Genomic DNA, 129736 nt, shown 5'->3' with positions numbered 1-129736 from the left:
GAGAATAGGAATTTTAAAATATCTGTATATCTTTGTCTAGTCTTATGCTTCAACAGAATGACAGAATGACCCTATCTATAACAGAATCATAACAGCTTGGAAGGTCCATTAAATATATTAGAAAATTAGAAAACATTGTTATTGTCCACGCAATGATGAAATCTGTCTTTGCCTTGACCACGTTAAAACAGACATCAACATGTACAGACATTAACAGACATTAACATGTTTATTTGACGCTATGACATCCTTGGACACACACACACACACACACATACACACACACTCCCCCAGGTGGTAAGGGGTAGGCAACAACACATCCACCGCGCCTACCCTCAACACAGGGGCTCCTCAGGGGTGCGTGCTTAATCCCCTCCTGCACTCCCTGTTCACCCACGAGGGTAGTGTGTACAGCCCAGTAATCACTGGGGCCGAGCTCCCTGCCATCCAGGACCTCTATACCAGGCGGTGTCAGAGGAAAGCCCTAAAAATTGTCAAAGACTCCAGCCATCCAAGTCATAGACTGTACTCTCTGCTACAGCACGGCAAGCGGTGTCGATTCACCAAGTCTGGAACCAACAGGACCCTGATCAGCTTCTACACCTAAGCCATAGACTGCTAAATAGTTAACCAAATAGCTACCCGGATTACCTGCATGGACCCTTTTTGCACTATACTATTTAACTGATCACATACACTGCTGCTACTGTTTGCTTTCTGTCACTTTATTCCTAGTTATATGTACATATCTACCTCAATTACCTAGGACCCCTGCACGGCTCAGTACTAGTACCCCTTGTATAGTGAGTGTATAAAACATTAGGAGCACCATCTTGAAATTGAGTTGCACCCCCTTTTCCCCTCAGGACAGCCTCAATTAGTCGGGTCATGGACTCTACAAGGTGTTGAAAGCGTTCCACAGGGATGCTGGCCTATGTTGACTCCAATGCTTCCCACAGTTGTGTCAAGTTCGCTGGATGTCCTTTGGGTAGTGGACCATTCTTGATACACACGGGAAACTACCATACCGCATTCAAAGGCACTTAAATCTTTTGTCTTGTCAATTTGCCCTCTGAATGGCACATATACACAATCCATGTCTCAATTGTCTTTAAAATCCTTCTTAAACCTGTCTCCTCCCCTTCATCTACAATGATTGAAGTGGCTTTAACAGGTGGCATCAATAAGGGATCATAGATTTCACCTGGATTCATCTGGTCAGTCTGTCATGGAAAGAGTTCCTAATGTTTTATACACTCAGTGTATATTGCCAAGTTATTGTTACTCATTGTGTATTTATTATTACTTTTCTATTATTTTTTATTTTCTTTCTCTCTGCATTGTTGAGAAGCATCTGTAAGTAAGCATTTCACTGTTAGTCTACACCTGTTGTTTAGAAAGCATGTGACAAATATAATTTTATTTGAGTTTATTTAAATTGATTTGACTCTCCCTCTCTCTCTCTCTCTCTCTCTGAGGAGTGGGTTGCAGTACGCAGAGCCTCTGAGGCCCACTTAGTGGCTGTGGCGATTTGATGAGAAGGCCCTTTTGCTTTATTTAGTGAAGTGCTGGCTAATATGATTATGTTGAGTAAGCTAAGAGCCCTGTTTCCCTCTCAACGATGCACCCTGGGAATTATTAAGTCCCCTGTGACGACCCTTTCCTGAGGAGAGAGAGAGAGAGAGAGAGAGAGAGAGAGAGAGAGAGAGAGAGAGAGAGAGAGAGAGAGAGAGAGAGAGAGAGAGAGAGAGAGAGAGAGAGAGAGAATAATTGAATTATTGACTTCCTACGGAGGTCAACAGAGATTGGATTTTGCCAGTCAGCCTTAATTCCTGTGGTTTCAATGGATGATACTTTATATAGCCAATAGTAATGCAAAACCTACGATGTCTTAGGCTGAAATGATTGTATCATTGGCAAATTTGTTTTACTTACCAAACACTGTAACATATAACCAGGGCGGTTTTACAAGAATTGGGCTTATCAAAAGACTCTCAGGTATTGTCAATAGGCCTATACATTATGTGGCAATAATTCAATTAGAATCATTATTCAATAAGGTTAAAAGCAATCATGATATAGTCTTCTTTAACTCTGAGGGACAGCTTAGCAAGTATCACCACCAAAATGGTGACATGTATTTTAACAAAATGGTGACATGTATTTTAACAAAATGGTGACATGTATTTTAAAGCAACATAATTTAGCAATGTAATTCTTAAATAATTTACAACAGAAGCAAAATACTCTTGCTTGATTTGTTCATTATAAATACATTGAATTCACAAGATAGGCCTATGTAATTTAATCAAAAGCTCTGTTCAATATTATCTGATTAATTTGTACTGTCTTATCTGTAAACTAATAGTTGATTATAAAAGTTGCATGGTTAACCTATTATAGAAAACTATTCTATCATCAGATTGCAAAACAATTGAACAGACATACATCCAAGCATGTATGAGGTCCCAATCACTCGAGAGACCAATGTTTGACAAGCTTTCATTGTGAGTAATTGCAAGGTTTGTATTCCAGTGAAGCGGGTCTGCTGTAGACTGCAGTATAGGCGCAATGCAGGAGAAACTCAAAGGAGAAACGTCCACTCACATTTTCTTATGACATGTTTCACTACCGCCCCCCTCTGCTGATTTTATGTAATGCATGTAGTGCACCTACGGCCTGTTATTTTGCGATGTACCTTATATACTACTTTGGCTGACGATGGTGTTAATTCCGTGACCTGTACAAGTCAAGAGCGCTCTGAGCCGTTTTCCCACGAGGTGTCAGGTACTCATGGCCACGCGCATGTAGGCCAATATATGATTGCGTTTTCACAGAGAAAAACATCTGTTTTAGTTAGTTGCGTTAAGAGTTATTGCATTAGGTAAATTGAAGTAATTTCAATGTAAACTATATATTCGTATTGCTTGTTACATGGATGTGAATAGCACGAGTAAGAGGTTATACTATAGTCTTTGAATGGTATTAAATGTAGGACAATTATGTCGTTTTTATATTGAAAAAATATATATACCTAGTCCTACTTGCCCTGCTACATTTGGAGCTTCATTTTTATGCTAAATAATATCTGGCAGTATAAGTTGTCCTTTATATTGCCATTGAATTGCCTTGTCATTACTTACTACATTCCTGTGTAGGCCTATCCATCGCTTAAAATAAAACAAAAGCATGACAGAAGTAAGCCTTTACCAATGTCTACAGATGAAGTGAGAAACATTTTAGAATATGAAAAATAATGTAGGGTTTTGCCATACACTCAAAAAATGTGGGGTTCAGCAAGGTTTCTTCTAAGATCCTCAAAGTTCTTTAAAGAACCTTAGGGTTCTTGGCACTGAAAATGGCCCCCAAAAGGTTCTTCCAAGAACCCCATAGGAGGTGGGGTTCATCGAGGAACCTCCTTAGTTGGTGGGGGTTCTTGCAGGAACCTAACTGCCCAACAGAAACATTTGAATGGACAACAGGTGCAGGCACTTAACTGAAAAATGTAAAGATCTCTTCAATGTAAGGTAAGGTTTGTCCCTTGTATGATCTAAATTGATCCACGTCTTCAGTGCCTGGGGAACAGTGGGTTAACTGCCTTGCTCAGGGGCAGAAAGACAGATTTTTACCTTGTCAGTTTGGGGATTCGATCCAGTAACCTTCTGGTTACTGGCCCAATGCTCTCTGCCACCCAAACATGTTTATATAAAGTAATTGCCTTTCACGATGCAATGTTCACATTACTTTTGATATGATTCTCTTCTCTTTTGTTAAAAGACATTTTACTATTACTTAAACCGACTGCTCTTAATTGATGATCACTTAAAACGTTTGGTAAACCTATAGATTTGACATGTAAACTACTGAATGAAAATCTATTTCTGTAAAGTAGAAACATATAAATATGATATATACTTAAATGTACTACTATGATGATGACGATTCTGATTTTGTCATAATGTTGTACAGAGTTTTTCTATTTTATTATTGTAGTCCATTCCTTTAACAAATATTTCACATATATACATTTATATCTCTTTGTGTGTGCGTGCACGTGTGTGATAAGAGAAGCCAACGGTCAACACAATTAATCAGGTAAAGCCGATGCAGGTGATGTGTCTTGCATAACCTCAGCTAACGATTGGAGGGTGACTAAACAAACACCATCCCAAGTCCAGCAGAGAACAGCACTGTGATGCAGGCTCTGTGTCATACTTGTCTGTGTGTACATACTTGCCTACCTGCTTGCATACGTGCTCTTGTACGTTCTTGCGTGAACATAATGTACGTTTGGGTAACACGTGCATGCTACAGTGTCTGTGATGGGGTTAGGAGGGGTCTGTTTGTGTGTCTGTCTCATCGGTGTCACACAGTGCCGCAGGGAGGACCCAGAGTCCCAGGGTAGAGAGCATGAGTCCTGGCCCATTGTTAATGGGTAAAGTCAAAATGCAGAGTAGGAATTTAGCTGTGTGGAGATGGAGAGGGGCTGGCATGGAGGATTTCCTATATGACACTTTCTCAGCAGCACCTCCATTCAATTCAAATGTACTGCCATTAGTATGCCAAAGAGGTACCTGGAACACTTAAAATATGAGGGAACCTGATACAGAACCAAGCTCACTGAAAGTGTTTGTTTTGAGAAACTAACACGATGCAGATAAACACAGAACAGTTACACTGAAGACAGATGACTTAATGATCCCTTGAGAGAAACCACTGTGTGCAGCTTTCTGTTGTCAGAGGGATTGCCGCAGTTACACTTTTTCATGAAAATGTCAACAAGCCTGCAGTTTTCTATTGAATCACCTTTCTCCCAATAAGTCACACTCTTAGAAAAAAAGGTGCTTTCTAGAACCTAAAAGGGTTCCTCGGCTTTCCCCATAGGAGAACCCTTTGTAGAACCCTTTTTGTTACTAGGTAGAACCCTTTTAGGTTCCATGTAGAACCCTTTCCACAGAGGGTTCTATATGGAAACCAAAAGGGTTCTACCTGGAACCAAAAAGGATTCTACAAAGGTTTCTCCAATTGGGACAGCCGAACAACCGTTTTGGAACCCTTTTTTCTAAGAGTGCAGTCTTCATTACCCTGTGTGCATTTCGTCTCAAGGGTTGGTCTGAGTAGCTACACCCACCCACACACACCAACACAGTTGTGAAGAGGGCACGGCAGCGTCTCTTCCACCTCAGGAGACTGAAAAGATTGGAATGGGTCCTCAGATCCTCAAAAAGTTATACAGCTGCACTATTGAGAGCATCTTGACTGGCTGCATCACCGCTTTGTACGGTAACTGCAGGGCACCCGAACACAAGGTGCTACAGAGGGTGGTGAATACAGCCCAGCACATCACTGGGGCCGAGCTACCTGCCATCCAGGACCTCTGTACCAGGCGATGTTAGAGGAAGGCCCCAGAAATGTCCAATGGCTCCAGCCACCCAAGCCATAGACTCTTCTCTCTGCTATGTTACACTCTGAGAAGAAAATGTGCTATCTAGAACATAAAAGGGTTTTTAATCTGTTCCCATAGGAGAACCCTTTGGAGAACAATTTTTGGTTCCAGGTAGAACCCTTTTGGCTCCAGGTAGCAAAAGGGGTTATCCTATGGGAACAGCCGAATAACCTTTTTGTAACCCTTTTTTCTAAGAGTGGACCTCGTACCCCTGCACATCGACTTGGTACTGGTACTCCCTTCATAAAGCCATGCTATTTTCACTCGTTATTGTTATTCATTATTCACTGTGTATTTATTCCTTGTGTCACTATTTCTATTTTTTGGGGGGTTAATTGCTTTATCTTTAACTCTGCGTTGTCGGAAAAGAACCCATAAGTAAGCATTTCACTGTAGGTCTACACCTGTTGTTTACGAAGCACGTGACAAATAAAATGAGACTTGATTTGAGCTACAATGTGTTCAAACATTGAATACATTTTTTGGAGGCCCGATGTGACATGCTTGACACTGTTCAGGGGTGTGTGCATGTGTAAGGGGTTCTATGACTAGGTGTACAGTATATGAGTGTGTGTTTGTTCTGCGACAGGTTCTCAAGGTCACTAATGCATTAGTGGTGGGTCATTGGGGAGTGTGGAGTGAGCGCTATTTATGCATATTGCCCTCAGTCCGTTATCAGCATTCTCTGTGTGTGTGTGTGTGTGTGTGTGTGTGTGTGTGTGTGTGTGTGTGTGTGTGTGTGTGTGTGTGTGTGTGTGTGTGTGTGTGTGTGTGTGTGTGTGTGTGTGTGTGTGTGTGTGTGTGTGTGTGTGTGTGTGTGTGTGTGTGCGCTCACTGGGAGGGGGTATAGGGTGTTGCTCACCACAGTGAAATAGAATGGTCGAGAGGTGTGGATTAGGAGGGAATCTGGGACAAAAGGCTTACCTGGGCATTCCAGCAACCCTACAGCAGGCATTGAGTAGACAAATGTGTTGAGGGGCATTTACTGAAGATAAGCGGACCAGTCTGTTATTGACGCTAGGTCTGGGATCTGCCCGGTTTAAGCAGAGAACAGTGTTTTTCTCAGCATACCAGTCTATATACTGTATGTGTAGAATATTATTTTACTAGTGTCAACAAGGGGGTTCTATGAAAAGTCCTTTATGAGGATTCATTGTATACAGCAGCCATGGAGACAGACATGTGTTGAGTTGCATCTTCTCAACATAAGGGCCAGTCTGGTATTATCACCTTATCTGTGAGATATCAGGCTTGAGGATGTGCCATTATGCCAGCTTAGGTTTTCGAACAATATTTGAAAAAATGTGTATATATATATATAAATATGTCTATTGTTAGTATATTTGCCATTTAATCAAATAAATCAATCTATGTTATACGTTATATGTGGGTTGAACAATGTTCCTGGACTTATATGATCGACTTGTGACCTGCAATGCAAAATAGATCCAACTCACCTACACCTGGTTTTGTCCAGGTGTTATGAACCTGGTGAGCTGCAGTACAGTATATATCCACTCCAGTCCCTCTAATATATAATAATAATAATAATAATAATAATAATAATAATAATGCTAATAAATTCCCAGCCATTTTGCAGACGCTTTCGTACAACGCAATCTACAGTCATGCGTGCATACATGTTGATGTATATATAGTCCAAGAAATTGAACCCACTATCCTGGCGTTGCTAGTGCCAAAGCACCATGCTCTACCAACCTAGCTACAGAGGACCACTCATGCCCTAACCCCAAACCTGGCTTGGGGAAAACACATTGGGAATCCCTGGTCTACAGGAGTCCTCTAATCTCTAACACCATTGTAACTCTATAACACGCCAGGAACACCTTTCAAAGTCCCTTGTTTCCTAAACCTCCACTGTTCAATCGTATAGAGGGCTCTTCGACTGTTTTTACCACCAAAACATGACCAAAAGAGTCTGTTCACCTGCAGTCAAACAGCCATCAATATTGCACCTCCCCTTTTTTCATTATCATCACCCGACTCTTCTGTCCCATCCCAATCTATTCCATTTGTTTGTCCTGACTGACCCATGCACTCTAATCCAGCTATGAGTGAGCAAATTAAATCCACTTGGATCAATTGGACAGTTAATGTGTAACACACTCAAGCCCCATGTCACCTAATGTATTCAGGCCCTCAGTCATTATTCGGCCCGTCTCTCCACCTAAGTTGTTTGTTTGCAGCCAGAGGCTGGCCCTCTGACAGCTGGTTGCAGGGATGTGCTGGGTGGTGGTGGTAAATGATCTGTGCAAATTGTCTTTTTATGGGACTGTGGGGGGAGATGTTTCACACTCTATTTAACTGTTCATTGCGGTTTGGACAAAAAAGGCTCAATCTGCAGAAGATTAAGTGTTCAAATACCTCGTACCTCTGCCTCAAATACCTCGTACCCCTGCACACTGATCTGGTACTGAAACTCCCTGTTTATAGCTCCATTCTTGTCTATTTTATTCCTCCTGTGTTGCTATTTTTCTTTTAATTATCATTTTTTAACTCTGCATTGTTGGGTAGGGCTCGTAAGCAAGCATTTCAAGGAGTACAACTCCCGCTGTATTCGGTGGATGTGACTAGTACAATTAATTTGATTTGGTAAAATGATTTTAAAAAACAGAGAAGAGAGGTAGATCCAATAATAATAACTTTTGACATAATACAAAACAGGTAAGGGAGCTAAACCAAGACTGGCCGCTGTGGAATTATTCAATCACAACAAATAGATGATTTCTTTATTTGATCAATATGAGCATTCTTAATGCCAAAGGAGCCATATCTCATCTGACCTGATTTTTAATCCCACATATAACTGAAGCACCTAATATGTATTCTGACGTCATTCAGATAGTTTGTTCATGTAACGTTTAAGCCAATAAGACCATAGTGTTATTTAATTGTAGCTACAGCAGAAGCTGTGGGACGTTACTGCAGTGGGGTCTACCCAGAGCAAAGTCTATCCTCCCTCACACTCTCTCTCTCTCGCTCTCTCTCTCTCTCTACATCTCTCTCTCTCCATCTCTCTCTGACTTTCTCTCCATCTTTTTCTTTCCATTTCTCTCTCTCTCTGTCTCTCTCTGTCTCTGACCGCCAGTTGACTCCTCACCTTCCAGAGAACACCTTCAGTAATCCCATGCCTCCTCAGTGCCCCAGCTAGTTCACAAAGCGGAGCTCACTGAAATCCACCAGTGTTTGCTCCTTCAGGAGTGATTCGGTCTCTTATCTAATCCAGGTATTTCTCTTTCTGATTTCATCAGCTTGTGAACAAAGTATTTCCACGGGAAATGAATGCCGTCCTGTAACTTTGACTGAGTCAGTCTGTTTCACAGGCGGAAAAAAAGTCCAACTTATTTGTATTGGAGTTTAAAAATCATAAAATCTCCTAACACGCACACAGCAAGATATCCACAAGTGTCAATGTGAAACACAGAAGTAAGCTATAGCGTATAGGGCCTCAAAAGTCTACCAGTAGAGGCAACTTGATGTACCATTTTCTAGAAAGGACTTTCTGCACTATCGTTTCTCAGTGGTTCATAGTTAAGTGTGGGTTTCTATCTTTGTCTGTCCAGGGTTGCTACAGTGTGTAGACAAACGGACCAGGTGTGCACCCCACAGCCCGGGCCACAGCCCACCCAACACAGACTCAGTTGGGTTTGCTTGCTTTAACAAAGCTGTGTGAACTTTACCCCCACAGAGAGAGGACTGCTATTCTATACAGTCCAACATATAGGCAAAAGCAACAGTCACAGTTTGAGGGTGATGCAGGTAAAATGGTTTCTCCGATACATTTATAAATGTATGGCTACGTAGTTGTGCAGTCATTTATGTTAGGCACGAAGAACTGGCTGTAATAAATATAAGTGGTGCATGTACATCTACACTCCCTCTGTATTTATTTGGACAGTGAAGCTAAAATGTGTACATTTGGCTCAATATGCCAGCATTTTGGATTTGAGATCAAATGTTTCCTATGAGGCGACAGTACAGAATGTCACCTTTAATTTGAGGATATTTTCATGTCTGTTTTACCATTTCTAAATGAAAGCACTTTATGTATCTAGTCTTCTTTGAACAAATTCACTTATAGTAGTGTTAAGTTTAGTATTTTGTTGAAGCACTCTACAAAATTGCATTTGCAGTTTGTTTTGGTTGTGTTTCACATTATGTTTTGCCCAATAGGAACTGAATGGTGAATAATGTATTGTGTCATTTTTGAGTCACTTTTGTTGTGAATAAGAATAGAAGCATCCACATTAATGTAGGAGTGTTCAGAAATATCTTCTATTCTTATTTACAACAAAAGTGACTACAAAATGACACAATACATGATTCACCATTCAGTTCCAATTGGGCAAAACATAATCTGAAACACAACAAAAGCAAACTGCAAATGCATCCAACAAGTTTGAAGATCATTGATGTAGTCATTGCGTGCTAGGAATACAGGGCCAAATACTAAACTTTTGACTGCTTTAATACACTATAAGTGAATTTGGCTTAATAGTTATGGAGAAAAGAAAACATATTAAAATGGAGGGACTAAATACATGAAGTGCTTTAATTTCTAAACGGGAAAACAGATGTGTGTGAAAATACCCTAAAATACGATAGTGGTAGATGATGCAATACTATGTGTTTAGGGTTTACCTTAAGTGGCTATTGTGTAGCAACAGAGATAATGCATATTGTCTCAATATTCCTATATCCTCGCCAATTCATCAGATGCACACAAAAAGTGTGTGTGTGTGTGTGTGTGTGTGTGTGTGTGTGTGTGTGTGTGTGTGTGTGTGTGTGTGTGTGTGTGTGTGTGTGTGTGTGTGTGTGTGTGTGTGTGTGTGTGTGTGTGTGTGTGTGTGTGTGTGTGTGTGTGTGTGTGTGTGTGTGTGTGTGTGTGTGTGTGTGTGTGTGTGTGTGTGTGTGTGTGTGTGTGTGTGTGTGTGTGTGTGTGTGTGTGTGTGTGTGTGTGTGTGTGTGTGTGTTGGTAGTCCCCTGCATGTGGAGCCCTGCTGAGCCCCAGTGCTGCAGTAGAGATAGGGAATGACAGTGTGAAATGAAACACACAGATAGGGAAGTGGCAGACAGGCAGACAGGAGCCAGCCTCTCTGTGCGCTGGAGATTAGGCTGACTCCTACTCCACATTCTCCAGGACCAGCCCAGACCAGGCCCAGCCTGGCTCCACCGTTCCCTCCACAGTTCCCCCAAGACTGTGAGAGCCAGGCCAGAGCCATTCTCACACACACAGAGGGAGACGCACAGACAGACGCACAGACAACCATATGACAATCACATCACACAGAACTCCATGTTGGGACAACCACAGCACACCACACACAAATATCACACAGAATCAGACATGAGTAAATATGATCAGCAGACATACTGCGTGTGGTCCAGCCACACACACACACACACACACACACACACACACACACACACACACACACACACACACACACACACACACACACACACACACACACACACACACACACACACACACACACACACACACACACACACACACACACACACACACACACACACACACACACACACACACACACACACACACACACACACACACACACACACACCAAAGGGACCTCCCCAGCCCTCGGATTCTGCAGATGTCTTGGTGTCTCTCCAAGTGACTGTAGCCTACTATTCTAATCTGTCCATTCATAGACAATAAATACCTTTGGAAATTCCTGAACTATCACTGGGATTATATGGAAAATGAAGATAAACCCTCAAATTCCATTCAAGTTGAAGGAATGTACCCACAAATTACAATGGCGTCACATTTGTAGATTATCAAAGTTAAAAGGCATTCATCAAAAGACAATTTCTCCCTAGTGGATACCAGAGAGAGAAGCAGAACATTACTAAAACGGACATAAATAACAAATAGGTGCTTAAGGATTGCACCGAGTGCATCTTACATTCTATTTACATAACCAGAGACTGACCGGAGACAAGGTACAGCGCGATCCGGGCCCCTTCTCAGAGCCGCTTGGAGCAGCGTGATGAACTGCGTAATGAGGCTCGCGCGGAGCAGGCCTCACTAGGCACCTCATTCATAAGCGTCGGTATCAGCCTCTGCAGTGAGAGACGAGAATTACACAGCTCGCTAACCCACCGGTTTGGTTGTCTGTGAAATAGTGGGATTATGACAGCCGCAGACCGAGGAAAAAATGATGGGTAATAGGTAAAGGATCAAATAACTTTGGTAGACTTTTGAGGCTTTTGGGGAGACGCCGAGGGCGTGTAGGTTGACGGTTCACTATAGGGTCACAGAAACAATTATCGTTTTATACGATGTATTTGATTTCATAACCATATTCTATACTGCAGCAGAGCAGATAGCCTATGTCTCTTTCACACCATAAATAATAAAGACGATTATTTCAACCGTAGGCCTACATAGTTTATATTGTGCGTAAGTATGTCATTTCTACAACAACCCTATCTAAATTGAATAACCAATATTATCTGCATGGCCTCGTAGTGGTTGTCTGATTTGGCCTGTAATGAGAATGGGCCTGTTTTTATTTAACCAACATGTCCTCATCACATTTGATATAAATCGTTAAGGATAATGGAATAGAATAGAATAGAGATACAAATCCATTTGAGAGCTGAAAGTCCCGCTGCCCACGCAAAATGACACTTGACCTGATATTTATGATTTTTTTTTGCAAATGGAAGAAAAAAAAACGATATGATGAGTGGATTTGTTTTATTGTTTATTCCTACAGTGAGTTTCAAAAAAAATGTTTTAATGTAATCTAACAACTTGTAGGGGATCCAGTATTTCTCAATGTAGGCCAAACTATTCATATGTGTGTGAAAAGTAGCCGGTAGTTAATTCCATCAACAATGTGAAATGTCTCATTATTTTAGGGGTTACAAGTATAATTTATAGATGACGTGTTTTATATGGAGAAGTTAAATGGTTAATATAGATATGTTCACCCACACTTGTTATTATATATGTTTTATTTGATACTGAATTGGTCATTTAGAACACAGAACATTTTTAAATAGGGCTATTACCGACAGAAATATATCCAATATTTCAGTTTGTCTGTCATTAGCAGTCGTAATCATTGATAAACTGCTCACGCACATTCACCGTCTTGCATGTTATGAACAGTCATTTACAGTTAATTTCTCACACATTGCAGCATGTTTTCGTTAAATGCAATGCATTGGCGAATCTGTCTCAAGAGGATCACAATTATACATCATTTGTTCAATCGTTTGAACCTCTTTGTTAGTAGGCCTACGTGTTATTTAGATAAACTCTTTCTTGGTCATTTCTGCTGGATTAATCCCATTATGAATAACGTCTAAATCAGAGATACATGAGCAATTATGATTGTTTCTCCATTTTAATGAATTACCATGAATCAAAAAACACCAAACACACTTCCTATTTTTATGACTTTTGGAGTCAACCTGAAGTCAGGCATTCACTGAAATCTCACTAACTGTTTTAACACTGATTGATTGGTGGCTAATTAATAAACTGGGTCCGACGGTCAGAGTAACGGCCCATTCTATGATGACAGACATTCAGACGACCAAACCCATCCTTGATTGAAAGGCGACTGTAGAAAATGAACAGAGGGATTAAGTCACATGTCGTTGGACCCTCCGCAGTGATGAAAGAAAATACACGTATTGAGTAGAAGACAGTCACACAGCATCCTCTGATTGTCTCCTAGCGCCCTGCGCTCCTGAGGGGCACGAGAAGTGATCATATTAATCTCATTACCTGAGACAGATCTAAGGGAAGGCCTAGTTTCGAGTTTTATTAGTCGTATTTACAGGATACACAGGCCTACATGGATAAACGGAACAGAATACACAGCTCCCAAATGGAGTTGTTTCTCTTAATAATATATTATCCTTAACGATTTATATTAAATGTGATGGGAATTTAAACTAGAAACAACCACTTGATGAGAATATAATATCATATCATCAATATAGGTAACTAATATTCACAAGTACCAACAATTATTTTCACAAAAAAAATTATAGAATGATGTAAATGATCAGGATAAGCCATATAATATGATGTTATTGCCTCGTTATTGCCTCGTAATTATTATAGGGAGTGTGAAAGTATCGATATACTGTTATTATGCAGTTAATACCACTCCTACTAAAACAATACTAACTCTACGCATACTACTGCTCATGATAATAATAACAATAATTAATAACATAAGCACAGCATGATAATAATGTAATTATAATAGTTCGCCTATTAATTACAGTTGTATCATCATTAGTAATGATAGTTGCAGTGAGTTACAGGACTGCTGTTGGCAGTATTTGTTAGGCTCTGTCTTGAGGTATTAGTGTTAGACCTAATAATCGTGAAAATCGTGTTTGTGAAATTATTATCGTGCACTTTTTCGTGTGGAGGTGGAGTCAATCGTTAATATAACAATGACTCAAAATGTCTATAATGAGAGTGATTAGGCTATTGTATCATCATGCCAAGTTATTGGTCGTATCTCTTATCGTCTTGCTGTTTTTATAGAGCTCATTCTGATTTATCTTGTCATAAAACCAAGCATAACTTTCCCTTTCAGAGGAGACATTATTTTACAGCATGTGTATAAGGCTCGCTTCAAAAACTAGCATTATTATATCTAAAGGCCTACATTGTTAACTTAGACATGTCGGTGTTTAATTTCGCATATATTTTTTAGGTCTATTATTTATTAGAATGCACCATCGCGATTAATATCTATGAAAACAATAGATGTTTATGTTTGGGCTCCCGAGGGGCACAGCGGGCTAAGGCACTGCATCTCAGTGCTAGAGGCGTCACTACAGACCCTGGTTCGATCCTGAGCTGTATCACAATCGGCCGTGATTGGGAGTCCCATAGGGCGGTGCACAATTGGCCCAGCGTCGTCCGGGTTAGGGGAGGGTTTGGCTGAGGTAGGCCGTCATTGTAAAATAAGAAGTTGTTCTTAACTGACTTGCCTAGTTAAATAAAGGTTAAATAAAAAATATAAAACATTTAAGGATTCGGTTAAAATCGGGTTAATTCATTTGAAAGTATATGGAGACCATCTAAACAAAATTCACAAATCTGAAGGAACTGTGACAATTTCTTCGATCTTTATATGTTATCTTATATTGATTCTAAAAACAACCAAGACACAGCAAATTCAGCAAAGGTGGGTCTCTTCTTCATGTTGGCTCGTCCTCCATGCCCCTCTCCTCCTCCAACTCCTGAGACCTACCTTGGAGTGCATCACGTGGTCTTAGTTCGTACAAATAACTCGCAGTAGAGTTTTCCAGTAGAGAACGAATCGGAGCTCTGTTATATCAGCAATTATCAGCGACAGTAACTATCTTCAGATACTAAGAATAGGAGAGAGACACTTGGACCATCCGGGAAGTAAGGAATTGCTTTTTCTCGTAAACTTTTACTCGCAAAGACATTTTGGACATCTTTGTGGGAGCCTCAGTCACTTTCGTTGGGTCTATCTGAGTGAAGTTTGCCCACAGCGCTGCTCAAGCTGCTCCTCTGAAAAACAGACTTTATCACCCGACCGTCCTTATCTGGTGAGATAATACTACGAGAGCTCTTGTGTGAAATTGTATTCCTCTTGTGCACACTGCAATCAAGGTTTTATGTGATTTGCGTTACGATTGATAAACATATAGCCTATACATCACACATATGGCTCCTCTATCTATTGGGGGTTGATTAGGTTCCTATGATTTAATGACATGGTGCAAGTCGGGTGTTCCTCAGGATATCTCGGGTAGCTGATTAGTTATATCTACATGCAAAGATATGGGAGACCATTAGTGTCGTTTGAATCCATTAAATGTCAATCACAATGATACAGATAATATATTACTCTTGTTATTGATCAAGTTGTTTTCTATTTTTCCTTGTATTGCTACAGCAGTTATTTGATTGTGCGATTTACATCAATTTACTTTAGGCCTAATTCGTGATATTATCCATAGATTGACCTAAATGATAGCGAACGTTAGTTTAAAGAGAAAGGAGAAAAAAATGTACTAAACAAAAGATTAAGATAAAAGATGGGTCAAAATACGCCTCCGGCTGTTCAGGCCACAGGTGCGAATTGTAGACTGCTGGGTGATGTTTCTGCTTTAATTAGTGGACACAATCCCTCAATTACAGGACACATTTGTTGATTGTGGTTCTTTCCCCTTCATTCAGGAGTGGATTTGTTAATTATCCGGCGACTGGATAACGAAAAACCGCCGACGATTTGCCGAAGTGTCTTTACGTGACCCGTTTTGTCCCAGGAGTCAGTACCCATATTCTTCCAAATAGGACGAATATACGGTGTCAGAATGTACCAAAGCCTTGCTTTGTCATCCAACCAGTCCCCATATGCACACGATGCAGGGAATTATATGCACCCTTCAGCGAGTTCCCCCGTGTACGTGCCCACTACGAGGGTGCCTGCTATGCTGCAAACCCTGCCGTACTTGCAGACATGCGAGTCCACCCATCAGTCCCATGGCCTCGGCGGGCATCATGGCTGGCCTCAGACTGGCGCAGACAGTTCGTCCTTCAACCCGGACAGCCCCCATCCACTCCCCGGGTTCTCCTACTCTCACAGCCCGCCAGTAAGCAGCAATACAGGCAGGGACACAACCTACCAAAACCCGCTTGTGCTCAGTAACGGTGGTCGAGCCGACCAGTATGGCAGCGCTTTGGTACGGTCTGTTGGAGGATCGTACTCGAGTCCCTACGCGTACATGAGCCCTGAGATGGCAACCTCTTGGACACCAGGCCACTTTGAGAGCGGCATGATCAGTCTTCAGGGACGGCAAGGTTGCCTGTCTGGGAGAAGGTCCAGTTTTGGTACGTAACAGTCTTTGATAAATAAGGCGAACCGTGTGTTTGTTTGTCTAACAATTCCACTCAAACCGAAGGGAAATTGTCATATCAAATTAATGTAGGCTACTCGTATTTAAAAATTGTTTCACTTATGTATGTGGAGAATTGGTGAAGGCCACAAATGAAAAGAATTAGCACATAATCAACAACAAAAAAAAACAAAAATTCATATAGCAGGCCTAGTCGTCCTTTACTGGCCTATAGAAGCACTACAGGAGGCACACTAAACATATAGACCTATATTTCAATCAATCTGAATCATGGTTATAAGATTAAATGTTGTGGATAATTCACCTTAAATCTTTTCCAATATTTTTTCGATAACAGGTCTTTATTGGTTAGATCTACTTTTGCAAATGAGGCTATTCGTTTCTGTGGCTGTCAAGGGTTAAAGGGTCCCGTGCTCTGATCTCTCAATTTTCAGCCTGGTTGTTTCTTCAGTTATTTATTGATGCGATTGAGAAATCCCATTCTATGTGGTAAACTCTAGCATCGATTGTACTCAGTCACTGGGATTCAATTAGCCTAACAAAAGTAACCTTTTTGTCAGCGTTCACAATACACATTCTTTAAATGAGAAGGTTGCTAAAACCAATTAATTAAAGTGCTAATTTAATCCCCACTACCTGTCAGTTTTCTTTTGCAGTGTTTTGATTATCAGTACAGACATTCACTAGTGAAAACTGTCCAATTGTCACCTTGATCAGATCAGACGGAAAAGTGATATTTGGAAATGCGTCTGCAATACACGTTTGGCAAGCAGCCAACACGTCCTTTGAAGGTGGAACATCAAAATGCCTATTACGTTTAACGTGTTTTGAAGCAGGATCTTTCCCTGTTGTATGGATATGAGGACGTCAGTTTCTTGTAGGCATATAGCCCATATCCAGGATTTTTTTATGTAACCTTTATTTAACTAGGCAAGTGAGTTATTAAGATCAAGTTCTTATTTACAATCACGGCCTACACCAGCCAAAACCGGACGACGAATCACGGCCGGTTGTGATACCGCCTGGATTCGAACCAGGAGTTATGTAGTGACGCCTCTAGCACTGAGATGCAAGGCCTTAGACCGCTGCCCCACTCGGGAGCCCAAACAAGTAATCTGTTGATTACTTCGTTTCACATCAAAAATAGGAACGCATTTTCATCCTGGTGAAATGAATTTGTGGATTTTCTATTTATTTTGGATTTGCTGATTTGCTGACTTAAAGACCTATACACATTCGTAATTTAACACATATGGTGTGTGTGTGTGTGTGTGTATTGTTATGTGAGTATGTATGTGTTGTGTCTGTGTCCGTGTGTATGTGTGTGTGTGTGTGTGTGTGTGTTGTTTTGTGTGTGTGTGTGTGTGTGTGTGTGTGTGTGTGTGTGTGTGTGTGTGTGTGTGTGTGTGTGTGTGTGTGTGTGTGTGTGTGTGTGTGTGTGTGTGTGTGTGTGTGTGTGTGTGTGTGTGTGTGTGTGTAAAAAGTGGGCTTAGTCATCGACACCAAGTTTGGTTTAAGTGGTGGTCAATATATTAGATATAGCACTTACATATCTCATGGCACACTCACATTACGCACACATTACGCATGAGGAAAATAAGACATTCAACATGATTTAAAAAATATATAGATATATTTTTAGGCCCTACGGTTTTTTCTATTGTTATTATTGTTTTCAACATTATTGTTATTGTTTTTATCTATTGACCCTCTTTCAATATGTGGACAAGGAATTCTAGCAATTAATTGTAGGAGGCCGTCGCCTGTCAGTAGCTTGATTGATATGGGGACCCCTGGATCCTTAACACTGATAAGAGCCCCATTGACATTCCACCCGTCTGAGCCCTGTGCCTCGCCAGCCGCCCTAATAGATACGCCAATGACCCTGTATCCATATTGATACATTCGGACTAGATATATTTTAATCACCGAGATGGCTTTAAATTCTACTCGAGCGAGCTAAGCCGGGACATTTATCACGCGCTGACGCGTTCTCTTCACGATATGGGTTTACACATCAAAGATCATGTCTGGATTTTTTATCTTCCATTTTTTAATTTATTATAGCCTATCCTTTCTATTTATCGAAAACATACAACATGTGACCCAAAAACTTTTTTTTTACCCAATATCCAAATAGGCAAACACATAGCACTTGCAATCGAAAATAAATTATATTCCTCTCATTTTACAAAATTATCCACATTTAACGAATTATGCAATTTAACTAAAGATGATCAAGGGTATTTCCATAACCAGTTCCAGCCATGTTCATGTTTTGCTCAAGTGTGATCATGCATTAAAACCAACGCAACAACACATACAAAAAATATTAAAACTCTAAATGTTGTCTTCATCAAATTACAGACATGTTGGAGGAGTTCCCGGGAGAGGGTCGTGAGTGTGTAAACTGCGGCTCCATCTCCACTCCTTTGTGGCGACGAGACGGTACCGGGCACTACCTGTGCAATGCCTGTGGCCTGTACCACAAGATGAACGGAATCAACAGGCCGCTCATCAAACCACAGAAACGCCTGGTAAGCACCATAAAAGTGTATATAACTTGTCCTAGATATATCTTATTGAGTAGAACCATTATTATGCCCACATATACAAAAGTATGTGGACACCTGTTCTTCGAACATCTCATTCCAAAATCATGGGCATTAATATGTTGTTGGTCCCCCCTTAGCTGCTTTAACAGCCTCCACTCTTCTGGGAAGGCTTTCTACTAGATGTTGGAAAATTGCTGCGTGGCCTCGCTTCCATTCAGCCACGAGAGCATTAGTGAGTTCGGGCACTGATGTTGGGTGATAAGGCCTCGCTCATAGTCGGCGTTCCAATTCATCCCAAATGTGTTCCTTGGGGTTGAGGTCAGGGCTCTGTGCAGGCCAGTCAAGTTCTTCCACACCGATCTCGAAAAACCATTTCTCAATGGACCTCGCTTTGTGCACGGGGGCATTGTCATGCTGAAACAGGAAAAGGCAATCTACAAACTGTTGCCACAAAGTTGGAAGCACAGAATCGTCTAGAATGACAATGTATGATGTGAAGTTAACATTTCCCTTCATTGGAACTAAGGTTCCTCCACCAAACACAGATTCGTCCGTTGGACTGCCAGATGGTGAAGCGTGGTTCATCACTCCAGAGAACGCGTTTCCACTGCCCCAGAGTCCAATGGTCGCAAGCTTTACACCACTCCTGCCGACGCTTGGCATTGCGCATGGTGATCTTAGGCTTGTGTGCAGCTGCTCGGCCATGGAAACCCATTTCATGAAGCTCCCGATGAACAGTTCTTATGCTGACGTTGCTTCCAGAGGCAGGTCGGTTGCAACCGAGGACAGACAATTTTTACACGCTAAGTGCTTTAGCTGTGAGCTTGTGTGGCCTACCACTTCACGGCTGGGCCGTTGTTGCTCCTAGATGTTTCCATTTCACAATAACAGTACTTACAGGTAACCGGGGCAGCTCTAGCAGGGAAGAAATTTGATGATCTTACTTGTTGGAAAGGGGACATTTTATGACGGTGCCACGTTGAAAGTCACTGAGCTCTTCAATAAGTCCATTGTACTGCCAATGTTTGTCTATGGAGATTGCATGGGTGTGTGTTAGATTTTATACACCTGTCAGCGACGGGTGTGGCTGAAATAGCCGAATTCACTAATTTGAAGTGGTGTCCACATACTTTTTGAGCTGTTAAAAGAGTCAACGAGCTTTAAAAATTGAGTTTTAAGAATGTTAATGACTAAATGTATTGATTGATTTGGTGGGTTTTGAGAAGAAAAAAAGTCATATGCAGATATTAGGTTTTTCTAGGTCAAAGCAGTTAACACAGGAATTGGTGGTCAGAAGGAGGTGGGAAAAGAATGGAACATAGTGGGTCAGTGATTGTCTGAAGAAGGTCAGTGTAGTAGAGTGAGAGAAAGAGGCCTTCACTGCTGTCTTTTTCCCAGGCAGGAACCAGCCTCTCAGAGCAGCTGCTGTGAATTACCCCAGCTCGGCTCTGCCTGTGCTTGTTCTGTTTTTATTTGTCCTTCAGTGACCTTGCCCTTGGGTTGTCTGTTTTTAGCCAGATCTGTATGAGGCAACAGAACAGCATGACTTAACAACCGTGTTTCTGATGAAAAATCTCACTTGTGTCCAATAACAAGCTGATAGAGAGGCAGGTTCAGCCAGGAGTACTTAGTGCTTAGCCCAGCACTATGTGAAAAATTTCTCATGTGAAGTCCTTATCAGTACATTGACTGTTTGGTTTCTCCATGGATACTATGGCGGAATCTTGTGCACAATACACAAAAGGAAGTCACTTATAGTAAAGGGATACTTCACCCAAATACATTTTTTACACAAAGTATAACAGAGTCAGTAACACAATATATGTACTGTATATATTTTTTGGGGGGGCTGAATTATTCCGTTAAGGTGCTCATTCTCTAGACCTGTCATACAATCCATCTTTAACTGGTCTTGTCCTTGGTCCAGCTCTCTCTCAGAAGAATGTCTGAATAATTCTTTGAGTTGTCTGATTGGTTCTAGTCGGTTATCGGTTATTGATCGGTTATTGATTGGCTATTGACGCCTTGTCTTTACTTCTCCATCTATAGCAGACCACGTCTCGCCGGGCTGGCCTGTGCTGCACTAACTGCCTCACCAGCACGACTACGCTGTGGCGTCGCAACGCAGAGGGAGAGCCTGTCTGCAACGCCTGTGGCCTGTACATGAAACTACATGGGGTAGGTCACACACACACACACACACACACACACACACACACACACACACACACACACACACACACACACACACACACACACACACACACACACACACACACACACACACACACACACACACACACACACACACACACACACACACACACACACACACCTTTCCCATGGACCCTACACTACTCATATCATCTAATTTACACAACGTTTGCCCTGGTGGGATCCTATGTAAAATCCTGCTGTAAGAATTAGCCCCTATTAGCCTGGCAGTGCAGTGTGGGCTGCGTATTGTTCATGTTCTGTAAAAGCTTTCCAAGGTCATCATGGATGTTGTTATCAAAAGAGAGGTGGGAGGAGGGGGTCATTGTGTGTGTTTTCAAGGCAAGCTGGCCTTTGTTACAACTAGGATCTAAATTATTGGCCTCTCCTCCTCTTAGGTCCCCAGACCACTGGCCATGAAGAAGGAAAGCATTCAGACCAGGAAACGGAAACCTAAGATGCCCAAGTCCAAACCCTCAACAGGTAAGAATGGGGAATGGAAAGAAAGATATAGAGAGAATGTCTGAAGTGTATTCAGGTTGATGATGTCCTGTACCTGTCAATCACCCATATATCTGCCTGTCTTCTTCAGGAGGGTTGTCAGCCTCAGGCACCAACTCACCGTCCTCCTTGTCTGTCTCGGAACATGCATCTACGATAAAGAGTGAACCCAACATGGCTCCCTCACCCTACGCCGGACAGACCGTAGCCTCTGTGTCCCAGGTAAGGCTTCTCACTCCTGTTTATCACTACAGCTACTTTATAGTCTAGCAAATTCAGCCCATTAGTTCCCACTAAAGACCTTATCATTGTGGTCCGTCATTTAAATATCCCATTCTATTCTTTGAAGGCTTCATCACATCTGGACAGTTCAGGACATGTCGACATCAAATACGAGAACTACCCCTTTACGCCCACGTCCATCGCCCCACAGAACTCCTGGTGTGCTCTGTCTCAGGCATGAGCTTGACCGCAGCTCACCGTGTTCTGATTCTGGACCCAGCTCAGCTCACTGTGGATAATATAGACTTGTGACAAGAACTACCTATTATAGACTTACTCTCTTTCCCATGGCTGGAGGGAGGAAAAAACAGAAGGAAGCGACGGCAATCAAGTGGAATGTATAGAAATAACTTTTTACTGGCTACTATCAATACTATTTCTAGTTGTAGTTTTTGTTGTGGTTGTCTTTGTTGTTGTTGTCATTATTGATATTTTTCTAATATCACCATCACAGTTTTACGTGGTATTTCAGCCGATAACCAGAAACAGTTCAACAAGTTATCACGGAGTGTTATTCACAAATCCAGAAGGACAAAACACGCAAGTGTTTTATTACCTCTGAACATGTTTCATTACTAGCGTGTAGATGATTAACTTCTATATACATTATTTATGTTAAGATAAGAACAGTCATGAACCTCCAAAGCCAACATGTCATATCCCAGAAGTCCATTCCCTTCTAGAATGCCTTGTGTGTTCAAGGTATGAAATCTAAAATAGAAAGAATACATTTACATGTGCTTTCTATGTAATGAATTGCATAGTTGTTCATTTGACAAACGATGCATATATTTACACAGATACTGTATATACTGTATATGTTATCAGATATGTTGAAAGTGCATAAACACTTTTTTATTTTAGATGTCATAATTGTGTACTTGAATTAGTTTTCATTTTTTCCAAGACCCCTGTTCTATTAGTTCCGCTTTTGACAATGTGCTGTCTGCTCATTTAAAGTGCAATGACTTAATTTAAAAAAAAATAAAGACAAAGAAAAATACTTTTATTTTAATTGTTTTGAATACGTTCATCTAATTTTATTTGCTGTGTTTTTGTTGAAATATAAGGGAATTCTATTGTTACTTTATAACCTAAAATTGTTCAGAGACTTGAGTCTACTTTAGTTGTATAACCAAGTCTGATAGTCTCGTTGGTTTTGCAATGCTCTTTGAAATCTGTTTAGTTTAATAAACCGATAAATTAATTGTTCCTTGATTTTATGAAGTAACTTAAAAACAATTGTAAAATAATCCACTTTTATTTTATTGTTTACCTTTCAATAATTATTTTGTGCATGACCTGCCATCCTAAGTTATATATAGTAGATGACTTAAAAATCAGTTTTTACTTGTCTCTGATGTGGACTGCAGGGTTATTTCCATAACCGCTGACATCCTGTGTGATATTTATAGTCAAAACAATTGTTTGATGCCAAACTACAGATGCAAGCTACATTATAGTAGGCTGTAAAACATTTTTTGGTCTGTTTATTCAATATTTCAATTAATATTTGGTTTCAAACTAATGTTCTCGGGTGGGTTCTGTCTGTATATTAGAGTTCTTTGCTATTGTATCCTTCTCAGTAGTCTAGGTGTATTTGGAAACTAGGGAGTATCTGTCCTGTCCGGTTATATGGTTGTCGTTGAACATGTATGTGTGTGTGTGTGTGTTTGTGTGTGTGTGTGTGTGTGTGTGTGTGTGTGTGTGTTTCTGTCTGTCTGTGTCTGTGTGAGGAGGGCGTGTGCTCCTCTTGCTCAAGCCAGTGTTGTCGACCAAAGGTTGGGTTCCAACTGTGCTTTATGGCCCCTGGGGACTATGCCTGGCTGGCACGCGTTGGCCCCGGCACTTGGAAATAGTGGCGCGACAGCGACAAACCATAAGCTTTACTGCCTCGTGGCGACACAGAGGCAGAGGTGCCGCCACTACCCTCCTTTTATGACTATTTGCCAATTTGTTTCTGTACTCTTATCTTGTGTGGTGGTAGTTGCTGCATGAGAGAGTAATGTGTTGTATGATGAATGGGTCATTACACTCTTACACTCAATAGCTCACTTGCAGAAGCATGACGGGCTATGGATGGGCATTTTAGAGCATTTTGGGTTATGAACCTCAGGACAAAGAAGGATGGACACGCCGCGTAAAGAAATACCATCGTCCTTCCACCTCGCCGTGTTTGTCTTGAAAAAGATTTTCTTTCTGATCACATGGATATTGTGAATTATAAGTAACAATTGTATGCAGGTAAACAACAGCCTCCAACCCCCCCCCCCCCCCCCCCCAGCTTCAAACACTAACCCTGTTGTGTTTGCATTACCCCACCCCCTTGAAAGGGTCAGTTCTAAGTGCTATATAGTGCTAAATAGACAGGTCCACACAGGGGAGCGGGGTCAATCAGGACCCTAGGAGCCTGAGCCACATTTACATTCAATAGCCGGTGAGTTCGTGTGGTCGTTGGCAGTGTAAAATATTTGGGACTTCTGGAGAGCCAAGTGGTCATCTCTCACAGCCACTTGCTGGAAGAACTACCCATAGAAGGAGGCTATGCAAGGCCATGTATTTTGTCCTGCACCCACTCTCACTCTCCCTGTCCTGTAGCTCTGTGGTTAGCCTTTGACTCAGTATTCTGCTCGACGTTGGAGCTGCCACTGTCATGCTATTTACTATTGTGAGAGAAAGTTTACCACTACAGCTAATCTATTTTCTGAGACAGCCAAGGTCGATGACTAAAACCTTGTGGCTGGACCTAAGAACACCAATGCCAGCGTCACTGAAGTGTCAAGGCCATGATTGTTCTTTGTTAGATAGTACTCTTTAGTTTCTGTAGTTGCTCTACTATGATGTCTTCGATCCATCCTTCTGGGAAATGTATGTGTGTGCGATTCCAGTCCCAGGAGAGATGTTATCCCCCTGCAGGTCTGTAGCGCTCTGTCTTCTGTGATGTAATTAGAACGGCTCACTTGGGGGTCCGACAGATAGACCAACAGAGGAAAGGCACAGAGAGCAGAGATAGTGTGAGTGACTGAGGCTGAGGTTCATAGCGAGCGATGGCTTTTCCTCTTGGCCAGGCAGCAGTAACACAAGTCTTTCCCAGGGTCGCGCACCCCGGCCACTCCATTCAATTATTCCTCCGTCCATGGCGGAAAACAGGATATTGTCTTTAAACTCAACAGTTATCCTGATGGTGTGTATGTGGTTGTGAGTGTAGCGGGGTGGCGGGAGTAGGGAGGGTAGTGCAGGCATTTATTTAGGTTAAATTCAGCTCTTAAATCAAAACTTCCACGCGTTGTCTCCACAGTGATTCCCCAAAGGCCTCACTCATCGCTCTGCGTGACAGGGTGCTTAAATTGAGGAACGCAGACGTGTGTGCTTTGGTGTGTGTGTGTGTGCGCGTGCATGCGTAAGTGCGTGAGCGTATGTGTGTTTGCATGGGTTTTGATTTCTCAGGGCCGGCCAATGGATGATGTTTTTCCACTACGGCGTGTGAATGCCTTTTGCATGTTATAATCACTGCAGTGTCCTTTCTCCGTCTGTCCTAGTGCAGGATTCCAGGAATCGCTTCACAGTTTCCTCAGTCAGGGCAGAAGAGATAAACCCTGAACTTATGTACCCTCTAAACACCAAAAGGGGTTATGTCACTCACAGTCCTACTTTAGTTAGCAAAGGCCAATGAATGACACAATGAGTTACCTAATGGCCAAATACTGTTTCAGAATAGTCCTAACACTGACAGTTGGAGACATTTAGGGTAGTGTTCTGCAAAGGCCACAGTTCCAAGAAAAAAACTGTTCCTGCAACCTAATTGTACCTTGACAAATGCTTTAGTGGAAAGACATCATCAACCCACACTGATCATAATGCGTAAAGATATGAGTTCTGTCCAAAATGGAAGGGAGTTAATAGAAGTTTATATTTATTTTATCTTTATTTAACTAGGCAAGTCAGTTAAGAACAAATTCTTATTTACAAGACAGCCTCCCCAGCCAAACCCTAACCCAGACAACACTGAGCCCTATGGGACTCCCAATCATGGCCGGTTGTGATACAGCCTGAAATCGAACCAGGGTCTGTAGTGACGCCTCTAGCACTGAGATGCAGGGCCTTAGACCGCTGCGCCACTCGGGAGCCCCAAATGTGAGTTGGTAGTAGTTGATAGAAGTGAGTTGTAGTAGTTGATAGAAGTGAGTTGTAGTAGTTGATAGAAGTGAGTTGGTAGTAGTTGATAGAAGTGAGTTGTAGTAGTTGATAGAAGTGAGTTGGTCGTAGTTGATAGAAGTGAGTTGTAGTAGTTGATAGAAGTGAGTTGGTAGTAGTTGATAGAAGTGAGTTGGTAGTAGTTGATAGAAGTGAGTTGGTAGTAGTTGATAGAAGTGAGTTGGTAGTAGTTGATAGAAGTGAGTTGTAGTAGTTGATAGAAGTGAGTTGGTAGTAGTTGATAGAAGTGAGTTCGTAGTAGTTGATATAAGTGAGTTGGTAGTAGTTGATATAAGTGAGTTGGTAGTAGTTGATAGAAGTGAGTTGTAGTAGTTGATAGAAGTGAGTTGTAGTAGTTGATAGAAGTGAGTTGTAGTAGTTGATAGAAGTGAGTTGGTAGTAGTTGATAGAAGTGAGTTGTAGTAGTTGATAGAAGTGAGTTGTAGTAGTTGATATAAGTGAGTTGGTAGTAGTTGATAGAAGTGAGTTGGTAGTAGTTGATAGAAGTGAGTTGTAGTAGTTGATATAAGTGAGTTGGTAGTAGTTGATAGAAGTGAGTTGTAGTAGTTGATAGAAGTGAGTTGTAGTAGTTGATATAAGTGAGTTGGTAGTAGTTGATAGAAGTGAGTTGGTAGTAGTTGATAGAAGTGAGTTGTAGTAGTTGATAGAAGTGAGTTGGTAGTAGTTGATAGAAGTGAGTTGTAGTAGTTGATAGAAGTGAGTTGTAGTAGTTGATATAAGTGAGTTGGTAGTAGTTGATAGAAGTGAGTTGGTAGTAGTTGATATAAGTGAGTTGGTAGTAGTTGATAGAAGTGAGTTGTAGTAGTTGATAGAAGTGAGTTGTAGTAGTTGATATAAGTGAGTTGGTAGTAGTTGATATAAGTGAGTTGGTAGTAGTTGATAGAAGTGAGTTGTAGTAGTTGATAGAAGTGAGTTGTAGTAGTTGATATAAGTGAGTTGTAGTAGTTGATAGAAGTGAGTTGGTAGTAGTTGATAGAAGTGAGTTGTAGTAGTTGATAGAAGTGAGTTGTAGTAGTTGATATAAGTGAGTTGGTAGTAGTTGATAGAAGTGAGTTGGTAGTAGTTGATATAAGTGAGTTGGTAGTAGTTGATAGAAGTGAGTTGTAGTAGTTGATAGAAGTGAGTTGTAGTAGTTGATAGAAGTGAGTTGTAGTAGTTGATATAAGTGAGTTGGTAGTAGTTGATAGAAGTGAGTTGGTAGTAGTTGATAGAAGTGAGTTGTAGTAGTTGATAGAAGTGAGTTGGTAGTAGTTGATAGAAGTGAGTTGTAGTAGTTGATAGAAGTGAGTTGTAGTAGTTGATATAAGTGAGTTGGTAGTAGTTGATAGAAGTGAGTTGGTAGTAGTTGATATAAGTGAGTTGGTAGTAGTTGATAGAAGTGAGTTGTAGTAGTTGATAGAAGTGAGTTGTAGTAGTTGATATAAGTGAGTTGGTAGTAGTTGATATAAGTGAGTTGGTAGTAGTTGATAGAAGTGAGTTGTAGTAGTTGATAGAAGTGAGTTGTAGTAGTTGATATAAGTGAGTTGTAGTAGTTGATAGAAGTGAGTTGGTAGTAGTTGATAGAAGTGAGTTGTAGTAGTTGATAGAAGTGAGTTGTAGTAGTTGATATAAGTGAGTTGGTAGTAGTTGATAGAAGTGAGTTGGTAGTAGTTGATATAAGTGAGTTGGTAGTAGTTGATAGAAGTGAGTTGTAGTAGTTGATATAAGTGAGTTGGTAGTAGTTGATATAAGTGAGTTGGTAGTAGTTGATAGAAGTGAGTTGTAGTAGTTGATAGAAGTGAGTTGGTAGTAGTTGATAGAAGTGAGTTGTAGTAGTTGATAGAAGTGAGTTGTAGTAGTTGATAGAAGTGAGTTGGTAGTAGTTGATATAAGTGAGTTGGTAGTAGTTGATAGAAGTGAGTTGGTAGTAGTTGATAGAAGTGAGTTGTAGTAGTTGATAGAAGTGAGTTGGTAGTAGTTGATAGAAGTGAGTTGGTAGTAGTTGATAGAAGTGAGTTGTAGTAGTTGATAGAAGTGAGTTGGTAGTAGTTGATAGAAGTGAGTTGTAGTAGTTGATAGAAGTGAGTTGTAGTAGTTGATATAAGTGAGTTGGTAGTAGTTGATAGAAGTGAGTTGGTAGTAGTTGATATAAGTGAGTTGGTAGTAGTTGATAGAAGTGAGTTGTAGTAGTTGATAGAAGTGAGTTGTAGTAGTTGATATAAGTGAGTTGGTAGTAGTTGATATAAGTGAGTTGGTAGTAGTTGATAGAAGTGAGTTGTAGTAGTTGATAGAAGTGAGTTGTAGTAGTTGATATAAGTGAGTTGTAGTAGTTGATAGAAGTGAGTTGGTAGTAGTTGATAGAAGTGAGTTGTAGTAGTTGATAGAAGTGAGTTGTAGTAGTTGATATAAGTGAGTTGGTAGTAGTTGATAGAAGTGAGTTGGTAGTAGTTGATATAAGTGAGTTGGTAGTAGTTGATAGAAGTGAGTTGTAGTAGTTGATAGAAGTGAGTTGTAGTAGTTGATAGAAGTGAGTTGTAGTAGTTGATATAAGTGAGTTGGTAGTAGTTGATAGAAGTGAGTTGGTAGTAGTTGATAGAAGTGAGTTGTAGTAGTTGATAGAAGTGAGTTGGTAGTAGTTGATAGAAGTGAGTTGTAGTAGTTGATAGAAGTGAGTTGTAGTAGTTGATATAAGTGAGTTGGTAGTAGTTGATATAAGTGAGTTGGTAGTAGTTGATAGAAGTGAGTTGTAGTAGTTGATAGAAGTGAGTTGTAGTAGTTGATATAAGTGAGTTGGTAGTAGTTGATATAAGTGAGTTGGTAGTAGTTGATAGAAGTGAGTTGTAGTAGTTGATAGAAGTGAGTTGTAGTAGTTGATATAAGTGAGTTGTAGTAGTTGATAGAAGTGAGTTGGTAGTAGTTGATAGAAGTGAGTTGTAGTAGTTGATAGAAGTGAGTTGGTAGTAGTTGATAGAAGTGAGTTGTAGTAGTTGATAGAAGTGAGTTGTAGTAGTTGATAGAAGTGAGTTGGTAGTAGTTGATAGAAGTGAGTTGTAGTAGTTGATAGAAGTGAGTTGTAGTAGTTGATAGAAGTGAGTTGTAGTAGTTGATAGAAAAGAGTTGGTAGTAGTTGATAGAAGTGAGTTGTAGTAGTTGATATAAGTGAGTTGGTAGTAGTTGATAGAAGTGAGTGTTAGTAGTTGATAGAAGTGAGTTGTAGTAGTTGATAGAAGTGAGTTGTAGTAGTTGATAGAAGTGAGTTGGTAGTAGTTGATAGAAGTGAGTTGTAGTAGTTGATAGAAGTGAGTTGTAGTAGTTGATAGAAGTGAGTTGTAGTAGTTGATAGAAGTGCGTTGGTAGTAGTTGATAGAAGTGAGTTGTAGTAGTTGATAGAAGTGAGTTGGTAGTAGTTGATAGAAGTGAGTTGGTAGTAGTTGATAGAAGTGAGTTGGTAGTAGTTGATAGAAGTGAGTTGTAGTAGTTGATAGAAGTGAGTTGGTAGTAGTTGATAGAAGTGAGTTGTAGTAGTTGATAGAAGTGAGTTGTAGTAGTTGATAGAAGTGAGTTGGTAGTAGTTGATAGAAGTGAGTTGTAGTAGTTGATAGAAGTGAGTTGGTAGTAGTTGATATAAGTGAGTTGGTAGTAGTTGATAGAAGTGAGTTGGTAGTAGTTGATAGAAGTGAGTTGTAGTAGTTGATAGAAGTGAGTTGTAGTAGTTGATATAAGTGAGTTGGTAGTAGTTGATATAAGTGAGTTGGTAGTAGTTGATAGAAGTGAGTTGTAGTAGTTGATAGAAGTGAGTTGGGGGTAGTTGATAGAAGTGAGTTGTAGTAGTTGATATAAGTGAGTTGGTAGTAGTTGATAGAAGTGAGTTGTAGTAGTTGATAGAAGTGAGTTGTAGTAGTTGATAGAAGTGAGTTGGTAGTAGTTGATAGAAGTGAGTTGTAGTAGTTGATAGAAGTGAGTTGTAGTAGTTGATATAAGTGAGTTGGTAGTAGTTGATAGAAGTGAGTTGGTAGTAGTTGATAGAAGTGAGTTGTAGTAGTTGATATAAGTGAGTTGGTAGTAGTTGATAGAAGTGAGTTGTAGTAGTTGCTAGAAGTGAGTTGTAGTAGTTGATATAAGTGAGTTGGTAGTAGTTGATATAAGTGAGTTGGTAGTAGTTGATAGAAGTGAGTTGTAGTAGTTGATATAAGTGAGTTGGTAGTAGTTGATATAAGTGAGTTGGTAGTAGTTGATAGAAGTGAGTTGTAGTAGTTGATAGAAGTGAGTTGTAGTAGTTGATATAAGTGAGTTGTAGTAGTTGATAGAAGTGAGTTGGTAGTAGTTGATAGAAGTGAGTTGTAGTAGTTGATAGAAGTGAGTTGTAGTAGTTGATATAAGTGAGTTGGTAGTAGTTGATAGAAGTGAGTTGGTAGTAGTTGATATAAGTGAGTTGGTAGTAGTTGATAGAAGTGAGTTGTAGTAGTTGATAGAAGTGAGTTGTAGTAGTTGATATAAGTGAGTTGGTAGTAGTTGATATAAGAGAGTTGGTAGTAGTTGATAGAAGTGAGTTGTAGTAGTTGATAGAAGTGAGTTGGTAGTAGTTGATAGAAGTGAGTTGTAGTAGTTGATAGAAGTGAGTTGTAGTAGTTGATAGAAGTGAGTTGGTAGTAGTTGATAGAAGTGAGTTGTAGTAGTTGATAGAAGTGAGTTGTAGTAGTTGATAGAAGTGAGTTGTAGTAGTTGATATAAGTGAGTTGGTAGTAGTTGATAGAAGTGAGTTGTAGTAGTTGATAGAAGTGAGTTGTAGTAGTTGATAGAAGTGAGTTGTAGTAGTTGATAGAAGTGAGTTGGTAGTAGTTGATAGAAGTGAGTTGGTAGTAGTTGATAGAAGTGAGTTGGTAGTAGTTGATAGAAGTGAGTTGTAGTAGTTGATAGAAGTGAGTTGGTAGTAGTTGATAGAAGTGAGTTGGTAGTAGTTGATAGAAGTGAGTTGTAGTAGTTGATAGAAGTGAGTTGTAGTAGTTGATAGAAGTGAGTTGGTAGTAGTTGATAGAAGTGAGTTGGTAGTAGTTGATAGAAGTGAGTTGGTAGTAGTTGATAGAAGTGAGTTGTAGTAGTTGATAGAAGTGAGTTGGTAGTAGTTGATAGAAGTGAGTTGTAGTAGTTGATAGAAGTGAGTTGTAGTAGTTGATATAAGTGAGTTGTAGTAGTTGATAGAAGTGAGTTGGTAGTAGTTGATAGAAGTGAGTTGTAGTAGTTGATAGAAGTGAGTTGTAGTAGTTGATATAAGTGAGTTGGTAGTAGTTGATAGAAGTGAGTTGGTAGTAGTTGATATAAGTGAGTTGGTAGTAGTTGATAGAAGTGAGTTGTAGTAGTTGATAGAAGTGAGTTGTAGTAGTTGATAGAAGTGAGTTGTAGTAGTTGATATAAGTGAGTTGGTAGTAGTTGATAGAAGTGAGTTGGTAGTAGTTGATAGAAGTGAGTTGTAGTAGTTGATAGAAGTGAGTTGGTAGTAGTTGATATAAGTGAGTTGTAGTAGTTGATAGAAGTGAGTTGTAGTAGTTGATATAAGTGAGTTGGTAGTAGTTGATAGAAGTGAGTTGGTAGTAGTTGATATAAGTGAGTTGGTAGTAGTTGATAGAAGTGAGTTGTAGTAGTTGATAGAAGTGAGTTGTAGTAGTTGATATAAGTGAGTTGGTAGTAGTTGATATAAGTGAGTTGGTAGTAGTTGATAGAAGTGAGTTGTAGTAGTTGATAGAAGTGAGTTGTAGTAGTTGATATAAGTGAGTTGTAGTAGTTGATAGAAGTGAGTTGGTAGTAGTTGATAGAAGTGAGTTGTAGTAGTTGATAGAAGTGAGTTGTAGTAGTTGATATAAGTGAGTTGGTAGTAGTTGATAGAAGTGAGTTGGTAGTAGTTGATATAAGTGAGTTGGTAGTAGTTGATAGAAGTGAGTTGTAGTAGTTGATATAAGTGAGTTGGTAGTAGTTGATATAAGTGAGTTGGTAGTAGTTGATAGAAGTGAGTTGGTAGTAGTTGATAGAAGTGAGTTGTAGTAGTTGATAGAAGTGAGTTGTAGTAGTTGATAGAAGTGAGTTGGTAGTAGTTGATAGAAGTGAGTTGTAGTAGTTGATAGAAGTGAGTTGTAGTAGTTGATAGAAGTGAGTTGTAGTAGTTGATATAAGTGAGTTGGTAGTAGTTGATATAAGTGAGTTGGTAGTAGTTGATAGAAGTGAGTTGTAGTAGTTGATAGAAGTGAGTTGTAGTAGTTGATATAAGTGAGTTGTAGTAGTTGATAGAAGTGAGTTGGTAGTAGTTGATAGAAGTGAGTTGTAGTAGTTGATAGAAGTGAGTTGTAGTAGTTGATATAAGTGAGTTGGTAGTAGTTGATAGAAGTGAGTTGGTAGTAGTTGATATAAGTGAGTTGGTAGTAGTTGATAGAAGTGAGTTGTAGTAGTTGATATAAGTGAGTTGGTAGTAGTTGATATAAGTGAGTTGGTAGTAGTTGATAGAAGTGAGTTGTAGTAGTTGATAGAAGTGAGTTGGTAGTAGTTGATAGAAGTGAGTTGTAGTAGTTGATAGAAGTGAGTTGTAGTAGTTGATAGAAGTGAGTTGGTAGTAGTTGATAGAAGTGAGTTGTAGTAGTTGATAGAAGTGAGTTGTAGTAGTTGATAGAAGTGAGTTGTAGTAGTTGATAGAAATGAGTTGGTAGTAGTTGATAGAAGTGAGTTGTAGTAGTTGATATAAGTGAGTTGGTAGTAGTTGATAGAAGTGAGTGTTAGTAGTTGATAGAAGTGAGTTGTAGTAGTTGATAGAAGTGAGTTGTAGTAGTTGATAGAAGTGAGTTGGTAGTAGTTGATAGAAGTGAGTTGTAGTAGTTGATAGAAGTGAGTTGTAGTAGTTGATAGAAGTGAGTTGTAGTAGTTGATAGAAGTGAGTTGGTAGTAGTTGATAGAAGTGAGTTGTAGTAGTTGATAGAAGTGAGTTGGTAGTAGTTGATAGAAGTGAGTTGGTAGTAGTTGATAGAAGTGAGTTGGTAGTAGTTGATAGAAGTGAGTTGTAGTAGTTGATAGAAGTGAGTTGGTAGTAGTTGATAGAAGTGAGTTGTAGTAGTTGATAGAAGTGAGTTGTAGTAGTTGATATAAGTGAGTTGGTAGTAGTTGATATAAGTGAGTTGGTAGTAGTTGATAGAAGTGAGTTGTAGTAGTTGATAGAAGTGAGTTGTAGTAGTTGATATAAGTGAGTTGTAGTAGTTGATAGAAGTGAGTTGGTAGTAGTTGATAGAAGTGAGTTGTAGTAGTTGATAGAAGTGAGTTGTAGTAGTTGATATAAGTGAGTTGGTAGTAGTTGATAGAAGTGAGTTGGTAGTAGTTGATATAAGTGAGTTGGTAGTAGTTGATAGAAGTGAGTTGTAGTAGTTGATAGAAGTGAGTTGTAGTAGTTGATATAAGTGAGTTGGTAGTAGTTGATATAAGAGAGTTGGTAGTAGTTGATAGAAGTGAGTTGTAGTAGTTGATAGAAGTGAGTTGGTAGTAGTTGATAGAAGTGAGTTGTAGTAGTTGATAGAAGTGAGTTGTAGTAGTTGATAGAAGTGAGTTGGTAGTAGTTGATAGAAGTGAGTTGTAGTAGTTGATAGAAGTGAGTTGTAGTAGTTGATAGAAGTGAGTTGTAGTAGTTGATATAAGTGAGTTGGTAGTAGTTGATAGAAGTGAGTTGTAGTAGTTGATAGAAGTGAGTTGTAGTAGTTGATAGAAGTGAGTTGTAGTAGTTGATAGAAGTGAGTTGGTAGTAGTTGATAGAAGTGAGTTGGTAGTAGTTGATAGAAGTGAGTTGGTAGTAGTTGATAGAAGTGAGTTGTAGTAGTTGATAGAAGTGAGTTGGTAGTAGTTGATAGAAGTGAGTTGGTAGTAGTTGATAGAAGTGAGTTGTAGTAGTTGATAGAAGTGAGTTGTAGTAGTTGATAGAAGTGAGTTGGTAGTAGTTGATAGAAGTGAGTTGGTAGTAGTTGATAGAAGTGAGTTGGTAGTAGTTGATAGAAGTGAGTTGTAGTAGTTGATAGAAGTGAGTTGGTAGTAGTTGATAGAAGTGAGTTGTAGTAGTTGATAGAAGTGAGTTGTAGTAGTTGATATAAGTGAGTTGTAGTAGTTGATAGAAGTGAGTTGGTAGTAGTTGATAGAAGTGAGTTGTAGTAGTTGATAGAAGTGAGTTGTAGTAGTTGATATAAGTGAGTTGGTAGTAGTTGATAGAAGTGAGTTGGTAGTAGTTGATATAAGTGAGTTGGTAGTAGTTGATAGAAGTGAGTTGTAGTAGTTGATAGAAGTGAGTTGTAGTAGTTGATAGAAGTGAGTTGTAGTAGTTGATATAAGTGAGTTGGTAGTAGTTGATAGAAGTGAGTTGGTAGTAGTTGATAGAAGTGAGTTGTAGTAGTTGATAGAAGTGAGTTGGTAGTAGTTGATATAAGTGAGTTGTAGTAGTTGATAGAAGTGAGTTGTAGTAGTTGATATAAGTGAGTTGGTAGTAGTTGATAGAAGTGAGTTGGTAGTAGTTGATATAAGTGAGTTGGTAGTAGTTGATAGAAGTGAGTTGTAGTAGTTGATAGAAGTGAGTTGTAGTAGTTGATATAAGTGAGTTGGTAGTAGTTGATATAAGTGAGTTGGTAGTAGTTGATAGAAGTGAGTTGTAGTAGTTGATAGAAGTGAGTTGTAGTAGTTGATATAAGTGAGTTGTAGTAGTTGATAGAAGTGAGTTGGTAGTAGTTGATAGAAGTGAGTTGTAGTAGTTGATAGAAGTGAGTTGTAGTAGTTGATATAAGTGAGTTGGTAGTAGTTGATAGAAGTGAGTTGGTAGTAGTTGATATAAGTGAGTTGGTAGTAGTTGATAGAAGTGAGTTGTAGTAGTTGATATAAGTGAGTTGGTAGTAGTTGATATAAGTGAGTTGGTAGTAGTTGATAGAAGTGAGTTGGTAGTAGTTGATAGAAGTGAGTTGTAGTAGTTGATAGAAGTGAGTTGTAGTAGTTGATAGAAGTGAGTTGGTAGTAGTTGATAGAAGTGAGTTGTAGTAGTTGATAGAAGTGAGTTGTAGTAGTTGATAGAAGTGAGTTGTAGTAGTTGATATAAGTGAGTTGGTAGTAGTTGATATAAGTGAGTTGGTAGTAGTTGATAGAAGTGAGTTGTAGTAGTTGATAGAAGTGAGTTGTAGTAGTTGATATAAGTGAGTTGTAGTAGTTGATAGAAGTGAGTTGGTAGTAGTTGATAGAAGTGAGTTGTAGTAGTTGATAGAAGTGAGTTGTAGTAGTTGATATAAGTGAGTTGGTAGTAGTTGATAGAAGTGAGTTGGTAGTAGTTGATATAAGTGAGTTGGTAGTAGTTGATAGAAGTGAGTTGTAGTAGTTGATATAAGTGAGTTGGTAGTAGTTGATATAAGTGAGTTGGTAGTAGTTGATAGAAGTGAGTTGTAGTAGTTGATAGAAGTGAGTTGGTAGTAGTTGATAGAAGTGAGTTGTAGTAGTTGATAGAAGTGAGTTGTAGTAGTTGATAGAAGTGAGTTGGTAGTAGTTGATAGAAGTGAGTTGTAGTAGTTGATAGAAGTGAGTTGTAGTAGTTGATAGAAGTGAGTTGTAGTAGTTGATAGAAATGAGTTGGTAGTAGTTGATAGAAGTGAGTTGTAGTAGTTGATATAAGTGAGTTGGTAGTAGTTGATAGAAGTGAGTGTTAGTAGTTGATAGAAGTGAGTTGTAGTAGTTGATAGAAGTGAGTTGTAGTAGTTGATAGAAGTGAGTTGGTAGTAGTTGATAGAAGTGAGTTGTAGTAGTTGATAGAAGTGAGTTGTAGTAGTTGATAGAAGTGAGTTGTAGTAGTTGATAGAAGTGAGTTGGTAGTAGTTGATAGAAGTGAGTTGTAGTAGTTGATAGAAGTGAGTTGGTAGTAGTTGATAGAAGTGAGTTGGTAGTAGTTGATAGAAGTGAGTTGGTAGTAGTTGATAGAAGTGAGTTGTAGTAGTTGATAGAAGTGAGTTGGTAGTAGTTGATAGAAGTGAGTTGTAGTAGTTGATAGAAGTGAGTTGTAGTAGTTGATATAAGTGAGTTGGTAGTAGTTGATATAAGTGAGTTGGTAGTAGTTGATAGAAGTGAGTTGGTAGTAGTTGATAGAAGTGAGTTGTAGTAGTTGATATAAGTGAGTTGGTAGTAGTTGATATAAGTGAGTTGGTAGTAGTTGATAGAAGTGAGTTGTAGTAGTTGATAGAAGTGAGTTGGTAGTAGTTGATAGAAGTGAGTTGTAGTAGTTGATAGAAGTGAGTTGGTAGTAGTTGATAGAAGTGAGTTGTAGTAGTTGATAGAAGTGAGTTGTAGTAGTTGATAGAAGTGAGTTGGTAGTAGTTGATAGAAGTGAGTTGTAGTAGTTGATAGAAGTGAGTTGTAGTAGTTGATAGAAGTGAGTTGGTAGTAGTTGATATAAGTGAGTTGGTAGTAGTTGATAGAAGTGAGTTGTAGTAGTTGATAGAAGTGAGTTGGTAGTAGTTGATAGAAGTGAGTTGTAGTAGTTGATAGAAGTGAGTTGGTAGTAGTTGATAGAAGTGAGTTGTAGTAGTTGATAGAAGTGAGTTGTAGTAGTTGATAGAAGTGAGTTGGTAGTAGTTGATAGAAGTGAGTTGTAGTAGTTGATAGAAGTGAGTTGTAGTAGTTGATAGAAGTGAGTTGGTAGTAGTTGATAGAAGTGAGTTGTAGTAGTTGATATAAGTGAGTTGGTAGTAGTTGATAGAAGTGAGTTGTAGTAGTTGATAGAAGTGAGTTGGTAGTAGTTGATAGAAGTGAGTTGTAGTAGTTGATAGAAGTGAGTTGTAGTAGTTGATAGAAGTGAGTTGTAGTAGTTGATATAAGTGAGTTGGTAGTAGTTGATAGAAGTGAGTTGTAGTAGTTGATAGAAGTGAGTTGTAGTAGTTGATAGAAGTGAGTTGGTAGTAGTTGATAGAAGTGAGTTGGTAGTAGTTGATAGAAGTGAGTTGGTAGTAGTTGATAGAAGTGAGTTGTAGTAGTTGATAGAAGTGAGTTGGTAGTAGTTGATAGAAGTGAGTTGGTAGTAGTTGATAGAAGTGAGTTGTAGTAGTTGATAGAAGTGAGTTGTAGTAGTTGATAGAAGTGAGTTGGTAGTAGTTGATAGAAGTGGGTTGGTAGTAGTTGATAGAAGTGAGTTGTAGTAGTTGATAGAAGTGAGTTGGTAGTAGTTGATAGAAGTGAGTTGGTAGTAGTTGATAGAAGTGAGTTGGTAGTAGTTGATAGAAGTGAGTTGGTAGTAGTTGATAGAAGTGAGTTGGTAGTAGTTGATAGAAGTGAGTTGGTAGTAGTTGATAGAAGTGAGTTGGTAGTAGTTGATAGAAGTGAGTTGGTAGTAGTTGATAGAAGTGAGTTGGTAGTAGTTGATATAAGTGAGTTGGTAGTAGTTGATAGAAGTGAGTTGGTAGTAGTTGATAGAAGTGAGTTGTAGTAGTTGATATAAGTGAGTTGGTAGTAGTTGATAGAAGTGAGTTGTAGTAGTTGATAGAAGTGAGTTGGTAGTAGTTGATAGAAGTGAGTTGAAGTAGTTGATAGAAGTGAGTTGGTAGTAGTTGATAGAAGTGAGTTGTAGAAGTTGATATAAGTGAGTTGGTAGTAGTTGATAGAAGTGAGTTGTAGTAGTTGATAGAAGTGAGTTGGTAGTAGTTGATAGAAGTGAGTTGAAGTAGTTGATAGAAGTGAGTTGGTAGTAGTTGATAGAAGTGAGTTGTAGTAGTTGATAGAAGTGAGTTGGTAGTAGTTGATAGAAGTGAGTTGTAGTAGTTGATAAAAGTTGATAGAAGTGAGTTGGTAGAAATTGATAGAAGTGAGTTGGTAGTAGTTGATATAAGTGAGTTGGTAGTTGTTCATAGAAGTGAGTTGGTAGGAGTTGATAGAAGTGAGTTGGTAGTAGTTGATAGAGGTGAGTTGGTAGTAGTTGATAGAAGTGGATGGTAGTAGTTGATAGATGTGAGTTGGTAGTAGTTGATAGAAGTGAGTTGGTAGTAGTTGATAGAAGTGAGTGGTAGTAGTTGTTAGAAGTGAGTTGGTAGTAGTTGATAGAAATTAGTTGATAGTAGTTGATTTTTTCAAATATTTTTTTATTTCACCTTTATTCAACCAGGTAGGCCAGTTGAGAACAAGTTCATTTACAGCTGCGACATGACCAAGATAAAGCAAAGCAGTGTGACACAAACAACAGCACAGAGTTACACATGGAATAAACAAACGTACAGTCAATAACACAATAGAAAAGTATATGTACAGTATGTGCAAATGACGTAAGATTAGGGAGGTAAGGCAATAAATAGTCCTTAGTGGCGAAGTAGTTACAATTTAGCAATTAAACCTTGGAGTGATAGATGTGCAGAAGATGAATGTGCAAGTAGAGATACTGGCGTGCAAAGGAGCAAAAAAACAAAAACAATATGGGGGTGAGGTAGTTGGATGGGCTATTTTCAGATGGGCTATGTACAGGTGCAATGATCTGTAAGCTGCTCTGACAGCTGATGCTTAAAGTTAATGAGGGAGATATGAGTCTCCAGCTTCAGTGATTTTTGCAATTCGTTCCAGTCATTGGCAGCAGAGAACTGGAAGGAAAGGCGGCCAAAGGAGGAATTGGCTTTGAGGGTGACCAGTGAAATATACCTGCTGGAGCGCGTGCTACAGGTGGGTGCTGCTATGGTGACCAGCGAGCTGAGATAAGATGGGACTTTACCTAGCAGGGTCTTGTAGATGACCTGAAGCCAGTGGGTTTGGCGACGAGTATGAAGCGAGGGCCAGCCAACGAGAGCGTACAGGTCGCAGTGGTGGGTAGTATATGGGGCTTTGGTGACAAAACGGATGGCACTGTGATAGACTGCATCCAATTTATTGAGTAGGGTATTGGAGGCTATTTTGTAAATTACATCGCCGAAGTCGAGGATCGATAGGATGGTCAGTTTTACAAGGGTATGTTTGGCAGCATGAGTGAAGGATGCTTTGTTGAAGCCAATTCTAGATTTAACTTTGGATTGGAGATGTTTGATGTAAGTCTGGAAGGAGAGTTTACAGTCTAACCAGACACCTAGGTATTTGTAGTTGTCCACATATTCTAAGTCAGAACCGTCCAGAGTAGTGATGTTGGACGGGCGGGCAGGTGCAGGCAGCGATCGGTTGAAAAGCATGCATTTCGTTTTACTTGTATTTAAGAGCAATTGGAGGCCACGGAAGGAGAGTTGTATGGCAATGAAGCTCGTCTGGAGGGTTGTTAACACAGTGTCCAAATAAGGGCCAGAAGTATACAGAATGGTGTCGTCTGCGTAGAGGTGGATCAGAGACTCACCAGCAGCAAGAGCGACATCATTGATGTATACAGAGAAGAGAGTCGGTCCAAGAATTGAACCCTGTGGCACCCCCATAGAGACTTCCAGAGGTCTGGACAACAGGCCCTCTGATTTGACACACTGAACTCTATCAGAGAAGTAGTTGGTGAACCAGGCGAGGCAATCATTTGAGAAACCAAGCCTATCGAGTCTGCCGATGAGGATGTGTTGATTGACAGAGTCGCAAGCCTTGGCCAGGTCAATGAATACGGCTGCACAGTATTGTTTCTTATCGATGGCGGTTAGGATAACGTTTAGGACCTTGAGCGTGGCTGAGGTGCACCCATGACCAGCTCTGAAACCAGATTGCATAGCGGAGAAGGTATGGTGGGATTCGAAATGGTCGGTAATCTGTTTGTTGACTTGGCTTTCGAAGACCTTAGAAAGCCAGGGTAGGATAGATATAGGTCTGTAGCAGTTTGGGTCAAGAGTGTCCCCCCCTTTGAAGAGGGGGATGACCGCAGCTGCTATCCAATCTTTGGGAATCTCAGACGACACGAAAGAGAGGCTAGTAATAGGGGTTGCAACCATTTTGGCAGATAATTTTAGAAAGAAAGGGTCCAGATTGTCTAGCCCAGCTGATTTGTAGGGGTCCAGATTTTGCAGCTCTTTCAGAACATCAGCTGACTGGATTTGGGAGAAGGAGAAATGGGGAAGGCTTGGTCGAGTTGCTGTGGGGGGTGCAGTGCTGTTGACCGGGGTAGGGGTAGCCAGGTGGAAAGCATGGCCAGCCGTAGAAAAATGCTTATTGAAATTATCAATTATAGTGGATTTATCTGTGGTGATAGTGTTTCCTGTCCTCAGTGCAGTGGGCAGCAGGGAAGAGGTGTTCTTATTCTCCATGGACTTTACAGTGTCCCAGAACTTTTTTGAGTTTGTGTTGCAGGAAGCAGATTTCTGCTTGAAAAAGCTAACCTTGGCTTTTCTAACTGCCTGTGTATATTGGTTTCTAGCTTCCCTGAAAAGTTGCATATCACGGGGGTTGTTCGATGCTAATGCAGAACGCCATAGGATGTTTTTGTGTTGGTTAAGGGCAGTCAGGTCTGGAGAGAACCAAGGGCTATATCTGTTCCTGGTTCTAAATTTCTTGAATGGGGCATGCTTATTTAAGTTGGTGAGGAAAGCATTTAAAAAAAATAACCAGGCATCCTCTACTGACGGGATGAGATCAATATCGTTCCAGGATACCCCGGCCAGGTCGATTAGAAAGGCCTGCTTGCTGAAGTGTTTTGGGGAGCGTTTGACAGTGATGAGTGGAGGTCGTTTGACCGCTGACCCATTACGGATGCAGGCAATGAGGCAGTGATCGCTGAGATCTTGGTTGAAAACAGCAGAGGTGTATTTAGAGGGCAAGTTGGTTAGGATGATATCTATGAGGGTGCCAGTGTTTACGGCTTTGGGGTGGTACCTGGTAGGTTCATTGATAATTTGTGTGAGATTGAGGTCATCAAGCTTAGATTGTAGGATGGCTGTTTTTAGAGAGGTGGATTTTTAAAAGTAGAAGTTCAAATTGCTTGGGTACAGACCTGGATAGTAGAACAGAACTCTGCAGGCTTTCTTTGCAGTAGATTGAAACACCGCCCCCTTTGGCTGTTCTATCTTGTCTGAAAATGTTGTAGTTAGGAATGGAGATTTCAGAATTTTTGGTGGTCTTCCTAAGCCAGGATTCAGACATGGCTAGAACATCCGGGTTGGCAGAGTGTGCTAAAGCAGTGAATAAAACAAACTTAGGGAGGAGGCTTCTAATGTTAACATGCATGAAACCAAGGCTATTTACGGTTACAGAAGTCATCAAAAGAGAGCGCCTGGGGAATAGGAGTGGAGCTAGGCACTGCAGGGCCTGGATTCACCTCTACATCACCAGAGGAACTGATGAGGAGTAGGATAAGGGTACGGCTAAAAGCTATGAGAATTGGTCGTCTAGAACGTCCGCAACAGAGAGTAAAAGGAGGTTTCTGGGGGCGATAAAATAGCTTCAAAGTATAATGTACAGACAAAGGTATGGTAGGATGTGAATACAGTGGAGGTAAACCTAGGTATTGAGTGATGATGAGAGAGATATTGTCTCTAGAAACATAATTGAAACCAGGTGATGTCATCGCATGTGTGGGTGGTGGAACTCAAAGGTTGGATAAGGTATAATGAGCAGGGCTAGAGGCTCTACAGTTAAATAAGCCAATAAACACTAACCAGAACAGCAATGGACAAGGCATATTGACATTAAGGAGAGGCATGCTTAGTCGAGTGATCATAAGGGTCCAGTGAGTAGTGAGGTTGGTTGGGGTAACGGCGATTCAGACAGCTAGCCGGGCCATCGGTAGCAAGCTAGCATAGGATGGAGGTCTGTTTTTAGCCACCTCATGCGTTTCCGACGGTAGATTAGTGGGGTTCCGTGTGGTAGAGGGGTTCAATCCAATTGGCAAAATAGACATAGTTAAAGTGACCCAAGAAAAATTGTCCGATAGACCTATTCAGATAGCAGCCGATAAGACAGCTAACGATTAGAGTGCCGCAGATGGGCGTTCAGGTAACGTCGCGACGGAGGGGCCAGTTGGATAACTCCCTCGGGCAGATAACATCGGTAGTCCAGTCGTGAAGGCCCGGTGGGGCTCCGCATCGGCAGTAAAACGGGTCCAGATAGATGATTGTAGCCCAGGAGTGGCTGATGGAACTCTTCAGCTGGCTAGCTCCGGAATAATTGATGTTTGCTCCGGGATCGACGTAAGCCAATAGTCACACGGATAGCAGCTAGCTAGCTGTGAGATCCAGGTGTAAATGTCCAGAGCTTGCGGTTGAAATCTGGGGATATAGAGAGGGTTGCAGGAGAGTATGTTGATATTGAGCTAAAGAATATTAAAAATATATTTGAAATATATACGAAGAAAATAATATATATATACATGGGACACGACAAGACAAAGACGTCTGACTGCTACGCCATCTTGGACTACAGAAGTGCGTTGATAGAAGTGTGTTGGTGCTCATGTTGGATGGAGCTGGCAAGGGGCAGTGGTCCAGAGAGGTGGGTGGGGGGAGCATTACCAGCACCAGGACGGCCTTTTCTGGCCAGTGGTACCTGCAGGAACCAGCAGGGCTAAGTGTCCTGCATACCATTACACTGTAAACACATGTTATTGAGTCATTAGATTATACAACCCCCTGTTAGCAGTGGCACATGGGTGAGGGAAACACCAGGGATGCCAGACCAAGACAAAGACACTGTTACTAAGGAGAGGGAGGGATAGAGAGACACAGATGTAGGATCTTAATTTGAGCCAGTTTTCTACAGCAGGAAAATAATCCTGCAGCAGCAGGAAATGTGCAATATTATGTGGATTATAATTCATGGACATTTTTGTATGAGACATTTTTTAAACCTCAAAGACACTAAATGTTTAGAATTTCCTGCATTGCAGGAATGTTCCCCTGCAACAGGCTGATCAAATTAAGATCCTACATCTGTGTGGCGAGAGGGATTGAGAAAGGTACTTTCTGAGGCAGTTCATTTTAATACAATGAACACATTAGTCTTTCATGTGCATGTTTTGGCCTTTTCTTCACTGTCAGTGCTCTCAGTAGAGCTCCAACACTGTAGCTTCCCTGCCCCACCCTGCCTTCCGCAAACCCCCCCACTACAAAAAAAAAAAACACAGACACAGTCATGTTTGCTTTAGCAGCTCTGGGGGGCTCTCATCTCCCTGTGACTTCCATTATATTGTGATTAACTATTCGATTCCCTGATGTGCTCCCCTCCACACCTCGGGCCGCACGGCTGCGTGGGCATATCTTTCTCTGAGCAAAAACACAACGCCAGATTTCTGGCCAAGTTACTAAAGTTACTACTGTAGAATACAAGAGGATTGATAGATGGGTATTATATTCATTTCAATCATTCTCATGTATGGATGCACTGTGTTTGCTTGAGAGAGTGGTACTGTACTTTTCATTCAGACAATTGATTGATATATTTCTACGGTATATCTAATTTCCCAACGTCTCTGTCTTTCTGTCCTCCTGCTAACTTAGCCTTCACAGTAAGCCGATGTTTGCTTAGTTGTGTCTATTGTTTATTAGTTAGTGTTTGTTCAGTCCCTAGTGAGACATATAAAGAGAGGTGCTGGGGCGCTGCACGCTCCGACTTAAACAACACACTGCTGTGCCTTCAAGAACACGACCTCGCCTTGCTAAAGGTCAAGGAACGTGCGGGACAAGGGTCGTAATACAAGGGCCCCATAAACCAAAGTGCATCTCCCCAAGGGGGTAATAACTACATGCAAGACAAACGCACACACACAGGCGCGCACACACACGCACGCACGCACACACACACACACACACACACACACACACACACACACACACACACACACACACACACACACACACACACACACACACACACACACACACACACACACACACACACACACACACACACACACACACACACACACACACACACACACACACACACACACACACACACACACACACACACACTCCCAGGCAGGTGCTCAGTACTTGGACAGAAAAACTCCACTGAGACTGATGCTTCACTTGGCATTTATAATGTTGATGTTAAAATGTGTGGTTATACTATGGTTACAATATGGACTATGCACACAATGATCCACATCATAGTACATTACATTTATAAAGGTCAATAGTTGTGGAATACTGACAGGTCCCTATCACAGGTCACTGTAGATGACTGACCCCTGGGCTGGGGTCACGGGCGTGTCTGATGCGACACCTTCTCTGTCCTTCCACAAAGGTGAGATTTTCTGTGCTTGACCGTGCTACCTCTCCCAGCCCCGTCAACAGCCCATAGAAAATACGGCTATCTGTAGAGTCAACACTACTCACCCTGGACAGCAATACTGTATCGATCCAACAGCAGAGAGAGAGAGAAAGAGAGAGAAAGCAAGGGAGAGAGAGCGAGAGAGAGAGAGAGGAAGGGAGAGAGAGTGAGAGAGAGAGAGAGAGAGAGAGAGAGAGATAGAGAGAGAGAGAGAGAGAGAGAGAGAGAGAGAGAGCATGTCCACACGTTTCCTTCCAAATGAATAATGTACTCTGTTGATATTATTAGCAATTTTGGTCCATTCAACAGAGCTATTTTCTCCTTTTTTAAAACAAAAAACCCTCCAAACAACCGGACGTGCAGAGAAACCCCTAAAATAAGACAGAAAACAATGCTGTGATGGATGACAAGGAGACATCTGAAAACGATGACTTCCGCAACCGCTGGTTTGATTGTTTCCTTGAGAGAAAAAGCACAGGAAAGAGAGTAAAAACAGGACAAAAGTTCCCTTGAGGTGTAAACAATAAAGGTATCCCTCCCATCATTCCCCTGCACTAGCTATCCCTATATGTCCTAACCATGTTCCCACACACACTATGTCACACTGGATTTATGGGCCCTGAGAGACATTTGGCTCACACCTTGGTCCAAAGTACAGTTAAAACAGTTTAACATCGGCACCCATAGATAGCTTAGTGGCTGAGCGCTCACCGTGTGTATATTATAGACAGAGATTATATTTATTGTGAGCTGGCACGGCATGCTCGGTGGGAAACGCACCTGGAGTGCCTGAGAGAGAGATTCATGTTAGCACTTTGGATTCTCACACTGCTTTCTTAGGTGAATGGGAATTAGGGAAAAATGTATAGAATTATCTTTATTGTGACCTATGGATTGCTCTGCATCTGATTTGCTTATGTCCAAACCTCAACACTGTTTACAACTTCTGAAAAGGGCACCTTACCTCCAGGAGCTCCAGGGGAAAGTGATTGGTTGGACGTACCGAGCATTCATCAGCCGCTGATGTAAAGACATTTGGATTTGTTAGGAGGCGCCCAACTCACCATCCATCACATGATTCCATGTCCCCCGTTGCCAAGGCAGCACACTGTGTGTGTCGGTGAGAGTGGATGGATGGGGGCTATCAGTGTTGTTCATGTAGAAGTGTGTGTGTGTGTGTGTGTGTGTGTGTGTGTGTGTGTGTGTGTGTGTGTGTGTGTGTGTGTGTGTGTGTGTGTGTGTGTGTGCGTGCGTGCGTGCGTGCGTGCGTGCGTGCGTGCGTGCGTGCGTGCGTGCGTGCGTGCGTGCGTGCGTGCGTGCGTGCGTGCGTGCGTGGGTGGGTGCGTGCGTGCCTGCGTGTGTGTGTGTCATTAGAGTTTGTTGGAGAGGAGACTCCGTCTCCACGGATTCCAGAAACCAGGGGTCAAGTCCAGGCTTACTCAACCCCCGCAAGCCCCCTCCCTCTCCATCAAACTCAGTGGAGGGACAGACAGACAGACAGGGAGAGAGAGGGGATAGCAGATGAGGATGGGGAGGAGGAGAGATGGCAGAGAGTGAGAGAGAGGAAGCGACCTAAAAGGAAGCGATTCCCAAACCTTCTATAATAAAGCCATCACCTACTGAGAGATGAACCTGGAGAAGAGCCCCCTAAGCAAGCTGGTCCTGGGGCTCTGTTCACAAACACAAACAGACCCCACAGAGCCCCAGGACAGCAACACAATTAGACCCAACCAAATCATGAGAAAACAAAAAGATAATTACTTGACACATTGGAAAGAATTAACAAAAAAACTGAGCAAACTAGAATGCTATTTGGCCCTAAACAGAGAGGACACAATGGCAGAATACCTGACCTCTGTGACTGACCCAAACTTAAGGAAAGTTTTGACTATGTACAGACTCAGTGAGCATAGCCTTGTTATAGAGAAAGGCAGCCGTAGGCAGACCTGGCTCTCAAGAGAAGACAGGCTATGTGCACACTGCCCACAAAATGAGGTGGAAACTGAGCTCCACTACCTAACCTCCTGCCAAATGTATGACCATATTAGAGACACATATCTCCCTCAGATTACACAGATACAGAAAGAATTCGAAAACAAACCCAATTTTGATAAACTCCCATTTCTATTGGGTGAAATACCACAGTGTGCCATCACAGCAGCAATATTTGTGACCTGTTGCCACAAGAAAATGGCAAGCAGTGATTTTTTAAAATGTTATCCATCATTTAACTAGGCAAGTCAGTTAAGAACAAATTCTTATTACAATGACAGCCTAGGTTAACTGCCTTGTTCAGAGGTAGAACGACAGATTTTTACCTTGTCAGCTCAGGGATTCGATCTAGTAACAACTTAGTTACTGGCCCAACACTCTAACCACTAGGCTACCTGCCACCCCAAAGAACAAGCCCTATTGTAAATACAACCCATAATTATGTTTATTTATTTTCCCTTTGGAACTTTAACTATTTGCAAGTAGTACAACATTTGTAATGTCTTTATTCTTTTGGAACTTTTGAGAGTGTAACGTTTACTATTAATTCTTATTGTTTATTTCACATTCGCTTATTATCTAGTTCACTTGCTTTGGCAATGTAAACATATGTTTCCCATGCCAATAAAGCCCCTTAAATTGAATTGAATAGAGAGAGAGAGAGAGAGAGAGAGAGAGAGAGGGGAGGAGAGAACGGAATGGATGAAGGGGAGAGGACAGTCGGGCCAGTGAGAGGAGGAGCAGTATGGACAGAGGGGATCAAAAGGAGAGATCTGAAGATGATTGTTTGTGCTGTTTGTTTGCATCATTCAGCCTTTTAAGCTCTGATTATCCTCCAAGAGAATAAGAGGCTGACTCAACGCAGGGGAAAGTGATTAACAGAGTCGGACAGGTCAGGATCATTGCCCACACTGGGACTGGGTAGAACAAAGTTTTTTCCTGACCGCAGTGGTCACTCTGGGTAAATACACTACATGACCAAAAGTATGTGGACACCTGCTCGCCGAACATCTCATTCCAAAATCTCGGGCATTAATATGGAGTTGCCCCCCCCCCTTTGCTGCTATAACGGCCTCCACTCTTCTGGGAAGGCTTTCCACTAGATGTTTGAGCATTGCTGAGGGGACTTGCTTCCATTCAGTCACAAGAGCATTAGTGAGGTCGGGCACTGATGTTGGGCGATTAGGCTTGGCATCGCAGTCTGCGTTCCAATTCATCCCAAAAGTGTTCGATGGGGTTGAGGTCATAGCTCTGTGCAGGCCAGTCGAGTTCGTCCACACCGATCTCGACAAAACATTTCTGTATGGACCTTGCTTTGTCCACAGGGGCGTTGTCATGCTGAAACAGGAAAGGGCCTTCTTCCAAACAAGTTGGAAGCACAGAATCTTATCAAATGTAATTGTGTGCTGTAGCATAAACATTTCCCTTCACTGGAACTAAGGGGCCTAGCCCGAACCATGAAAAACAACCACTATTCCTCCTCCACCAAACTTTACAGTTGGCACTATGCATTGGGGCAGGTGGCGTTCTCCTGGCATCCGCCAAACCCAGATTCATCCGCCAGACTGCAAGATGGTGAAGCGTGATTCATCACTCCAGAGAACGCGTTTCCACTGCTGCAGAGTCCAATGGCGGTGATTTTTACACCACTCCAGCTGATGCTTGGTATTGCGGATGGTGATCTTAGGCTTGGCCATGGAAACCCATTTCATGAAGCTCCCGACGAACAGTTCTTATGCCGACTTTGCTTCCAGGGGCAGTTTTGAATTCAGTAGTGAGCATTGAAACGGAGGACAGATCATTTTTACGCACTACACATTTCAGCACTCGCAGGTCCCATTCTGTGAGCTTGTGTGGCTTACCACTTTGCGGCTGAGCCGATGCTTCTCACTTCACAATAACAGCACTTACAGTTGACAGGGGCAGCTCTAGCAATCTAGAAATTTTACAAACCCTTCAGCAAGGCCATTCTGCTGCCAATGTTTGTCTATGGAGATTGCGTGGCTGTGTGCTCCATTTTATACACCTGTCAGCAATGGATGTGGCTGAAATCGCCAAATCCACTAATTTGAAGGGGTGTCCGCATACTTTAGTGAATATTGTGTAGCTCAAATAATGTCCCTTCCTGACCTCAGTGTGCCAAATATGTTCTGTCCCCACTTCTCATGGCCCAGGTCTGTGTGGGGGTGAATTTACTTTCTGTGGTAGTAACACAGAGAGGAACATGTTTGCTTCCACTCCTGCTTACAAGGAAGAACAACGCTATCTCACGAACCCCTGCCTCATCATGTCATTGGAATAGCCCCATGGATCTGCTTATTACAGTAAGTGTAAAGTATTTTACAGTCTGAATTACAGGGGATGGTGAAAGATTGGATTACTGGGGATCTTGTGGATGGGTTGGGGGCTAATAAAGTGGACTGGAGGAGGGTGTAGTCGTATCTGTTGAGCTGGAGCCTCAGAGGAGCAACATCTCTGGTGGGCGGCTGAGAGAGGGAAGGGAGGAGATGGAGGGTGGGAGTGGGGGTGGGGATGGAGGTGTGGAGTGATGGGTACCAGGTACTGGCCCCAGGAGAGGGCGGCTCCCTGGTTCCCACTGCGCCACCTCAGTGTCAGCACAGGCGTCAGCGTCAGGCTATATGGAGGCTCCATAGCGGTGTTATTTTTACTTCAGACCCCCATCCAGACAACGGACAGGAGGAGACAGGACAGCCAGTATCCCCCAAGTCCCCTACCTCCCACCTTCCTTCAAACCCCTCCACTCTAGCCCAATCCATAACCCACCCCTATACTACATGTCCACTATCTTTCCCTTTCCATCCCATTGTTCATTAGCTATCACCAGACACCCCCATGACCATCAGCTACCGATGACTCAAGCTCAGCCTCACCATCACCCCTATTTAGCCCCGAGGTCACTGACTCATCAGGAATGCTGTCTTCCACTTCTCTCAGAGAGAAACCCCCAGAGAGAGAGACACACACACGCACCAACGCGCACGCACACGCATGCACTCACACACATACACACACAGACACTGACACCAGGGTCATTGCCAAGCTCAGCAAAAACCTACATGCAATGGTTCATTTACTTCAACTGAAATTGACAGTATTTAAGACAGCAGAAATGCCATCATGTTTTCAATTCAATGAGAGCATGTTGTTAAAATATGGACAACGCTCACGTCTCTTCCTTGAAGTCTAAAACATGAACGATGCCGTGCACATGGTCCAACAGCCATGTCTGTTTGATCTTCTGATGAAGCTCCAGAGGTGATGTCATACCCAGTAATTCCACCCTGTACCCTAAGCACAGCACTAAATAATGATCATTATGGCCATCGTAAAGACTACATGTGGAATTCTCTTTCATTCTCTTCCACCTCTCCCCTCTTTCTCTCGCTCCACTGTCTCCTGTCAGACTATCCCTCTGGTCAGATCTAAACAAGTGTTTGTGTTTGTTCCTACTTCTCACATCGATACTTCTCTCTCCCCCTTTTTCTGTACTACTCTCTCTCTCTCTCTCTCTCTCTCTCTCTCTCTCTCTCTCTCTCTCTCTCTCTCTCTCTCTCTCTCTCTCTCTCTCTCTCTCTCTCTCTCTCTCTCTCTCTCTTCTTCTCTCCCTCCCTGTTTTCTGTGAGTCTGTGCTTCTGAAAATGCACTTTGCATAATCCGGAGCAATGCCTCGCCTCTGTTTCCTGCACATAGATGCACTCTATTTATTTTACAGTAAGAATGCAGAGACCAGAGAAAGACCAAAGAGAGAAAAGATAAAAAGAGCTGTCATCCAGTGGGTTAAATCCAGGAGGGTTTGCTGAGGGTTAGGGTTAGGGTTAGGGTTAGACGGCATCACAGATTTATAGAGGCAACTCCAGATCCAGATCCTCCTATTTTGAAATATTTTGGATCCTGATTTGTTTGATTATACATGGGAGTGTGCGGAGGAGAGCTGGATGTATTTCTGTCACTTTTCTCATTCTTTTCCCCCCTTCCTTTGCTCATTGCAGTCCTCTTCCATTTGGGATCAAGAGTTCACAGAAGTGCTTTACTCAGCTCCCTGCCTGCCAGGGATGGATGGAAGGAGAAAAAAATGGCTGTTCAACTTCTGGGCCACTGATTGGGTTGTAAGGTGGGGGATCATAAATAGAGCACAAAGGAGGAGTGTTTGACTTTCTGGGGAGATCAGAACCATCCTCTCCTCTCAGAGGGCCAGTCCTGTTCCGCTTGATGAAGCCTCTACCCCCTTTGAACCCCCCCCCCAACCCCCATCATCCCCCCAACCCCAACCCTCGACCCCTAAGTGGACACAAAGACAAAGGTTGATTGCAGCATTCTTCTGACAAGTAACTTCTAAACGCACATAGATAACCAGCGGTATTTACGGCATACTCTGTATGAGATGACTGCTTGAATTAGAAAGAAGACATAAATACTTTGAGCCAGCTGGTCTAGAACAAGAAACGAGTGAATCAAATAAATCAAGACAAGGAAATATACTGTATACCTTAAAGTTTAAACAAATGACATTTTGGGGTGGAGCGATTAAGGGAGGGGAAAGGAAAGGGTGAGTGAGGGAGAGGAGAGGAGAGATTAGATGATGAGTGAGAAATGCAGAGAGAGGAGAGAAGGAGAGGCTAGTCACCAGTAGCTCCATGCAGCCATGCAGCCTTGGTGTGTGTGATGTGTGAGGCAGAGGCAGGGTGTAGTCAGGCAGACCAGGCCAGAGAAGGGAAGGGAGTAGGGTATCAGAAAACAAGCAGCCTGTCTCTGTGGCTCTCTGCTGGGATTCCTCGGGCCTGTCTCATTGTCCCAGGTCCTGTAAGACAAAGGGTTAAGTCAATGTTTGGGGAAGATAAGACCACTCACAGTTGACAGGCAGCAGGCTCCACTGACCAGAGAGAACCAGACTCAAACACATCACACAGAGAGGGCTGTTCCTTCAGCCCCCCCCCCCCCCCCTCCCCATATCTCTCTCTCTGACTGTGTGTACCTTAGTATATGATGACTTTAAGCATGCACATGTGTGTAGGCCTACGAGCATACGTGTGCGCCTGTATGCCAGCCAGCTATTGCAGGCAGGTTTGTGAAAGAGGTGGGAGGGTTGCTGGAGCTGCTATCTCCAGCAGCAAAGACTGAAAGTCTGGCCAGGAAAGCACACTCATTCCTATTTGCTTTAATGTCCGCTGCAAGTTTTTCCATACTGAGATCAAGCTCAATCTCACTGCTCACCGATAAGACTGAGGAGGGACTGTGTACCAATGTAAGACTGCGAATGTGTGTGCGTGTGTGTGTACGTGTGTTTGCATGTGTGCAAACGTTCTGTGTGAGACTGGTTCTATTTCCACCTGCATGTCGTTATTCCCTTGAATGATTCTCTACTTACCACTCTTGTCGCACACTCTCTTGACCTTTCTCAACGCCTAATAGATGGGCCCACAACCCGTGGCATTCTTGGTGAGGTGTTATGTTAGCGTGTCTTGGCGATATACTGTATATACAGGCTGTGGGCATTTCTGTATACAAACGGACGTTTCGTTTTTGTAACCAATCAGCCTCTTGGGTAAACAGTTCATTTAAGACAGCGGGAGAAATGTAAGGCCGTCAAACTATTTACAATCTCCCATTCTTTTACCGCGTTGATGTAGTGTAACCAAGCCTCCCGTATGACGGACGGTACCAGGTAAGGGAAAATCGTCATACAATACCCGGTTTAATAACTAGGACAAGGCAGAGGAGGCTTATTTCTGTGCCAACATATATGAGATATGAATCATTCAAAAGTTTTTGATGATTGACATGTGACTTTGTCACAATATTTTTTCCCCTTATAATTAAAGGGGCAGTTATCAAAAGTAACAGAAGGCTAATCAAAGTTGTCTAAATGATTATGAATGACAGTCTATAGGGTCCTACAGGCAACACCACATAGACTTACCATTTATCTTCAAGACTATGAGGTCATTCAAGTTGGCCTACAATAACAAGATCATCACATCCCTCTTTTCTACAATAGAGAGAAACAGAAGCAGACAGCTGCTTTAAACAATGACACCTACTCAGTCTCTGGATATTCCCCTCTCCCTGTAGTCCTATGGACTCATTAGGGCCCTGGCTGTACATTGTAACATTTTTGGTGTTGGGCTTTGGAAGTGAAAGCAATCTGAAAGGTCTCTTTCTCTCTCTTTCTCTCTCTCTCTCTCTCTCTCTCTCTCTTTTTCTCTCTCTCTTTCTCTCTCTCTCTTTCTCTCTCTCTCTCTCTCTCTCTCTCTCTCTCTCTCTCTCTCTCTCTCTCTCTCTCTCTCTCTCTCTCTCTCTCTCTCTCTCTCTCTCTCTCTCTCTCTCTCTCTCTCTCTCTCTCTCTCTCTCTCTCTCTCTCTCTCTGTCTCTCTCTCTGTCTCTCCCCTGCTAGTTTTATCAGTAGTCCTGCTCAGTGTCCGAGCGTCATGTCTTGATGTGATTTATGTCATGGACTGTGAAGTAAACTTATCTCCCCCCGCCCCCACGGAGGGCTGGCTCCCCCAGTCTCAGCCAGCCTGGCTCCTCCACAGCATCTAGACTATGGCAGTGACGGACGGAGAGGGAGGGGGGGAGGTCAGAGGGAGTTAGAGGGAGGGAGGTCGGAGGGAGTTAGAGGGAGGGAGGGAATTAGAGGCAGGGAGGGAGGTTTTAAAGCAGCGACAGAGTGGCATCTTTCTGTCTCTTATTGTCTACATTGCCCTTCAACTGACAGAGAAGGTAAATTGTCATACAGTTTTTTGTTATCGCATTGGTGCAATCACACTGCTTTACTAAAATGTCATTGGCCAGTACAGTACTGTAATGTATGACATTTACTTAGCAGACACTTTTGTCCAAAGTGACAACAGTCTACACATTTTGGTATGTGACCCCAGTGGGAATTGAACGCATACCTCTGGTGTTGCTAGTGCCATGCTCTTATGAACTGAGCTAAGTGCAGGACCACTACACTAGGTAAGTAGAATATATTACTGTAAAATACAATACACAATTACAATACATGTGGAAAATGTATGATTGTCATCCCCATGAGCGTACCACCCTCCTTCACGCCATGGATGAGGCATGCAATGATTTCAACCCAGACCTATGTCAGGTTTGGATTCGCCTTACAAAAGGTTTTTCCCCAGGTGCATGAACAATGAGCATATTTACTGCGATGTTGATGGGAACCTATGGCCAAATGCTCAACACAGGCTTGATGCAAACTAGTGCCTGCTATATAAACATTATAAACATTGTTTCTTAATTTTTTTCATTTGATTACATTGTGAAAGATGTCTTCAATGATCACACCTTTGATCCCAAATGTGATGTTCAATCAATGTAATGGGTAGTGCAAGTGTATTGCCTAATGTGACAACAGTGTAATGTACTGTAATTTACAGTACTGTAGCACACTACATTCAAAGGGCAAGTTTGTAACATTGCCTTCATTTTTTTGCTATTGGATTAACTGGTTGTTAAAATAACTAAATTGAGAAGATATCATTATGTTCCATTTTGATGATTAAACCAATGCACTTATGTGGTGAAAGTGGTTGTGTGGTTGTGTGGTGAAAGATGTCTACAAACAAAATGAATGCACAACGAAAGGTTTTGAATTAAGACTGGCTGCATTACAAGTGTTACCAGTTTAGAGTTTGGTACTAAGATTTTTGAAAATTCCCCACTTACTTGTGAAAATAGTACCAAAGCGATAAAAAAAACTGTAACGATAATTACCCACAGTGACTTGTATCTGATCATGTTGTTGTTGTTGTTGCGTGTGTGTGTGTGTGTGTGTGTGTGTGTGTGTGTGTGTGTGTGTGTGTGTGTCAGTGTGTGTGTGCTAGATGTCCATGTTTCCCATCCTCATGGCTCTTCTCCCTGGTCTTTGATGTGCTTTTAAAGTGCTCTCTCTGCTTTTTCTCTCACTTGACAATTGTTTATTAGTTTTGAAATGGATTTAGAGGACCTCAGAGTCTCAATAGAAGGGAGGGGAGAACTGGCCCCGAAAAAGAAAGGAGAGGCAGAAAACGAGTGCGCTAAAGAGAGAAAGACAGAATACTGTTTATGGCTTTTTATCAGGGTTTGTATAATAGAGCATGCTTTGTGGAGAGGTATGGCGATGTGAAAGGAATGGTAGAGGGAGAAAGGCAAAGGAGAGAAGAGAGGGAGAGAGAGACCACCCAGGTGTCCAGCTCCTCATTCTGGTTAGATTTATGGTAGGTGGCGGGTCCACTGGTCCATTCTGAGAGACAAGTCTTCATAGCCCTAGAACTTTGATCCTCTGACTCAGCAGACCAGGCCAGAGACATGTACTACCAACTCAAAGCCTACCATGAAACCACCACCAGGACTAACAACTAGCATGATTTTGGGGCAATTGATTGATTTGAATTTGGGTGAAACAATTCGTTCAGCTTATTAAAAACAGTTTTAAAAGTACAAAGAAACCCAGGGGATGACACACGACAGCGTAAAAACCCTTATTTCCAATGTGGTCCTCGGTTAGGACAAAAACCGGACATAACACATGGAAAGAAAACATTGGCCAATGATAAGCAGCTAACTGGCCTACGTCACTATAAATACATAATCAAATGAAAAATCCGGTGGTGGAACGTTACTAAAGGTTTATAGGCTTAGGAAGGCTAACCTCATTGTGTTTCAAGTGGGCAACTTGGCCAGTTTCAACCTCAAGAGTTTGTTTAAGATGGATGGTTTGGTATGACGTGATATGGTGAGTGAGTTGTGTGTATTTCCGCATGCTATATAAGACGATATTGAGAATGAGGGATGTTCTAGGTGACATCTGCTTTTGAATAACAACAGGTATGGTTTTAAACGTAAAGGCCCAGTGCAGTTCTGTTTCTTCTGTGTTTCATCTCATATTGTACAACCGCTGATGAAACTAAAACTGGAAAAGTGTGATTTTTTTATCAGTGTTATTTCCTGATAGTTGATTGAAAATACAATCTACACAGGACCTTCTAATCAGCAGGTTTGCGTGGGCGGAGTTTCGGCTTTCCATGGACGTCGAATATTGACTTGTATCACGGGGGGCCTGGCTAGTCCACATGATGAGATTGTTATGGATAAGAGAGGTATAGTTTTTATACGGTAGGACTTTACTCGCATAAAAACTGTGGATGGAAACGTGGTTATTGTTACCAGAAAGGACTTAATATTGATTTAAAAATGGCTCCATTGGACCTTTAAAGCTATTAGTGTGACAATATTTCATTTCCAATCATTACATTTTCCTGGATTGAGTTCAAAGTTGAACAAAGTTGTCAGAGCATCATTCCTCCTGTTAAGAGACCCTCCTTTAAAAAGCCCCTCCACGGCCCTAACCCTCTTCCAAGAATCTCCCACATCCCCATCCCTCTTCTCAGACTCCTCTGGATGTGATCTGCACTCTCCATTTTATCATTTTTCAGCCTGTACCTTATCGGCCCATAAAGAGGCTAAGAAAACACTGTGATCCAGCTCTCCTAATAGGCCCGCATGGTGTAATTGCCTAATTGCTTTTTTTCCTATCGGGGGTTCTGCTTTCTATCAGCCAGACAGGAGCCCATAAACACTACAGAGCTATTTGGAGCATCTCCCTCAATGTCACTCTCCAAGCTCTGTGATTGTCTAGGCTCAGGGCTGGGGCTATCGCTCATTGGCTCCTCTCAGGACGAATGGCCTTGCTGACAGCCGATGGGGCCACAACTGGGTGAGCTGCTGATTGCTGAGAGGCAGACAGTCAACCACATTTCTCTATATTAATGAACTTTTATGATCTCTCACTTGATCTCTGCATACCTATTTGTGGGTATTCTTAAAAGAGGTAGTCCACTAAGTTGTAGCCTTGTTTGCAACGTGATCTCAGTGGAATTTGTATTACTCAGTATGTAAATCTGTAACACTCCATTTACTATAGTATGATATATTACGTTAAATTAGGTTACATTGTGAATAGAATAGCGAATTGGATGACGTTACTTATCATACATCTTGGACGATGAATAGCCTAGTATTCTACGTATTTCTCTGAGACAAGGTTGCTTGTTGCACAGTAACAACAAAGGAGAATTAAGGGGATCATTTATGCTGGCGGTTAGGGGAACTAATGACAAAGGTTAGAATAATTTACGTAAACGGTTAGGAGAACTAAAACGATTAAGGTAAGGTGAATTTACTTAGAAGGTTACGTGAATTGGGTTATGTTCAGAATAAGGGTTAGGGAAAGGAATAGCTAAAATGCTACAGTGCCCCCAACGCAACTCAAACAACCGACCTTTGGATTGCTAGAAGGTCATGGATTATGCCCAGCCATGCACCCAACCAACCTTCTACTTTAGTTTATTTCTAAAGTAACTATACCATTAGTAGGTATCATGCACTCTTAGTGTCACGCCCTGATCTGTTTCACCTGTTCCTGTTATTGTCTCCACCCCCTCCAGGTGTCGCTTATTTTCCCCAGTGTATTTATCACTGTGTTTCCTGTCTCTCTGTGCCAGTTCGTCTTGTATGTTAGTCAAGTCAACCAGTGTGTTTTTCCCATACTCCTTTTGCTATTCTCTTTTTGATAGTGTTCCCGGTTTTGACCCCTGCCTGACTCTGGACTACTCTCCCGCCTGCCTGATCATCCTGCCTAACCTGACCTTGTTTCTGCCTGCCCTTCGGTACCTTTTGAACTGGTTTTGACCCTTTTGCCTGTCCACGACCATTCTCTTGCCTTACCCTTTTGGATTAATAAATATTAATCCATAAATCCATAAATACTCCAACCATCTCCCTCCTGTGTCTGCATCTGGGTCTCGCCTTGTGTCATGATACTTAGAAAATAAGGTTCCTTTTAGAACCAACAAGGGTTCTATCACTTGCTTCATACATGGGACCCCTAAAAGTTCTATATAGAACCCTTGTATATGGTTCTTTGGTCAGAACCCTAGAGGTTCTTCATCACTAAACCAAAATGGTTCCATATAGAACCCTGCATAAATTATGGCCACTACCATTAAATAGTGATATTTTAAGCTAAGAATATAATTTAATAAACAATTAAGTAATGGACAAAAGAATACCAGCATAGCTTTTCAAATTTATTGTCATTATATGCAAACATTGTTTGAATGATGGCCCACGTCAGCTCTGGCTGACTTCTATGCAATACAATAAAATACAATACAACCTTGTTCATTAGTTACAGCGAACAATAAAAACGTGTCTTCTGCTCCGTTCAACCCCCCCAAACAGCAGACCCCCCCCCCCTCAAGCTGCAGTCAAATGACCAAATCTCCCTCTAGTGGCCTCATGGGTGGAATGTTATTAATATTTAATGTTAATAACCCAGCAGCCTTCCAGTTGTCAGATAAATCCTGCAACAACAAAGAAAATCAGCTCCCGGCCCGGGATTCAAACTGGCCACCTTCAGCCACAGGTCTAACTCCTGCCACAGCTCCTTACTGCTGGGCTACCTACTGCCAGTACAGTATGGGTTGTTGTTGCCTGACTGGTTCCAGAGAAGAAGAAAAAAGAGCAAAAACATTAGTTCATCTTCAGAAATAAATAAATAAATCTGCCAAAATGAAGACAACATTCTATGCATACATATTATTATTATGATGTAGAAGAACAACTTACACGGAGTTGTTGTCAGCAACAGCCGAAAGAGATTCTCTGCCTCTGACAGTTCTGGGTTACTGCCAGATTGAACAAAACATAGTGTGTTAAAAGTCATATAATGATTAACTAGGCTATTGAAGACTTATTAAACATTATTTATTATAAATACTTGATACATACCTCCTCTCAGTCAGCAACAGTTTTCTAACGGCTTCAAAAAACATAGTCCCTTCAATTGACTCCGCACTGAAATACTGAAATATAAGTCAGGCTGTGTCTGTAGCTCTCTATTTGGCATATCCCATAATAAAATCATGTTTATTTGAAAGAGTTAGTTGGCTAGCTTTTTTTGTTTAGCTACCTAAATTAGCTAGCTAACTAGCTAGCTTATAAAACTGCTCAAATTATAATAACCTTTCAACTTTCTTTATCTAGCCTATAGTTTATCATATTACTTTGGCTTCATTCATTTTTATTAAATAGTCAACTTTGCTTACCTTAATACATTGAAAAATAATGTGCTCATTGGTTAGCTACTTGCAAGTTGGTTCAACCACCGTCCTCTTGCTTTGTCATGCTGGAATGGCAGTTGGTTTTTGAATCAGAATGGCAGTAAAATGTTGAATTGACTAAAAGGTTCTATATAGAATCCTGTTTTTTATCGAAGAGAGTATGCATATATTTAACACATTATGCTTGCTTCAAGCTAGAATTGAGGTTTGTAACAGCACAGGTTTGTATGAACCTTGCTGTTTGCCACTGAAACTTCTGCAACAATGTTGCAAAATAGGAATTAGACGTTCCCCCTTCCATAGAGAGAGCTACTAGCCATTTTTATGACCAGGCAAAATCATGAGGCATCATTAATATGGATTTAAAATGTCAATGCAAAACAGCTGAAACAAATTAAAAGGGAACGTTAGCTGTCATTGCAGAGTTTGGTGTGAGTGGGTTAGTTTTTTTAGGCTAGCTGTGGTTTTCTAAAATCCCCATGACACTCTGGGGTAGGGATAGAACCATCAATGTTCTTTTCCTTCACTGCGTATATACACTGAGTGAACAAAACATGACATAGACTGACCAGGTGAATCCAGTTGAAAGCTATGATCCATTATTGATGTCACATTTTAAATCCACTTCAATCAGTGTAGATGAAGGGTTAAAGAAGGATTTTTACTCATTGAGACAATTGATTTATGGATTGTGTATGTGTGCCATTCAAAGGGTGAATTGGCAAGACAACATATTTAAGTGCCTTTGAACAGGGTACGGTAGTAGGTGCCAGGGACATCGGTTTGACTGTGTCAAGAACTGCAACGCAGCTGGGGTTTCTTGCTCAGCAGTTTCACGTGTGTATCAACAATGGTCCACCACCCAAAGGACATCTAGCCAACTTGACACAACTGGGGGAAGCATTGGAGTTAACATGCGCCAGCATCCCTGTTGAATGCTTTCGTCGCCTTGTAGAGTCCATGCCCCAACGAATTGAGGCTGTTCTGAGGTCAAAAGGGGTGCAACTCAATATTAGGAAGGTGTTCCTAATGTTTTGTTGACTCAGTGTATATTTAAGCATTAAGGCATGAGGGGGTGTGGTATATGGCCAATATACCACGATTAAGGGCTGTTCTTATGCGCGACGTAACACAGAGTGTCTGGACACAGCCCTTAACTGTGGTATATTGGTCATATACCACAAACCCCTGAGGTGCCTTATTGTTATTATAAACTGGTTACCAACGTAATTAGAGCAGTAAAAATAAATGTTTTGTCATACCCGTGGTATACGGTCTGATATACCACAGATGTCAGCCAATCAGTTTCAGGGCTCGAATCACCCAGTTTATAAATATATATACAGTACCAGTCAAAAGTTTGGACACACTTACTCATTCCTGGGTTTTTCTTTATTTTCACAATTTTCTACATTGTAGAATAATAGTGAAGAAATCAAAACTATGAAATAACACATATGGAATCATGTAGTTACCAAAAAAGTGTTAAATGTATTTAATATTTGAGATTCTTCAAAGTAGCCACCCTTTTCCTTGATGACAGCTTTGCACACTCTTGGCCTTCTCTGGCTCGATGGGGTTGAGGCCAGGGCTCTATGCAGGCCAGTAAAGTTCCTCCACACCGATCTCGACAAGCTATTTCATGCTGAAACAGGAAAGGGCCTTCCCCAAACTCTTGCCACAAAGTTGGAAGCACAGAATCTTCTAGAATGTCATTGTATGGTGTAGCGTTAAGATTTCCCTTCAGTAGAACTAAGGGGCCTATCCCGAACAGCAGCAGACCATTATTCCTCCTCCACCAAACTTTAAAGTTGGCACTATGCATTCGGGCAGGTAGCGTTCTTCACGGCATCTGCCAAACCCAGATCCGCCCGTTGGATTGCCAGATGGTGAAGCGTGATTCAACACTTAGAGAATGCGTTTCCACTGAGCCCAATGGCGGAAAGCTTTACACCACTACAGACGACGCTTGGCATTGCGCATAGTGATCTTAGGCTTGTGTGCGGCTCATCGGCCATGGAAACCCATTTCATGAAGCTCCGGGACGAACAGTTCTTGTGCTGAAGTTGCTTCCAGATGCAGTTTGGAGCTCTGTAGTGAGTGTTGCAACCAAAGATTTCTATGCACCACGCGCTACAGCACTCGGGGGTCCTGTTATGTGAGCTTGTGTGGCCTACCACTTCACAGCTGAGCTGTTGTTGCTCCTGACCGGGGAAGCTCTAGCAGGGCAAACATTTTACGAACTGACTGACTTCTTCAGTATGGGCCATTCTACTGCCCCTGTTTGTCTATGGAGATAGCATGGCTGTTTGCTCGATTTTATACACCTGTCAGCAACGGTTGCACGGGGGGGGGGATAGCTGGTACCACCATGAGCGTGCATGGACAGAGAAGAGCTCAAAAGACCGGAGGTCAAGAGACCAGAGGGCCAAGAGACCAGAGGTGGCAGAAAGGAGTACTTGGGTTGGGGTGTAGGGTTTGAGCAGAGCCTGAAGGTAGGAGGGGGCAGTTCCTATTGCTGCTCCGTTGGCAAGAACCATGGTCTTGTAGTGGATGCAAGCTTTGACTGGAAGCCAGTGGAGTGTGCGGAGAAGTGGGTGACGGGAGAATTTTGGAAGGTTCAATACCAGGTGGGCAGCCCAGCCAACAGCGAGTTGTAGGACGTGCCTGGATTAGGACCTGCGCCGCTTTCAATGTGAGGTAGGGTCGTACTCTACGGATATTGTAGAGCATGAACCTGCAGAAGCGAGTCACTGCGTTAATGTTTGCAGAGAATGACAGGGTGTTGTCCAGGGTTATGCCAAGGTCCTTTGCACTCTGGGAGGGGGACACCATGGAGTTGTCAACCGTGATGGAGAAGTCTTGGAGTGGGAAGGACTTTCCCGGAAGAACAGCTCTATCTTGTTAAGTTTGAGCTTTAGGTGGTGGGTCGACATCCGAGCTGAGATATCTGCCAGGCACACAGAGATTCGCCACCTGGGTGTCAGAAGGGGGGAAGGAGAAAAGTAGTTCAGTGTCATCCGCATAGCAATGATAGGAGAGACCACGTGAGGATGTGACGGAGCCGAGTGACTTGGTGCATTGAGAGAAGAGGAGAGGGCCTAGAACCGAGCCCTGGGGTACACCAGTAGTGGGAGTACGTGGTGCAGACACAGATCCTCTCCACATCACTTGGTATAGGTAGGTAGGATGCAAACCAAGAGTGTGCAGAGCCTGAGGCGGCCAGCCCTGAGAGGGTGGAGGGGAGGATCTGATGGGTGGAGAGGAGGATCTGATGGAAGTTATATTTTCAGTTATGAAGGTTTAAAGCACTGATGACAAGAGTGTGAAACCACTGCATACTGTATATATCTCTACTCTAGGTTTGGAACACGTATGAAGGAGAGTCAGAGACTAAAATAAGAGGGTGTCTGTGTGTTATCCTGTGCCCATCCAGGCAGGAATCATGGAAGGGGAGATAGGGGCCTTGGCCTTCGAAAAGGATGTAAATCAGGCAAATATCTCTCAGTGTGAGCACATAGTCTGAAGGAGGGGTATACCATGCTCCCTCACTCCTCTCCTCCTCCGTAAACCAAGACTATCTGTATACACTTTCGCAACACCATGATGAGAGTTAGGAAGAGAGAGTGTTTGAAGAAGACAAAGTTGAACAGGAGGCAGGGAGAGAAGATAGGGGTAATTATTTCTTTGGAAATTCCTCTAGTATTGATTTACATGAAGTCACAGAGCGATAGAAAGAAAGACCACAAATACAGGCTCTAGTTATGAGGGCAGTTTTGGGGAGACATTATTTGAAATCCGTATCCTATATTTTAGCAGTCTAATGATGTTAGATAGCTGCTATAATGTAATCTCTGTGTTTGGACAGTTTTTTTCCACAACTGTTCAATTGTGGCCTCCTCCAAGCGATCCTTTACTCTTTACTCTCTGCCCTCTGTCTCTCCTCAGCTTAGAAGTTATACTGAAAAACCTGATAGATGCAAGCCTGAGTCCTGCTGTCAACCCCAAGACCATCTCCGTCTCTATCTCTATTACTGGCAACGAAGATGTATTTGGTCATTGCACATGTTCACTGGTCATTTATTTAGCCTTTGTGTGTGTGTGTGTGTGTGTGTGTGTGTGTGTGTGTGTGTGTGTGTGTGTGTGTGTGTGTGTGTGTGTGTGTGTGTGTGTGTGTGTGTGTGTGTGTGTGTGTGTGTGTGTGTGTGTGTGTGTGTGTGTGTGTGTGTGTGTGTGTGTGTGTGTGTGTGTGGGGGGAGGGGGGAGGGGGAAGGGACATAATTTATTGAGAAACAACAGCGTACGTGGGGGGAAGAGGAGGTCATTTTTACTCCACTAGGCAGAACCATTTGATCATCGATGCATGCTCATACCTTGAGTCAGCCAGCCTGTCCAATCCCTGACTGATTTATGATCAGCCTGGCTGTTATCAATTAATCTCTCTATTGCAGTTAGAGGGCCACTGGTAGCTGTTACTGATAACCCACTTCCCAGCTGTTTATCTGATGGTTATTCTCATATTGTGTGACTTCAGCCTGCTTGTCAGTCACAGAAATGTGATTATGGTCACTGGAGTGGATGTTCTTGTATCTCAACTGATAATGTGTGTTTCTGCTGAGTGGCTTTCTCATATATAGTAAGAGTTTTATAGAGTTTTTTCCCCACAAGCACACACACACACAGAAAGAGAGAGAGAGAGGCAGTGCACCTTTTATCAGTTCAGGAACAGCCTCACTCTGAGGGGAAGCCAGGGCGTCCTGTTGGGGTGGGGGGAAGACACAGGAAACAGAATGCCACTGACAGGAAGTCCCCTGAATACACTCACCATCAGCAGCAGACAAACAACTAAACAAATCAACAGGCATAGAAATATGCCAAGCTGCACCTCTTGACTACTGCAGCATATGGGTTCACATGATGTGATCTTGGAGACAGAACTCAAAAGTGCATCTACATTATGTAAAGCCACTCACATTGTTGTTTCTCACTGCTGCTAGCATAACCTTGACAAAACCCTAGAATCTCCCCAGTACAGTGTGTGTGTTTGTGTGCGTGCATGTGTGTGTGTGTGTGTGTGTGTGTGTGTGTGTGTGTGTGTATATGTGTTTATGTGTGTGTGCATGGACACGCATATACTCATGTGTGTGTGTATACATGTGTCTATATGTGTTTGTCCGTGTGCGTGTATCTGTACAGTAGGGTGTGTCTCTCCTAGTTAATAGAGGCCACTCCAGTGTGTTAATGCTTGTGAAGTGGTACCGGAGATGAGAGTGTGACTGGCCCACTTCGGCATAGGTAAACACTACGATCAGGCCTCAAGGAGATATCTGAAGCTCCTACACAAGCACGGCTATACAGCTACTTAGTGGAAAGGCCAGACAGGAACAACTAAAAGGATTTCTAATGCTGTGACAATAGTTTCCAAATCGCCTGGACTTTCCTAGACATTGGACGTTTAATGTGTTCACAAACTACACTAGCCCATGTTTACTTTAATAATGTATTTCTCTAATATTCTCTCTCTCGCCCTCTCTCTCTCTCTCTCTCTCTCTCTCTCTCTCTCTCTCTCTCTCTCTCTCTCTCTCTCTCTGTGCTGTGTTAGGAGGAATAAATCCAGCCTCTCCGGTTGTTTGACGTCCCAGGTTTATTCATCGTGCTGGGTGGCCTTGGACGGGACGTGGAGCTCAGCTTTGTCATTTTTCTGGCTCAGCTGAGGAGAGGAGCCGTGTCCACGCTGCCATGACCTGGATCAGTACAGTGGGGTCACACACTACAGACACAGGCTGGCGGGTCCCTCCCATAGACAATATATCAGGTTCCATATCTATGGTCCCTTCTGTGACACCAGTACCTTACACATGGCTTAGCAGTATCTTGCAAATGAAAATATGCGCTAGTAAATGAATATAGTGATAGTGAGTTGTTTTCAGCACCCATGGGCTGTGGGTTTTGGCATTAGCCCTTTTTGCTGATGTCATGAGAAAGGTTTGTTCAATTATTCTCCAGCACCCCCCTGTGGTTGTTTCAAGGAATTGCCAACATGTAAGAGATAAGTAGAATAGGTGGTAGAATAGGAGGTGAAAGGTACAGTAAAAGGCAGTAGTTTCCTGGGCTACTCTCTGTGGGTACACATGGGCACAGGTCCAAAAGACAGACAGACAGACAGACAGACAGACAGACAGACAGACAGACAGACAGACAGACAGACAGACAGACAGACAGACAGACAGACAGACAGACAGACAGACAGACAGACAGACAGACAGACAGACAGACAGACAGACAGACAGACAGACAGACAGACAGACAGACAGACAGACAGACAGACAGACAGACAGACAGACAGACAGATGTTTTCTAACATTGTTCTAACATTGTTCTTAAACAGGGTGTTCAGTTCCTGATTGAAATCACCTTTGAATGACTTACAGTGTCAGCGTAACACTCAGTGGAATTGAATGACTTACAGTGTCAGCATAAGCCTCAGTGGAGTTGAATGACTTACAGTGTCAGCGTAAGCCTCAGTGGAGTTGAATGACTTACAGTGTCAGCGTAAGCCTCAGTGGAGTTGAATGACTTACAGTGTCAGCGTAAGCCTCAGTGGAGTTGAATGACGTACAGTGTCAGCGTACGCCTCAGTGGAGTTGAATGACTTACAGTGTCAGCGGAAGCCTCAGTGGAGTTGAATGACTTACAGTGTCAGCGGTAGCCTCAGTGGAGTTGAATGACTTACAGTGTCAGCATAAGCCTCAGTGGAGTTGAATGACGTACAGTGTCAGCGTAAGCCTCAGTGGAGTTGAATGACGTACAGTGTCAGCGTAAGCCTCAGTGGAGTTGAATGACGTACAGTGTCAGCGTAAGCCTCAGTGGAGTTGAATGACGTACAGTGTCAGCGTAAGCCTCAGTGGAGTTGAATGACGTACAGTGTCAGCGTAAGCCTCAGTGGAGTTGAATGCTTAAGATATCCAAAGCGCACCTGACAACTCCTGAGTCCAGACTAACCAGAACTGATATAAACATACTTCCCCATGAAAGTTTGTCTAGAGAAAACAAACTGGCTCATAGATTCATAGGTATCAATTCATCTCCCGAGTGTCCAGTTCTGCACTGAGAGGCAGTGTTTTCCACCCCCATGTGTCTGACATAGATGATGTTGCATAAACATTTAAACAGCAGTATTTTTTAAAGGCCGTCTGTGGTGTCTTGTAAATCTGCCTGCTTCTTTGATGTCTTATCTTTGCCGGGAGACTCTGGATTGTGATTTTGTGTGTGTGTGTGTGTGTGTGTGTGTGTGTGTGTGTGTGTGTGTGTGTGTGTGTGTGTGTGTGTGTGTGTGTGTGTGTGTGTGTGTGTGTGTGTGTGTGTGTGTGTGTGTGTGTGTGTGTGTGTGTGTGTGTGTGTGTGTGTGTGTGTGTGTGTGTGTGCGTGTGTGTGTGCGTTCATGCATGTATTCATGTATTCGTTCATGCGTGCGTTCATGCATGCATGTGTACCAGCGCTTGTGTGCGCTCTAACCTGTCCAGGGTGGAAAATATTATGTCATCTTTACAGCATAGATCATTTGAGAAGTGCAGCCCTTACCCCATGTATCTTCAAGCAAACTAATGTTGCATGAAATGAATAATAATGGACATTGTAAAAGACCATCACTCTGTCCACTGCTGTAGCCATAGCTGCAGCTCAGAGGTGAGTGGGGAGAGGAGAGAGGAGTGTATGGAGTGGTGTCACTACTACCAGTGATTTAGGCTCCAGGGGTGAGCTGGTCTCTGGGGGTGGCTGTCAGACTGGGCATACTTAGCACTGTGATTTGTACCCCGGCCTGAAGAGAACAAACCAGGGTTTGTGTCTGAATCGCCAGCCAACCTGCAGATAGAAGAGTTATGGGAAGGTTCTGTCTTCTCATGTGAGAGATTGTTGTTAGGCTATGTCATCTTTATATTCTCTTGAATCTCACAAAGGAGTTGTATAAGTGAAAATGACCACGCCCATATGATTAGTGTTACTCCCTCACTTCCCTTTTTACTGCTCTGTGTACTGTAGGTCTAAACCAACTGATCTGAGATCTGGTCCTGGCTGTATTGCGATGTGAAAACATTGTAAAACAGTCCAGTTGTGTGATGTATGGCTTTGTGAATGTTTTATTGACACATACGTAGGTCAAGGTAATGATAATATATAACGTGTGAGGGAGAGGACATTCATTTTAGTTTAACATCATAACAGATTTTGAAGACTGCGTGGGTTTTAAAATTCCTAGAGGCCACAAATGTTGTAACTCTTCTCAAAATTTGAGAAAATTGATTCTAAGAACTGATTCAGACAGAGGGAGGCAGTCAGAGGGAGGCAGACAGAGAGAGGCAGACAGAGAGAGGCAGACAGAGAGAGGCAGACAGAGAGAGGCAGACAGAGTGCTACATGGCAGTTACTGAAAGGTAGGCGGAAGTTTCTGCTCTTTGTTGTTTTAGCAAAGGAAGTCCTTGAGACAGACTCTATAAAGCACACTGATTCTGATATGACAGTGAAGACGTTGTACCTCTGCTAAGTCATGTTCCTCCTATCCCTCATTGACTCCACGTCCCATTTACCATAAATAATAGGAAAATATTCTGTCAAGTTAAAGGTACAGTACCCAAGGCACTTCATTTGGAGAGCTATTTCATATTAGCCATATTATGCATATCATATCCTGTGTATTTTCATGAGGAAGAATGTTATCAGGCCCTCATATACATTTAGAAAAATCTGTGCTAGAGAGGGGAAGTGGCAGAGAGAAAATAGAGAGGGCACATATCAAGTCTATGGTCACCGCCTTTTTAACGACTTGGGCCTACATGTCGACTGCATGAACTTTGCAAAAATCATGTGATCAAAGGTCATTAAGTTAACCAACTTCCTCCTGCAGCCATCGCCTGCGTTGTGGGAGGCTCTATTGTCAACCAATCATTAGGGTGGTTTTGTTTGACCCACGCAAACTTGACCAAAGACGTGACTGAAACAGGAACCAACTTTGTCGAAATTCATGTATATACTAGATATGTACAAATGAATGTGATATTTGAGGCTCTCTCTGACTAATTGATTGTACAATGTACACAGATATATTTTCTGTTTGTGAGTGTATGATATGGGGGTTGGAGACATGTTTATTTCCACATTATAAAGAACAACTTTTAGAAACAATGGCAACACTGCCATGTTGATCTAAGCCTTGCTGTTGGAAAACCCCGACTCGCAGATGCACCTCCCCCGACTTCACTCCTTGACTTTCATCGAGTCGGTTGCTTTCGCCTTACCGCTCAAGCGAGCCCAGAAAGAGAGAGAGAGGCAGCAGTAGATTGCATGCTTTTCCTATGACATTTGGATTAGCCTGAGCAGGACAAGAGGAAACTGGGTTGTTATTCCAGTCCCGGTCAAAAAGAGTAGGCCCATTCTCCCTCAAACACCTGTAAAACATGTCATTCTCCTCACGTGAAAAGGTGGTGTAAACATGTGAACACTAAATTGAATACATGTTAAAAATGTGGTTTCACAAGTAAAATTGAAGCTCAACATGTGAAAACAGCTATTTGACATGTTTCTCTCTCTCTCTCTCTCTCTCTCTCTCTCTCTCTCTCTCTCTCTCTCTCTCTCTCTCTCTCTCTCTCTCTCTCTCTCTCTCTCTCTCTCTCTCTCTCTCTCTCTCTCTCTCTCTCTCTCTCTCTCTCTCTCTCTTCTGTGTGAAGAGGTCAGACAGGGACCTCTAGTGAAGAGCTTAAGTGCCTCACTTATTTTGCATGAATTGTTACTAGAATGGACTCTGACGGCATTGTGCCCCTTATCAGAGATTAGCCGCAAATCTGAGATCAGGTTCATTTTCTTTATGATCAAGGCATCATTAACCAATTAACAGAATAATTATCAATAACTAATTAGGGTCCTTCACAGGGCACATTCAAGTGTATATGAGGACCTACATACTCTCGGGTGATTGATCGAATTTATTGGATAGTTAAAAGTAGTAACTAGGCTGCGCCAGCCGGAGGCAACAATACATACATAAACAATTATTGAGGATACAAGCACAATAAAGCCTTAAGGCTTATTTTTCTCTTTTGTAAGAGGAGGAGTAAATTATGCACTGACAACATTCAGCATTTTGAACATTCCTATCACGCTCTCATTGCGTTCCTGTACGTCTGCAGCATCCATCAGGGTGGAGACATACCGACGGAAGTTTTTTGTTGTTGTTCAACCCGGTCTGTCCAGTGTTCAGGAATCAGGAAACTCTAGGTTTTATGGCCCACCAGCATTATTGGGCTAGGTGACTGTCATGTCATTGTGTTAGCTATCATGTTAACGTCATAACCATAGCTTTTGCTGCTGTCCTACAGTACACCCTAAGTCCCAACCTTGGGGGGGTACTACTAAGCTAACATATGTAATTTTCATTTAAGATGGTCATACCAAGGATAATTTAGCTATTTGTTTTGGTATTTTGTGTATTTGATGAAACATTGAATTTGGCCTTACTGCTATCAACCCGTAGAAATGCATTGAATAGCAGATTCATGTATGGAAAAACAGAGAGTCAAAAAATAAATCTAAAAGGAAGTTTTTTTTATTGTGTCTGTCCTATATCTGGGAAATATAAGAAAGATCAGGATTTTTTTATTTTGGGGGGGAGGGGGGGGACAGACAGTGTCACCCCCATATTTAACACATTTTTCTTGGCACTAAACTACTTCCATATATACAGTACCATTTAAAAGATTGAACACACTTACTCATTCAAGGGTTTTTCTACATTGTAGAATAATAGTGAAGACATCAAAACTATGAAATAACACATATGGAATCATGTAGTAACCAAAGAAAAAGTGTTAAACAAATCTAAATATATTTTATATTTGAGATTCTTCAAATAGTCACCATTTGCCTTGATGACAGTTTGCACATTCATTGCATTCTCTCAACCAGCTTCACCTGGAATGCTTTTCCAACAGTCTTGAAGGAGTTCCCACAGATGCTGAGCACTTGTTGGCTGCTTTTCCTTCACTCTGTGGTCCAAATCATCCCAAATCAATCAATCAAATGTATTTATAAAGCCCTTCTTACATCAGTTGATGTTACAAAGTGCTGTACAGAAACCCAGCCTAAAACCCCAAACATCTCATTTGGCTTGAGGCCGGTTGATTTTGGAAGCCAGGTCATCTGATGCAGCACTCCATTACTCTCCTTCTTGGTCAAATAGCCCTTACACAGCCTGGAGGTGTGTTGTGTCATTGTCCTGTTGAAAAACAAATGATAGTCCCACTAAGTCCAGACCAGATGGAGAATGTGGTAGCCATGCTGGTTAAGAGTGCCTTGAATTCTAAATAAATCACAGACAGTGTCACCAGCAAAGGACCCCCACACCATCACATCTCCTCCTCCATGCGTCACGATGGGAACTACACATGCAAAGATCCTCCGATCACCTACTCTGCATCTCACAAAGAGACTGCGGTTGTAACCAAAAATCTAAAATTTGGACTCATCAGACCAAAGGACAGATTTCCAGCAGTCTAATGTCCATTGCTCATGTTCCTTGGCCCAAGCAAGTCTCTTCTTATTATTGGTGTCCTTTAGTAGTTGTTTATTTGCACCAATTTCACCATGAAGGCCTGATTCACGTAGTCTCCTCTGAACAGTTGATGTTGAACTCTGTGAAGCATTTATTTGGGCTGCAATTTCTGAGGCTTGTAACTCTAATTAACTTATCCTCTGCAGCAGAGGTAACTCTGGGTCTTCCTTTCCCGTGGTGGTCCTCATGAGAGCCAGTTTCATCATAGTGCTTGATGGTTTTTGTGACTGCACTTTAAGAAACTTTCAAAATTCTTGACATTTTCTGGATTGACTGACCTTCATGCTTTAAAGTAATGATGGGTTGTCATTTCGTTTTGCTTATTTGAGCTGTTCTTGCCATAATATGGACTTGGTCTTTTACCAAATAGGGCTATCTTCTGTATACCACATCTACCTTGTCACAACACAACTGATTGGCTCAAATGCATTAAGAAGGGAAGAAATTCCACAAATTAACTTTGAACAAGGCACACCTGTTAATTGAAATGCATTCCATGTGATTACATCGTGAAGCTGGTTGAGAGAATGCCAAGAGTGTGCAAAGCTGTCATCAAGGCAAAAGGTGGCTACTTTGAAGAAACTCAAATTTAAAATATATTTTGATTTGTTTAACACTTTTTTGGTTGCTACATGATTCCATATCTACAATGTAAAAAAAAATGTAAAAATGAAGAAAAACCCTGGAATGAGTAGGTGTGTCCAAACTTTTGACTGGTACTGTACGTCCATACATTTTTTTAACTGGTCCCACGCTACATTCAGACAAGTTTTGTGAGGCTTGTGGGTGTCCTAGAGCAAAACATGTATGTGTTTGTGAGAGTCTCATCTTTCTATAGAGTGGTCATATTAGTGTGCAGCACAAAATCTGTCTATTTAAGCAAGAGATATCTATGTTAACTTCTACTAAGCTAGCATATGGAATTGTTTTAAGATGGTCATAACAAGGATCATTTAGCTATTTGAATTTTAGGATATTGTTTGATGAAACATTGAATTTGGCCTTACTGCTATTAGTCCATAGAAATGTATTGAATAACACATTCATACTGTATATGGAAAAACAACACATAAATCAAAAGGAAGTTGGCACTTGGTCCATTCATTTTTAAACTGGTTGTGGTACTGTTTGTGTGTTTGTGAGAGTCTCATCTTTCCGTAGGTCAAATTAGGGTGGAGCTCAAATTGTTTGGTCACTTAATCACAAACTAGATATTTTTAGCTTAAACAGACAGATTTTGATGAAAATGTTTTTGCTATAGCAATCTCTGTAATTAGTTAATCACACAATTGTGATTCACAGCACTACTGATATACAGTTGATGTCTGGAGTTTACATACACCTTAGCCAAATATATTTAAACTCAATTTTTCACAATTCCTGACATTTAATCAAATTCCCTGTCTTCGGTCAGTTATTATGGTCACCACTTTTTTTCTTAAAAAAAAATATATTTTAAGAATGTGAAATGTCAGAATAATAGTAGAGAGAAGGATTTATTTCAGCTTGTATTTCTTTCATCACATTCCCAGTGGGGTAGAAGTTTACATACACTCAATTAGTGTTTGTTAGCATTGCCTTTAAATTGTTTAACTTGGGTCAAACGTTTTGGGTAGCCTTCCACAAGCTTCTCACAATAAGTTGGGTGACTTTTGGCCCATTCCTCCTGACAGAGCTGGTGTAACTGAGTCAGGTTTGTAGGCCTCCTTGCTCGCACACGCTTTTTCAATTATGCCCACAAATGTTCTATAGGATTGAGGTCAGGGCTTCGTGATGGCCACTCCAATACCTTGACTTTGTTGTCCTTAAGCCATAACTTTGGAAGTATGCTTGGGGTCATTGTCCATTTGGAAGACCCATTTGCGACCAAGCTTTAACTTCCTGACTGATATCTTGAGATGTTGCTTCAATATATCCACATAATTTTCCTGCCTCATGATTCCATCTATTTTGTGAAGTGCACCAGTCCCTCCTGCAGTAAAGCACCCCCACAACATGATGCTGCCATCCCCGTGCATCACGGTTGGGATGGTGTTCTTCGGCTTCCAAGAATCCCACTTTTTCCTCCAAACATAACGATGGTCATTATGGCCAAACAGTTCTATTTTTGTTTCATCAGACCAGAGGACATTTCTCCAAAAAGTACGTTCTTTGTCCCCATGTGCAGTCGCAAACCGTAGTCTGGCATTTTTATGGCGGTTTTGGAGCAGTGGCGTCTTCCTTGCTGAGCAGCCTTTCAGGTTATGTCGATATAGGACTCGTTTTACTGTGGATTCAGATACCTTTGTACCTGTTTCCTCCAGCATCTTCACAAGGTCCTTTGCTGTTGTTCTGGGACTGATTTGCAATTTTCACACCAAAGTACGTTCATCTCTGGGAGACAGAACGTGTCTCCTTCCTGAGCGGTATGACGGCTGCGTGGTCCCATGGTGTTTATACTTGTGTACTATTGTTTGTACAGATGAACGAGGTACCTACATGTGTTTGGAAATTGCTCCCAAGGATGAACCAGACTTGTGAAGGTCTACAAATTTTTTTCTGAGGTCTTGGCTGATTTCTTTTGATTTTCCCATGATGTCAAGCACCGAGTTTGAAGGTAGGCCTTGAAATACATCCACAGGTACACCTCCAATTGACTCAAATTATGTCAATTAGCCTATCAGAAGCTTCTAAAGCCATGACATAATTTTCTGGTATTTTCCAAGCTGTTTAAAGGCACAGTCAACTTAGTGTATGTAAACTTCTGACCCACTGGAATTGTGATACAGTGAATTATAAGTGAAATAATATGTTTGTAAACAATTGTTGGAAAGAATTACTTGTGTCATGCACAAAGTTGATGTCCTAACTGACTTGCCAAAATTATAGTTTGTTACCAAGACATTTGTGGAGTGGTTGAAAAACGAGTTTTACAGACTCCAACCTAAGTGTATGTAAACTTCCGACTTCAACTGTAGCAACCTGGTGTCAAAGCATTTCATATTGTTCTTTACGTAAATCCGAGACACTCCATTTAGTAGTTTGTGCCCGTTGCTGACAGGTGTATAAAATTGAGCAGACAGTTATAAAATGTCCATAGACAAACATTGGCATTAGAATGGTCTTACTGAAGAGCTCAGTGACTTTCAACGTGGCACCGTCATAGGATGCCACCTTTCCAACAAGTCAATTATTCAAATTTCTGCCCTGCTAGAGCGCCCCCGGTCAACTGTAAGTGCTGTTATTGTGAAGTGGAAACATCTAGGAGCAACAACGGTTCACCCGGAAAGTGGTAGGCCACACAAGCTCACGGAATGGGACCGCCGAGTGCTGAAGCGCGTAGCGTGTACAAATCATCTGTCCTCGGTTGCAACACTCACTACTGAGTTCCAAACTCTGGAAGCATGTCAGCACAAGAACTGTTCATCGGGGAGCTTCATGACATTGTTTTCCATTTCCAGCTGCACACAAGTCTAAGATCACCATGGACAATGCCAAGCGTCAGCTGGAGTGGTGTAAAGCTCGCCTCCTTTGGACTCTGGAGCAGTGGAAATGTGTTCTCTGGAGTGATGAATCACGCTTCACACTCTGGCAGTCCGACAGACAAATCTGGGTTTGGCGGATGACAGGAGAACGCTAGCTGCCCCAATGCATAGTGCCAACTTTAAAGTTTGGTGGAGGAGGAATAATGGTCTGGGGCTGTTTTTCATGGTTTGGGCTAGGCCCCTTAGTTATAGTGAAGGGAAATCTTAATGCTACAGCATACAATGACATTCTCTAGACGATTCTGTGCTTCCCAACTTTGTGGATACAGTTTGGAGAAGGCCATTTTCTGTTTCAGCATGACAATGCACCCATGCACAAAGCTAGGTCTATACAGAAATGTTTTGTCGAGATCGGTGTGGAAGAACTTGACTGGCCTGCACTGAGCCCTGACCTCAACCCCATCGAACACTTTTGGGGATGAATTGGAACGGTGACTGCGAGCTAGGTCTAATCGCCTAACATCATTGCCCAACCTCACTAAGGCTCTTGTGGCTGAATGGAAGAGAGTCCCCTCAGTAATGTTCCAACATCTAGTGGAAAGCCTTCCCAGAAGAGTGGAGGCTGTTACAGCAGCAAAGGAGGGACCAACTTCATATTAATGCCCATGATTTTGGAATGAGACATTAGCTAGGTGGCTAGGGGGTTAACACTAACATTAATTAGCTGGCTAATGTTAACTAGGCTAGGGGTTAGGGTTTAGCGTTAGGGTTAAGGTTTGGGTTAAGGTTAGGAGCCAGGTTAAAGGGTTAAGGTTCGGGTTGGGGAAGGGTTAGCTAACATGCTAAGTAGTTCCAAAGTAGCTAAAAGTAGTAAGCAGTTGAAAAGTTACTAATTAGCTAAAATTGTCCGTGATGACATTCAAACACGCAACCTTTGGGTTGCTAGACATTTGCGTTATACACCTACCCATCCACCCTGACCAACTACCTTCTTTTTGTTTTTGCCTTAAATTACCTTCTGTCTTATGTAAACATACCTAGCATAACATAGTGTATCATAATAATTTGTGTATCCCGGATTTACTTTTACTATGTTACGTCTAGTCTATGAGACCAGGCTGGATATAGAGGTAGGAGGGCAACATGATAATTGTGTCCACCCCATTTGTAAATATATAAGTAATACCTGTTTTAATTCACTAGCATTTGGAGAAACGCACAATCAGAGAATTGCATGTTCCTATCCAAAAACCTCAAAAATATTTTGCACAATTTGACCAACTGTCTCTTAAAGTCACTCTTACATTTTTAGATTACTTAATACGGGTACTCCGCTCAAGTAGAAAAAAGTCATCAAAATCGTTGTTTATTCAGTAGTATTATGTATTCACTATTCTCTATTCACTCAATCATAACTCAATATTTATAGAGCATGATTTATGTATTTTTTAAAAGATCTCCTCTCTTAATTCAGAATAGTAGGAGTGAAACATTTAATGCATGGCAATGAGTTTCTCTGTTGTGTGTTTGAGTTTCTCTACTTATTTTTTCTAGGGTTCATAAATCCGGTTGGGCCGGTTTCTTGGGATTTCTGCAGAACCGGAATATCCAGGAAGAACTGGCCCGAGCGTCTGTGTTTGTGTACTCTGGAGGAGGACCGCTCCAACCTGTTCCCAGGGTGGAGATTGGGGGGAGGGGGGAGCGCTCTCCATGCCTCCTTTTCGTCTCTTGCTTTCTCTCTCTGTTGCTCTATCCTTCTCTGGCACTGATCAACCAACTCTCCAGGGCTAAGGACGAGAGGGATTCTGATTCTGATTGGAGCAGAAGCGACAATCGGGTTGTTGATGGTACTGGGAAGAGGTGAGTGAGCCTGCTTTAAGTGTATGTGGGGAGCAGGGGCATGTAAGGTTTGGGCGGGTTGGCAGGTGGGCAGGTGGCAGAAGTAAGGCTGAGCAGGAGAGTCCATTCATTAGCATACAAACAGTAAATCAAGAATGGTTGAAATCCCAGTGTTAAATAAATGAGGGTTAAATTGACTCTACTGGGAGTTATCTGAACCCTCAAGAGAATGATACGCTCCCTGAAGTTAGTGTTGATGACTGTAGTTCATGGGGACGGAGTACTTTTAACTACATTAAGAGTAACCAGAGACAGGGAGTTAAATCTACGGGGTTATCCACAGATGTGGGAGGGGCATCATTGTCATATTTCCCATCATTCTCTTTTGCAGGTTGAGTTTAAAATGTTTTGTTTCAATATCTGTGTTTTCGCATGTACAGTACACTCATTTTATGCTACTGAAATGTTTCTAAACTAATCCAATCTATAAGTAGGTGGATTCATAGCAACCGTTAGCAAGTGCGATAGTTGTTCCAGTTTACATGATGTAGGTAGTCTTCATGTATTGTAAGTTCTTCCCTACACTGACAGGTATTCTAAATGCAAGTTGTGAGTGATGTAGAAGTGCTGGCTATCTTCTTGGAAGTTGGCTTCCAACAGAGATTGGATATCACATTGCAAACCACCATAATGTGACACATTAAGAAATATTCAAATAAGGCTTTACACCCTTATAACTCAAAGGAAGTAAACTAAAAGTGAAGTGTACTCTGCTATAGTTGATTGTTAATTTTAAAAAACACATACAAGTATAATTGGCAAGGGAGTTCATTCAAAACTATACTGAAAAGAGTAAATGGCATTTAGAGTTACATTTAATCAACTCTCTGATAGGTGGATACTTACTCCTTTTAGTGTAATTTTGTACTCCAAAAATATGAACAGACACAAAAGAGGGGTGGGACCATATAAACCCCAAAATAGTGTTACAATGGACTCCATAGGAGTTAAATTAACTCTTGCAATTTTACTGTGCAGGAAAGAACTGTTTCCTTATGTACCCTCATTGAATTCTCATTAGAAATAGAAAAATATAATATTTAGAGAAAGGATGGGTGAATGAGGGATTATCTATAAGATGACGGAGAGGAAGATGTTCTCCATATTAAATTGCATTATTTACAGGACAAATGGCTAGTAGTGTTTATTCATGGTGAAAATACACTTATCTCTAATTGCATCTTGTATGAAAACACAAGGTTTTTTTGTGTTCAATTTGTACCCCTTTTTTGGTATTACGATCTTGTCTCAACGATGCAACTCCCCAACGTGCTCGGGAGAGGCGAAGATCGAGTCATGCGTCCTCCGAAACATGACCCACCAAACTTCGTATCTTAACACCCGCTCACTTAACCCAGAAGCCAGCTGCACCAATGTGTCGGAGGAAACACTGTTCAACTGACGACCGAAGGCAGCCTGCAGGCACCCGGCTCGCCACAAGGAGTCGCTAGAGCGCAGTGAGCCAAGTAAAGCCCCCCAGGCCAAACCCTCCCGACGCTGGGCCAATTGTGCAGCGCTCTATGGGACTCCCGGTCACGGCCGGTAATGATACAGCCTGGGATCAAACCCCAGACTGTGGTGACACCGCAATACTGTGATGCGGAGCCTTAGACCGCTACGCCACTCGGGAGGCCACATAATATGTTTTTAAATGAACAAAACACAGTGTAGGGAAGTGGGCCGGGTTCACATTGATTTTGTCAGATGATGGAATAATGGTTTGTGGATTGACAGTGAGCTAGTGATCCATGTGTTGATTGGGACAGAGTAGGCAGAGCATGAAGGCAGAGCATGAAGGCAGAGCATGAAGGCAGAGCATGAAGGCAGAGCATGAAGGCAGAGCATGAAGGCAACATACACCGGATGTGTGCAGTGAAAGGTGTTGTTTTACAGGGTCAGCCATAGTAGAATGGCGCCCCTGGAGCAAATTAGGGTTAATTGCCTTGCTCAAGGGCACATCGACCTTTCACTTACTGGCCCAACGGAACTGCTAGGCTACCTGCCACCTCACAGTAGCCTGTGCACTTTCTCAGAGCACAAATAATAACATTTTGTGAACATAACCTATTGTTGTGACTATGTCTGTTTCCCAACACTGTGTTGTACAGGATTGCACGATTAAAGGGGCAATCCGGGATCGGTTCATACATTTTTGGACTGGTTAAAACTTGGTTAACTATAATTTTTATGTTATGGATGATCAGTCCTTGCATCCATAGTCTGTTGACCAATATAAGAGTGATTACATTTCTCTGTCCCCATCCCCAGCTGTTACCAATACAAATGGGGGGGTTACCGTTTTCTTGTTTTTAAATTCCTGAAATGCGCCTTTAGTGGAAGGTACTACAGGTGCGCGGGTCAGCTGTTTGTTCACCTACCCACAATTGCTAATAACCCATTGGCAACCGCCCGACTTTATGTGATAAAGTGAAAATCTGAGGCCCACGCCCGACCACTAACCCTCAAAAATAGAAAAGGCGCTGTTTGACAGGGGTTGCAGGATCTTTTTTGTTGCCTGATTTAGATATGTTTCTGCTTATAATTCCCTGGTCAACAGAATAATGTAATAGATCGCCCTGGTCAACAGAATAATGTAATAGATCGCCCTGGTCAACAGAATAATGTAATAGATCGCCCTGGTCAACAGAATAATGTAATAGATCGCCCTGGTCAACAGAATAATGTAATAGATCGACAGAATGAATGCATCTGTAAGGTTTCTCTGTCATCTTTCGCGGAGCAAAGACGTTTAGGGGCTGGGGAGAAAATAGAATAGTGCAACAAAAAAACTGGAAAGATTTTCTGTCAAAATGACAAATGACACCAGTTTGACCAGTTGTAAGGGAAGATAAACCTGTGAAAATCTGATAAGATTCGGCTTGGATGCATATTTTAAGCCTATGTGGTTGAAATACTTTTATTATAGACCTACAGTCATGGCCAAAAGTTTTGAGAATGACACAAATATTAATTTTCACAAAGTCTGCTGCCTCAGTGTCTTTAGATATTTTTGTCAGATGTTACTATGGAATACTGAAGTATAATTACAAGCATTTCATAAGAGTCAAAGGCTTTTATTGACAATTACATGAAGTTGATGCAAAGAGTCAATATTTGCAGTGTTGACCCTTCTTTTTCAAGACCTCTGCAATCCGCCCTGGCATGCTGTCAATTAACTTCTGGGCCACATCCTGACTGATGGCAGCCCATTCTTGCACAATCAACGCTTGGAGTTTGTCAGAATTTGTGGGATTTTGTTTGTCCACCCGCCTCTTGAGGATTGATCACAAGTTCTCAATGGGATTAAGGTCTGGGGAGTTTCCTGGCCATGGACCCAAAATATCGATGTTTTGTTCCCCGAGGCACTTAGTTATCACTTTTGCCTTATGGCAAGGTGCTCCATCATGCTGGAAAAGGCATTGTTCGTCACCAAACTGTTCCTGGATGGTTGGGAGAAGTTGCTCTCGGAGGATGTGTTGGTACCATTCTTTATTCATGGCTGTGTTCTTAGGCAAAATTGTGAGTGAGCCCACTCCCTTGGCTGAGAAGCAACCCCACACATGAATGGTCTCAGGATGCTTTACTGTTGGCATGACACAGGACTGATGGTAGCGCTCACCTTGTCTTCTCCGGACAAGCTTTTTTCCGGATGCCCCAAACAATCGGAAAGGGGATTCATCAGAGAAAATGACTTTACCCCAGTCCTCAGCAGTCCAATCCCTGTACCTTTTGCAGAATATCAGTCTGTCCCTGATGTTTTTCCTGGAGAGAAGTGGCTTCTTTGCTGCCCTTCTTGACACCAGGCCATCCTCCAAAAGTCTTCGCCTCACTGTGCGTGCAGATGCACTCACACCTGCCTGCTGCCATTACTGAGCAAGCTCTATACTGGTGGTGCCCCGATTCCGCAGCTGAATCAACTTTAGGAGACGGTCCTGGCGCTTGCTGGACTTTCTTGGACGCCCTGAAGCCTTCTTCACAACAATTGAACCGCTCTCCTTGAAGTTCTTGATGATCTGATAAATGGTTGATTTAGGTGCAATCTTACTGGCAGCAATATCCTTGCCTGTGAAGCCCTTTTTGTGCAAAACAATGATGATGGCACGTGTTTCCTTGCAGGTAACCATGGTTGACAGAGGAAGAACAATGATTCCAAGCACCACCCTCCTTTTGAAGCTTCCAGTCTGTTATTCGATCTTAATCAGCATGACAGAGTGATCTCCAGCCCTGTCCTCGTCAACACTCACACCTGTGTTAACAAGAGAGTCACTGACATGATGTCAGCTGGTCCTTTTGTGGTAGGGCTGAAATGCAGTGGAAATGTTTTTTGGGGGTTCAGTTCATTTGCATGGCAAAGAGGGACTTTGCAATTAATTGCAATTCATCTGATCACTCTTCATAACATTCTGGAGTATATGCAAATTGCCATAATACAAACTGAGGCAGCAGACTTTGTGAAAATGTATATTTGTGTCATTCTCAAAACCTTTGGCCACGACTACCCATCAAAACAGTTGGCTACAGTTCCCTTGATATGCCATAGGCCTATTTGAAGTCCCGTCTTGTATAGCGCTTCACAATCATCACGTAATCGTCACATAATCATCACAATCATCTTACATAACATAGCTGGCACAACGATCATCCTCTTTTACCACTTCAACAGATATTTTCCTAACAATACTTCCCTTCTCTCCCTTCTCTTTATTTTCAACACTCCTTTCGCAGCTTTCTCTTATTGAATTAAACTTCGACAATGTCCTTTTTGCTCTGTGGTTTGACGTTAGCTTTTTCTGCCCTTTCCCAAAAGCATTATTTGGCGATTGGCTGTGTGGGCTATGTGGCTTGCCTACAGTCAAGCCCTAAAGTTTTGGCTTATGCACTAATACCAGATAGCCTAAAATAATGAGAGAAAAAACCTCAATGTAGCCTATATAAAATGCACAAGAATTATACGTTCATGTTTTTTTTAAAGTATTGTTTCTTTTTAAATCAACCAGCCCACCCGCCCTTCAGCCACACACTATTTAATGACCTTAAACCGGTCCGCCACGCGGATATAGCTGCGGGGACTGGGGGTTATGAGTCAACCCGTACATCACTAGTAGGTACCATATAGCTGCGGGGACTGGGGGTTATGAGTCAACCCGTACATCACTAGTAGGTACCATATAGCTGCGGGGACTGGGGGTTATGAGTCAACCCGTACATCACTAGTAGGTACCATATAGCTGCGGGGACTGGGGGTTATGAGTCAACCCGTACATCACTAGTAGGTACCATATAGCTGCGGGGACTGGGGGTTATGAGTCAACCCGTACACCACTAGTAGGTACCATATAGCTGCGGGGACTGGGGGTTATGAGTCAACCCGTACATCACTAGTAGGTACCATATAGCTGCGGGGACTGGGGGTTATGAGTCAACCCGTACATCACTAGTAGGTACCATATAGCTGCGGGGACTGGGGGTTATGAGTCAACCCGTACATCACTAGTAGGTACCATATAGCTGCGGGGACTGGGGGTTATGAGTCAACCCGTACATCACTAGTAGGTACCATATAGCTGCGGGGACTGGGGGTTATGAGTCAACCCGTACATCACTAGTAGGTACCATATAGCTGCGGGGACTGGGGGTTATGAGTCAACCCGTACACCACTAGTAGGTACCATATAGCTGCGGGGACTGGGGGTTATGAGTCAACCCGTACATCACTAGTAGGTACCATATAGCTGCGGGGACTGGGGGTTATGAGTCAACCCGTACATCACTAGTAGGTACCATATAGCTGCGGGGACTGGGGGTTATGAGTCAACCCGTACACCACTAGTAGGTACCATATAGCTGCGGGGACTGGGGGTTATGAGTCAACCCGTACATCACTAGTAGGTACCATATAGCTGCGGGGACTGGGGGTTATGAGTCAACCCGTACATCACTAGTAGGTACCATATAGCTGCGGGGACTGGGGGTTATGAGTCAACCCGTACATCACTAGTAGGTACCATATAGCTGCGGGGACTGGGGGTTATGAGTCAACCCGTACATCACTAGTAGGTACCATATAGCTGAGTCTATATTTCTATTGATATAGAAAATGTAGCCTTGTTACCGCCACCTGCTGTTTGCATGCATGTATGTGTGTCTATGTGTGAATGCCATTGTGTCTCATTTCAGTAAATGCATGCTAAATCTTTGATTTTTCAGGCTTCATTCACACTTTGAGACTGCATTTCTTTATGTGTGTCACAGACTCTTGAACCACCTCGCGGTATCCTTATACTGTACCCCAACATTCTCTTCTCTAAGTGTCTAGAGCTCTGCAATTCCTACTTTGTTGTGTAAACACCATTATGCAGTGCACAGTTACACAGTAATACAGCTAGTCAGTATCCATTTACAGCAAACAAACAGATATTTACAGGGCATTTCATTAGATACATGTACTTTTGTATGGGTAAATCAGGCCTATTGTTCTGTGAACTTCCTGAATTATCAATAAGAGCAAATTTACCTTTACTTAGATCAAATAAGCGGTTTTAGTCAAAATCCTAATATAGTTGTGTGTAATATACTGTGTTTGTAATGTTCTTGTAGATACAGTGTTGTATAAGTGTGTATGTTACAGTTGAACTGAGAGCTTGTGACGTGCAGTAAAGAAGCCATGAAAGCCAGCCAGCAGTGGAAGACAGGCAGGTCTTCTCTTGCTTCGCTGCAACGTTTGGGACAGTTAGTCAACGTATCCCAACATGCCGAGAGAACGGCTCTGATCGAAATTCAAAATAGTGTTTTCGAATGTGTTGACACACCCTCAAACATCTCATTTTTGTACTGAGATTCTTCGTCATATGGGTGAAAATAAGTACAAAGAAAAAGAAAAAGGGAAGTAGGCAGTAGTCATTACAAATATTTTATATTATAATAATGTGTGTGACTTTAGAGTTGTGCCCACTTCAATATCTCAACAACAACTTCACATGCCCTATGAATGTCCTTGGAATACTGCTTCCCTCAGACATGTTATGCTTCATGGCCCAATTGTGAGGATATCACATGACAGGATTGCATTGTCACCTTACAGCAATATTGAGATTTCACCAAGAATGTTTCATATTCTATGATTTATATATCGACCTCTAGTCTAGATTCTAGAACATAGGAGAGGGAAGTATACAGCTATCAAGTGCTTCTCTCTCTCTCTCTCTCTCTCTCTCTCTCTCTCTCTCTCTCTCTCTCTCTCTCTCTCTCTCTCTCTCTCTCTCTCTCTCTCTCTCTCTCTCTCTCTCTCTCTCTCTCTCTCTCTCTCTCTCTCTCTCTCACACACACACTCACACACACACATAAACACACACACACACACACACATAAACACACACAAATTGAGGCCTTGGGCGCAGTTCTCGGAAAACGTTATAGTTTCCCATATCTCTGTACAAGTTTACCCTCATGTTTGTGCAGGGCACGGCCTTAAGGGCTGCTGTGCAGAATGCACCCTAGCACGCTCTTCTGTAGATCTGAATGTACAGTTAACTATTTTGGTTGGAATATCTTCCCCAGTTGATGACATTGCTGTAGTGGATGACAGCTGAGCGAAAGAGGGGCTCTGTGTCCAGGTCAGCTGTGACAGCCTAGTGTTACCATGGCACTGGAGGGTTTCAACAAGCTCCTCCACAAACTGAGGGAGGCCCATGAGAGAGAAGTCAAAGGTGAGTGAGCTATCCTCCAGCAGTATCAGTGTCACTGATACTCTGAGACGTGAGTCAAAACAAAAGAGTGAATGGACTAACAACTTTATTATGTCTTTGTAACAGCAAATAATGTCTTTGTAATACTGGAAGCTGAGTGTCTGTAATGTGTAGCACTTAACTATGCAAGTATAGCCATGTGGTTCTCGGGAAATCACGCGAAGATTTCCCCGTGATTAGATTTTTTTCATTTTTTACTGTGAAATTTTCACAAGTCAGATGTGTTTCTTTGACACGTGAAGTTTCACATGTACATTTTTCACCTGAAAAACAAACAAACACACATTTATTTGTCACCACTTCCAGCAATATCTGGTCTCCCATCCAGGACCGAACCTGCTTAGGCAAATCAGCAATGGGATGAAGGGTGGTGGTATGTTTCTATGTTGCTAGAATGAATGAGCCAAAACTTACAACTGGAAAGAAATCAATACTTTTGGGTTTATGTTTTGCTTTCAATATCATTATTTTTGTTTGCAATACTAAGAATGTTGATCTCGACATCAGAAGTTTTGTTTGCTATTTACAGTGTTGGGGAAGCCACTCTGAAAATATGGATTACCATTCTATTATTTCACACTGGAAAAGGTTAAACTACACTAAAGTTACATCCAAACTACTTAGTGAAAAATGATCATATCTAAATATGAAATGTCACACACTACACATTGCAAGAATAGATGACTCTGGAGTCAGATGTTAACAGGATGTGTTATTTAGCCTATTGAACACAACTATGTTTCAAGTGAGAATTAGGCAGGTCTGATGCCGTCTTCACCCACGTTTTAGTTTATTTTAGCAAAGAAAAGTAGTGTAAAGTTCCAGTAGATAGCTACACCACTACATGGCAATTGTTTTTAATTAACTACCAAAAATACTACCAAGCTACTGCAGAATTTTGTTAAAGTACTAGTTGATCTACGACTCCCCAACACTGGATATTAATGGCACAAAAGTAACTCACTCACTTGAGGATTGCACAATATAATAACACTATGACTATATTAAAGGTGTTTAAAGTGTCAATCCTTAATTGAAACATTAACAAAGTGCTCTCCCCGCCACAGTTTCGGTAAAAAGCAATGGGGCTGAAAAACAGTATAACTTTACGTCCGTCCCCTCGCCCATACCCCGGCGCGAACCAGGACCCTCTGCACATATCAACAACAGTCACCCACGAAGCATCGTTACCCATCGCTCTACAAACGCAACAACTCAAATCCATAGACTACAATTAACGGACTGACCATCCATGATATCAAAATGATTGTTTAACAATGTTTTTAGGCTATACAGTGTTTGTTTACATTTACATAATTTTCAAAAATTCTGAATATAGGTGGAGTTTTTTTTACATGTGAAACTTTCAATTTGATTTTCACTTTGATGTCTGGAATTGCAAGTTCACTTGAACATTTTTCACATATGAAACTGCAAATTAGATTTTTATATGTGATTGTTTTTTGCATGTGAACGTGCAATTCCACATGTGAGGTGAAAGACATGTAATTCTCCTCACGTGAAAAGGTGGTGTAAACATGTGAACACTAAATTGAATACATGTTAAAAATGTGGTTTCACAAGTAAAATTGAAGCTCAACATGTGAAAACAGCTATTTGACATATTTCTCTCTCTCTCTCTCTCTCTCTCTCTCTCGCGCTCTCGCGCTCTCTCTCTCTCTCTCTCTCTCTCTCTCTCTCTCTCTCTCTCTCTCTCTCTCTCTCTCTCTCTCTCTCTCTCTCTCTCTCTCTCTCTCTCTCTCTCTCTCTCTCTCTCTCTCTCTCTCTCTCTCTCTCTCTCTCTCTCTCTCTCTCTCTCGCTCTCTCTCGCTCTAGGATGGCTAGAGAAATTTCAGGAGCTGAACAATAGAAACAGCTGGTGAGTAAAGCACTTTATTAAAGGTGATATGTTGATATATGGGAGTTGTAGTGATGGCAGTTCTTGGTGTGTTACTCTGAGTAGTGAAACAAAGCAAATGGAAGAGCTGTTTAACAAGAACCAACAGCTGAAAGAGCACCAGCGGTTACTTACAGAAAACATCAAACAGCTGGAAAATAGGTGGGTCCCTCTGTATGTCTCTGTGTTTTGGTATTCTATATTAGTATTTTTAGCTTAACGTTTTATTTTTCACATGCACATGTACAGTGAAATTCTTAACTTGAAACCACGAGAAATATAAAAATAGGGTGTGTGTGTGCTATCTTAACACAATTTGTAGCTGAATGTGTGTCAATGTTTGACCCCCTGGTGACCTCTGTGCTGCAGGTTGAGGGCAGGGCTCTGTGACAGGTGTACTGTCACTCAGGACGTGGCCAAGCGCAGGCAGCAGGAGTATGAGACCTCCCAGATCCAGAGCCTCCATCATATTTCCATCCTGGGTAGCTAGCTAACACATCAACCCCTCCTTCACATGCATCTCAAGCATTGTGTAAAGATCCAACAATAATGCTTATTTTATAGCTACAGTATAGTACTTAAACATTAGCCATGGACTGTGGGTTATTTTGTAGTGGGAAAGATGAACAAAATGAAAAAGGAGAACCAGAGACTGCAAGAAGAAATCAGTCATCTGAGAGGAGCACAAGAGTGAGTTATATGCACTGAGTGTCCAAAATATTATGAACACCTTCTCTTTCCATGACATAGACTGACCAGGTGAATCAAGGTGAAAGCTATGATCCTTTATTGATGTCACTTGATAAATCCACTTCAATCAGTGTAGATGAAGGGGAGGAGACAGGTTAAAGAAGGATTTGTAAGCCTTGAGACAGTTGAGACATGGATTGTGTACAGTGCCTTCAGAAAGTATTCATACCCGTTTACTTGTTCCACATTTTGTTGTGTTACAGCCTGAAATCAACAACAACAACAAAAATTCTCATCCATCTACACACAATACCCCATAATAACAAAGTGATAACATGTTTTTAGACATTTTGGAGAATGTATTGAAAACGAAATACAGAAATGTGTCATTTACATAAGTATTCACACCCGTACTAGTTAGAATCCCCTTTGGCAGCAATTACAGCTGTGAGTCTTTCTGGGTACGTCTCTAAGAGTTTTGCACACCTGGATTGTAAAATATTTGCATTATTATTTTTTAAGTTCTTCAAGCTCTGTCTACTTGGTGGTTGATCATTGCCAGACAGCCATTTTCAAGTCTTGCCATAGATTTTCAAGCTGATTTAAGTCAAAACCTTAACTAAGCCACTCAGGAACATTCCATTTTGTCTTGGTAAGCAATTCCAGTTTAGATTTGGTCTTGCGTTTTAGGTTATTGTCCTGCTGAAATGTGAATTTTTCTCCCAGTGTCTATTGGAAAGCAGACTGAAACAGGTTTTCATCTAGGATTTTGCCTGTGCTTAGCTCCATTCCAGTTCTTTTTGTCCTAAAAAACTGCCTAGTCCTTGTCGATGACAAGCATACGCATAACATGATGCAGCCACCACCATGCTTGAAAATATGAAGAGTGGTACTCAGTGATTTGTGTTGTTGGATTTGCACCAAACATAATGCTTTGTGTTGAGTACATAAAGTACATTTATTAGCATTTTTTTTTGCATTATTTCTTTAGTGCCTTATTGCAAATGGGATGCATGTTTTGGAATATTTGTATTCTGTACAGGCTTCCTTCTTTTCACTCTGTCATTTAGATTAGTATTGTGGAGTAACTACAGTGTTTTTGATCCATCTTCAGTTTTCTCCTATCACAGTATTTAAACGATGTAATTGTTTTAAAGTCACCATTGGCCTCATGGTGAAATCCCTGAGCGGTTTCCTTCCTCTCCGGCAACTGAGTTAGGAAGGACCCCTGTATCTCTGTAGTGACTGGATGTATTGATACACCATCCAAAGTGTAATTAATAACTTCACTATGCTCAAAGGGATATTCAGTGTCTGCTTTTAAATGTTTTACCCATCTACCAATAGGTGCCCTTCTTTGCAAGGCATTGCAAAACCTCACTGGTCTTTGTGGTTAAATCTGTGTTTGAATTTCACTGCTTGACTGAGGGACCTTACAGATAATTATGTGTGTGGTACACAAGTAGTCACAAAAAAATCATGTTAAACACTATTATTGCACACAGAGTGAGTCCATGCAACTTATTATGTGACTTGTTAAGCACATGTTTACTCCTGAACTTATTTAGGCTTGCCATAACAAAGGGGTTGAATACTTATTAACTCAAGACATTTCAGCATTTCGTTTTAAATTAATTTGTAAAAAATTCTAAAAACATAATTCCACTTTGACATTATGGAGTATCGTGTGAAGACAAGTGACACAAAATCTCAATTGAATCCATTTATTTTAAAATCATGCTCTAACACAACAACATGTGGAAAAGTTTAAGGGTTGTGAATACTTTCTGAACACACTGTATGTGTGCCATTCAGAGGGTGAATGGGCAAGATAAAAGATTTAAGTGCCTTTGAACGGGGTATGGTAGTAGGTGCCAGGCGCACCGGTTTGTGTCAAGAGCTGCAATACTTGGGAGTTTTTCACGCTCAACAGTTTCCCGTTTGTATCAAGAATGGGCCAACACCCAAAGGACATCCAGCCAACTTGACACAACTGTGGGAAGCATTGGAGTCAACATAGGCCAGCATCTCTGTGGAAAGCTTTCGACACCTTGTAGAGTCCATGCCTCGAAGAATTGAGGCTGTTCTTAGGGCAAAAGGGGGGTGGAGGTGCAAATCAATATTAGGAAGATTATCTTATCGTTTTGTATACACAGCCAATGTTTTATTACAACTGAGCCTATTGTTGTGTGTAACTTTGTGTGAATACATGTGATTTTGTCTTGTTAGTTGGAGCATAACATTCTTGTCATTTCAGAGGTCAGAGTGGACATTCCTCCTCCCAGGATGCAACCCCGGAGGTCAGGCCGTCTGCTGACATTTCACCTTCTGCTGTGCCACACACCACAGCCATCAGGTCTCTCAGCCAGCCACCAGAGGGCGCCACTGCGGGGCTGTCCATAGTCAATACTGAGATGGGCCACAGACGTTCCTTTGGAGCTGACGGTGAGAGGAAAGAATACACTTCTCATCATGAACTTAAAGTATTTAGAGTCAATTAATGATAACTCATCATTATCACCAGTATAATCATCAGGATTTATTTTCTTCTTTGGGCTTTTTGACAAAATAGAGACACTACTTGAACATAGACATGTGAAGGGATGGAATGGAAAACAATCCTATGTAAGTGATTTTGTTTGTCTTAAAAACAAATCATTAGCTGAGCTGAAAGTCAAAATGTCCCCTCTCAGCCACCATCTCCCTTCTTAACGCACACAGAAATCCCATAAGCCTCTATCCATGTCCACTCCCATCCCACAAGCATTGAGGCCAGAGCAAAGTACAGCCAGAGGCAACACTGGGGAGAAGAGGTGAGCAAGTGAGGCAATAACAGCAAAAGATAGAGAAAAGAGAAGCACGTTTACCTTATAACCTTTTCCTCTCTTCCCTCTCTTTCTCCTCTTCCCCCATCCTTCCCTTCTCTTAGAGTCCATAGTGTGGAAACAATTGGCCAGCAGCGCTACCCTGTCGCTCCCTACATTCCCCCCCACCTGTTTGTCCTGAAGAACAACCCTCTCCCTTCTTCCTCCTCTTTATCCTCCTCCTCTCTACTTGGAGATGAGAAGCAAAAATGTGACCTGGTCCATGCCCCGGTCCCCTACCGTCCGTTTCCTATCAAGAGTGCCCATCTCTCTGTCCCCTGGCCCCTGCCCGAGCACTCTGATTGGGGCACCCTGCCCACCTCTGTTGGCGATGGCCTGGTGGTCCACCCCAACCCTAACCCCAACTTCCAGACCTTCCACCAGCAGAGCAGCAGCAACACCCAGAGCATGGGGCAGAGCACTGGGCAGGCCTGGCCCAAGCCTGGGAAGAGCTCAGCCACACGGGTCCAGGACCAGGACAGACGGGGGGTGCAGAACCCATGTCGGGATGTGGTGGTGCAGCCAGAAAGGGTGTTTGGGGAGGGACTGAAAGGGGCTGACTCTCCTCTGGACCTGTCTGGTCCTGGGAGGTTCAAAAGCAGTAAGTCACCACAGGACAGCAAGCCCAGCCCCACACTGCAGGATGTGTACATAGAGGGAGAGACATCTAACAGGGCCACGAGGACAGACTCCTCCCCACAGATTCAGGACAGTCCTCCCTCTTCCTCTTCTTTTCCACCTGCTCCTCCCTCATCCTCCTCTTCTACACCTCTCTCCAGCCAACAGAGGCAAAGCCCCAGTGATCACAACCTCAAGGTACTTTACGGAAGCATTCCTGTCAATGAACGTGTGAAATAGACAAGCAACACACACCAGTGGTTTTTTTCATGACCATGGCATTATTCCTATCTATTACAGCATGTTGGATGACTGTCATTCACACTCCATTCACCCATTTCAATGTAACATTGATAGGTTTAGGCTACTACATGATACTTGAATTCACCCTATACCCATCATGAGGTTGCTACAACCTAGCCTATGAATGAAAGTTTACAACGTAGGTGCACACATGTCGAGAGAAAAATTTGAGATGACAGACAGTGACACATGGACAGACAGTGACTCATTCAATACCGCCTTGCACACTCTTGCCTACATCTAGCTTATTTAGGGTGTAATCATTAGTCCAACAGTTGCAAACGCACATTTTTATTGGACAAATGCAAGTTTTTATTGGACAAATGCAGGTATTTTTATCCCCGTTTCGTTTGCTTCCGTTTAAGAAACGTTTTTCAACAGAATCGGCGGAATGAATACATCCCTGATCACACATAAACACAGTTCACTTTCATAGCAGCCACATTGTATTCCTTCTCGCCTCTATGCGCTCTCCTCCTCTCACCTTTTCCCTTTGTTTGTGGACTTCAATGAACAACACATCAGATGTATGTCACCAGACCCAAAAAACTTTCCAAGCCAAATCATGTCATAACCGCTACACACAGCCTACATCGTTGTCCCCATATTAGCTAAAGTAACGTCCTAGTCAACATAGCAAATAGAACTAATGTGTTAGTAAACCCGCTACAATCATGCAGTAACGTTACAGTGTATATAGGCAGTAAGCAGTTACACCGGCTAACCCCGGTGGAAATAAATTATTAAACCAAAAGCTTAATTTGACTTGGAAGAGTTCCAGTGTTGGAAAGTCATAGCCAGCTAGCTAACATAGCATCCCTCTGTTTGAGCCGGGTGTTACAGTAACTAAACTAGCCAGCTGCATTTGCTAGCTAAGTAAGTGAAACTGAGTCAATTACGCACCACATTTTATGCACTGCAGTGCTAGCTAGCTGTAGCTTATGCTTTCAGTACTAGACTAATTCTCTGATCCTTTGATTGGGTGGACAACATGTCAGTTCATGCTGCATGAGCTCTGATAGGTTGGAGGATGTCTTCCAGAAGTTGTAATAATTACTATGGAAGTCTATGGAAGGGGATGAGAAGCATGAGCCTTCTAGGTTTTGTATTGAAGTCAATGCACCAAAAGGAGGATGGAAGCTAGCTGTCCTCCGGCTACACCATGGTGCTACCCAACAGAGTGCTGTTGATGCTACTGTCGACCTTCATTTTAAAACAGTGTGTTTTAATAAATTATTTGGTGATGTGTGAATAGTTAGTATAGTATAGTTAGTATAGTTTTATCTAAAAAGGATGACTTTTTCAATATTTTTCCATTTACATTTTTTTGAAATTCACTGAGGAGGATGGTCCTCCCCTTCCTCCTCTGAGGACCCCCCACTGACACACACGTGTGTGATTTAGTAATGTGATATGTCTAACCCCATCCACAGGAGGGAGGGCAATCAGAGATGGAGGAAGCTGACGGGAAAGCAGATAAAAGAACAGGAAGGGACTCTGAGGACAGGAAAGGCCCTGTTCTGACCATCTCAATGCGTCCAGGTACAGAACACTGCGACAAGGCTGAATGTGTATGTGTAGAAGTACAAGTACATATAAAAATAATAATAAATTTTATTTGGACCTTTCAAGATACACAAGGAAATAATAAAATATTAAATATAAACATGTCTATTACAAAAAGTAGCATGGCTCCCAAAAAAGTTCCTATTTTGTCCTCACTTGCTTCTGTATTGTTGCCGCAATCAAGGGGGAGGCCGATGACATCAGACTGCACCATCAGACCAACTCCTTGAATTGTCAAACCCTTGAATTTCTAAAAAACACTATTAACACTGTTGAAATGAAATCTTATTACTTTATTTTTCTTTTCTCTGCCTCATTCTGGAACCACCTCATTGCCGCAACTTAATTTCAAGGAAAGTCACGTTTGCAATCATATCATGTGAAACAACGTGTGGGAACTCAGGTTGGAAAAGTCCATTATTATGAACCAGTCCGTGGGTGGAATAGCCCATTATTATGAACTAGTCAGGGTGGAATAGTCCATTATTATGAACCAGTCAGGGTGGAACAGTACATTACTATGCACCAGTCAGGGTGGAATAGTCCATTATTATGAACCAGTCAGGGTGGAACAGTACATTACTATGCACCAGTCAGGGTGGAATAGTCCATTATTATGAACCAGTCCGTGGGTGGAATAGCCCATTATTATGAACTAGTCAGGGTGGAATAGTCCATTATTATGAACCAGTCAGGGTGGAACAGTACATTACTATGCACCAGTCAGGGTGGAATAGTCCATTATTATGAACCAGTCAGGGTGGAATAGTCCATTATTATGAACCAGTCAGGGTGGAATAGTCCATTATTATGAACCAGTCAGGGTGGAATAGTCCATTATTATGAACCAGTCAGGGTGGAATAGTCCATTATTATGAACCAGTCCGTAGGTGATTAATGATACTTGTTTCTACTATTATGAGATTATATGAATATTGATATGAGGACCTCGAGCGGCGCATGGGGGGGTGGGGGAGGGGGGCTCAAAAGGAGAAATTATTTAATGATGTAAGGCCTGAGGCAATTGCCACGTCTGCCCAGTCTGCCCCTGGGTGCAGGTGAGGAATCTCTCGGCTGAGTTCTGGATGTACTGAAGTTTTTTGAGGGAGATGGTATGGAGTCCATACAGGAGAGCATTGCAACAGTCCAGGTGTGAGGTAAAATAGGCATGTACAGATGTAGGATCTTAATTCGAGCCAGTTTGCTACAGCAGGGCAATAATCCTGCAGCAACAGGAAGTGTGAATTATTATGTGGATTATAATTAATGGCTCTTTCTGTAGGGGTTGTTAAATTTTTTGTAAGGGAAAATCAACCCTGACATTTCGGAGTGGAAATTACATAATGCAAAAGCTTTTTAAAACCTCAAATACACTAAAAGTTATCCTACAACAGGGTGATCAAATTAACATCCTACACCTGTATAATGGTTTCAGCAATTGAGTTTCCAAGGGAGGGAAGGAGTCTGGCAATGTTCTTGAGATGGTGGAAGGCAGATTTTGTGAGTTTTTAATGTGGGCATCAAAGGAGGGTGAAGAATCGAGAATGATCCCCAGATTCTTCACCTAGGAGGCAGGACGGATAGAGCAGATGTCGATGTTAAGCTCGAACTCCTCCACCTTCTTCAGGAGAAATCTGGGGTCCACCAACATGGCATCTGTCTTATCGCTGTTGAGCTTCAGGAAGTTTGAACTCATCCATGATTTTATTTCTTGAGTGATGATGGGGGAGGTCAGAGGTGGGTTTGGAGTGAACATAGATTTGCATGTCATCAGCGTAACAGTGGGATTGCAGACCGTATTGATGGATGATTTGGCCGAGGGGTAGGATGTACATGATGAAAAGGAGAGGCCCTAGGTCTGAGCCTTGGGGGACTCCCTGGCGGACAGCATAATGGGCGGATTTGAAGTGTCCCAGGGTCACTAACTGCTGCCTGTCCAACAGGTAGGACCTGAACTAGGCTAGAGCTGTTCCGATAATTACCCGAGGCCTCTCCATTCTTTCAAGGAGGATGGAATGGAAAACTGTGTCAAAGGCAGCCGATAAGTTCAGTAGGATGAGGAGGTTTAGATTGCTAGAGTCAGCCAGAGTAATCTACTAGTAGTAGAGATCGTTTACCACTTGAACCAGAGCCGTTTCCATGCTGTGATTGGCCCTAAACCCTGATTGAAGAGGCTCAAAGAGGTTATTGGAAGCCATGTGCTAATGGAGTTGGGAAGGTACATTGGCCATGAAGGGAATGTTGGATATTAGCTTGTAGTTGTTGAGGTTAGCTGGGTCAAGTCCTTGTTTTTTCACAATGGGTGGGACAGCAGCCAGTTTGAGATCAGGAGGAACAGTGTCAAAACAGAAGGACACATTAACAACCGTGAGGGGAGAGATTGCAGGAAGACATGTCTTGACTAGGGAAGTGGGCATAGGATCAAGTGAGCAGGTTGAAGCTTTGGATTTGCTGACTAGACCACAGATGAACTCAGCATCAAGAGGGGAGAAGGCGGAGAGGGAGGAAATGGTTGCTGAGTCGAGGCTATGGAGGGAGCTCACTCAGTGGACTTTGTTTGAGCTGTATCTATTTCAGTGTCTATTTTGTTTTGGAAGATGTCCAGCTACTGATGACAGAGGTCAGCTGAAGCATTGAGGGGGGAGTCATTCTGTGGCTGTAGTACTGTAGCTTTTTGATTGTGGAGAAGAAAACTCTCAGGTTATTATGACCTTTACTGATTATGTTTGAGTAGTGGGTAGACTTGGTCTTGTGGAGAGCATCTTTGTAGTTTGAGACATGTTCCTTATATGCATGTACTGTGAGCCCTGTTTTCTTATCCAGCCATTCCAGCTGGTGGCCGGCAGCCTTCGTGGTACGTAGTTTGGGTGTGTACCAGGGTGAAGACTGGGAGAAACAATTTTTTTGTTTGATATGTTTCTCTGTAATTACAGTGGTGCTCCTTGAGGCTCTGAATTATGGATTACAGAATAATCTTTACTCCAACGGCAAGGCAAGTGTCTACTCTCCCTATATGTCCACAGTCTGTAAACTGAAACTGATTTGAGGTTATTGACAGTTAGTGTCTTGTCATTGTTTGACATTTACAGTCAGCCCAAGGCACTGCTGCAGGGAGCAACTCAGACGACCTGGAAGTGGAGAGCAGTCTGTCTGGGTCAGAGAGCAGCCAGAGTTCCAAGAGGAAGTGGACTAGGCTGGACACAGACACAGAGGGTAAGGATGGATAGAGAGAGGGGGGAGAAGGGGAAGAGAAAGAGGGAGAGAGAGCGAGAGAGAAAGTGAAAGAGAAATAGATAGAAAGATCACACATGAAGTCAAATGTGTGTCTTGTATCAAGCTGTGGGTTTCTTTTCTCTTGTTCTCCTCTAGTTCCTCATCAGAAGGAAAAGAGGATCAACCTTCTCAGTACAGTAACTGGGCAAGAGCCCACCGAAGTGACACAGATGACCGGTCAAGGATAAAATCACACAGGTCTGTAGCTCACACGCACTATACTGTGCTTACTGAATGTCTGAGAAGTTGCCAGAATGTCACAACGAGATGCAAACACATAATTGTCAGTAGAATGTGTTATTTTCACAGGAAATGTCCCTCACCTAAGAATAGAGTAAAAGAGAGGGTGGGGGTAGTGAGACCAACTGTGCATCAAAATATTGTCTTCATATAAAGCCCTTGGCCTGTAGCTCTGTGTTGCTGAAACACGGGTTGAATGACATTTATTAAGAGAGTAAAAGAAGAACTACACTTAGACCTCAACCTCTTTTTGTTGTTCCTCTTCCCTCAGCCATGTGACGTTCGATGTAAAAAAGGATCAAGGCATTGTGGTCCCCAGGAGGACCTCTATCGGCTGTATTCCACCCTCCTCACCAGCCCTCAGTGCAATGAAGATGTCTGCCTCGCTGGAACTGGAGCAGAGGGACAGACAGTGTCAAAGACTTGAACAGAACTTCTTCCATCTGACTGTTGTCCTTTCAGTAGAGGCTTCTTGCTAGTGGGCGTTATGCATTTCAATGGAATAACCTTGATAATGACTAGCTAGATAATAACCTTGTGATTAATATTCAATTATCCTCCAACTGATAAAGAATGTATTTCACGCTGACTTCCCAGCATTGCTGTTGTCTCAGAAGGCCAAACAGGGGCAGTTGACACTGTACTAGAGCACCTACTTTATCTCTCGCTCTCTCTCTCTCTGTAACACCTATCTCTACTTCTCTCTCACACTAATCTTGTTCTCTCATACATATTCATACATTTCTACTTCGTGGCAGAACTGTCAACTCCGCCTGGCTATTTTTGTCACAAATTGTTCTCAACCCCGTCCCCAAACGTTCTTCTTCCTCTTTTTGTTTTTCAGAAAGCACATATCTTGCAACTCTTAACTTTCCACTTGCAGCTGCCAAAAAAGTTTGTGTTAATGTGGTGGGGTGATGTGATGTGGGGGGTAAGAGTGTGGAGGGGGGGACAACACGACTGTTCTGAAGCCATTATGGACTCTCGTTGATCTCTGCTTTTTTACTAATCTCATTAGAGTCCACGATGTTCATTGTCAGTAGGCAACTATGTGAACTTAGTGCACTCAGCGTTGGAGAAAGCTCTGAGAGACACTGCTCTACCATGTTTACTCCGCATAAAAATCTGTTCTCAATATGTGACATTGGGATATTATACACTTATGCTATGGTTCACCTTTGTTTTTCCAATGAAGGTAAATAATCTTCAAACTCTTAGAGACACTGTTGTGTACTAGCTATAAAATCAATATTGAATCTGTAATAAAAAAAAGCAGTCTGAATATGCAGTATACCTTAACAATGTGATGAAAAATAAAACATGGTTATTTGGATTATAAAACTGTCTGGAAACATGTCTTTGGTCCAGGATGTTATGCAAAGTGACCATGTAGTCATGACCAGACCAACAGTGTGGAAATCCCTCCTATGATGCTGTGATCATCCGGGAAGCCAACACCCCAACCCAGTCACAGGAAGTCAACACCACAGTGAACACAGAGATGTGGGCTTTCTGGCTTTTCCATCACCTATCACTAGGTCTTTTTCAAATCAATATATGATAGTTTCATATGGTGGAAATATTTCAAATTTTCTAACATTTTAGATATCTGTTCAAATTGAACATCTCGCGTCAATCACGTCAAATATAATAAATAGTGTAGGTATTATTGGCACAGTCACAGTAAGATTTGTATACAGACAACAACACACATAATTGCATGAGTCATTTTATAGCTATCTCTGTATCACATTGGTGAAGTTCCTCATTCTCCTGTCTGGTTTGCATATGGAGGGCCCACGCTGGCAGCTTCTGTCCTGGAAGAAAAGAGTCATTGTGTTAATATCGATCAGACATTACCGAGCTGTTGCAAATCTCTGCATTACCACCCTCATATCCTAGCAGGAATGTTGACGGTGCAAATTGTGTCTGTACAAGAAGGGGGGGGGTAAAGGAGATAAAGAAGAGGAAAACCTGTAGAGAGAAAGAGAGGGAAGAAGAGAGAAACGTTAATGGTACTGTAGGTCTTTGTGGTCTTTGTCAGATTAGTAAGGAATACCTTAAACACTGATGAGATTCATCACCCACGCAGAATCAATCAATCAATCAAATGTATTAATAAAGACCTTTTTACATCAGCAGATGTCAGAAAGGGCTTATACAGAAACCCAGCTCAAAACCCCAAACAGCAAGCAATGCAAATGTAGAAGCACTGTGGTTAGGAAAAAACTCCCTAGAAAGGCAGGAACCTAGGAAGAAACCTAGAGAGGAACCAGGCTCTGAGTGGTGACCAGTCCTCTTCTGGCTGTGCTGAATGGATATTATAAGATTACATGGCCATTAAGGCCAGATCGTTCTTCAAGATGTTTGGCAGGCCAGTTCAAATAATGACCATATCATAGCTAATTGTTATTCATTATTACAGGAAAATAACCTCAGAAGGTCATTATTTACAAGTTAATGGCTAGTTAATTACAGAAAATAGTTTACTGTTGTGAGTGTGATGAAATAAAAGCAGGGCATTCTACCAGAGAATAATTTAAGATATAATATTACTACACAGATCATACAGGTAGCTAAGAGTACACTTTAACATGCAATGAAAACAACTTTCTGACTAAATTAGAAACATATCATATCTGAAAATGTAGTTAGCTAGACTCTCTTACCCGTATACATCATGGATGAACGCTTCTCCCCCTCTGTCACGGATGCCATGGTTGCCCTTAGTTTGAAGATGTAATCTGGAGAAAGGTATTCTCTTTTCGACTCCCTCCGCATATTTGCAATTCAAACGCCAGAATGTTCTCCATCTCCTTAGCTATCATACTCTGCTTCCACTGATTTCAAAACTCGGTTAACCCGTTGCAGTTCTTCGTGATATGTTTTTTTTAAAACACGTTAGAAAGGATTACCTTCACATACTTCTAAACAAAAGCAGGATACATGGCAGACCAATCCAAACTCATCTCTCGACATGTCCAGGCCCTCCATTATCTCAGCCAATCATGGCTAGCGGGAAGGTTCCTGACGTTTTCCGTGGCTAAACCAACTAGGTTTGTAATTTAACAAATGTATTCATATTTACAGATGGCGTACAAGTTTGCTATTAAGGAACCTGCAAGTTCACATGTTCCAGAAGGCAGTTCTGCCCCCCCAAAAAATCAATTTGATCAAAAATACATGTTTACGTTCAAATGCCTCTCCTGTGAAGTAGTGATGTGTGACATGCGCCTATTTTCCTGAAACTAGTCACATTTTGGCACTCCTCAGAAGAAACAGTCCTCCATTAGAATGAATGGAATTCTACAGTATTTCAATCAAATATTTCAAGGACAGAATTACATGTATTTAAGTATTGTTTTGTTGTAGTGGAGACAGTAACATTAATACTTTCTAATAATTTTGTATGTACAGTATATATAAAGTCTATATATACAGTACTAGTCAAATGTTTGGACACACCTACTCATTTACTATATTGTAGAATAATAGTGAAGACATCTAAACTATTAATTAACACATATGGAATCATGTAGTAACCAAAGAAGTGTTAAATAATTCCAAATATATTTTATATTTTATATTCCTCAAAGTAGCCACCCTGTAATGCGGTGCGTACTGGCGGCAGAGAAGTCAGGCGCAGGAGAGCGAAAACTGATTTACAACGGTGTCGTTTAATAAACATAAACCACCGTCAACAGAACAATACATGAAATGGGTCAAACAAAACCCAGTAATCACCAGCATACCGTGCACAAGCACTACAAGAAAACAATTACGGACAAGGACATGAGGGGGAACAGAGGGTAAATACACAACATGATGGAATTGGAACCAGGTGTGATGAAGACAAGACAAAACCAATGGAAAATGAAAAGGGGATCGGCGATGCCTAGAAGGTCGGCGATGTCGACCACTGAACGCCGCCCAAACAAGGAGAGGGACCAACTCTGGCGGAAGTCGTGGCAGTACCCCCCCCCCCCCTTGACGCCTCGGGGACGACCCGCAGGGCGGTCCGGACGAAGACGGTGGAACTCCTGCAGCATTGAACTGTCCAACACATCCTCGACCGGAACCCAGCACCTCTCCTCCGGGCCGTACCCCTCCCACTCCACGAGATACTGAAGGCCCCTCGCCCGACGCCTCGAATCCAGTATGGAGCGAATGGAGTACGCCGGGGCCGCCTCGATGTCCAGAGGGGGCGGAGGAACCTCCCGCACCTCAGACTCCTGGAGCGGGCCAGCCACCACCGGCCTGAGGAGAGACACATGGAACGAGGGGTTAATACGGTAATCGGGCGGAAGCTGTAACCTATAACAAACCTCGTTCACTCTCCTCAGGACTTTAAATGGCCCCACAAACCGCGGACCCAGCTTTCGGCAGGACAGGCGGAGGGACAGGGTTCGGGTCAAAAGCCAGATCCGGTCTCCCGGTGCGAACACCGGGAGACCGTGTCTCCTCCGCGTGCCTGAACCAGTCGTCCTCCGCAGGAACCTCGGTCTGACTCTGATGCCAAGGCGCCAGAACCGGCTGGTACCCCAGTACGCACTGGAAGGGAGAGAGGTTAGCGGAGGAGTGGCGAAGCGAGTTCTGTGCCATCTCGGCCCAGGGCACGAACGCCGCCCACTCCCCCGGCCGGTCCTGGCAATAGGACCGCAGAAACCTGCCCACAACCTGGTTCACTCTCTCCACCTGCCCATTACTCTCGGGGTGAAACCCTGAAGTAAGGCTGATCGAGACCCCCAGATGTTCCATGAACGCCTTCCAGACCCTAGACGTGAACTGGGGACCCCGATCAGACATTATATCCTCAGGCACCCCGTAGTGCCGGAAGACGTGTGTAAACAAAGCCTCCGCAGTCTGTAGGGCCGTAGGGAGACCGGGCAGAGGGAGGAGACGACAGGACTTAGAGAAACAATCAACAACGACCAGGATCGCGGTGTTACCCTGTGAGAGTGGAAGATCAGTCAGAAAATCCATCGACAGGTGCGACCAAGGATGCTGTGGAACGGGTAAGGGGTGTAGCTTACCTCTGGGCAGGTGCCTCGGAGCCTTACACCGTCAGGAACCAATATACACAGTCAGTTAGGAAAGCAAAGGCTAGTTTTTTCAAACAGAAATTTGCAACCTGTAGCACTAATTCCCAAAACTTTTGGGACACAGTAAAGTCTATGGAGAAAAAGAACACCACCACTGCCCAATGCACTGAGGCAAGGAAACACTGTCACCATCGATAAATCTATGATAGTCAATCATTTCAATAAGCATTTTTTGCGGTTGGCCATGCTTTCCACCTGGCTACCCCTACCCCGGCCAACAGCTCGGCACCCCTTGCAGCAACTTGCCCAAGCCCCCACCCCCCCCTTGCTTCTCCTTCACCCAAATACAGACAGCTGATGTACTGGAAGAGCTGCAAAATCTGAATCCCTACAAATCAGCTGGGCTAGACAATCTGGACCCTCTCTTTCTAAAATTATCCACCAAAATTGTTGCAACCCCAATTACTAGCCTGTTCAACCTCTCTGTTGTATCGTCTGAGATCCCCAAAGATTGGAAAGCTGCCGTGATCATCCCCCTCTTCAAAGGGGGAGACACTCTAGACCCAAACTGTTATAGACCTATATCCATCCTGCCCTGCCTTTCTCTAATCTTTGAAAGCCAAGTTAACAAACAGATCACCTACCATTTCGAATCCCACCGTAACTTCTCCACTATGCAATTTGGTTTCAGAGCTGGTCATGTATGCACCTCAGCCACGCTCAAGGTCCAAAATGATATCATAATCATCGATAAAAGACAGTACTGTGCAGCCATCTTCATCGACCTGGCCAAGGCTTTCGACTCTGTCAATCACCGCATTCTTATCAGCAGACTCAATAGCATTGGTTTTTCAAATGACTGCCTCGCCTGGTTCACCAACTACTTCTCAGATAGAGTTCAGTGTGTCAAATCGGAGGGCCTGTTGTCCGCACCTCTGGCAGTCTCTATGGGGGTGCCATAGGGTTCAATTCTCGTGCCAACTCTTTTCTTCAATGATGTCGCTCTTGCTGCTAGTAATTCTCTGATCCACCTCTACGCAGACGACACCATTCTGTATATATCTGGCCCTTCTTTGGACACTGTGTTAACTAACCTCCAGATGAGCTTCAATGCCATACAACACTCATTCCGTGGCCTCCAACGGCTTTTAAATGCCAGTAAAACTAAATGCATGCTCTTCAACCGATTGTTGCCGGCACCTGCCCGCCCAACTAGCATCACTACTCTGGACGGTTCTGACTTAGAATATGTGTACAAATACAAATACCTAGGTGTCTGGTTAGACTGTAAACTCTCCTTCCAGACTCACACTAAGCATCTCCAATCCAAAATGAAATATAGAATTGGCTTCCTATTTCGCAACAAAGCCTCCTTCACTCATGCTGCCAAACATACCCTCGTAAAACTGACTATCCAACCGATCCTTGACTTCGGCGATGTCATTTACAAAATAGCCTCCAACACTCTACTCAACAAACTGGATGTAGTCTATCACAGTGCCATCCGTTTTGTCACCAAAGCCCCACATACTACCCACCACTGCAACCTGTATGCTCTTGTTGGCTGGCCCTCGCTACATATTCGTCGGAAAACCCACTGGCTCCAGGTAATCTATAAGTCTTTGCTAGGTAAAGCCCCACCTTAGCTCACTGGTCACCAAAGCAACACCCACCCATAGCACGGGCTCCAGCAGGTATATTTCACTGGTCATCCCCAAAGCCAACACTTCCTTTTGCCACCTTGCCTTCCAGTTCTATGCTGCCAATGACTGGAACGAATTGCAAAAATCACTGAAGCTGGAGTCTTATATCTCCCTATCTAACTTTAAGCATCAGCTGTCAGAGCAGCTTACCAATCACTGAACCTGTACACAGCCAATCTGTAAATAGCACACCCAACTACCTCATCCCCATATTGGTATTTATCTTCTTGCTCTTTTGCACCTCAGTATCTCTACTTGCACATCATCATCTGCACATCTATCACTCCAGTGTTAATGCTAAATTGTAATTATTTCACCTCTATGGCCTATTTATTGCCTTACCTCCCTACTCTTCTACATTTTCACACACTGTACATAGATTTTTCTATTGTGTTATTGACTGTACGATTGTTTATGTGTAACTCTGTGTTATTGTTTTTGTCGCACTGCTTTGCTTTATCTTGGCCAGGTCGCAGATGTAAATGAGAACTTGTTCTCAACTGGCCTACCTGGATAAATAAAGGTGAAATAAAATAAATAATAACCTCCACCAATCAGGCCTTTATGGTAGAGTGGCCAGACGGAAGCCGCTCCTTAGTAAAAGTGACACTCCACTTGGAGTTTGCCAAATAGCAAATAAAGGACTCTCAGACCATGAGAAACAAGATTCTCTGGTCTGATGAAACCAAGATTGAACTCTTTGGCCTGAATGCCAAGCGTCATGTCTTGAGGAAACCTGGCAACATCCCTACAGTGAAGCGTGGTGGTGACAGCATCATGCTGTGAGGATGTTTTCAGTGGCAGGGACTTTGAGACTATTCAGGATCGAGAGAAAGATTAATGGAGCAAAGTACAGAGAGATCCTTGATGACATCCTGCTCCAGAGCACTCAGGACCTCAGACTGGGGCGAAGGTTCACCTTCCAACAGGACAACGACCCTAAGCACACAGCCAAGACAAAGCAGGAGTGACTTCGGGACAAGTCTCTGAATGTCCTTGAGTGGCCCAGCCAGAGCCCAGACTTGAACACGGTCGAACATCTCTCTGAGAGAGAGAGAGACCTGAAAATAAAAATAGCTGTGCAGCGATGCTCCCCATCCAACCTGACAGTGCTTGAGAGGATTTGCAGAGAAGAATGGGAGAAACTCCCCAAATACAGGTGTGCCAAATGTGTTGCGTCATACCCAAGAAGACTCGAAGCTCTAACCGCTGCCAAAGGTGTTTCAACAAAGTACTGAGTAAAATGTCTGAATACTTATGCAAATGTGATATTTAAATGTTTTATTGTGTATATATTAACTCACATCATTTAATTTAGAAGTAGGCATTAACCACTTTGATGTTTGTAAGTAATCTAAGAAATGTCGATTTTTGAGTGTAGTTACTATTTAATTTAAGTGCACAGGTACTGTTTGGTTAGCAGTGTTTGTGTAGCACATGATATGTAGTTTGCAAAACAAATGGCCACTGGATTGATGCAGATAATCATAACATAATTCTGCCAGTAAATCTAGAAAAATCCAAGTAGGCAAAAAAACGTTGAAAATGATCTAAAATACCTTTTTTTCCAGATGTTGAAATCAGGTTAATTTTCGGGCTCTGAATAAAAGTTGAAAATACGTTTTTTATAGATGTCTGTTTTTGGACCAAATCAAGGCCAGTCCAGACTGAACCAAATCTGAACCAAACAAAGACGTCTATGCCTAAGCATCTGCCTCGGATTCCAAAGGTTGCAAATTCTAATCCAACCATTGAAAGTTGTTTTTAGATTTTTGTTTTAAACCTATGCCAAACCTTAACCCTTACCTAAACCATTCGGAGTTAATACTTAACCTTAACATTTCAGAGTTAACGACTAAACTTATCCCGAACCTTAAGAATTCTGAGTTAATGCCTAAATGTAACCTTAAACACATCACAATGTGACGTTTGAGATACATGGTTTAATGTTTAATTCGGACCTGAGACTGTGAGAGCTAGTTGTGTAAAACAGGCCGTTGCATTGGCTTTATTAGTCCTGATTGCTGTGACTAATCAATTTGTCTATTTAAGCTCTGAATATCAGCTACCCAACGTTATGAGGAGTTATCCTGAGCCTATTTGCAATGGGAATCAATGTGTTAACACAGTGGGAAATGCAGAAGTATTTTTTATTTCGTTATGACCAGCTCGTCAAAAAATAGACTGATACACTCTTGAAACCACTGATCTTGACAGTTTAGCACAAGGGGTAAAACTCATGGACAGCAGTTGTGAGAAGCCTCCATTCGATATTGTCAATTTTACTTTGACCTGTGCTGTTTTTAGGACATTATGTTAATTAAGATGTCAGAGCATTTTATATTTGATTGGGCGCCATTGAGTTTAGGCTATTTGATTGGAGAAACGTGCATGATGTAAAAAGTGTCCTGATTACATTGTCATTCATTTTATCTCCAGCCTGTAGGCTACAGAAAATACCATATACTTCTAGCATAGGGTATATCTGCTACATGATTTATGTTATAATATTTTTTGATGGAATATTGGTGGAGCGCCGCAGTGATGAGTCTCTCCAGTTGTCTGGAGAACTGTGCTGGGAATGGACAAGCAAAATATTTTGCACCCCTGCCTTTGAGCGCTCACCTAAAAAGCCCATATGCCACTGGTTGAGAGATATTGTCATTGTTTCAGGCAGAATTCTGTGAGGTTTTATGTGTTGTTGGAGGTGCATCTTGGTCAGTTACGCTTGGAAATGCGGCCCTAGTCAATTTGCCTAATCCTGCCTAATGTCCGGGCCAACCCTGGATATTTCCATCTTTGTCTACGAAACCGCTCGCGTGTGAGGTGCGCATTTTAGAACGGTGTATTCCTGCAAATTGTATTTTGGAACATTCGCACGTACCACCACGAGCACATTGCTGCCCTAAAACTTGAATAAATAATTGTTTATCAAAATGTTAAGTTATACATTCTTATCTGTTCCAAATGCCTTATTAATAATGGTGTATATGCTGTATACCTCCACTACACGACTTTGATGCGCATGGTGGGGTTTAAGACGTGAGTATATTCAATGCCCACTGAAAAATAAGTGGGTATAAAGTGTGTACCTGCGTATACCCTCCACTACACCACTGGCCCCATCTAAAAGAAAAAGGGGGATACCTAGTCAGTTGTATAACTGAATGCCTTCAACTGAAATGTGTCTTCCGCATTTAATCTAAGACCCTACTTCTGAGTATCTCTTTCAAGCCGTGGCTCAGAAGAAATTTGTGTTTAATCCTGACATTTGATTAAGGATTAGTTAAAGAGCCAGATTATTTGTTTGATGTCCTTGCATGCCCCGATCCGCCCATGCCTCCATGCCCTCAGTGACTGTGGGATGTTGTCTGTGACTCCAGCGGAGTATTCTGCTCGGGCTAATTTGTCCCCATGCCATTCGTGATCCCATTACAACATATTGCATTTGTACGTTTTTGTTAGATGTGGTATGATTTCAAAGAGGAGGGCTGTTGAAAATTCATACAGCAGCTATGTGCAATTTAGATATTCAACAAAGATAATCTCTTCCGGCAGGTGGCCAAACAAACTGTAGAAGTTTAGAGGCACTTTAATAATATTTTTAAGACCACAAAAGAGTTAGGCTAACTATAGTATATTTGAATTTGAATTTGTTTTCAAGAAATATAATGTGTTTTTTCTTATTTTTCTTATTTGTATTTTATGTGTATTTTTAAGTGTTCATACTCAGACCATGTCTAGGTTTAGTAGGCTACTTTCCGGAAGAGTGTAAAAACACATCCAGCCCGCAAAGATAGCAGTGTCATGATTGATGTAACCTCGTCCCCAGGCTCGAATTAATGACCCATAGACCAACACATAGACAGAGAGAGACCCGGCTGGTGGGCGAGATTATGATAGATGTGACAGAGACAGAGAGAAAGTTCGTCGTGCGCAGTTAGATGTGAGGTACTAACTTCCTCGTATACAACGAGAACGCACCCTTCAGCTCTATCTATCTGAACTATAATCCCGGGATGGAAGAGCCGACATAAAAGAAAAAGGAGCGCTTTCTAAAGAATACAAATAATTCAGCGTTGAGGACCAAATAGCAGAACATACGTGGAATATACAGCTGGTTGGAACGAGGTAACTCCCTCTAATTTGTTATTCTAGACGGCTAACCTATACCTATACTACAAGGGGAACATGTATACTCACTGATATTCATACCATAGGCAATAAGCATTTCTTAAAGAATAAAAGCAGATGACGAACAGATGGATGTTGTCTTATTAAAGCATTTCCCATGTGGGTCATTCATTAAAGGGTTATTACTGTGTTATAGGCTAATGTAGGCCTAGGTATTGCAGAAGTGTATGCTAATGCTTTACATATATATGTAAACTCAAAAACATCTCACGGTTTTGCCAATTTGACTTCAAATTCTGACATTTATCCATGTTTCTCCAAACGTCAAATTTCGAAGTTGCTCCAAATGTTACATTTCGAAGTGTTTTTAACACCCTGGGTTGCCTCCTGCTCAGCATCATTCCATTTCTCTAAGCTTCACATTCGAAGTTAACCGTATCAGTCACGAGATTCCATCAGAAATCGTTTTTTCATTTATCTAACTTTCATTTACCTGCATGTCCAGCCCTTATATTTAGCCTCACAATGAAGTGTTTTACCATTTTATTTTCAACACAACATTGGGCTACAAGGAGAACACAAAACAATTTGCAGTTGCATTCATGAGTTTTATTGACAAATGTCAATTCAAAAATAAGGTCTGCCAAAGCAAAAAGCTGATAAAATGAAAGTATATGAATGCTGTAAGTACAGAAATTGTTTGCTCATTGGGAAATTAATATACAACTAGTAAGCAACTGTGTGGTGTTTGGAGTTTGCGACAGCAACTATGTGAGTTTATTACAGTATTATAGACACTATAGACACAGACTTCTAGATTATACTATTGGTTTGTGAGACAAGGGCGGATCCCGAATCCACCCGGGCATGGTCTTTTATATCGAAATGTCTGTAGAGTCTGAATGGTTTAAGCTACAGCTATCTATGAAAAGCTGCGACTCTCACGAACACGCACATGTAAGCTGTTTTGCTCTACGTCGCTCACAAGCTATACAGGAGTCGTTAGGAAAGTATTGAGATCCCTTCACTTTTTTTCAAATTTTGTTACGTTACAGCCTTATTCTAAAATGTACTGAATAAATAAAGAATCCTCAGCAATCTACACACAATACCCCCTAATGACAAAGCGAAAACAGGTTTTAAGAAATTTTTGCAAATGTATTAAACATTTAAAACAGAAATACCTTACTTACATAAGTATTCAGACCCTTTGCGATGAGACGTGAAATTGAGCTCAGGTGTATCCTGTTTCCATTGATCATCCTTGAGATGTTTCCACGAGTTGATTGAAGTACACCTGTGGTAAATTCAATTGATTGGACATGATTTGGAAAGGCACACACCTGTCTACATAAGGTCCCACAGTTCACAGTGCATGTCAGAGCAAAAACCAAGCTATGAGGTCCAAGGAATTGTCCTTAGAGCGCCGACAAAGGTTTGTGTTGAGGCACAGATCTGGGGTAGGGTACCAAAAAATGCCTACAGCAGTGGTTCCCAAACTTTCTATAGTCCCGTACCCCTCCAAACATTCAACCTCCCGCTACGTACCCCCTCTAGCACCAGGGTCAGCACACTCTCAAATGTTGTTTTCTGCCATCATTGTAAGCCTGCCACAGACACACTATAAGATACATTTATTCAATATAAGAATGAGTGCGGGTTTTTGTCACAACCCAGCTCGTGGGAAGTGACAAAGAGCTCTTATAGGACCAGGGCACAAATAATAATATTATAATAATAAATATTTTTGCTCTTTATTTAGCCATCTTACATATAACATCTTATTTGTTCATCAAAAATGGTGAATAACTCACCACAGGTTAATGAGAAGTGTGTGCTTGAAAGGATGCACATAACTCTGCAATGCTGGGTTATATTGGAGAGAGTCTCAGTCTTAAATAATTTTCCTCACACAGTCTGTGCCTGTATTTAGTTTTCATGCTAGTGAGGGCCGAGAATCCACATAGGTACGTGGTTGCAAAGGGCGTCAGTGTCTTAATAGCGCCATTTGCCAAGGCAGGATACTCTGAGTGCAGCCCCATCCAGAAATCTGGCAGTAGCTTCTGATTAAATAAAATTTTCACAGAACCGCTTGTTGCAATTTCAATGAGGCTCTCTTGCTCAGATATTGGTAAGTGGACTGGAGACAGGGCATGAAAGGGATAACGAATCCAGTTGTTTGTGTTATCCGTTTTGTGAAAGTACCTGCGTAATTGCGCACCCAGCTCACCCTGGTGCTTCGCTATGTCACAATTGACATTGTCCGTAAACTTGAGTTAATTTGCACACAAGAAATCATACAATGATGGAAAGACCTGTGTGTTGTCCTTGTTAATGCAGACAGAGAAGAGCTCCAACTTCTTAATCATAGCCTCAATTTTGTCCTGCACATTGAATATAGTTGCGGATAGTCCCTGTAATCCTAGATTCAGATCATTCAGGCAAGAAAAAACATCACCCAGATAGGCCAGTCGTGTGAGAAACTCGTCATCATGCGAGCGGTCAGACAAGTGAAAATGATGGTCAATAAAGAAAACTTTAATCTCGCCTCTCAATTTAAAAAAAGGTGTCAATACTTTTTCCCTTGATAACCAGCGCACTTCTGTATGTTGTAAAAGCGTTACATGGTCGCTGCCCATATCATTGCATAATGCAGAAAATACACAAGAGTTCAGGGGCCTTGCTTTAACAAAGTTAACCATTGTCCAAAACGTCTTTCAAGCTGTCAGGCATTCGGTGGAGGCTGCAGTGTACCCAAGTGGCGTCGGGAGCAACAGCTTGCACTCGCGTTACCACTCCACTAGGTCTCCCTGCCATGGCTTTTGCGCCATCAGTACAGATACCAACACATCTTGACCACCAAAGTCCATTTGACGTCACAAAGGTGTCCAGCACTTAAAAAATATCCTCTCCTGTTGTCCTGGTTTCCAGTGGTTTGCAGAAGAAGATGTCTTCCTTAATTGACCCCCCATAACGTAACAGACATGTACCAGGAGCTGTGACAGGCCCGCCACGTCTGTTGACTCATCCAGCTGTAACGCATATAATTCACAAGCTTGTATGCATAGCAGTAATTGTTTCAAAACATCTCCTGCCATGTCACTTATGCGTCGTGAAACAGTGTTGTTTGCTGAAGGCATTGTCTGTATATATTTTTTTGCATTTTCCCCCAGCATTGTCCCAGCCATGGCAGCAGGAAGTATTAAGTCCTCCACAATAGTGTGGGGCTTGCCTGTCCTAGCCACTCGGTAGCTCACCATACAAGACGCTTCTAGACCCTTCTTATTTTAAAGGAACCTATTGGTTTGATACATGTCTTACTACTCGAAAGTCGTCTTAATTCTCGCTCAAAAAACTCCTGTGGCTTATTTTTCAAATCGGCATGTTTCATTTCTAAATGTCTGCGCAAGAGTGAAGGTTTCATCGAGTTGTGAGATAGTACTTTTGCACATATAACACACTGTGGCTGAGGAAAGGCACTACTCCCAATATAAGTGAACCCCAAATCAATGTAGTTCATCATATTTGCGCCTCTTCGATGGTCCAACGTCTCTGTCTGTTGTTCGGTGCTTTCCCAGGTAAGGAGGCAGTAGCTCTTTGGCTGCAAAGCCCCGTTGGAAAATCTAAATGGACTGTTTGAAAATGTGAATCACGCGCAATGTTTAGGTTTGGCAATAGCCAGTTTGGGAATAGCCAGTCTATAGCATTGAAGGTCCCCAAAAGCACAGTGGCCTCCATCATTCTGGAAGAAGTTTGAAACCACCAAGACTCTTAATAGAGCTGACCTCCTGGCCAAACTGAGCAATTGGGGGAGAAGGGCCTTGGTCAGGGAGGTGACCAAGAACCTGATGATCACTCTGACCGATCTCTACAGTTCCTCTGTGGAGATTGGAGAACCTTTCAGAAGGACAACCATATTTGCAGCACTCCACCAGTCAGGCCTTTATGGTAGAGTGGCCAGACAGAAGCCACTCCTCAATAAAAGGCACATGACAGCCTGTTTGGAGTTTGCCAAAAGGCACCTAAAGGACTCTCAGACAATGAGAAACAAGATTTTCTGGTCTGATGAAACCAAGATATAACTCTTTGGCCTGAATGACAAGTGTCACGTCTGGAGGAAACCTGGCACCATCCCTACGGTGATGCATGGTGGTGGCAGCATCATGCGGTGAGGATGTTTTTCAGCAGCAGGGACTGGGAGACTAGTCAGAATCGAGGCAAAGATGAATGGGGCAAAGTAGAGATCCTTGATGAAAATCTGCTCCAGAGCACTCAGGTCCTCAGACTTGGGTGAAGGTTCACCTTCCCACAGGACAACGACCCTAAGCACACAGCCAAGACAACGCATGAGTGGCTTCGGAAAAAGTCTCTGAATGTCCTTGAGTGGCCCAGCCAGAGCCCGGACTTGAACCCAAACAAACATCTCTGGAGAGACCTGAAAATAGCTGTGCAGCAATGCTCGCCATCCAACCTGACAGAGCTTGAGAGGATCTGCAGAGAAGAATGGGAGAAACTCCCAAAATACAGGTGTGCCAAGCTTGTAGCGTCATACCCAAGAAGACTTGAGGCTGTTATCGCTGCCAAAGGTGCGTCAACAAAGTACTGAGTAAAGGGTCTGCATACTTACAGTATGTAAATGTGATATTTCAGTTTAAAATTTTTAATACAGTTGCTAACATTTCGAAAAACCTGTTTTTGCTTTGTCATTATTGGGTATTGTGTGTAGAATGATGAGGGGGGGAAAACTATTTAATACATTTTAGAATAAGGCTGTAACGTAACAAAATGTGGAAAAAGTCAATGGGTCTGAATACTTTTCGAATGCACTGTAGATGCAATGCCTCTTCATGGCTTGTAATCTATATTTTGATGGAAACCAGGGGTTTGAACCGGTTCAAGCCAAGCCCCTTCCATGTCCACCCCTCTCTCTCACTCTCTCCCCAATGGTGAAATTTCAGTAGTATCTTGAGTCTGCAATAGCACTCTGACCAAAAACATGGACTTACCACCTGCACTGACTCTCTGCACCTTAGCACACATTCACTCACTCACGCACACACACACACACACACACACATATACATTCATGCTACACACACACACACACACACACACATCACAACTGCTGCCACTAGATTCTTATTTATTATTGCTAAATACTGCACAGCTTAAACACTTGACCCCCAATCCCTCTTCCCCAAAACACGTGTAAATATTGTACAATAAATTGTGCCTTCCCGTATTATACTTATGCTACAATGTTTATTCTATTCTATTGAACCATTTACTTTAGGTTCGTATTCTAATATTTTATTATTTCTTATTGTTGTTGCATAATCAAGAAGGAACCTGCAAGTGAGAATTTATTTGGACGGTGTACATCTGTATCCTGTACATACATAACTTGAAACTAAACAATTATTACTCATTCCATAACAAGCTTCTCTATCCGTGCTAATTGGTAGAGTAAATTAATGAGCTATTTTGTCAAAACTGTCGATTTCACAGGCTTTAAAAAAAAATAAGGAAAAGGAACTATATGAACTGTGAGCTTTTTTCTTTTAATGGTTCAGAACCCTGCAACGGAACAAAATAAATATGGATTCTGTTCAGAAAATAATTTAGGTTCTAACCCCTGATTGTAAAGTAGTAATTGTGGATTTTGTAAAAAATCAAAAAATAACAGTAAATGGTCACATCACACCCGAAACTTGCTTCCATAAGTTGAATATGTTATGTGTGTGTATGGTTCCTGGTTCCATGGCATGGCAGTTTGTGAGAGTACTAGCAGAGGAGGTTTAGCAGTGATGTTTTTCACATGGTGTACACTCCCAGCCGCCCGCCGCCTGCCCTGCAGCAGATGCAATGATAGCGGTTAGTGCCAGAGGCACACATGGCGCAAGGCTCTCACAGCTAACTAGATTTGCATCTGTGGGTAATATGATGGGTTAGAGACAGACAGACATTGCCAGAGTCCAGAGACAGATGGAGGAGGATGGTTGGGGTGTTATTAGGGGCTGATTGGATCAAGTGACGTGGATAGAAAGATGGATGGAGACGATAAGGATGAGGGGGCACTTTCTTAAGAGCAGGGTAGTTCTCTGCGTCTATGGTCTGATCATCACCTCCAGTTAACTTCCTCTGTACAGGAAGTACATGCCATGTGTGTCATGGTTTGATGAGATAAATGGACGATGTGAGTGGTTGATAAGAGGCTGAGGAGGTTTGTAAATGGATGAGAAAGGTTTGGCCAACCACCAGAGACAATTTTTCATGATACAACACTTGATGGTTTGGAAGAAGCATCTTCTCCTGAGAACCGGAGAGAGGGGGGGGGGGGGGGGGGTTCCTATACCTGTAGCCTGGCTTACTGGCATGGAGAAGCATAATATGATAGATTGGAAAAGGTTCAATCACAATAAACATTTTTCCTTAAATGGTTTTGCTGCAAGTTAAACTTTAACTGTTAAAAAGAAACTGACCCTGCTGTGACAAGAGGAATACAGTTTAAATGGAAATGGAAGTCAATATTTACACATTTTATTCTGTTAGGTTGGAGTAAGGGTATTACTCAGACTGATAAACACCACTTCTTCCCTTCATCTCTCTTTCTCTCTCTTTCACGCTGACACGTTTCAGTTATAGGCATTCAGTTGTACAACTGACTAGGTATGCCCCTTTCACTTTCCTTTCCCTTTCATTTTAATACTGCAGCTCATCTGTTAATTTCAACACAGATGAACAATAAAATGACAGGTCCTTTCTCTCTCATACAGACATAGGCTCTATTCAATCATAAGAATTACCCCTGTCTAATTTCCCTCTTGTAAATATTTTACACAGACCTTATGACTCTGAACATAGCCCTACTATGTTATGGTTTAAGTTGAAAAGAAAAAGCTCTTCATGCCACCAATCACCATTAGCAAATGTTTTACCTGCTGTCCCAAGGGCAGGGCTGCGTGTTGCTAGTTGGGTGTCACTCTGGTGATTATGACTTTGAGCATTTTGTAGCTTTTAAACAGCTGTGTAACAGCACTGTAGGCTTGTATGGGAAATATTACAGTAAACGGTCACCCTCAGAGCATAAGGCAAGTATATCCATACAGTATCTTGTAGTAAACTCTTCATAATACATTGACTTAGCACTGCTATGGCGCCATTTTTACACTCTCCACCTTGCGTTGCCAGTCCAAATGTAGTGAACAGACATTGTATTCTGACTGATATTTTTTGAAATAACACATTTTTAGGTTCTTCCACTATGGGCTGTGTGGGGTCCAATGAGCAGCAGGATCCCAGCAGCAAAGGTGTGGTCAATGATGACTCTCCGAACCAGACTCAGACAGCCCACTACGTCAAAGACCCCACCACAGGGACCAAGGCTGTGAGTGAACACCTGGGGGGGGGGGGGGGGGGGGGGGGGGTATTATTATGTTGGAGGACAGGAAGAGATAATTAATTTGTGAGGTGCGTTAAAGAAATAAGTGCTTTTCTAGCCAGTTGTTTTTATTTGCATTACTGCTCGACTCTCCTCTGTTGCCAAGTACAAGATACCGATCTGTAAGTCGGTTTCCTTTGGTGTCTGGGCTGGTCATTACTTCCTGTGTGTTAATTGTAAACCCATATATCACATCTGGTTCCTTGGAAGTTGTGGGAACATATGTTTTTGGTTTCACATTGGTTGTGGGAACAAAAGTTTGTACCATGTTTTGTGCTGCTAACATGTTGTGTTGCTACCATGTTGTTGCTATGTTGTGTTGCTACCATGCTGTGTTGTCATGTGTTGCTGCCTTGCTATGTTGTTGTATTAGGTCTCTCTTTATGTAGTGTTGTGTTGTCTCTCCTGTCGTGATGTGTGTTTTGTCCTATGTATATATTTTATTTATTTTTAATTCCAGCCCCCGTCCCCGCGGGAGGCCTTTTGTCTTTTGGTAGGCCGTCATTGTAAATAAGAATTTGTTCTTAACTGACTTGCTTAGTTAAATAAAGGTTGTTGTTTTTTTAAATAAAAAAATAAAAACCCAAGCCATAAAAGCCAAATGTAACCATGTTTGAACTTTTAGGAACTGTTCTGTTAAAGTAATGAAATACCAAGAAAACGAAACATTTTTTAAATGTTCTGAGAACAGAAGTAAACATTTTGCCTGTTCCGGGAACGTTTATATTTAGATCGCATGGAGGTTCTGAGAACGTTTTAGTCTGGTTCCTTGAAAGTCTTCCTGGGAGGCTTTATTAACGCTCTGAGAATGAAAAGTGTGGGTTATTTGGAGGTTTTTGAATGACTTCCTTAAAACTTATTTTAATAACTCTGATAGCTTATTTGGGGTCAACTTTTTTGAACTCCAAGCGCAGATAAGACGCATGGAAATGACTTGGGCATTAATCATGCAAACACATTTATTTTTATTGTGACATGGCATCAGTGAGATTCAAACCTATAATCTTCTGTTCTCTATTCATGGGATTAATCCACCAGCGTGGAGCTAGCATGCCATGTTTTTTTAAGCATACAAAGCTGTTCATTTTAGTCGATTCAAACAGACCCTGTTTCAAAGGAAAAAGCACTCAATAAGATCAGGTTTGGCCAATTAGTGGGCGCGGCCAACACACCTGAACACACTTAACAAAATAGAGGATACAGAGAGTTTTGTTGATGCTGAGAATGGAATGTATATTTCTTATGTTTTTTATGGAAAGTTTTCTTAACGTTCTCAGAACAATTTGATAACATGACTTTAAATAGAACCGTTATGCTGAAGTACTGAAATTTCCACAGAAGAATAGTATTTTTTGTAACATTCTCTGAACTATTTGAGAACATTCCCAATGTCAAACCGATTAGATAATGTTCCTAGAATATTACCAAAATTGAAATGAAATGTAACCATGTTTGAACGTTTAGGAAATGTTCTGTTAAAGTAATGAAATACCAAGAAAATAGCGTTTTTCTGTCAATTTCCTTAAATGTGGTGAAAATGTTCCAAAGCCAAGCAACTATCCTGCACCAATCCCAGACATTTGTGGGAAGGTTGTATGCAAAATAACCATAGGACAACCAGGCTCTCGCTAAGCTCTAAGAAAAATCTGGTTCATCAAAACGTTATGTGCTACAGTAGCAGGGATGTGACTCAGGGCTGTTATTTAGAATGAGGAAGAGGAAGTAGCACAACAAACAAGCACAGAAATGTGTTTGTGATCATGGAACAGACATTTAGTGATTGAATTGAAAAGTCTCTCCTCTATTTCTGTTTTACTTACATTCCTATTTTCTGTCAGTCTATCGCACTCTTGCTTAGTCTGTCATTGACCACACATCCCCTTCTCTGTCTGTCACTTTCTCCCAACTATACTATACTACAACAATAATATACTATGTTCCATACTACATTTCTCATGGTTCTCCTCAAAACTCTAATCTCATATTGTCTACATATTGTCTATTGTCTACAGAACAGAACCATCTCCGTTGCCCCTCCAGTCCCCTCTAATGGTGAGTATAACACAGAAAAGTTACAGTACTCACATTGCTTACTTGAGTCTGATGTAGGAACTATTACTGTATCACACTCTGTTTTGAGCAGCACACTACATACGGTGTGTCTAAAATGGATTACCGTTTGTTGTCATATAATGAGACCACATACTGTATGAGAGTGAAAGAAGTGAGCGTGTGTGGGTTGAAATAGACCACTCAGAGCCTGATCACACAAGACAGCAGAGATGATCACTCCACTGCTATAACAGTAAAGCAGTCAGACATGAAGTGACCCAGGCAAGGCACTGGTGTTGTATTAAGAATGTAAAGTTGCACACGATGTCACCCACAAGTCTTTCTTTGTCATATGTGTGCATGCACACACACACACGCACACCTGTACACACACACACACCTGTACACACACACACACACACACACACACACACACACACACACACACACACACACACACACACACACACACACACACACACACACACACACACACACACACACACACACACACACTCACTTATGTTCTCTGCCCCCTCAGGTACTGAGAGCATTGCCATTGCACTGTATGATTATGAGGCTGTAAATGATGGAGACCTGGACTTCAAGAAGGGAGACAAGCTTAAAATATTACAGGAGTGAGTGTATCTGACATTTACATACAAACAAGATGCATCATTACCCATATAAAGCAGTGTATAGCTTACCTATATCCACCTCTCTCTCTCTCTCTCTCTCTCTCTCTCTCTCTCTCTCTCTCTCTCTCTCTCTCTCTCTCTCTCTCTCTCTCTCTCTCTCTCTCTCTCTCTCTCTCTCTCTCTCTCTCTCTCTCTCTCTCTCTCTCTCTCTCTGTCTCTGTCTCTGTCTCTGTCTCTGTCTCTGTCTCTCTCTCTCTCGCTCTCTCTCTGTCTCTCACTCTCTCTCTCTCTAGATCTGGAGAATGGTGGAGAGCACAGTTAATTAGCACAGGCAAGGAAGGCTACATCCCCAATAACTATGTAGCCATAGACAGACTTGAAACCGAAGAGTAAGTTTTTTATCAGTGCACTGTGTGAATAGTTTATGAGTAGAGCTGCTCAAATGAATCAGTGTGTGATATAAATGTACCATCATCCAGGTGGTTCTATAAAGGAGTGAGCAGGAAAGATGCAGAGAGGCAGCTGCTAGCATCAGCAAACAAAACGGGATCGTTTATGATCCGTGACAGTGAGACAACCAAGGGTGAGCAAGTTCAAAAGCTCTTATACATACACACATACAAACAAACTTGTACACATTTAGCAAGCTAACGCCCTCTCTCCTTCCTACTACAGGCAGCTACTCCTTATCCGTAAGGGACAGTGATTCCCAATCAGGAGACACAGTCAAGCATTACAAGATTCGTACACTGGATAACGGTGGTTTCTACATCTCTCCACGCATCACCTTCACCACTCTGCAGGAACTGGTCAGCCACTATAAAAGTGAGTGCCAACAGCATGGCCAGACCACCATAATACACAGGGATACACCCATAGAGATAGATAGCCCTCTATCGAGCCCAACAGTGGAGGTGTCATAAGGCTCATAATACCCATAAAACCTTCAAACAGGGAAATTGTCAAACAGGGAAATGGTTCCAATCCTTTTTCCACCATAAATGTTTCCCAACGGGAATTTTACAAACACTTAAAAATAAGGGCTGTTTGTGTAGGCTTACCCTGGCGTGACGTTTTGATAACCATGTAAATCTCTCTCAGACAATGTGACTTTTATCAATGTATTCAACTCTATTTTCTCTCAGATTCAAAATTGCTAATTAGCGTCATGTAAGACTACAAATCCCTGCAAGCTCCTAAACGTCATCTCTAGTTGCCACCTTTGATTAAATGTAATGTGTAAAAAACTTGCACAAGACAGTTCACAGAATTGTCAATTTAAATACATTTTGACAATTTATTCATTTCTAAATTTAAATTTCTAAACTTTGCCTCGATTCGGCAGTCTCGTCCAGATTATCATGGCATTTGTAGTCCTTTATGATAGCCACATTAGCAGCTAATCAGCATTTCATTTGGGGGGGGGGGGGGGTAAATACAGGCGAATATATTGGTAAAAATCACCTTGACTTAGGAAGATTTAGACGGTTATCAAAACTACACGCCAGGGTAAGCCTACACGAAACACAGCCCTTATTTTAAGTGTTTCTAAAATCCACAATGGGAAAAATTTATGGTAGAAAAACGATTTTAACCATTTCCTTTTTTGACCGCCAGGTTTTATGGGTATTATGACTCATACTGTGGTACTCTATGGCAATGTCCATGCAAAAGTGGGTTATATCCAACTAGAGTTCTCTATCTATCTCTATGGATACAACCTAGCAGTCACTGTTACTAAAGGGGATGGTGACAGTTAGAGGTAAACAGCCCCCTCTGCTGGCTGCCTGTTCTGAATATGGGCACACAGTCTATATGGCCTCCAGCAGTGTTTACTTTCTATGTGTTTATTAATGTGTGTTATGTACAGTTAAAATATATATTCAGTGAATGTCCTGTATGATTCAGAGCTTTGTGTGTGGATGTCTTACTCTCATTGGATGTGTTTGCTTCCAATAGAGCAGGGAGATGGTCTGTGCCAGGCCTTGACCAGCCCCTGCCTCAGTCCCAAGCCCCAGAAGCCCTGGGAGAAGGATGCCTGGGAGATCCCTCGGGAGTCCCTCAAACTTGATAGGAAGCTCGGGGCTGGCCAGTTCGGAGAGGTCTGGATGGGTGAGTTACTCAAACATTCTGAGAAGGTTATACTTGGACCAATACTGGGAAATCAGAATAAGTTTATATGTATTCTGAAAACATCTTGCTTTTTGCGAGCTGTGAACTGAGCATGGCTAATGTGGTTTGTCTTTGTGTCTTGTGCTGTAGCTACATACAACAAGCACACCAAGGTGGCAGTGAAGACCATGAAGCCTGGCACCATGTCGGTGGAGGCTTTCCTGGACGAGGCCAACCTGATGAAGGCCCTGCAGCACGACAAGCTGGTCCGTCTGAACGCCGTGGTAACTAAAGAGGAACCCATCTACATCATCACAGAGTACATGGAAAAGGGTATGTACACTACAGTTTGACATTTTGTACACATTTACATTACTGTACAGTACATTTCCTGTCAGTCTATTTCTGTCATTGAATTCTGTTTGTGTGTATGTGTGTGCGTGTTTAGGCAGTTTGCTGGACTTCTTGAAGACTGATGAGGGCAACCGTGTGCAGCTCCCCAAACTCATTGACTTCTGTGCACAGGTGAGATTCAGCTACCGTATCTCACAGTTCGTTTTTTTTTCAATCACTGGTGCAATTTTCACAAGTATGTGGTACATTTTCACAACTCTAAACACAAAAAACAAATTCACAAAGTCACTTGGTCACTGCACTAAATCACTCTTTCAATTTGGATAGATATTCAATCTACTGTAAGTATCTGCTTTTCAAAATGCAATATTCAATTAACTATATGGGGGGAAAAATGTGTGAAACCCCAAAGAATGCATAATCAAGGTTTTGAACATAATACAGGGGGCTTATCAGTGTACTTAAGAGTTTAGAAAATATACCACATCTGTAAAAAGCGCCATAGTGATTGATAAAAACTATAACAATATATTCTACTCGTTATCTGAATTTCATTGATATAGTGTAAGTTGATGAATTTTGTCAAGCTGAGAGAGAAAGGTTATACTGTATCAGTTGCCACATAGAAAAGGTGATCTTGAACAACAATGCTGCATGGGGTAGAAATGGCCTACACACACCGTGCTACACAAATACGTTTTTACTGTAGCCTACTGCTTTACAATACCCCCAGAATTCCCCTATTTCTGCTCATTTGTTCTACTTATGTACTGTATAAGGATAATGAAACTGTAAGATTGACATATTTCTCACATCCTACCATTAGATACAACAATATGGTTGAAAAAACAAATAGTTAAAGTACTAGCTGAATACTGTATGGGAAAGTATATTTACCATCCACTATTCCTTCTATTCAACACTTCAAAAACAACCGTTTGAAAAATGTGTCTTGCATTTTTTGCTATTGGATGAAATGTTAGTTAAAATGGCTAAATGGTGAGTGTATTGGTGACTAAACAAAATGTTATCATGGTATTTCACGTAAAACAAAAATGTGTTCAACACAAATGGATGCACAATCAAAGGTTCTGAACATAAGACAGCATTATAAGTGTTATCAGTTTAGAGTTTTGCACTTAAGAGTTTTGAAAATACACCACTTACATCTGAAAAATGCACCAAATCGATTGAAAAAAAACCTGTAAACTGTCAGTTCGGGTTTTGTTGAATTGTATGGTTTTATATTCTTCAAGTCTTCTACAGCGGTTCTTTTGCAGAAGGGAAAATGAGACACAAAAACAGTGGGACTAATGCCATAACAAAACAAAGGGAGGAATGCTTTGGTCTCATTATGTCCATTTACCTACATCATCAAGCCACTCATTTGTGGTCTCGTGACGATCCTGCTTTTGTTCTGTGGCTGATGTTTCTGCTATTGTGGGTAGCCTTTCAATATTCAAATCTGTCTTTAGCTTGGCAGAAGAAGGTGTGTGGCAGCACATGTTTGTAAATCTAATTCTTTATGCCAATGTTTGCTGTTGAACAATTGTTTGCTTTGAATATTTTAAGAATATGTTTTACTATGATTATTGACACATTGTATTACAAGGAATAGATGGACACAGCTCAAAATATCAGTTTGAACCTGATCATACAGTATTTGCATTTTTACAACTGTTGCTGCAGATTTACAGAGGCAATATAGGGGGCATAAGTATTATTTTTTTAATCAAATAAAAAGAGGACCTTAGAGAAAAGTCAAACGTATAAACGTATGCTTATCTGTGATTAGGTATGTTTATGCCATCTGTTGTATGTAGATTGTAGGTGAGAGGTTTGAAAAATTAGGAAGATATCAAAATGGAATGGAGAGAGAGAAAGAGAGAATGACTGAAAGAGAAGGGGAACAGGAAGACATTGTTGGATCAGTCCGTTCAGATTTAAATCTACCATGACAGATTTGGTTATGTTTGTTATATTATTAAACTGAGATTGGTACACAGATTAGGTTAATCAAGTTCTATAACAGCATATGTCAGTCAAATGTGTGTCTATATACAGTGGGGCAAAAAAGTATTTAGTCAGCCACCAATTGTGCAAGTTCTCCCACTTAAAAAGATGAGAGAGGCCTGTAATTTTCATCATAGGTACACTTCAACTATGACAGACAAAATGAGGAAAGAAAATCCAGAAAATCACATTGTAGGATTTTTAATGAATTTATTTGCAAATTATGGTGGAAAATAAGTATTTGGTTACCTACAAACAAGCAAGATTTCTGGCTCTCACAGACCTGTAACTTCTTCTTTAAGAGGCTCCTCTGTCATCCACTCGTTACCTGTATTAATGGCACCTGTTTGAACTTGTTATCAGTATAAAAGACACCTGTCCACAACCTCAAACAGTCACACTCCAAACTCCACTATGGCCAAGACCAAAGAGCTGTCAAAGGACACCAGAAACAAAATTGTAGACCTGCACCAGGCTGGGAAGACTGAATCTGCAATAGGTAAGCAGCTTGGTTTGAAGAAATCAACTGTGGGAGCAATTATTAGGAAATAGAAGACATACAAGACCACTGATAATCTCCCTCGATCTGGGGCTCCACGCAAGATCTCACCCCGTGGGGTCAAAATGATCACAAGAACGGTGAGCAAAAATCCCAGAACCACACGGGGGGACCTAGTGAATGACCTGCAGAGAGCTGGGACCAAAGTAACAAAGCCTACCATCACTAACACACTACGCCGCCAGGGACTCAAATCCTGCAGTGCCAGACGTGTCCCCCTGCTTAAGCCAGTACATGTCCAGGCCCGTCTGAAGTTTGCTAGAGAGCATTTGGATGATCCAGAAGAAGATTGGGAGAATGTCATATGGTCAGATGAAACCAAAATATAACTTTTTGGTAAAAACTCAACTCGTTATGTTTGGAGGACAAAGAATGCTGAGTTGCATCCAAAGAGCACCATACCTACTGTGAAGCATGGGGGTGGAAACATCATGCTTTGGGTCTGTTTTTCTGCAAAGGGACCAGGACGACTGATCCGTGTAAAGGAAATTATGAATGGGGCCATGTATCGTGAGATTTTGAGTGAAAACCTCCTTCCATCAGCAAGGGCATTGAAGATGAAACGTGGCTGGGTCTTTCAGCATGACAATGATCCCAAACACACCGCCCGGGCAACGAAGGAGTGGCCTAGCCAGTCTCCAGATCTCAACCCCATAGAAAATCTTTGGAGGGAGTTGAAAGTCCGTGTTGCCCAGCAACAGCCCCAAAACATCACTGCTCTAGATGGAGGAATGGGCCAAAATACCAGCAACAGTGTGTGAAAACCTTGTGAAAACTTACAGAAAATGTTTGACCTCTGTCATTGCCAACAAAGGGTATATAACAAAGTATTGAGATAAACTTTTGTTATTGACCAAATACTTATTTTCCACCATAATTTGCAAATAAATTCATTAAAAATCCTACAATGTGATTTTCAGGAATTTTTTTTCTCATTTTGTCTGTCATAGTTGAAGTGTACCTATAAAGAAAATTACAAGCCTCTCTCATCTTTTTAAGTGGGAGAACTTGCACAATTGGTGGCTGACTAAATACTTTTTTGCACCACTGTACGTGCGTGTGTGTGAGTGGTGAAAAATAAAGCCTGCTGGTAGTTGTAATTTTAAAGGGATCCCAGATGGGATCGTTGGGAAGGAAATATTGTCCCAGTTGAGTAGGTATTGGAGTAATCAGTGCTTGTGAATAACATAAGTTGCTATTTGAAAGTCAATTATCTTTATTGATATCATTGTTTTTATGACTGCTTATTTTATCATCCTATAGGTGATCCTAAGGGGTAGGCAAAATCCTGTCTCGTAAGGGGAGGCTACTTACTTTGCAGCTTGAGATCAAAATATTTGTGAAAACAGCAGATACGGTGCATTCGGAAAGTATTCAGACCCACTGACTTTTTCCACATTTTGTTACGTTACAGCCTTATTCTAAAATGGATAAAAAAAAACATTTTCCTTCATCAATCTACACACAATAACCCATAATGACAAAGCAAAAACAGTTTTAACTTTCTTTTTTTTTAATCAAAAATAATAATTGTAAAAAATATACATTTACATAAGTATGCAGACCCTTTACTCAGTACTTTGTTGAAGCACCTTTGGCAGTGATTACAACATCGAGTCTTCTTTGGTATGACGCTACAAGCTTGGCACACCTGTATTTGGGGAGTTTCTCCCATTCTCCTTGCAGATCCTATCAAGCACTGTCAGGTTGGATGGGGAGCGTTGCTGCACAGCTATTTTCAGGTCTCTCCAGAGATGTTCGATCGGGTTCAAGTCCGGGCTCTGGCTGGGCCACTCAAGGACATTCAGAGACTTGTCCCGAATCCACTCCTGCATTGTCTTGGCTGTCTGCTTAGGGCTGTTGTCCTGTGGGAAGGTGAACCTTCGCTCCAGTCTGAGGTCCTGAGCGCACCGGAGCAGGTTTTCATTAAGGATCTCTCTGTACTTTGCTCCATTCATCTTTCCCTCGATCCTGACTAGTCTCCCAGTCCCTGCCGCTGAAAACATCCCTACAGCATGATGCTGCCACCACCATGCATCACCGTAGGGATGGTGCAAGGTTTCCTCCAGACGTGACGCTTGGCGTTCAGGCCAAAGAGTTCAATCTTGATTTCATCAGACCAGAGAAGCTTGTTTCTCAAGGTCTGAGAGTCCTTTAGATGCCTTTTGGCAAACTCCAATCAGGCTGTCATGTGCATTTTACTGAGGAGTGTCTTCCGTTTGGCCACTCTACCATAAAAGCCTAATTGGTGGAGTGCTGCAGGCATGGTTGTCCTTCTGTAAAGTTCTCCCATCTCCACAGAGGAACTGCTCTGTCAGAGTGACCATTGGCTTCTTGGTCACCTCCCAGACCAAGGCTCTTCTCCCCCGATTGCTCAGTTTGGCCGGGGGGCCAACTCTAGGAAGAGTCTTGGTGGTTCCAAACTTCTTCCATTTAAGAATGACGATCCTGCAGAAATGTTTGGGTACCCTTATCCAGATCTGTGCCTCGACACAATTCTGTCTGGGAGCTCTACGGACAATTTCTTCGACCTCATGGCTTAGTTTTTGCTCAGACTTGATTTACATTTACATTTTACATTTAAGTCATTTAGCAGACGCTCTTATCCAGAGCGACTTACAAATTGGTGCATTCACCTTATGATATCCAGTGGAACAACCACTTTACAATAGTGCATCTAACTCTTTTAAGGGGGGGGGGGGTTAGAAGGATTACTTTATCCTATCCTAGGTATTCCTTAAAGAGGTGGGGTTTCAGGTGTCTCCGGAAGGTGGTGATTGACTCCGCTGACCTGGCGTTGTGAGGGAGTTTGTTCCACCATTGGGGTGCCAGAGCAGCGAACAGTTTTGACTGGGCTGAGCGGGAACTGTACTTCCTCAGAGGTAGGGAGGCGAGCAGGCCAGAGGTGGATGAACGCAGTGCCCTTGTTTGGGTGTAGGGCCTGATCAGAGCCTGAAGGTACGGAGGTGCCGTTCCCCTCACAGCTCCGTAGGCAAGCACCATGGTCTTGTAGCGGATGCGAGCTTCAACTGGAAGCCAGTGGAGAGAGCGGAGGAGCGGGGTGACGTGAGAGAACTTGGGAAAGTTGAACACCAGACGGGCTGCGGCGTTCTGGATGAGTTGTAGGGGTTTAATGGCACAGGCAGGGAGCCCAGCCAACAGCGAGTTGCAGTAATCCAGACGGGAGATGACAAGTGCCTGGATTAGGACCTGCGCCGCTTCCTGCGTGAGGCAGGGTCGTACTCTGCGAATGTTGTAGAGCATGAACCTACAGGAACGGGTCACCGCCTTGATGTTAGTTGAGAACGACAGGGTGTTGTCCAGGATCACGCCAAGGTTCTTAGCACTCTGGGAGGAGGACACAATGGAGTTGTCAACCGTGATGGCGAGATCATGGAACGGGCAGTCCTTCCCCGGGAGGAAGAGCAGCTCCGTCTTGCCGAGGTTCAGCTTGAGGTGGTGATCCGTCATCCACACTGATATGTCTGCCAGACATGCAGAGATGCGATTCACCACCTGGTTATCAGAGGGGGGAAAGGAGAAGATTAATTGCGTGTCGTCTGCATAGCAATGATAGGAGAGACCATGTGAGGATATGACAGAGCCAAGTGACTTGGTGTATAGCGAGAATAGGAGAGGGCCTAGAACAGAGCCCTGGGGGACACCAGTGGTGAGAGCACGTGGTGCGGAGACAGATTCTCGCCACGCCACCTGGTAGGAGCGACCTGTCAGGTAGGACGCAATCCAAGCGTGGGCCGCGCCGGAGATGCCCAGCTCGGAGAGGGTGGAGAGGAGGATCTGATGGTTCACAGTATCAAAGGCAGCCGATAGGTCTAGAAGGATGAGAGCAGAGGAGAGAGAGTTAGCTTTAGCAGTGCGGAGCGCCTCCGTGACACAGAGAAGAGCAGTCTCAGTTGAATGACTAGTCTTGAAACCTGACTGATTTGGATCAAGAAGGTCATTCTGAGAGAGATAGCAGGAGAGCTGGCCAAGGACGGCACGTTCAAGAGTTTTGGAGAGAAAAGAAAGAAGGGATACTGGTCTGTAGTTGTTGACATCGGAGGGATCGAGTGTAGATTTTTTCAGAAGGGGTGCAACTCTCGCTCTCTTGAAGACGGAAGGGACGTAGCCAGCGGTCAAGGATGAGTTGATGAGCGAGGTGAGGTAAGGGAGAAGGTCTCCGGAAATGGTCTGGAGAAGAGAGGAGGGGATAGGGTCAAGCGGGCAGGTTGTTGGGCGGCCGGCCGTCACAAGACGCGAGATTTCATCTGGAGAGAGAGGGGAGAAAGAGGTCAAAGCACAGGGTAGGGCAGTGTGAGCAGAACCAGCGGTGTCGTTTGACTTAGCAAACGAGGATCGGATGTCGTCAACCTTCTTTTCAAAATGGTTGACGAAGTCATCAGCAGAGAGGGAGGAGGGGGGAGGAGGGGGAGGAGGATTCAGGAGGGAGGAGAAGGTGGCAAAGAGCTTCCTAGGGTTAGAGGCAGATGCTTGGAATTTAGAGTGGTAGAAATTGGCTTTAGCAGCAGAGACCGAAGAGGAGAATGTAGAGAGGAGGGAGTGAAAGGATGCCAGGTCCGCAGGGAGGCGAGTTTTCCTCCATTTCCGCTCGGCTGCCCGGAGCCCTGTTCTGTGAGCTCGCAATGAGTCGTCGAGCCACGGAGCAGGAGGGGAGGACCGAGCCGGCCTGGAGGATAGGGGACATAGAGAGTCAAAGGATGCAGAAAGGGAGGAGAGGAGGGTTGAGGAGGCAGAATCAGGAGATAGGTTGGAGAAGGTTTGAGCAGAGGGAAGAGATGATAGGATGGAAGAGGAGAGAGTAGCGGGGGAGAGAGAGCGAAGGTTGGGACGGCGCGATACCATCCGAGTAGGGGCAGTGTGGGAAGTGTTGGATGAGAGCGAGAGGGAAAAGGATACAAGGTAGTGGTCGTGCACTGTCAACTGTGGGACCTTATATAGACAGGTGTGTGCCTTTCCAAATCATGTCCAATCAATTGAATTTACCACAGGTGGACTCCAAGTTGTAGAAACATCTCATGGATGACCGATGGAAACAGGATGCACCTGAGCTCAGTTTTGAGACTCATAGCAAAGGGTCTGAATACTTATGTAAATAAGGTATTTCTGTTTTTTATTTGTTTAAAAAATTGCAGAAATTTAGAAAAAAAAGTTTTCTCGCTTTAGCATTATGTGGTATTGTGTGTAGATTGATGAGGAACATTTTTTATTTCATAAATTTTTGAATAAGCCTGTAACGTAACAAAATGTGGAAAAGGGGAAGGGGTCTGAATACTTTCATTATGATCCTTTGCCAAGTGAACAAACACAGAAGTATGTTTGGAGTGCCCCCTTTTCTATTGTCTTCCGACATCTAACCATGTCTTTGTCCGTAGATTGCAGAAGGAATGGCCTACATCGAGCAGAGGAACTATATTCACCGAGACCTGCGAGCCGCCAACATCCTGGTCTCGAAGGCTCTGGTGTGCAAGATTGCTGACTTTGGCCTCGCCCGAATCATCGAGGACAATGAGTACACAGCCAGGGAAGGTAAGCATTATCCCCTTGGGGAACATGTCTGTGCCATATAATGGTTAATTAATAACTGTAACATAACAGCTGATTTAGCAAATTATAGGACAGTCGTAGTAGAGAAAGGGAGCATTTAGATGTGGGTGTGGTTTGGAATTCGAATTTGAGAGAGGGAAGTCAGGGAACAATGAAGAGAGATATATATCATTGTGTCAGAGGGAGTTCTGTGGGACTGAATAAATAACAGGGTTTGAATAGAAAAAGACAAGCTGTGTTATGTATCAGTGACAGCAGGGTGCAGCAGAAGGTAGAGTAAGAAAGCCTACTCTTGTTCCCTAAAAGGAGCAAAGTTCCCCATCAAATGGACGGCCCCAGAGGCAATCAACTTTGGCTCCTTCACCATCAAATCAGACGTCTGGTCCTTTGGCATCCTACTGACCGAGATCATCAGCTATGGACGCACACCATATCCAGGTCAGGACCTGAATGATAACATGTACTCTACTGTACTTGTACTGTATATTCATTGAATGATGAATTCAATGAATCCTTTTCCCCCTGTAATGATGTGTTTCTGTGCTGGCTCTATCATCTAGGTATGACAAACCCAGAAGTGATTCGCTCTCTGGAGAGCGGCTATCGCATGCAGCGCACCGACAGCTGTCCGCAGGAGCTCTATGACATCATGTTGGAGTGCTGGAAGAACAAGCCCGAGGACCGGCCCACCTTTGAGTATCTGCAGAGTGTCCTGGAGGATTTCTACACCGCAACAGAGAGCCAGTACCAGCAACAGCCATGAGCCAGAATGATTCAGGGAGATACATAACCTACTCTCTCATACTCTTATACAAATGTACATGTGTACAGACAAACCTACAGAGAAAAAAGGGGATCTGAACATGTTTCAGATGGTTCCTTATGAAATATGGCATTTACTGTAACTTAATAAGGTATGACCTAACAAATGTATTACAGTGATTCATGAAATGGCTGACTCTAAGGCGTTGTCAACATTTTAATTTATATTTATTTTGCATATCTTGTTAGGTGACTTTACCTTCCCTTCCCCTTTGTAGTTAGCTCTGCCAGTCCTGTTTGTTTGTTGTATGAATTAACTGTGCTCTAACTATGTATTTGAATGAGCTTTTCATACACGCCCAGAAAATGCACAAAATAAGAAATACAAAAAGATTTGTACATTTCCTATGTATATGCCCAGGGCATACAGTATATTGGAAAATGTTATTTTTATTCTGGCATATACCATTGAATCACTATAATTCACTGAACAAGCACTGGAGTATAATATTTTAATTTACAAAACACATTTTGTCTATTTGATTAATTTATTCTAGCCAAGAGTACCTGTCCATTCTCTATACACAAATGTGGACAACCCTTCAAATGAGTGGATTTGGCTATTTCAGCCACACCCGTTGCTTACAGGTGTATAAATCGAGCACACATTCATGCAATCTCCATAGACAGACATTGGCAGTAAACATTTTATTTTACCTTTATTTAACTAGGCAAGTCAGTTAAGAACAAATTCTTAATTTCAATGATGGCCTAGGAACAGTGGCCTGTTCAGGGACAGAACGACAGATTCGTATCTTGTCAGCTCAGGGATTTGAACTTGCAACCTTTCGGTTACTAGTCCAATGCTCTAACCACTAGGCTACCCTGCCTCCCCAAATGACCTTACTGAAGTGCTCAGTGAATTTCAACTTGGCACCGTCATAGTCAGTTGGTCCAATTTCTGCCCTGCTAGATCTGCCCCAGTCAACTGTAAGTGATGTTATTGTGAAGTGGAAACGTCTAGGAGCAACAACGGCTCAGCCTCAAAGTGGTAGGCCACACAAGCTCACAGAACAGGACCGGTGAGTGCTGAAGCACGTAGCCTGTAAAAAATCTTCTGTTCTCTATTGCAAAATGTAGTTCTGTAATTGAGCTGTTTTTGTCTATTAATCTTCTGTATTACGTCATGTTTCATGTTCTGTGTGGACCCCAGAAAGAGTAGCTGCAGCTTTCACAACAGCTAATAAGGATCTTAATAAAATACCAAATACTCACTACCGAGTTCCAAACTGCCTCTGGAAGCAATGTCAGCACAGTAACTGTTCGTCGGGAGCTTCATGAAATGGGTTTCCATGGCTGAGCATAGTGCCAACTGTAACGTTTGGTGGAGGAGGTATAATGGTCTGGGGCTATTTTTCATGGTTTGAGCTAGGCCCCTTAGTTCCAGTGAAGGGAAATCATAATGCTACAGCATAGAATAACATTCTGGATGATTCTGTGCTTCCAACTTTGTGGCAACAGTTTGGGGAAGGCCCTTTCCTGTTTCAGCATGACAATACCCCCCGTGCACAAAGCGAGGTCCATACAGAAACGGTGTGTTGAGATCGGTGTGGAAGAACTTGACTGGCCTGCACAGAGCCCTGACCTCAACCCCATCGAACACCTTTGGGATGAATCAGTGCCCAACCTCACTAATGCTCTTGTGGCTGAATGGAAGCAAGTCCCCTCAGCTATGTTCTAACATCTAGTGGAAAGCCTTCCCAGAAGAGTGGAGGCTGTTATAGCAGCACAGGGGGGAGCAACTCCATATTAATGCCCATGAGTTTGGGACGAGATGTTCGACAAGCAGGTGTCCACATATTTTTAGTAATGTAGAGTATATACGATGCCTTCGGAAAGTGTTCAGACCCCTTGAATTTTCCCACATTTTGTTACATTATAGCCTTATTCTAAAATGTATTAAATAAATACAAAAATCCTCAGCAATCTACACACAATACCCCATAATGACAAAGCAAAAACAGGTTTTTAGAAAACAAAAATACATTTCTTACGTAAGTATTAAGAACCTTTGCTATGAGACGCGAAATTGAGCTCAGGTGCATCCTGTTTCCATTGATCATCCTTGAGATGTTTCTACAACTTGATTGGAGTCCGTCCACCTGTGGTAAATTCAATTGATTGGACATGATTTGGAAAGGCACACACCTGTCTATATAAGGTCCCACAGTTGACAGTGCATGTCAGATCAAAAACAAAGCCATGAGGTTAAAGGAATTGTCCATAGCGCTCCGAGACACGATTGTGTCGAGGCACAGATCTGGGGATGGGTACAAAAAATGTTCTTCGGCATTGAAAGTCCCCAAGAACACAATGGCCTCCATCATTCTTAAATGGAAGAAGTTTGGAACCACCAAGACTCTTCCTAGAGCTGGACGCCCGGCCAAATTGAACAATCAGGGGAGAAGGGCCTTTGTCAGGGAGGTGGCCAAGAACGCGATGGTCACTCTGACAGAGCTCTAGCATTCCTCTGAGGAGATGGGAGAACCTTCCAGAAGGACACCCATCTCTGCAGGACTCCACCAATCAGGCCTTTATGGTAGAGTGGCCAGATGGAAGCCACTCCTCAGTAAAAGGAACATGACAGCCCGCTCTGAGTTTGCCAAAAGTCACCTAAAGACTCTCAGACCATGAGAAACAAGATTCTCTGGTCTGATGAAACCAGAACTCTTGAACCTGGCACCATCCCTACGGTGAAGCATGGTGGTGGCAGCATCATGCT

At 42.2% G+C, this 129736-nt stretch overlaps 3 protein-coding genes across 4 annotated transcripts; all 3 read left to right on the top strand.

The window, feature by feature from the left end:
* The first annotated feature begins 14761 nt into the window (after positions 1 to 14761).
* LOC139557241 (transcription factor GATA-5-like) lies at positions 14762 to 23136 on the top strand. The gene is made up of 7 exons (XM_071371772.1): positions 14762 to 15058; positions 15693 to 16346; positions 18740 to 18909; positions 20977 to 21105; positions 21540 to 21624; positions 21734 to 21864; positions 21992 to 23136. The coding sequence occupies exons 2-7, from the start codon at positions 15830 to 15832 to the stop codon at positions 22103 to 22105; spliced, it is 1146 nt and encodes a 381-aa protein (XP_071227873.1). The 5' UTR covers positions 14762 to 15058; positions 15693 to 15829; the 3' UTR covers positions 22106 to 23136.
* A 52083-nt stretch (positions 23137 to 75219) lies between these two features.
* Positions 75220 to 95920, top strand: LOC139557240 (nucleolar and coiled-body phosphoprotein 1-like). Of its 2 annotated transcripts, XM_071371771.1 has the most exons (15): positions 75220 to 75344; positions 82941 to 83089; positions 84965 to 85007; positions 85092 to 85187; positions 85395 to 85507; positions 85640 to 85715; positions 87973 to 88160; positions 88288 to 88340; positions 88437 to 88528; positions 88645 to 89395; positions 90934 to 91042; positions 94000 to 94058; positions 94156 to 94279; positions 94436 to 94537; positions 94851 to 95920. In XM_071371771.1, the coding sequence occupies exons 2-14, from the start codon at positions 83023 to 83025 to the stop codon at positions 94525 to 94527; spliced, it is 1863 nt and encodes a 620-aa protein (XP_071227872.1). In that variant the 5' UTR covers positions 75220 to 75344; positions 82941 to 83022; the 3' UTR covers positions 94528 to 94537; positions 94851 to 95920. The 2 variants fall into 2 exon arrangements, 1 of the variants encoding a protein (XP_071227872.1); XR_011671352.1 differs by lacking the exon at positions 94000 to 94058.
* A 9263-nt stretch (positions 95921 to 105183) lies between these two features.
* On the top strand, positions 105184 to 128228 carry LOC139557239 (tyrosine-protein kinase HCK-like). Its single transcript, XM_071371770.1, has 13 exons — positions 105184 to 105455; positions 112712 to 112845; positions 114912 to 114951; positions 115493 to 115589; positions 115883 to 115978; positions 116069 to 116172; positions 116265 to 116414; positions 117549 to 117701; positions 117852 to 118034; positions 118150 to 118226; positions 126021 to 126174; positions 126499 to 126630; positions 126753 to 128228. The coding sequence occupies exons 2-13, from the start codon at positions 112723 to 112725 to the stop codon at positions 126953 to 126955; spliced, it is 1512 nt and encodes a 503-aa protein (XP_071227871.1). The 5' UTR covers positions 105184 to 105455; positions 112712 to 112722; the 3' UTR covers positions 126956 to 128228.
* Positions 128229 to 129736: the final 1508 nt, after the last annotated feature.

The sequence above is a fragment of the Salvelinus alpinus genome, chromosome 28, assembly GCF_045679555.1.
Source record: "Salvelinus alpinus chromosome 28, SLU_Salpinus.1, whole genome shotgun sequence".
Lineage (NCBI taxonomy): Eukaryota > Metazoa > Chordata > Actinopteri > Salmoniformes > Salmonidae > Salvelinus > Salvelinus alpinus.
This window is presented reverse-complemented; position numbering and strand designations above follow the sequence as displayed.

Excerpts from the sequence above, each read along its gene's own strand:
- LOC139557241 (XM_071371772.1), top strand. The coding sequence starts at position 15,830 with ATGTACCAAAGCCTTGCTTTGTCATCCAACCAGTCCCCATATGCACAC. Across the intron at positions 18,910-20,976 it reads TCAAACCACAGAAACGCCTG|CAGACCACGTCTCGCCGGGC; the intron begins GTAAGCACCATA and ends CTCCATCTATAG. Across the intron at positions 21,106-21,539 it reads TGTACATGAAACTACATGGG|GTCCCCAGACCACTGGCCAT; the intron begins GTAGGTCACACA and ends TCCTCCTCTTAG.
- LOC139557240 (XM_071371771.1), top strand. The coding sequence starts at position 83,023 with ATGGCACTGGAGGGTTTCAACAAGCTCCTCCACAAACTGAGGGAGGCC. Across the intron at positions 89,396-90,933 it reads CCAGTGATCACAACCTCAAG|GAGGGAGGGCAATCAGAGAT; the intron begins GTACTTTACGGA and ends CCCCATCCACAG. Across the intron at positions 94,280-94,435 it reads GCTGGACACAGACACAGAGG|TTCCTCATCAGAAGGAAAAG; the intron begins GTAAGGATGGAT and ends GTTCTCCTCTAG.
- LOC139557239 (XM_071371770.1), top strand. The coding sequence starts at position 112,723 with ATGGGCTGTGTGGGGTCCAATGAGCAGCAGGATCCCAGCAGCAAAGGT. Across the intron at positions 115,590-115,882 it reads AAGCTTAAAATATTACAGGA|ATCTGGAGAATGGTGGAGAG; the intron begins GTGAGTGTATCT and ends CTCTCTCTCTAG. Across the intron at positions 126,631-126,752 it reads TGGACGCACACCATATCCAG|GTATGACAAACCCAGAAGTG; the intron begins GTCAGGACCTGA and ends TCTATCATCTAG.